The 105,378-nt window shown below is 42.5% G+C and overlaps 8 protein-coding genes across 13 annotated transcripts; all 8 read right to left on the minus strand.

The window, feature by feature from the left end:
• Positions 1-585: 585 nt before the first annotated feature.
• LOC147210828 (C-type lectin mannose-binding isoform-like) lies at positions 586-1,978 on the minus strand. The gene is made up of 7 exons (XM_086117008.1): positions 1,904-1,978; positions 1,682-1,744; positions 1,544-1,565; positions 1,372-1,457; positions 1,153-1,287; positions 954-1,065; positions 586-879 (listed from the first exon to the last, which is right to left on the minus strand). Exons 2-7 carry the CDS (start codon positions 1,742-1,744, stop codon positions 812-814), a joined length of 486 nt encoding a protein of 161 aa, XP_085973134.1. The 5' UTR covers positions 1,904-1,978; the 3' UTR covers positions 586-811.
• Positions 1,979-6,221: 4,243 nt separating this feature from the next.
• LOC147210829 (galactose-specific lectin nattectin-like) lies at positions 6,222-8,048 on the minus strand. The gene is made up of 7 exons (XM_086116969.1): positions 7,938-8,048; positions 7,718-7,771; positions 7,580-7,595; positions 7,395-7,480; positions 7,129-7,263; positions 6,774-6,885; positions 6,222-6,480 (listed from the first exon to the last, which is right to left on the minus strand). The coding sequence occupies exons 1-7, from the start codon at positions 8,046-8,048 to the stop codon at positions 6,407-6,409; spliced, it is 588 nt and encodes a 195-aa protein (XP_085973095.1). The 3' UTR covers positions 6,222-6,406.
• A 6,094-nt stretch (positions 8,049-14,142) lies between these two features.
• Positions 14,143-15,945, minus strand: LOC147210830 (galactose-specific lectin nattectin-like). Its single transcript, XM_086116995.1, has 7 exons — positions 15,874-15,945; positions 15,652-15,714; positions 15,459-15,480; positions 15,278-15,363; positions 14,893-15,030; positions 14,571-14,685; positions 14,143-14,400 (listed from the first exon to the last, which is right to left on the minus strand). The coding sequence occupies exons 2-7, from the start codon at positions 15,712-15,714 to the stop codon at positions 14,336-14,338; spliced, it is 489 nt and encodes a 162-aa protein (XP_085973121.1). The 5' UTR covers positions 15,874-15,945; the 3' UTR covers positions 14,143-14,335.
• A 6,398-nt stretch (positions 15,946-22,343) lies between these two features.
• Positions 22,344-30,188, minus strand: atp6ap1a (ATPase H+ transporting accessory protein 1a). Its single transcript, XM_086117021.1, has 11 exons — positions 30,021-30,188; positions 28,866-28,992; positions 27,695-27,769; positions 27,142-27,335; positions 26,615-26,655; positions 26,444-26,529; positions 25,852-26,001; positions 25,132-25,289; positions 24,500-24,550; positions 23,335-23,572; positions 22,344-23,093 (listed from the first exon to the last, which is right to left on the minus strand). Exons 1-11 carry the CDS (start codon positions 30,137-30,139, stop codon positions 22,884-22,886), a joined length of 1,449 nt encoding a protein of 482 aa, XP_085973147.1. The 5' UTR covers positions 30,140-30,188; the 3' UTR covers positions 22,344-22,883.
• A 530-nt stretch (positions 30,189-30,718) lies between these two features.
• tafazzin (tafazzin, phospholipid-lysophospholipid transacylase) lies at positions 30,719-39,899 on the minus strand. Its single transcript, XM_086117059.1, has 11 exons — positions 39,212-39,899; positions 37,644-37,790; positions 37,235-37,363; positions 37,078-37,123; positions 33,461-33,546; positions 33,303-33,383; positions 32,681-32,722; positions 32,546-32,608; positions 31,668-31,720; positions 31,506-31,583; positions 30,719-31,180 (listed from the first exon to the last, which is right to left on the minus strand). Exons 2-11 carry the CDS (start codon positions 37,750-37,752, stop codon positions 31,094-31,096), a joined length of 774 nt encoding a protein of 257 aa, XP_085973185.1. The 5' UTR covers positions 37,753-37,790; positions 39,212-39,899; the 3' UTR covers positions 30,719-31,093.
• Positions 39,900-40,037: 138 nt separating this feature from the next.
• LOC147210833 (mitochondrial carnitine/acylcarnitine carrier protein-like) lies at positions 40,038-52,089 on the minus strand. Of its 2 annotated transcripts, none has more exons than XM_086117043.1 (9): positions 51,589-52,089; positions 49,985-50,080; positions 49,696-49,823; positions 48,731-48,821; positions 48,355-48,472; positions 46,973-47,045; positions 46,752-46,861; positions 45,896-46,017; positions 40,038-45,806 (listed from the first exon to the last, which is right to left on the minus strand). In XM_086117043.1, the coding sequence occupies exons 1-9, from the start codon at positions 51,688-51,690 to the stop codon at positions 45,744-45,746; spliced, it is 903 nt and encodes a 300-aa protein (XP_085973169.1). In that variant the 5' UTR covers positions 51,691-52,089; the 3' UTR covers positions 40,038-45,743. The 2 variants fall into 2 exon arrangements, with proteins under 2 accessions (XP_085973169.1, XP_085973160.1); XM_086117034.1 differs by having other exon boundaries at positions 45,896-46,032.
• A 1,488-nt stretch (positions 52,090-53,577) lies between these two features.
• Positions 53,578-65,890, minus strand: LOC147210834 (6-phosphofructo-2-kinase/fructose-2,6-bisphosphatase 1-like). Of its 4 annotated transcripts, none has more exons than XM_086117104.1 (14): positions 65,442-65,890; positions 63,423-63,548; positions 63,166-63,262; positions 63,029-63,095; positions 62,863-62,937; positions 61,965-62,021; positions 61,748-61,869; positions 59,754-59,961; positions 59,524-59,670; positions 58,980-59,084; positions 58,331-58,460; positions 58,178-58,240; positions 56,539-56,603; positions 53,578-55,327 (listed from the first exon to the last, which is right to left on the minus strand). In XM_086117104.1, the coding sequence occupies exons 1-14, from the start codon at positions 65,677-65,679 to the stop codon at positions 55,268-55,270; spliced, it is 1,560 nt and encodes a 519-aa protein (XP_085973230.1). In that variant the 5' UTR covers positions 65,680-65,890; the 3' UTR covers positions 53,578-55,267. The 4 variants fall into 4 exon arrangements, with proteins under 4 accessions (XP_085973230.1, XP_085973238.1, XP_085973246.1 ...); XM_086117112.1 differs by lacking the exon at positions 65,442-65,890 and adding an exon at positions 65,070-65,201; XM_086117120.1 differs by lacking the exon at positions 65,442-65,890 and adding an exon at positions 64,035-65,027 and having other exon boundaries at positions 58,331-58,462; positions 58,987-59,113; positions 59,518-59,670.
• Positions 65,891-66,390: 500 nt separating this feature from the next.
• Positions 66,391-101,789, minus strand: LOC147210835 (neural cell adhesion molecule L1.1-like). 2 transcript variants are annotated; one of them, XM_086117074.1, is made up of 28 exons: positions 101,698-101,789; positions 89,745-90,022; positions 88,478-88,589; positions 87,878-88,047; positions 87,040-87,162; positions 86,065-86,235; positions 81,773-81,887; positions 81,508-81,692; positions 80,627-80,758; positions 80,284-80,427; positions 80,065-80,176; positions 79,218-79,378; positions 77,457-77,616; positions 76,659-76,786; positions 76,253-76,354; positions 75,970-76,185; positions 75,753-75,823; positions 74,930-75,155; positions 74,738-74,844; positions 74,315-74,582; positions 74,120-74,242; positions 73,214-73,390; positions 72,747-72,860; positions 72,518-72,667; positions 72,296-72,427; positions 72,147-72,219; positions 72,054-72,065; positions 66,391-71,429 (listed from the first exon to the last, which is right to left on the minus strand). In XM_086117074.1, exons 2-28 carry the CDS (start codon positions 89,860-89,862, stop codon positions 71,171-71,173), a joined length of 3,861 nt encoding a protein of 1,286 aa, XP_085973200.1. In that variant the 5' UTR covers positions 89,863-90,022; positions 101,698-101,789; the 3' UTR covers positions 66,391-71,170. The 2 variants fall into 2 exon arrangements, with proteins under 2 accessions (XP_085973200.1, XP_085973208.1); XM_086117082.1 differs by lacking the exon at positions 72,054-72,065.
• Positions 101,790-105,378: the final 3,589 nt, after the last annotated feature.

Raw genomic sequence — 105,378 nt, forward strand, 5'->3', positions numbered from 1 at the left:
CACTAGAGCGGCGCTGAACAGCCGTGGGTTGCCGACCCCGCGGTTTATCCTCACGAGGGTCGCGGGCACACTGGAGCCTATCCCGGCTGTCATTGGTCGGTAGGCAGGGCACACCTTGAACTGGTCCCCGGCCCATCGCGCGGCATACATAGACGAACAACCATTCACACTCACAGTCACACCCTGTGGACAATTTCGAGAGTCCAGTTAAGCCACCATGCATGTTTATGGTAACATGGGAGGAAACCGGAGTTCAAATGATCAGGATCGTTATCAGGCTTCTCAGAGCTTTCTGATGAGCTGACCATTAGAATCAGCTGTGTTGGAAGAGGGAGACATTACATCAAGCTGGATAGGAGCTCTTGAGGACCGGCCATGGGCACCCCTGACCCACAGTATATGAAGATGTAGGGTAGCGCTTGCCCTGCCATTCTTAACAGTCTCAGTGATGTTGACTCCGTCAATGCCAGCTTTTCTATCGATGCAGTATCAGGGCGCTCAAGTTAGGACTCGCTCTGACACTGTGAGCCAGAAACGGCAAACAGCATGCATGCACATGCGCAAGACAACAAAAAGACACGTGCATCAATGCAGAGACAGATTCCTTCATTTATTAGAGAGAGAAGCATTGACACTCCAAGATTTGGCTTGGCTGATGGCAATCAACCATACATGAAACGTGGAAAAGGAGAAGAAACTTTGCAATATATCCAGAAAGAGAAAGCCACCGCTGGCATCATGTGATGTCGCAGAAAAGGCATCTAGACCACAGACCAGATGTTGGAGAATACATGATGTTGGCAGTTACGTCTCAGTGCACATTGGTGACACAAACAAATGGAACTGTTGTAGCGCAGGGCACATCGTCCCAGAACAGGCCTGGAAAAAGACATGGTCAACACATTTAGATATCCATATCCACGTTCTTCTTCCTGATAGAAATCAAAACATACTGTTTGTCCCGGCATTTGTCTGGACGCAATCCTCATTGACATTGTTTGGGGCTGGACCGTTAAAGGCATCAAAACCGGTAGGTGAACTATCGGTCCACACAAAGGTTCCCTCCTACAAGAAAGAATCACATTTGAATTAACTCACACATGACGATAACCACTGCTGGGATTTCTGTGCTTGTATGAGTTCAAACTTTACAGTAGTTCTGTCATTGTATCCAATCCAGGCTACTTCATGAACTCCAATTCTCAGGTCGATCAGTGCACGAACTACGACGTGTTCCCTTGCGTTTAGGATGGAGGCCAGATTCCCTCCAAGAGCTTGACAAGCTTGCTAAAATAGATATCCACAGTTGGTCAGGACTTTAATGTCATATAAATGTGTTGAGACCATTTATGTATTTCTATTTATTCTTACTTCTGCATCTTCAAAGTCTCTGTGCTGGTCCACAACATAGAAACAGCGGTTCTCCAACTGAACCCATCCCTTTGGACAGGAAGGAACTGAAAAAGTGATTTTACAGGAATTATGTAACTGCAAACAGGTGTCAAATGTACCAAATCCAGTTGAAAAAGTTGCCGGTACCAACCTTTAACTACCTTAAAAGACCACTGCAAAGACAAATACATGCCGTTCACTATTAGAATGTAGCCCCTCATGATGGAGGTCACTCACCAAAGTGACAATAATCCGACACGCATATAAATATACAAATATTGTCACTTACAACTCCAGTCAACAGTGCACTGATCCCGCACAGGAGAAGCAATGATCGAAGAGCAAATGCCATCTGTGCAATGAGAGATGAAAAAAAGAGAAACTTCACGTTTTACACTAAATCTACTTCGAGTCATTGGCTTGGCTTTGTATGTTGAATACTAATGTCGCAAGGCTGCCATGGCAGACATGGGAGAGTGAAAAGGGAGGCTGTAAAGTTGTGTCATGTTACCTTTGCAGTCGTGATGCTTGATGCTGAGAGGATGTGTGGAGGGCGACCAAGAGTGTTGCTTTTTATATGTCAGAGTGACGCAGTCCAGGAATGCCGAACGTGTCAATCAAACCACGTGACACATTAGACGAGTTCTTGTCCGCCCCAAGCAAACAATGGGACTCAAAAGGGAAGCCATCCGGGTCCAATTTAGGATTTACTTTATTTTCACTGATTCCCGTCATGTGCATGTGTGAGATGGTGTCGACCACTTTATTTGTTCAATTATTATTATGTTTGTTTCATAAAATGTTCATTGATCCTGTGGAATACATGCAACATCATCTTATCGATGTAACACATCCAACTCTTTCCAAAACCTCCCAAAATCAAATTCACTCCATTTTGGCTTCTCCCTTGTTTTTTGTGAACTAAAAGCATTAGGAGAGGAAGAGTGGCTTGAGAGTTGTTGCTTTGAACCATAAAGTCAGGAATGCAACATGAGATGAGGCGTTGGAGAGTCAGGGCGGCGCTTTTGTGAACACGGAAATGTTCTTTTGACTTCTTCGTTAATTAGTTGAGTTTGACTGCTACACTCCCTGAAGTCACACCCCGATGTCCTCTGAGACATGCACTGTGATTCTTCTCAATTCAAAAACATAACAAAACACCGAGGACTCTGAAGCAGAGGATGAGTCGGCAACATTGACTGACATGGCTCCGAGAACCTCGGCTGATGGGCACTTTGGAGAAGAGGCTGCAGCTCCGCAGTGCGCACAGTATGTCATTACAACATACTATCTCACGCCCACAAGCGTTTCAACATTGACGGGATTCCTGCAACCCGTTGCCTGCCATCAGAGGTGAATGAGTGTGCACAGCAGTCAGGTGATAGGCAGGGCACAGAGCCGCAGCAGTTTCAGACAAAGTTTGACCATGTCATCTGATGTCGGTTTGCCTCCGTTCCCAAGATTTCCTTGAACGAGGCTTCGTGTGTGACGTCTGCCGTCATCTCTCTCCAATGTTCACAGCAAGAGGGAGTGACAACCGCAGGTGGACCCCATTAAGACCCAACATCACACCTTGAAATGTAACTACCTTCATTTTAAAGACACACCCAACATGAATCCATCTCTCATGACATCAATGCTGTTTGGTTGCTTGGTATGCCACTCGTCCTGTCTAATTGGCTTAACCACTGCTCAGAATGTGATACTCCCATGGCATGTGTGTCTGTTGGGGCGTAGTCTCGCCCTGTTGTGACAACAGCTCGTTGCGGGCCTAATTGGCCTCCACAATTAAAATTTTTTTGTTACATTATTTTAGGTGTTCCAGGCCAGCCTACTCTAATGACTTTGTGTTTAATTTGTGACTCGTATAATCAGGTATGCCAAATAAGGTTGATGTGAGGAAGTTAAAAAACCAACTTAATAAAAGACTTCAAAAAAAATAAATAAAAGCAAAACCTTTTGAGAGTAAAACTCTGAATCTATTAATCATAGATTGTTTGGGAGAATGTGGGTGTCAATGGTTGAGTAGATTGAGGCAAGATCATTATTATTTTTGTATTTGTACCTTGTTTGGGTCCAAACAGCGTTTGAATGACAATTCTGGCAACCAACCGAAATGTTCACTGTTTGCTTACCCTCATACAGAAATGACATCCTAACTACATCCCAATTACAATGTGCCATGTGATGTTGCACCAGATTCACTAAAGTCTACGACGCACATCAGAGGAGAATCGATGAAATCGGTATTGAAATGCTTCCAAGGCCAAATTTTTATTGTTGCTCCACCGCGAGCCTGAATCTGAAGATGCATCAATGACCGACTTTAAATCAATGGGAAAATCTGTTCAGCAGTGGGCCTTTTCCCTCTTGGAAGAATGTGGCCCAGAGTGCGGGTGTGCTGAACTGAACTGAACATTTGACGGATTCTCCCATTAGATGAGTCATGTTACAGTCGGACTGTACTGCTCCAGGATCCATGAATTGGGGCGACAGGGATCAAACCCTCAACATTTTATCCATCCATCCATTTTCTCCACAATTTCTGTGGCCAAAAAGTCTGTGGCTTGAGTTTGAATCATTTGAGGCCTACAGGTAGACTAGTTCTCATGAGCACTTTGAAACAGTAGTTCATGCCTTCGTCACATCCTGGCTGGATTACTGTAATGCACTTTACTTTGGAGTCAGTCAATCCTCCATGAAGCGTCTCCAGTTGGTCCAGAATGCTGCTGCTCACCTCTTGACTGGTACTCGTAAGAGGGAGCACGTAATTCGTACTCTGGCATCCCTTCACTTGCTCCCTATACATTTTAGAGTTCTTTTTAAGATCCTATTATTTGTTTTCAAAACTTTAAATGGCCTCGCTCCACCTTACCGCACTGAGCTCCTCCTACACACCAGGTTGCAGACCAGACATTATTAGAGGTACCAAGAACCAAGCAGAGGCTCAGAGGGGATCGAGCCTTTTCCGTTGCTGCTCCCTCTCTTTGGAATGAGCTCCCACTGAACATTCGGCAAGCCCCCTCGCTGCCCATCTTTAAAATTCGTCTCAAAACTCATTTGTATTCTTTGGCTTTTGACTCAGCATGACTCAGACTTGATCTTAGTATTACTGTTTTGTGCTTTCTTCTGTCTTTGTTATTAATTAATTGGTTTATTGTTTATTGTTGTAGCTATGAAATTTGCATGTACAGCACTTTGTCCATACGGTGATTGTTTTAAAGTGCTCTATAAATACAGTTGAGTTGAGAGCTGAGTTGAGTAGTTCTGGACCAGTTAAGGTTTGTGCAGCGAATTGTCAAAGGAGACCAAAGAGAATTCAACTGCAATAAAGTAGCTGGCAGGCGACAAGATCGTTAACAAAGATAGCACGTGAAGTGAGGCAGGGGAGAAGGCGATTGATATTGAGAAGATGGAAATTTGCAGGCCGTGACTTCTAAATCCTGAAATTTATAAGGTGCTGTTGAGGATGACACACAGACTCTTAACCTGTGCAGAGGAGAAATTGGAGGATTTGTTCACAGTAACGGGGAAACCTTTTTAGCGAGTCTACATTTGGACCCACCTTGAAGGAATTTGGTTAGGGCCCTTGGGGTGTACTCAGATTGCAAATAGCAGGTGCTAAATGGCGTGTTCACTTTAAAAGATTGGCATTTACTGTTTCATCCCAACTGTTGGGGAATGCATGAGTATGTGCCCATTCTGGGTAACATTGAATTTAAAACTTGGGACCGCACACCTGGCGAAATGCTCCAGCACCAATTGTCACGGTGGACTGAAATGTCCCAGTGTACCGGAAATGAAGAATTGAAAGGAATTTCGTCATCGAGGCACATCTCCTTCTTGTGATGTGCCTCAGATGCTCCAAAAAGGTGTTGCTGAATGCACAACATGGCGCAATCATTTTTGGAATGTTTCAAAAATGTTCACTGTACTCCAGCAGAAAAGTCCTACCTGGCCCAAACATCTAGGCCAGTGATCAATATCTCAGTTTTATTGGGGTTGAGAAGCAAAAAAATTGAAAGACAACCATTGTTTAATCTCGGCAAGGCACGTGTCTACATTACAGAAGATGCATGGATATGTTATTTCAAATATATAATTTGGTATCATCAGCATATCATTGAAAACCGATGTTATATTTACGTACAATATCACCAAGCAGAAACAATAGTGGGCCAAGTACCAATCCCTTTCTCAAGTCGCATTGCCATGAATTACGTGGGCCGACAATCTGAAATATTAAAAGATTCAATATTTCCAACCAAAAATCTTCATGTGTGTGTAGAAAGTTGATTACTGCCTAAGTCATGAATGTGTCGACAATTCAAGAAACGCCCCAACGAATAAGGAAGCGGCAGTAACTAAAACAGCACATGTCCTACCTAATGTCTTTTTTTTGTACCAGATAAATTCCCCAAATGCAGAAGAAATATTTTCCAAAACAAGCCTTTTCTAGAAGATAACATTTCTCAACTCTCCCATCTTCAGTTTTTTTTCCAGGACACTTGGGAAACATAGGCACATATTTGGGAGTGTCTATTCTTCGTTTATGAGAGATCATGTGAGATGATGCAATATACCTGCATTGGGGAAATTTTGAGGTCCATGATGGAAGAGAATCTTCATGAGTGTGTGTGTTTTGTGTCTTTTTTATTTTTATTTATTTATTTTTTTTAACGGTATTAGTGTTAGTGGTTTCATTTTGTGTCAATTCATGTGAACAAATGAGATGTTAGATGCTCCTCATTCCTCAAAAAGGTATAGTGACAACGGCTGGCCATAGAGAAGAGTAAATACACTCTCACACATGCAAACAAACAAACAGGTGCATTGACAGATTCCTTCATTTATTACAGATACCCTTCCACCTTCCAAATTTGATTGCCATCAAGAGAAATTGAACCAGAAGATCAAAGTTGGATAAAAAGACGTCTGCTATTGTCTCAGAAGATGCTTAAGAAGTTAGAAAAGACATTTTTCGAGACTGCTGCGATGGGGATGGTTGAGTTGATTAGTGTTCATGTGCATCTTTGACGCAAACAAAGTAATTCAGATCTGTGCACTGGTCATCGTTCCATGCCTCCGCTGTAGAGAAAGAGAGCGAGAGAAAGAGAGAGGATTAGAGAGGACACCATGACAGTGCCTGCAGGTGCGATTCACTGTGAGTAGTTTGCTGTACTGTCTCGAAGAGACATGAACCCTTTAGGGGACAGCGGTTATTACAGTGGACAGCTTATCATGTTATCAGGTTACCGGGTGCATGGAAGGGTTAAGCAGTTGTAGATCGCACCACACCAAAATATCTTTCACTACTTTAACAGGTCAGAGCCGAGGGTAAAAAAACAAAACAAAAAACCCCAAAAAGAACATATCCTTACTTGCGTCATCAATCTCAGTGCAGTCTTCAAGGCCCCCAAAGTTGTCAGGCTGAGGAGTTGTATATGCCGTGAAGTCTACCACTGAGCCGTCAGTCCATAGGGTGGTACCCTCCTGCAATGAAGTCAGACATAAAGATCCCAAGTCCACCAATCCACCTTGAATGCGTGCAGTTCTGTGGTGATGTCTAATGTCGTTGTAGAATTGTAAGCTGGCAGCGTGGTGAAAAAAGACCATCGGCTAGTGCTAGTTGAGGACTAAATATGAGACAATATATCCTCAATTCCTTTCCAAGTCAGAATAAAGCAGCTAATATTGTTGCATGACAACTTTTTTTTGTCCTAGTCAATGAATCACCTGGATGCCATCATGGAGTCCAATCCATGTGTCCCTGAGGCCATTGAACTCCTGTCGGATCAGCTCAATAACCAGTGCATTTTCCGTTGCGTCAAGGATAGATGCCAGATTTCCACCTTTAAGTTGGCAGATTCGCTAATGGGAGAAAGTAACAAAGGCACAAGCTCACTGATTATGATTGAAAGTTACACTTTCAAATGTCATTGCATGTGACAGTATTTTTATGACATGTTGGATCGCAACTCCTTGGTGAGAGTCTTCCATACCTCTGCATCAACAAAGTTTCTTTCCTGAGCGACAAAAATGAAACAGGAATCATCTAACTGAGTCCAGCCCTTGGGACAATAAGTCACTGCAACACAAATGTTGTTTTAGATCGAAAAGAGCGACATGGCAATACCACCTGGCGTCAAACCCAAAATCATTTCCATCATAGAACATCACAACAAACCTTTGGGGAGTGCCCACTGCAAAGAGGAAAACACATTGTTAAAAAATGAACACCGGCTCAGATCTAGCCAAGATGTAAATAAATCAACCACTGTAGTAAATGTGTTTATTCAAAGCAGCAGGTGAGATTTTGACTTACGACTCCAGCCAAGAGTCCACAAAGGAGAAACACCGAGCGAAGAGCAAGTGCCATCTGTCCAAAGACAGAAAAAAAAAAATACACGAGTGGCTCTTAAATGTTGTCACCCTACATATGTGCACTTGACCATGTCAAAACACAAAATAACAACTTGTAGCATGAATCTGCACTTCCTGATATCAAAGGAATGGCAGTTGGTATAAAAGCTATGTCATGTTACCTCTGCAGTTCTGATCCTTGATGCTGAGTGGATGTGTTGAAAACGAAGCTGAGCAATCCTTTTATAGGGTGGCGTGACGCAACTCTGGAATGTTGCACACGTCTCCAGCATCACTGTCAGGTGACACGTCAGACGAGTTCCTGCCCCGGCTATATTTATGAAGTGAACTTTTTAAAAAGTGCACGACTATTTTCCAAAAGCATTTGATGTGGCGATATCGGCTCAAAACAAGAGGTCACCGCATGGGTTTTGTGTCAAACGGAATGCCGGTCAACCTGCAACTTTCCTTTTGGCCCTTGATCGTGTCACGCGAGACCCCGTTTAAATGCCTCAAACACATAATACACAAACAATGGGTGTTCTTATTCAAAGGTATCAGAGGAGGTCAACGTATATTCTTCATGAAATTTCATTCACAATTAACTGCAAACTTTTTTCACATAGTCGTGAATGTGCAATGTGTTGCTCTCACGGGGGTGGGGTAGTGCCACAGCATACCAGGAAATGTACTTTGAAGTAGTTGCTTAATTAGTTAAATGACGCCCTTGGAATCAGGAGAATGATAAGTGACTGCAGAGAGAATTTTAGCCAAAGGGAAAAAAAGATATTCTTCAGAACAGGAATTATTAGTTTATTGTATATTGTATTGAAAATGTGTTCCGTAGTTACAATGGATAGATAATTCAATACTCCTGAAGGAAAGTATTTGCTTCCCACGAGAAGGCAGTGAGCTAAGAGTCAAACCTCCTCCCAACTACAAGCCGACGCTGCTGTGCCAGCATTTTGAACATCTCAGGTTTGGGAACCTGCTGAAGTAGTGCTGACAAAGAACAAGAAGTCATCCTGTCCCAAACTACCGCATCCCACGGGCCTGAGGTTCGGGGGTTGGAATCTCAGCTTGTTTTCCTGAGTGGATTTTACATGTTCTCCCCCATGCTTGTTTTGGTTTCCTTCAGGTACTCTGTGTTCCAGTCACATTCCTATAACATGCAAACGGGGATCATTCGGGACTCAAACCTGCCCATGAATGTGAATGATTGTTTGTCATTATGCGCACTGCGATTCAATGTCAGTCAGGCACCATCTTGTCCACGACTCTGATTCGGACAAACTGGATAGAAAACAGATGGCTGTTTATCTTTTTCTGTATGCACACTGAATCAGAGCCAATTGCATCCCTAGGGACAATAAATTACATATATAAAATAAGATTGTTGTTTTTTTTTTGTTGTTTTTTTTTTACTGAACAGCATATTTATCCATCCCTCTGTCCATTTTCTAAAGTGTTTATCTTCAAAAGGGTCGCTGGAGCCCATCCCTGCCGTCTTCGAGCAGTAGGCGGATTATATCCTGAACTGGTTGCCAGCCAATCGCATGGCACACATAGATGAACAACCATCCACCCTCACAATCACACAAAGGGACAATTTAGACCGTTCCATTAACCTGCCACGCATGTTTTTGGAATGTGGGAGGAAACCGGAGTACCCAGAGAAAAGCCACACAGGCATGAGTAGAACATGCACACAGGAAAGCTGTTAAGAGAATTCAAAAGATTAATTAAATGAACTTGATCACTCCAAAAATAGCATTCCTCCCAACTGTACTACAAGTTCGTTTTCTTGAATCCCCCCACCCCCAAACAATAAAACAAAAGAAAAGCAAACCAACAAACACTTGTTTAAACGACCACTATTCGTGCCCTTAATGTTTTCTCTAAGTCCTCTTATAAGACACGTCCCAAAAGTCACATGGTCCGCGAGAACTTGCATCATTCAGATCCTCTGCAGGCCATGAGAATGGCCAAATGTAAGTTCACTCATTTCTTTTTCGCTACATTTGGTGATAATTCAACTATGACTGGGTGGATTAAAATCCTGGCACAGTCCAGTTCCCGACATTTTTGGGGGATGGATGTTCATTTATTTTTAAAAATAATTGTTTCACTGTAAGGTGCATCGTGACAATATTGTCTTAGCAAAAAAATAATAATAATAATAATACCATGTGGCTATGTTTCATGTATTTGCTATGTCTAAAAAGAAAAACTCACTCTTGCTAATTTCACTCCTGTTACTCAAATGAAAACTTCAAGTGCACTAAAACAATGGCAATATATATGTATATATCTATATATATATATATATATATATATATATATATATATATATATATATATATATATACACACACACACACACACACACACAGTATATATATGCACCTGAGATGGGCCAGTACACATGAGAGTATGACGAGTAAAGGGCAGTGATTTACTGCAATGGGCGACACGAAAAGGCGATGAAGTGTTCAAGTCATTTCCCGAGAACATTGTCAACAATGACAAGACCTTTGAGGACCTGTAGCCTTCGTTCAACACACGTATTTCACCACCTGGACAGGATCGGGTGGTGCAAGTGAGGTGAAGTCCAATTAAATTCTGCCTCGATGAATCATGTGGACACCTACCAGAGCCTGACAATAACTCAACAACACGCCCTAAAAGTTGTACGACGCAAACATGCGGGTGACGCTGAAACTTCATAATTGATGGCACACCCATGCGAAATGAATTTCAATGAACATCTGTGAAAAGTTACAACGTCAGTGCTGCTTGGTTGTTTGGTATGCCACTCGTCCTGTTGAACTGCGACAACCAATGTTGGCTCGACATGGAATCTCTTACGTCTCTCCTGAGGCATTCATTAGTTCTGTCAAATGTGGGTGCCGAGATATTAACGGAGGGGCGACTTGCATTTTTACCCTTTTTTTTGTTTGACAATTGACAATTGTCACAATTCTGGCGGCAAAACCTGTATCTGGGTTCAGGTTAGGGCTATTTCCATGTGCGTCTCAAGTCTCACGGACCCCACATGATTGTGCTAACATCCCTAGAATGAATGAAACAGCCCACACGAGAAGAAACAAGAAAGTCGCAGGTGTTCCTTTTGGCTCAAGATCCAAACCAGTCCTTGCGTCAGTGATGTTGGCTGTGTCCTGGTATAGGATCTTCACGGTTGGCCAAAGCCACTTACGAAGCCTGCGTCAATCCTCGTTAAAATGGGTGCGATCGTGCCTTGAGGGCACTTCCTGGTTCTATCACATGGTCACATGCATACACAGATGAAACTGTAACAATGGGGGGGAAAACTATGGAGGATGTGTTGTAACAGTTAAATGGGGCGTTGAGAATTGTAATTGCTCTTTGTTTTATACTTTCTCCTTTATTGGAACATTTTTAGAAACGTGGCGCTGACGACGTGGAGATTGGGGATGCACACCACTACTCACACCACATATCCTTTTGCCCTTTTAAAGTTCTGTTACACTTGTAAATAGTATACTATCGACATGGGCGTAGCACCAAATTCTGGGCGCCCATACATAAGCTTCCTGAGCCCTCCCCCAGCGCACCCAAAACGAATCCCTACCAACTCCCTACTATTGCTCAACAAGACCAAGTCTCCAAATGTGACAAAAGCAATTATGTTTCTATGACAACTTACATCTTACTTCTAGTGATTTTATCTTTTTTTTTTTTTTGGGACTGATTTAATTTCCGCTCATTCATTTTTCTTTTTGACCAGGAAAAAGAAAAATGTTTTTGCACTTAAATACATCTCAATTCATTTACGATTTCAGTTGATGTATTCGTGTGTTATCGATGTTGTTTTGACATTACTTCAACATCAAGCTTCTTTGAAATTTCATCCCAATATATTGATATTATTTTGACATTGTTTCAAGTCTAACTTTTACAAAAAAAAAACAAACAAACAAACAAAAAGCCCCCCAGACAAACAAAAAAAAATGCACAGATGGAAAGATCTTGTGTTTCAAACAAAATTGGCTTCATTTATTTCGATGAACATTCGGTCTCACGGATTTTTCATCAGGATTAAAAGCTGATTGAGGTCCTGCGGGACGTAAATCTAAATGAAGCCAATTCTGTTTGAAATACACGACAAAGCACAATATCTTTGCATTTCTGCAGTGTTCCATTCACACGACCTTCAAAATAGCAATTCTATAAAGTGTATTGTCTGTAGTACTGTAATTGTAATGTTTGGCATCATCTACGCCGAGTTGTTGTGCTCGACAATTGCTTTTGCTGCAGTCATTTCTCCCATGACATTCACTCAATTATCATAAATTGGAAGGAGAACAAAACATTTTTCTTCTGAAACAAACCATCCCAGATTGACTCGATCTCCACAGCTACGCAGCTGTGCGTACAGTTAACTGACTAACTACCGGTGTAAACTACATGTCGAACACAAAGAGAACAAGTGAACAAAAATGTGATATTTTACAGGGCACATCATCATCGTATTGAATATTTAACCCTTTAGTAAATGATACTTTAACACCAGGTAGTGTGGATGCATCTAGACACTTTGTTAAAATGAACGGCCTGTGGTGCTGAATTAACACCAGCAGATCTGCAGCCTAAGTGCATCTGAACAGCGAATTAAATATTCAGTCCAATTCACCCGTTCTGAATTTCATCTAAACATGGGTTCAGATCCATGCCGGTTACGTTCACGTGACCTATTAATTTGGAATAAATTTTCATCGCTCAGTAGTTTTCTCAATTTACATTGCTGGATCACGATGGGTTTGCTCGCCGTTATTTTTTTCAACTGGTGAAACCAGCACGCAGCAGAACCAATCTGATCCGATTCACCGCTCCATCTCTTCATTGACGACATATTGAATATAATTGTCGTATTTTCAAATTTTCCATTTCGAACAGAATGTTTGAGAGTGAGAAGTGACAGGAAGCAAACGGCAGCAGAAGTTAACGTTAGCTGCTCCTGATTTTTCATTTTTACTGCATTTAATCAGAACCTACTGTTTACGAAGTGAGGTCGGAGTGAGCTGATGTTTTTTTGTTTTCTCCATGGAAAATGTTGAAGGTGATCAGATACGCCACCACTCTCCTCTGAATTGAAATGAGAAAAGCTAGCAGTTGTGTCATGTGCTAATGTATTATTGAGGTGCAACTGACAAGCTAACTACTAGATTGCCATTAACATTTAGGGCATCGAGGGAGGGAGGAGCAAAGAGAATTTTAAATATTAGTATTCAAGGTATTACAAGTCGATTTCTCTTATCGTTTGACATTTTGTGCACGGTATATCATGTAGAAGTCTCGCAACAGTGAAATCGATCTTGCCTGTCTGAGATCTCAGCACCCCTCGACTTCAATTCCACCTGGTCCCCAGATACTCCAAACACTTTTACCCATTCAACCTGTTCTTCCGGAATAAACAGAGGTTTAAAAGCCTGACATGTAATTGGTGCTTTGTCTCTGCTCACACCGCACGACTCCTTTGTCTTTGATATACACTATTTCGTTCTGGTGATTTCTCACTCTAAGTTGAGACCAGTTTATCAACTTCCAATTGGTACTGGGTGAGAGCCTCCGTATTGCCCACATGTGCCACTGAGACCACATCACTAGCATATTTTTAAAGGTTGTTAAAAAAGCTGTTTCTCTCTCTCTCTTCACCTGTTTAATGCAGTGTTTTCACAAACCTTAAATGTGCACTCTCACTTTCCATAGCCAGACGAAATGGATGTCATTTTGGTCTGTTACATATTCGTTTTGCCGATTACATAAAACGGCAGCTACAAAAAGCATCAGGTGAAAAGGAAAATAATCTGCTGTCACAGTGGGGCAACCACTGAGGGGACACATTAGCAGTTGAAATGAGTGGTAAAAGAACTGCTTCAATTATCAGGTCAGAAAATAACCCCCTCCTTTGACATTGAGAAGTATACCCAGAAGGACATGCATCACTTAGTAACTTAATGAGTTAATGAGTAACTAAGAAATTCTGAAGGCCAATATGCTTTCTCAAAACTCAACTCAACTCAAATGTATTTATAGAGCACTTTCAAAACAGTGGAGACGGCAATAGTCCGGATAGACAGTTTTTTTTAGAGGGTGGCGGGGGGGGGGGGGGGGGGTGTTGGGCTTCCTTCGGACTTTGTTTGGCTCATAAATTTGGATGGATGAATGAATGGATGGAGATTTAATCAGCGGTTGATATCAGGAAATGGTCAGAGATTAAATGTTGATTAAACACATTCCTTAAGAAGTAACATTGTTGCTGAATGAAGCCCATTATCCTTTTTTGTGTGCGTGTGTAGTTTTGACAGCAGACTTTCTGGAACTAACAGCAACATACACCCTTGATGCACATACAGATTCCTTCATTTATTGGCGAGAAACCAAAATAGTTTGAGAACAAGAAGAAGAAGAGGAAGAAGAAAGTATGTTGTCGTTGATCCAGTTAAACAAAACACCATTTAAAATTGATCTTGACATAAGGAGGCATCAAGATGGAGGAAAAGATATTCCACGGGGTTCCACTTGGAGTGCTGATTCTTTACCACAGGTTTATGGAGCAAAGATAATCCTGTGTATCTGTGCAGGTTTCATCATTCCATTGGCCTGCAAGTATAAAAAATAATCAAATGTCAACTTCCTATCATCTCCTATTCCAAATGCATGAACACACATTTTACATGGTTTTTGTTTTTTAAAAAATGAAGACTTAAAGGTAAAAAAATATACATACATACTGTATATATATATATATATATATATATATATATTCATACCTTCATCGTCAATTTCAACACAGTCTTCATTGCTCAAGAAGTTATCTGGCTGTGTTGGCCCTCTGAAGTCCAAGAACTTGGACACTGAGCCATCATTCCGAACAAATGTACCCTCCTGCAAAACAAAGCCACATTGTGAAAAACAACCATGGCTAAAGACAAGAAATGCTCTCTCCAGTTCAAACATCCGCCTATGAATTCCCAACACTGCTCTAATCACGACACACAACTCCACACCGCATTCATTCACGATGAGGCAAAAATACTTCCAGTGACAAGTGACATGATTCCATCAGTAATGTTTGACGAGACAATGTTTCACCTGAACACCATCATTGAGTCCAATCCAGGTATCTACGATATTGTTACTGTTAGCATCCCGAACCAGTTGGAAGCACAGGGCATTTTCCACTGGATCTCGGATGGAGGCCAGATTCCCACCAGCAGTTTGACAAGCCGTCTATTGGGAGAGATTAAGAAACAAGAAATTGACAAAGAATTAAAGGTCCACCCTTTTCAAATGTCATTTCAGGTACATCGTTGCACAAACACTTAAGCGTAACAGTCCACTGTACAGGCTATGAATGTACAGAGTTGATCCAGATCCAAGAATGATATGTGAACTTTTTGACAGAGTTGAATGATGGATTGTAATGGATGGATGATTTCGAAGCACACCACAGCTATTGTTTGAAAGTCTTCCATACCTCTGCAGCTGAAAAAGAAAGTGCGTGGTCGATGTAGATGAAGCAGCGGTCCTGCAACCGAACCCAGCCAGTTGGACAGCAAGGAACTACAACACAGTCATTATTTTAGCTAGAAGATGAAAAAAAGTAAACAAAAAAAAAAAAATCAGGTTCCATGCATGATTCATTCACAGTTACTAACCTGTCACGGTCTGAACACTCCACTGTAAAGACAAAGAGGAGAGAAGCACATTGTTCATATCAAAATGCAAAGCATTGACATCAAATGAAGTGGAATGGATTTGGGGATTGACAGAGTTACTGTCTTTTAATGAAGCCAATCTTGTAAAGAATGTTTCAAAGAGTAGGTTTTTATCTTTCTAATTATCACTTACAACTCCAGTCAACAGTGCACTGATCCCGCACAGGAGCAGCAAAGAGCGAAGAGCAAATGCCATCTGTGCAATGAGAGACGAAAAAAAGAGAAATTTCCCATTTTACACTAAATTTACTTAAGGTCATTGGCTTGGCTTTGTATGTTGAATACTAATGTCGCAAGGCTGCCATGGCAGACATGGGAGAGTAAAAAGGGAGGCTGTAAAGTTGTGTCATGTTACCTTTGCAGTCGTGATGCTTGATGCTGAGAGGATGTGTGGAGGGCGACCAAGAGTGTTGCTTTTTATATGTCAGAGTGACGCAGTCCCGGAATGCCGAACGTGTCAATCATACCACGTGACACATCAGACGAGTTCTTGTCCGCCCCAAGCAAACAATGGGACTCAAAAGGGAAGCCATCCGGGTCCAATTTAGGATTTACTTTATTTTCACTGATTCCCGTCATGTGCATGTGTGCGATGGTGTCTTTATTTGTTCAATTATTTTTATGTTTGACACATAAAATGCTCTTTGATGCATAACCATCACTCTCCTGTGGAATACAGGCAACATGCCTTCATATCAAATCCAAATCTTTCCAAAATCTCCCACTAAGTCAAATTCACCGCATTCTGGCTTCTCCCTTTTTTTCTTGTCAATTAAAAGTGTTACGAGAGGAAGGGTGGCTTGAGAGTTGATGCTTTGAACCATAAAATCAGGAATGCAACATGAGGTGAGGCGTTGGAGAGTCAGGGCGGTGCTCTTGTGAACACGGAAATGTTCTTTTGACTTCTTTGTTAATTACTTGAGTTTGACTGTTACACTCCCTGTAGTCACACCCTGATGTTGTCTGAGACGTGCATTGCGATTTTGTGCTCTCTGAAGTAGAGAGATTCGTAGCAAAGTGTTTTCTGATGCGCATACGGACATCTTTATGCTTGAACAGTGTGCGTTATTGACAATGTGTGACGAGCACAGACGTTTAATAACATAACCCCTTCGGGTTCTGATCAGGGGGGGCGTTTCTCTCAATCACGCCCTTCCAGGTCTCATTGTCATCTCCCACATGAACATTGAAGTCTTCCAGCAGAACAATGAAGTCCCCAGCAGGAATGCTGTCCAGCACGAACTCCATGGACCCCAAAAATTGGGTGTACCCTGAACTATTTTTTGGTGCATAGGTTCACACAATTGTCAGGAACCGTCCCCTCACCCCAAGGAGGAGGGAGGTTACCTTCTCGACCACCAGGGTGACCCCCAACATACAGGTACTGAGTAGGTGTGGGAATACTTATTGCTCTGCGGCTCTCACCGTGGCCAACACCAGAATGGAAGAGAGTCCACCCCCTTTTGAGAGGACCGGTACCAGAGCCCAAGCTTTGTGGAGGCAAGCCTGACTATAATCCTGACGGAACTTCTCAACCTCCCACCCCAACTCAAGCTTTTTCACTGACAGAGACCTGACGTTCCACATCCCTCGAGTCAGATTTTAGCAAGCATCATGGAATTTGTCCGTTTTGATTTGCTTTCGCGCAACACTTAAAATGATGTGGCGGGCCACATCTGGCCCCTGGGCCTTGAGTTTGACACGTGTGGTATAATCAGTCTGATTTCAAAGAGAACTATATAAATCAGAGAATATTTACTCTTGAGAGGCTGAAATTCCAAGGATTTGGATCATTTTAAATTAAATATGGTCTCTAAACGAGTAAATGATTCTCCAAAATAATCAAAAAAATCATAATAAGCGGTGTTGAAAATGGATCGATGGATGGAATTATTATTTGGAGTGCTATTGTGCTGCTGCCGTTCCCCTGTTTTTGCATTTTAAAAGAAAAGATGAACGTGTTCACAGTTATGTGAATGCTTGAAATTCATTGTTCTTACCTGTTAGACTAGATGATGATTAGATGTTGGGCTTTTATGTCTTTGTTTTATGTCTTATGTTGTTGTTTTTTTTAAATGTTGAGGACCACAATGGAATCATGCCCTTGGGCTTTATCAGGGGAAGTTTAAATATGCTCTCTTTTGTGCCGGTGCTAAATAAACCCACTCAATCAATCTAGTAGCTTGACCGATGAGCATTTTGAAGAAGAGAATGCAGCTCTGCAGTGCACAAGGTATGTTTGCTACATACTATCTCATGGCCACAAGAGTTACAAAAGTGAACAGATGCCTGCCATCTTTCTTTAACCTTTTGTTTTCCCTCCACTGAATTCATGGAAGGTGGCTGAGTGTGTGACATCGACGGTGATCTTCCGCAAACATTCCCAATAAGAGGGAGTGTCACCCGCAAGGAAAATAACCCCCAACCAAAACATCACACCTTGAAAATGCGATGGCCTTTATTTTGGACTAATTGTTCACAACACACCCAACATGACTCTACCTCTCGCAACATCAGTGCTGTTCAGTGGCTTGGTATGCCACTCCTCCAGTATAATTGTCCCACGCACTGCATGAAATGTAACAATTTTGATAATGACTTGACTGAAGACACTCCCATGAAGTCTGATTGTTGAGGTGGAGTCTCAAATGGTGTCGTGACAGCAGCTCGTTAAGAGCCTAATTTGGCCTCGCAATTTACATTTCTCAGAGCAACCAACGAAAGAAATTCACTTCCACACCAATTTATCTATTAAGCCTATTCCATATTTTCCAAAATGTGTATTCATTAGTTGATGAATTAATTAAACAATTAATTCAGCAATTAATTGTTGGTTTCATAATTATTACATGAAAAAAAATGTGTACATCATTTAGAAAAAGGTGAATGTGTGGTGCTTTTGGAGGAGCCAAAGATGTTGAATGAGGTGAGGAAGGAAGTGCTGGCCGTTGAGTTCTGGACAGACACTAAAAATAAAACAACTTGTATTTTGGGGGTCTATATCATTAGTTTAAGTTGGAACAACTTAAAAATTTAAATTATTGGCTTTTATGGCAACAATGTTTCTTAGCACAACAAAGCAAACTAGTTGTTTGCTCCAAAACAATTGTCTGATTTAAAAAAAATATTTTTTAAACTAACTTTAAGTTGGGGGTCCAAGATAAGGGACAACAGTTCTTTGAAATCTGATTCATTTGTCGTGAAATGCAGTAAAATGAATTTTCACGACAGCAAAATTCAAAAGTTTATAGTTTTTGGCCTCAAGAAACTTTTTTTTTTTTTTTTGCACTTCAGACAGTGGGGTCCCCAATCATTTTGCACCACCATTCAGGTAAAGCAGTATTTTTGATGGTGTTGATAAAAAGAAAAACTAATGATTGGACATATAATTCGGCATTCTGCTCAATGTAGTAATAAGTGAGAGCCTTGTGCTTGCATTTATTTTATTAGCTGGTCTTATTTTTGTTTTGGTCGTTGTCATGCTAACTTCTTAAGGACAGGATTACGGAAAAGTCTTTTGTGACATTTTGACACTTCATTGCATCATTTGTGAGCCTCTTTGCCGTAGCGATGCATTTCTATAAGATGGAACTACATAGTATGCATGTTTTGGTGTCATTAAGTATAGTATAGCATAATGTAGTGTAATGCAGTGTAATTTTGTCAAGTACAGTGTAGTGCAGTGTCGTGAAGAAAAGTGTAGGCTTAACTTCTTTTTACACTTCAATGACATTGAAAGAGGTTGACTAAATTGTGATATGCAGAAGGGACTCAATCTTCACATTGCGACTTCCTCAGCAAAGAATGTGTTTGATTGTTTCCATCTTTCAGACTGGAATCGATTATTTCTATTTCCATGTTTTCTTCTAGGGAAAAGCAATCGTGTTCAATCTTGTACTTCGAGTACAAGGTTTCGTCTCGGTTTAGCATGAACTAACTGTGCCCCCTGTTGTTGGGTAGTAAAGTAGTCAAAGCCATTAGCGAAACATAATTGCGGATAACCTCAATGACTCATCGCCTCCATTAGAAAGCACAATGACATGAGAAAAGTTCCAGGGCTGGTGTCACAAAAGATATACCCTGTATTACGTACGCAAACTCAAATTTTGACCTTGGGAAGTAATCTAACCAGTCCAACGCACTTTCCCAGCATTCGGTGCCACACCTTCATACACTCCTGAAAGGATTGTTCCAGGATCCGCCACATCTCCATCATCACGGTCATCCTAACGCTGCCCGAGTCTTCAAAATAAGCCACTTGACAACTCGCTCGAGCTTGTTAAAATATATATATATACCGGTATATATTTTCTAAAAAAAATAAAAACGTAGTCGGGAGGTTGTTCCAGCATGGCAGGGTTCTTCTATGCCAGGAACTGTCGAATTCTCAGTGCATCAAAAGCAGGTTCGTTGTAATCAAGCAGCCACGAGTTGTCCTGCCAAGCACCACATTTACCTCACCTCGCACAGTGTACGAAGTAATCGCCCCAAGATCTCTTTGGAGACCAGCCAGCTAACAGTCTGTCTTACACTAAAGGGGAAAACTTGTAGTTTTTAGTTTGGGTTTGAAACATATCTATCACGAAACCTGTCCTGGATTTTTTTCTGACATTCCTCTGTGTGCAGATTTTGGCTGCCAACACGATTTAAACTGTCATTGCCTGAACATGTGCACTGCTACTCACAAGTCTTTTATTTGCGTGCAGAATGTGTATTGTCGGTGCTAGAATGAGCGGAGAGTGTAACAGAAGTACAACACTTGCATTCATGCCATCAAACCATGAAAATTACGTCCTGTATCAGCAGCTTTGGCCAAAGCCTCATCATAATGCGACACTCACCCCCATTGGTCTCGTCAGTCCTGAGTACAGTCACGCAGTATATTGGACAATTGCGCCATCTACCGTTTTCTCAATTCAACTCGATTTACCGAGCTTTGAAAAACAATCATCGCTGCAAGTACAGTACACGAATATACGGAAGAGGATTAGGGCCAATGAAGAAAGAAAAAATAAGGTTGGCAAGATTCTCACTTTAATCTCTGACTGACTTTTATCTCAGAATTCTCACTTAAAAGTGAGGATTCTGACTTAAAGTCAGAATTCTGAGATTAAAGTCAGAATTCTGAGATAAAAGTCAGAATTCTTACTTTAAAGTCAGAATTCTGACTTTAAAGTAAGAATTCTCACTTTAAAGTCAGAATCTTGCCAAACTTATTTTTTCTTTCTTCATTGGCCCTAATCCTCTTCCGTACGAATAGAAAGTGCTGTACACCGAGTACAAAAATAGACACACAAAAACAAAGATAGTTGAAACAATGAATGAATAACATGAACACAATAAACACCATGAAACATTCAAACTAAACTGAATCGAATGCTGATTCTTAAGCCAAAGAACAAAAATGTCTTTTAAAACGAGTTTTAAAGATGGACAGATCAGGCGACTTGCCTCATCATTACTGTTAAACATTAAGCAAAGGAAGGGAAGGGAAGGAAAAAGCTCCGCTTTGTCCCCCTCGGTACCTCCAGTCGCGTCGAGTCCATTGACCCGAAGCACCACGTAGGTGCGCATGGGTTGGAGAAGCAGTCAGATAAGGTGGGGTGACGCCATTTAAAGATTTAAACACAAATAAAAGAATCTTAAAATGAACTGCAAAACGAACAGGGAGCTTGTAAAGGGAAGCCAGAATTTGAGTTACGTGCTCCCTACTACGAGCACCAGTTAAGAGGCGAGAAGCAGCATTTTGGATAACCTGGAGACGCTTGAGGGAGGACTAGTGTACACCATTTAAAACAAAACACATTTTGAAAAAGAAAAACTAAGCAAAAATGGATGAAAGAGATTAAAAGATGTTAAAAGCATGGCTGAACGGGTGAGTTTTAAGAAAGGATTTGAAGGATGTACTGTTGCGGATGTGTTGTGGGAGAGAGTTCCAAAGGGTGGGGCCGGCGACAGTGAAGACTCGGTCCCCCCAGGTTTTGATCTTGGTCACGGGGATGGTGAGGAGGTTTGCATTAGAGGAGCGGTGGTTGCGGGAAGGAGTGTATGGGTGAACAAGGTCGGAGAGGTAGGAGGGGGCCTGATTGTGAAGGGCATTATAGGTGAGTAGGAGCAGTTTAAACTGAATACACTGGGGGACGGGGAGCCAGTGGAGGTTTTTAAGGACGGGGGTGATGTGATCACGAGTGCGGATGTGTGGTGAGAAGGCAGGCGGCGGCATTCTGGATGTACTGTAGTTTATTGAGGAGTTTGGAGGTTGTACTGTAGAGGATGCTATTGCAGTCATCACGGCGGGAGGTGATGAAGACGTGGATGAGGGTTTGGGCAGCGTTGAAAGAGAGGGGCGCAGGCAAGAAATTCTCTTTGAGGTGCAAGAAAGCAGTTTGGGTGATGTGTTGGTCGAAAGAGAGATTATTGTCAAAAAGGACACCAAGGTTGAGACGGTGAGAGGAGGGGGACAGGGTGGAGTTAAATGATGTTGACATTATAGGGCCTATTTACTCTCCCTGATTGGCCCATTTCTTTGTAGTTTTTGGGGTTATACCATTCTACATTTGTCGCACTGTTGAATAAAACTGAAAGGAATTTTTTATATATAAATAATTTAGAAAATGTTTAATGACTGTATAACTATCGTTATTGTCAGGACCAGTGCTTTAAAACTGGCAATTTAAAAACAATTGTTGCCAGTCCGCGAACAGCATTTAATGGTCTGAACTGGTCCGTGACACAAAAAAGGTTGGGGACCACTGTTTTCTGACACAATGACGCTTCATTGCTTGTGAATGTTAGCTTTTCACCCTCACCCTGAATGAAAATAGACAAGGGAAAGCGCATTTATTATAGTTTAGTTTTTACACATACCAGTATTGACAATGAGTGCACATTGGGTCTTATTAGACTAAGAAATTATATCATACATGTCTAATTTCATTTCACAGATACTTTTACTGACATTACAGCACCTTCACTTCAGTCATCCAACAACATTAAAGCAGTTGACATCATAAACATTCTTCCCTTCTAACGGCAGTATGAATGAAACACACAAACACCTTCACCAATAAATAACATTTCACATTCGAGATTTCTTTCCCCGTATGGGACTAAATTACTCCAATAAGCATCAATTTGTGCACATCTTTTTTTCCCCTCAAGAATGACGATTACTTGAGCACAAAAAGATTTAGGATGGGGGGCGGGGGGACGGACCTTAGTTTACACCACAAACCAAAGACAGATGCAGGCAGGGGGAAGGTGGAAGAAGTCCTGTGAAATACAGGAGCAGGGACATGCTATTGTGTGGGTAGATGGAAAAACAAGAGCATGGTAACAAGGTAGGTGTGTAGATGGATGGAAAGCCTAATCCGTCTGCGGCACAGAGATAGCTGGGCCTTTGGGGTCGTCAAAGCGGTCCATGGTATGGAGCTGCATGATCATGTGAAGGCCGTAGGTGAGCACTAGGACCATGAGGAGGCTGGTCATCAAGCCCATCCAGATCCCAGGCGAGAAGAAACCGGCGCAGTCTGAGGCGTACGAGAATTTGCTGCCACTCACATTGAAGCCTTGAATCTGTCAGCACATGAGCACATGATTTATGGATTAATGTTTGGATTGGTACACGGACAGGAACAAAAAAAATAAATGTGGGACATAAAATGCTGTTTTCGAACACTTGAAGCGTAAACATTAAATATGATGTGAATGTGCTACGTGAGAAGTATACAGACATAAATATGTAAAGAAGCAGTGTATACAACATGAATATGTTGGAAAAATGCTACATGACAAATAAATCGACATTAGATCTTACTTGGAAGTCTTCAAACGCAACCCTCCACTGATTGGCCGGATCTTTGGATGAATGCGGGACGAGCTGTGGCCACTGGAAGCTGCTGACGGACTTGCAGCGGTATGAGTACTCAGCGGGGGCATAAATGTTCCTGCTGCCGTTAAACGTCGCTTTGGTGCCGTCGTACTCCAACTCGACGGCGTCCAGCGTGAACCAGCGACGGGCCGATACTGTGTAGTGGCGCTGGCTCATCGCAAAGCTGCACGGACACACACAGCCTTTTGCTTTTGACCTTGACTTTACTTGACCTTTTTTTCTCGTATAGTGTAAAATTGTTTAGTGTGCTGTAACGTAGTGTAATACAGCATAATGTAGAAAAGCTAAGTGGAGAACAGTATAGTTGAGTACTTCTCTATCACAGATTTTCACATGTCACAGGTGGGTCTCGAACGCTTACCCTGCGATAAATGGGTTTACACTGTAGTTATTCTGGACACTCAAGTATGTTGTCGTGTAGTACAGTACAGAGTAGTTTAGTACAATGCAGAACAGTAGCATAGTACTTTATACCATCTAAATCTAATGTATTACAGTGGTTCCTCGCAATATTGCGGTTTACCTTTGGTGGATTCGCCATTTTGCATTTTTTTTCAAATGCAAGTTTGCGTATTGTTTTTTGATAGCCTTTTTGAGCCTTAAAACACACAATATAATCATGGTAAAATAAAAGTGTCCTACTTCGCGGATTTCACATATCACGGGTTATTTTTACAATGTAATAAACCACGATAAACAAGGGAATAATTCATTCGTAATCTTATAGTATAGAATGGTACGGTATAGCACAGCATAGTATCATAAAGCTTTCATTCTGATGGCAGTTTCACCCTGAAAAAGATTATTTCAATTTATGGGGAAAGAATGTTAACGTCGCAGAACAGATTGTATTCCATCTTAGAGGTCTGAATGTACAGTTCAGAGTAGTAAAGTATTGGGAAAGTGAAGCTTCATGAAGCACTTGAGATATTTTTTACACCTCTAGATGGTGCTTTTGGTTGAAAAATAAAGGCTAGTGCAATGGAAATCTACTACATTTCCAAGAGTACCATCCTTAGCGGTCAAATATGCTTCATGAAGCTTAATTTATCCATCACTAGTTTAAAGTGGGTGTTTCAAGCAGACTCACATCAGTTTGAAGTTGCGGTGTCCAAGAATGTTCTCGTAATTAAGGGCCAGTCTAAAAAAAACAAAAAACAAAAAAAACAACAATTACAATTATGAAAATCACAATCACGAGGTCAAAATGAAAAGCCGCCTCATTGATCTATTTGCTTCCCTCAACCAGCAGAGGGCGGAATCAACTCAGTCCCTTGTTGCCTGAAGGCTGCACAGAACCCTTTTGAACATACTTAAACTCATTCGGTACCAGCCAATTCTGGACCAAGTCTGAAAAGACGTTTAAAAACGTCTTTGGGAGTGAATGAGTTAAGTGTTTTGCTGTATGTCCAAGAAGACTCTAATCGCCCCACGGGGATAAATAAAGTTTTCTGCATCTGAAGATCGATAGGAGGGAATGGCTGTATTCAATCAGACCTGAAAGAGAAAGTACTACAGGAGATGAAAGGGGCGCCCTTACAGGAACATTTGGCAAAGGCACCCAGAGACAGGAATTGCAGAATTTTCTAGAAAATAGCTAAGAATACGTTCAACAGGAAAAAAAAAACCCCCAACAAATTGGCGAATTCATGAATAACAAACCCCAAAAAGGAATTTGACACTTTTCAAAAAAGTCAAGGCGCGCCGATAGCTTTGCCTTACCTTGCTTTGGTTTTGTCGCAACTGGAACCGTGCAGCTTTGGACTGACGCCCTCACCGAAGGTGGACGGGGTGAGGTCGTGTGACTCCCAGCGGCCGCTGCGAAGGATGCTGACTGACAGACCTTGAGCCCACAAGAGGATGCAGCCGCTCTCACCCTCCTGCGCGCGCACACGCACGCACACGCGCACACACACAATTGGAAATACTTTCCATGGTATTTAATCATATTTTTTTGTGTTCTTGACAGGTCTGACATTGCTATTACTGAGTAAGAGTGATAGAAGAATTACCGGTAGTCGAATAATAGCAACACAGTAATCCCAATTGATGGGGTGCCATCTGGTGGCATTTTGGTATGAAGGAAGTCTCTTGAAGTGGGTTGAAATGAACGCTCACAGGAATGTCGAAATAAACAGTGCGTTGGTGCATTGCTGTGGCATCAAAAGACAATTGCAAAAGCTTTGGGAGGGGTGCCAATTGTTGGCAGATTTTTTCTATTCGGGGCTATGATTTCATGTCACAATTATCTGTGGCTCGGCCGTTGTCGGTGTCGACAGCACACAGGATTTTTTATGTTAAATTCTGAACATGGTGAACATTGTTCGGAAGAGACTGAATAAACTTAAATGAAAAAAGGTTATGTGTGGAAAAGAGGAAGAAAAGAAAATTAGGTTTTGTACAAGTTTAAAAAAAAACAAACAAAAAAAAAATACGAGAGACCTTAAACTCCACTGGAGCGTAGACACCAGCCTTCTCCTTCATTTTGCGCTGCCTCTCGCGCTCTCGCTCCCGATCTCTGTAGCCGCCTCTGGCCTGCAGCAGTGAGCGGCCGCCCACTAGTGCGGCCTCCATGGAGAGCGATGGTGACCCCTGCAAACAAAAACCACAAAAACCTGTCTCTCCTTCCGACATTACACATTAGCAAGTACTGTTATTCCTGTTGCTGTTTTTCGTCATTGTTTCTTCCCCCAAGTGTCAGCAATGCTGAAAGCATTCAATGGAATGCCTAATGGAATTCAATGCTGACATGCTGTTAGGATGAAGAAAAAAACAAAAACAAAAACTGAGATGGGCAGACGATGTTGCTTCATTGTGATATGTGCCAAACAATACACTGTCCTTTCCATTTGAAAAGAAGCATCTTTTTGTCCCTCCCTGACTCAATGTCTTACACCACAAATTTTAAGGAAGGGTTCTATAAAGGTTAAGAGCTGCAAAGGAACTGAGAAAAACTGAGGTGCTGAAGAGGCGATCTGTGTATCTGCGTAATTTAAATCTGAATTCACTGCCGTGTTTGGCCACGCGGGCTCACCCTAGAGGGGCGCAAGGCGGTGTAGATGGCCGTGTAGGGAACAGACTGGCTCTTCATCACACTCACCACCTGGCCAATCACCTCGTCTAAAGGAGGCAACAGGAACATGCTTGTTAAAAAGTCGGCCATTTTTAAAGCAACGACAACAAGCCCAAGTGAAAAGTGACTCACCGTTGCCGCTGAGAACTTCTTTGGCAGACATTAGATCTGAACTAAAAGCAAAACAAAGATACATTTTCACACTGGGCAGTCAAAACAAATCTCAGGGTGTGTGGGCGACCATCAGGTGTGCTGTAGGGAATGATTTCAATTGCACACACATCTGGACTAAAAAGTTACTGACTACAAAAAGCTTATCTTTGTTCATCTAGCTACGCCAGCGACACATAGCGACGGGTAAAAAAAAAAACACACACACACAAAAAAACCAAAACAATGAAAAGCTCTTCCACCAGAAGGTACAAAAGAATAAATAGCTTCGTGTTCAACTAAACAGGCCCAGATTTCACATTGAGTAAGAAGATTAGTAAGTAAAGTTTTAGATTAGATCACCTTTTTATTCCAGCATCTACAGTTTCCTCTGGGAGTAATTTTTGTTTGGTGGTGTCCTGTGAGATTTTTGTGCCCCGGCTCAATGAAGGTTGTGAAAACTGCATTAGAGGAGCAACCACTCATTGAGTTGTAGCCGGTGAACTGACCCGATATAGTAGGGCAGTCGGAAGACGAGCAGCGCCGGCGAGGAGGCGTTGAGTGTGAGCTGACTCAGCGTGTCGGGGTCCATGTATAGAGGGGAGGTTTCCAATTGCTCTTGCAGGAGACCAATCACTGCATTGGAGCCCGGCCAGGACACGGTCGGAAGCACCAGGGAGGAGGACGATGACCTCAGTGCACTCTTCAACAGACAGCTGATGTTAGCATCTGCCACTCAAAACCCTGCACAGTGTCCCTGTCCTCTTTTAGGAGACATACTATATGATGCACTGGTATTTATTTTTTTCAAGAGTTGTCAGGAATCTTAATAAAAGCTATCAAATTAACCAATACAATACGATGGATTGCCCAGTACTAATTTCCTTATTATTTCAAATGAGGAAAATTGCATCGAAATATCAAAATCAAGTTGTTATTGTCATCATTGTCCTCATTGTTTTTACATACAAAATGCTAAGTGCAATTGCAGGGTTCATGGAAAGTTACAGCAACATGAGGAGGAGGCAATGAAACACCTAAGTAGTAGTAACCTGAACCAACCTCCAGGTTGGGGAAAACGCTGTCCTGCTTATTTCCGAAAGCTCCTCCATACAGTGTGAAATCCTCCACGCTCATCTGGAGAAAAGACAACAGTGACCATCTTGTACATGTCGGCACATCTTATTCCTGCAACCACGAGCGTACGTACGGCGCAAAAATTAATCTGGCCGTGCTGAACGGGCGCTCTCTTTTAAACAAAACTTTTATGACCAATGACCTGATTTTAGACGACAATCTTCAACGTATTCTTTTATCAGAGACATGGCTTGGCACAGATGGTCCAGTTGTTCTCACCGAGGCTTGCCCATTAAATTTTAACTCTTTGTTTTCTACCTCTCCATCACTCCACTTCTTTTATTAGTGAGTCTTCCAGGTTTTAAATCGATTTTACATACGACTTGGAACAGATTTTTAATAACTGGTGATTTTAATGTGCATGTTGACGACATCTCGGACCCACTGTCCAGACAATCTTTCAACCTTTTAAACGGCATGTCTCACAGCCGACTCACAACTGGGGACACACCCTGGATGTGGGCATAATTTACGGCCTGTCCGTTGGCATGTCTTCTGTTATTGACCTGACCACTACTGTGTATATTTTAACATCGCCGGTTTTAATCAGCAGGAAGACCGAGGAGAACTGTGAGATTTTAAGATTTTAAAGAGCACTCCTGCTGAAATTTTACCTGCACCCTGTGATATTATTCATGATTATTTTAACAGGAATGAAATCAACACTAGATTTAGTGGCTCCAATTTTAACTAAAACTTCAAAAATAAAGACTGAGCAGCCATGGAGAAATTATTTTATGAAGAAGTCCAAAAGACAGTGCATACATTCTAAAAAAATCTAGAAGTCTCCACTAACACCAACAGATTCTCTCTGTTGGTGTCAGACCACTTCAGAAATAAAATCGATGTCATAAGATCCTGTTTTTTAGCTCATCAAAATGTACCGGTAAGTTGGGGGGGTGGGGGGGTGATATGAATCTGTGTATTTTGGGTGAGGGGCAGGGGTCCTCTTTTTATGCTGTAATTTACAAGTTTTAATTGCACAGCACTTTGAGTTGCATTTTCTGTATGAAAAGTACTACATCAATAAAGTTTGATTGCTTGGCAAGGACTGTTGTTTAAACATAATCAACAAAAGAATGTACAATGCACATACCTTGTCCTGAAGAAATAGCAGCACATTTCGGGGGCCGGCGTGGAGAGTTTTGTCCAGGTAACTGGTGAGTTGCTGCTGCTCCACGATGTGACCCGCTGCAGGGAGGGGCTGGTTTGCTTGGGGGGTCCTGTAGAAGATCCACGATCAGAATGAGAGCAGCAAAAGCACGATTGTCACAACCAACCCTTGTGTGATGCTTGATTCTTTCCTACACCAAAATTATGTCCTGCTGCATGTTAGACCATCAAAAAAAATAATAATTGTTTGCATTGATAAACATAAGACAACTCAAAACGCCATTGATTTCGGATGACTGTGCAGATTGGAACACAACAAGGTACTTTTGGTTTGGGGGGGTGGATTTTTTCTTGAGAATCAATTTCAAATGTTTACCATTTAGCCTATTGTGCAAAACCGAATAACTGTCAACCGTATTATCCGCAAATATAATGGAATCATTTTGTATAGCATGGTATGCTTTTATTGTCCATCTGCAATATGTGTGAAACCTACAGAAGGTTTAATTTCATTCACAAGGGCTGAAAAAAAGGGAATTCGGGAATAATATCTTGATTATTATTGTAAATGTACAGCTTTATTCTTATTCCACAAACGCAATATTAAACAGAAGACAATGTTTTTACAAGTGGGGCCACAGGAAGCCTAATATGTTAAAATGCATTTATAAATTGTTTTCTCAGCCCCTCTATATATCCAACAAGCAGCCTTTAGCCCCAGGAGTTCCCTTGGAGTCTCGCCTGGATGGAACATATTGCAACTGCATTTTTTTGCCTTTAATTGGCTTTTAAGAGTCTGCACTTTTTTAGTTTTACTTATGGTCGTTTAATCAATTAATAATTATAACTGTCATTTGTGCGGATTATATATATATATATGTATACACACACACACACACACATATATATATATGGCCTCATGGTCCGATTCATTCCCAAACAATTACACGCAATCCATCCATTCTCAATTGCGCGAAATGGCACGCCCGTATGATTTATGTGTCTCACGGCGGACATCTGAGCGTTTTTCACATAAGGATGCTAGGTGTCAGGTGGCTTACACACGGTCGTTGCGCCACAACCCCCAGTCCCTTGCAGCAAAAACAGACATGCCAAAAATGAACAAACATGGATTCACCATTGGTGCGTCCACAAGACGAGCGGCACCTGCTCCTCGCAGCTGCCCAGCAGGCCGAGCAGCAGGACGAGAAGGGCGGCGGAGATGCGACGAAAGATAAGCGTCCGGGTAGTCGCCATCTTCAGTTATCCCAGCGTGTGACGTCACGGGCAGTGGATGAAGAGACCGCGTCACTGCGCAATCTGGTTCGCGCAGCCGTCAAGTATTATTCCTCCCCCCGCCCCTCCCTAAAAATAAATAAATAAACAAATACATAAAACGAATAATGATCACCATAAGACTTTTGTAGCTGGAAGCTGTCTTAGGATCAAAATTTGTGGTTAAATCACTATTGCAAGGTGTAAATAGGGACCATCATTGCAATGTTTATTGTAACTGACTGTGATTGCCTCCCACTAAGCTGCTTTCTTGGAATACAGAAAACAGTATAAAAATGATCCATTTATGTTGTCTGTTTTCTTGCAGAAACTAAAGTTGCCAATCAGTGTTTTCTAAAATAGTCGCCAAAGGGTTTGAAAAGTCGCTAACTTGGCAAAGACTTGCTTTTGTAAACTGGGTCCTCGCTGTTCGCAGCCATGTTGTTCGTGCAAGCATTAAAAAAAATGCACTTTGAGTTTGGGAAGTAGGTTTCAATAAAGTGTGTCCAGTCTTTACATTAAATTTTTGAGGAAAACATACATATTACCATCACTCATGGGTCCACATATAAAAACTTTATAGGCATTGACACTGAGTGAGAGGGAAGGAGCAGCCAAATATAATTTTTTTTCCAACATTGATCTGGACAATAAATGTGTAATAAAAATAATTATACATGGAACGGTGAGATAAGAAATAATAAAAAGCAACCCTAAAATGGTAAACAAACCATTCAAGGAAAAATACATCACACATTCAAACATGAATTATGTTAATTAATATTCAGTCCCATCTAGCATGTTTTAAAACATTTGAGTTCTGGTCACATATTGAGGTCCTTTGATTAAAATATTTTCCACTCTGGCACACTCCTGCATAAAATGGCCTTCCGCATGTTGTGGCCTGACCCGTCTTCGGGTGAAGGTGTGCCAGGTTCAAGATTTGTGGAGTGCCTCAGCTTGAACTTTAAGTCTCCGGAAGTCCACCTGGATAACATCTGTCAGTGTCTTCCTCATCTCCATCTGCAACAGTAAATTGATGGAGAGGACATATGAATGTCTCTGACGCCACAATGCACACATTGCACTGGAACATTTAAAGCGGAACATACCACCTCTGTGTGGCAATACCTGAATACAGTAATCCCTTTTTATCGCAGTTAATGGGGACCAAAACCACCCGTGATAAACGAAAATCTGCGAAATAGCGATACAGGTATACAGGTAAAAAAAAATAAAAAATTTAAGGAATATGTTTGAAAAAATCCGTGATGGACTGAAGCCGCGATAAACGAACCGTGAAATAGCGAGGGATCACTGTATTTGAGATGACCTAATAATGCCTCACCTGGCTCTTGTTGTCTGCTCTGAGCTTTTCCACAAGGTCTTTGACGCGGAAAGGTTTTCCCACAAGGATGGTGATTCTCTTGAAACACAAAAGTGATTAATCGGAGGCTGCTGTCACATGGGGATGGGAGAATGCGGGAGAATGTCATGAGGATGTTCCTACCTTGCCAATCCGGGGGATGTAGGGGCTCACATTGGGAAGGACATCACTCAAGCCTGACACAAAAGATAAAAACTGTTACAAAGAGGGTTACATGTCCCATCAAACGCAGTTTTTTGAGCAAATTGGTTCCCACAGAGCAGAGAGAATACATGAGTGTTGTCTCTTTGTTTACGCTGTGTTTATGCGATATAACAGTTGTTTGATTGTTTACAAATGACAGTAAATGGGAAGCTAATTTCTGTAAACCCCCTCTATGGCGTTTCCCATTGTACCTTAGCATTAAACTAACAGATATGTAATGCATGCTGTCTTCATGCCAAAGTAGCATTTAGAGACGGCAGAATATGTACAAATAAGAGAGAGAACAAAAAATGCTCATCTGACCGTCGAAAATAAACGAAAGCAAAGTAACAGAAAAACAAAAATACAACAACAAAAAGACAATGAAAATAATCTAACAGCAATGAATAGAAATTGGAAGGTATCAATTGTGCTGATTCGATTAAAAAATAAGAACCGATAACATATTATTAACAAGGATGTCATTAAAAAAAAATCACAAACATTAAACATAATTTCGGTGAGTGAAAGAAAAACAAAGACTAGAAAAGAACGTGATGGAAGAGGGATTGGAAACATATGGAAATAAACCACATCTTCGTTCCAGGCACAGGGCCTGAGGGGAAAAGTTGCAGTGTGTTCATTTTTTCGGTTTGGTATAATGAATTCAATTCATTTATTTTCAATGACTAAACATGCAGCAGAACACCTTGACCTTTAAACATTTATGGTGGACCAAAGAAATAAACATCCAAAAGGAAGGTTAGGGAAAATGAAACATGAAATTTGATCGGAAAGAAGAGCCGTGTCTCACTGACCCACATGCCACAGTGGCAGGATGACAGGATTGAGGGTGCACTCTGCTATTAGGCGTCCCACACCTAAAAGACGACAGGTGGTTTGTAAGCAACACGTCACAAGATATGCACATGGGCGTTATGCGATGCACTTACCCCATTTTAACCTGATGAATTCTTCACTGGTGTTGATTTTACCTGTTCAATAAACAGTAACATTACCGGGAAATTTGGTCTACTGAGCCCACTGGTGTATAAGATGCAACTACGTAAAAAAATTAAATAAAATCACTCATAAACTGTACAGAAGTGACCCATTTTATGCAATCTGTGCTGCCTCCTCTGGTATGTACACCTTAGCCAGATAGGTGAATTGATTTGTAAATACCCGCAGTTCTGATTTTTCCCCAGGACAGAGGATTTGCATGTAAATACTGTTGGATGTTCCATTTGTATGTGTGACTGACATGTAGCACTGCAGCACTTATTTGATGGTTTAAAATGATCCCATCCCAATAGTAATGCTAGTTTCCGTGAGCGCTTCTATGGAGTTTCCCATCATACGTCAGCATTAAGATAGCGGACTCAGGCTTTGTTAGTCTCATGACAATGGCAATGATACTGTGCTACAAGTTCTTTACAAGAACAATTATGACAAATAAACAACTACTATTTGAATGTAGGTTTTCCACCATATTGTGATTGCTTGAAATGTACCTAAAGCGACTGCAACAATCCATTCTAAATGGCACATTCGAAATGCTATGTCAAGTCCTACCTTCAGGAAAAATGTGCACCCACTCCCCTTTGTTCAGTTTCTCCAGAATAAAATCCATGCCTTTCTGGTAAACACCATCACCTAAATAAGGGGCCATAATATACCAACAGTAAACTGATTTTTAAAAAAAAGTCAGACGACATGCTTGCGTCACTCACCTCTACAGACGGGCACGCATTTCCCTCGGCTGAAGAATCGAGAGTGCAACTCTCTTGTGAAGCAAATGTCTGATGCCGCTGGTGTCCTGTTCAAATAAAAGTTCAATTAAACATTTCATGTTCGATACAAAACCTTAAACCAGGGGTGGCCAACCCGCGGCTCCCGGGCTCTCCCACGACAAGCGTCAAAAACGCCTCGGCAGTGGCGATGCCATTCAAACAAGGCGCTAATTTCACAGAACATACTCCGTCAGCCTATCATCAATCCCGTTACTTGATTGACATAGAGGGTAACCAGTCAGATTTAAATGTGTCCTATTTGCTGATGATACAACTTTCTACTGTTCTGGAATAAATCTGAAACAGCTCCTGACAACCGTAGAAAACGAATTAAACAAATTAAAAAACTGGTTCGACAGAAATAAATTGTCACTTAACCTGAAAAAATCGAAGTTAATTGTTTTTGGCACAAGACCAATCAAACACCAAGCTAAAATTATGGTAAACTCAATTGAGATAGAAAGAGCGTATGAAACCAAGTTTCTCGGATTAGTAATAGACTCAAAACTATGTTGGAAGCCACATATCGATAACGTAAAAAGAAAAATAGCCAAAACCGTAGGGATCCTCTACAAAACCAAGGAAGTGCTAAATAAGAGATCTTTGTACACATTATACACTTCATTATTATTACCATATATGACCTACTGTGTGGAAATATGGGGAAATGCCTGCAAAACAAACACACTCCCTATTCTCAACCTACAAAAAAAAGCAATTCGAATTATTAATAGATCAAAATATACGGAACCCACAAATCCACTATTTATCAAATTAAATACGATGAAATTTTATGACCTGGTTGACTTTAAAATCGCCCAATTAATGTACAAAGCACACAATAACCTGCTCTGCCAAAACATTCAGAAGTTTTTCGAAATTCGAGAAAGCAGCTATGATTTAAGAGGTACCAACTTATTCAAAAAACTCAAAACAAGAACAAACATCAAGCAAAGAAGTGTATCTATCAAAGGTGTTAATCTGTGGAATAATCTGGAAACGGACCTGAAAATGAGTAAATCGCTTGCTGAGTTCAAAAACAAATTCAAAAAAATAGTACAAACAACCTACATCAATCAGAGTTAAAATGATAAATTCAAAACATTAAATATAATGATAAATCAGAACTAAGTTGATAAATAGAGAAAGGTATATAAAGATCCATTATGAATACAAGAGAAAATTGACACAAGAGTGTCAGGGTGTGGAAGTATATAATCCCGATACAAACCAAAAATTGTAAAAATATCACGGTTAAGGGTAAAGTATGAGCCTTAATGGAGTCTTCTTTCTTCTTACTTTTTTCTTTTCTGAAAAATGATTTATTAGATATAAACACATAACGGGGTAGGACTAGATACGTTTTTTACTTCTTCCTACTCCCTTGAACATAATAACTGTGTTGAATGAAGATTGATTTCTTTCTTTTTACTTTTTTTATCTACCTTATTTTCTGTCAAATTATTACTGTATATATGTTTGATGTTCAATAAACAAACAAACAAACAAATGACTGCATCACCGCTCATGCGCAAAAACGGCGCTAAGCGCTAGTGATGTGTCGTTCGCGAACGAGCCGGCTCTTAGACCCGGCTCTTTGAAGTGAACGATGGGAGCCGGTCCGAATAGGAGCCGATTTTTTTTCTCCTGTTTTTTCCCCCCCTTCTGTTAAAGCCGCACGTGATTGGTCAAGATCCGTGGTAGAAGAGGAAGGGGAGGGTTATACACACACACACACACACACGCTGCAGTTTAGAGAAGGGGGAGGGGTTAGAGAAGAGACACAGCAGCACACAGCAGCACGCGAACAAGACAGACGAGGAGACGAGGGAGCTAGTTAGCGAAAAAAAACACCACGGTGGAAAGCGGAAAGGTGAGAAAATGGATAGGAAACGCAGTGAAATTTGGACTCATTTCAATTTAATTGATAGTTCAAAGGCAGCGTGTAGACTGTGCAAGGTTAACATATCCCATCGATCAGGCTCCACAAATAACCTGCACAGGCACATCAGAAAAGTCCACCCATCAGTACAATTTGAAGAGAAAAGACAAGCAAGGAAACCAGCTATTAATGAAGGTGCTAGTGTGTCTGCAACTGTTGCTGCGATGTCACAACTGCCTAGATGTACAACCCAGAGCTCTATGAGCCACTTATGCAAAAAGCTATAAAACCAGCAAAACAGAACACAATTGACGAGGAACTGGGTAAAATGATTGCAAGTGATTTTCAGCCATTTTGTGTTGGCTGTGTGTTGTCGCAACATCTGTCCACTCAGAGAGAATCTTCTCCAAAACAGGGCAAATATTAACAGAGAGGAGAAACAGGATCAACCCCTCAAAGCTGAGGCACTTGTTTTTTCTTAATGCCAATCTTCGCTAAAGACAAGCTAAAACCTTTACCTGGATGCTGCTTTTTTCTTTTTGTTTTACAAATTTTAATTTATAATTTGTTGTGTGGTATTCAACGCTTACTTATGTTGTTTTACTGTAAATAGTTAAAAGTTTATAAATATACACATGCAGAGATTGGAACTTTTTGACGACCTTGTTTTGAGATGGGTCTTTGTACTTTGTTTTTATTATTGTAGCACTCCATGTTGTACTCCATGTTGAGTATGTTCAGAAGAATATAAATAAAGCCATATAAATAATAAATATTTGATATGTCTATTTTTTGCATTAGTAATTCATTTTACACATAATATTACATTATTTTTGGTAGTAAATTAATTTAAGCAACAAAAAAACTGAGGAGCCATTTGGGAGCCGAAAGAGCCGGCTCTCTAAAAGGAGCCGGAATTCCCATCACTACTAAGCGCTAAGCTAGTCAGCGAATTAGCTCTGATTTTAAGGCAGGGGTGCCCAATACGTCGATCAGAATCGACCGGGAGACAGCGAACTAGTCCCAAGTCGATCACAAGGGATGGGAGGAGGAAATGGGTGGGAAAAAATAGATTTGTTTGTTTGTATCTTTCGCTTTCGTTCATTTTCAGCCCGTTCCGACTGTTGCTAATCATAGTGTGCGTGCTCATGTGGGCGAGTACACAAGTGGGCACCCGCGTGAGTGCGTGCGAGCGCGCGTAAGTGTGTGTGTGTGTGTGTGTGTATGGTTGTACGTGCGCGATCGGGTCGTTCGTGAGAAGTTGGTCGCTTCAAAAGTCGATCTTTGGCCAAAAAAGTGTGTGTGCGCGCGTGCGCGAGGAAGGGTATGATGTGGCTCTTTGCAGTAACACAGTAAAAAAAATTGGCTCTTCGTCTCTGACTGGTTGGCCACCCCTGCCTTAAACCATGACTCTGTGTTAGCGCAGATTAGTGTTAGCTAACAGCATTACCACAATTAGCCTCATTATAACGTTTTAATCACATAAATTGTAGCTAATCTATGTGAAAATAAGATTTGATTTTAAGGCCATATCACCCAGCCCTGGGTTCCACTGTATCATTTTTGGCTCATGTTAAAATATCAATACTGTTGTAAAAACAAACAAAATGTTGTGAACATCAGTGACATCAGTCAAACAAAAAAACAAAAAATAAATTGGATCAAGTGTGCTTACCATCGCATCTTGTTAAAGTTCCACAAATGCCTAAGCTTCAGGACACCTACCGCGTACATGCGCACACACACACACGCGCGCGCACACACACACACACACACACACACAATTTGTTTACTTTCCTGATGTACCGGCACTGCTTGAGGTAGACTCTCACCCCAGATGTGTGGGTCGTCCATACAGGACTGGTGATTGGAAAGTGTGATGAGGGGTGTGTCAGCCGGCCGCTGGTCGATCAGGTCCAACAGAACCTCGTGGTTGTGCACCGTCAGGCAGTTCAAGTGCTCTACGGGAATACCAACAAGGCTGACAAGTGATGAGAAGGTTCTCATGGCAATCATTGCTAGGGTTGACAAACTTGGGGACTTTTTAAACTTGAAAAATGTCCAAAGCAAATAACATGAATTGTTACAATATAGATACATTAGAACAAACAATATTTCCAAACTTCCCCAAATGTAACTTCCTATGGGAATTTACCAGAAATGTTTCAGCAATTTCCTGGAAAGATTCAAGAGTACACCTTTGGAACCTAACCACTGCTAGTGACGGTAGATGCAACTTACTAGTCCACAAGTAGGAGTAGGAGCCCACCAGACCCATGATAAGCGAGCCGGAGAGCCTCCATGCCAAAGTCGGGCATTGTGGAAATGGCCACTTGACCTCCAGTGGCATGGTGCTTTTCCACACGCACTACATCCACACACATTCACCTGGTGCGACATGCCAGACAACAAAACACAGTATAGATATTATGAGCAGTATTGCATATGGTGCAGGAAACACAAGCAAATGTCATATGGTATCATTTAATGTAATGTTTATTTGGTCATTTGTGGCCCACAAGTAACTGACAAATGTATTAAATTCCATTATATCCATTAAAATAATTACTAATGATTATTTTTGCTTCCATGTACATGATGTGAAAAGAAATGCTTCCTCTTGGAAATATGACCCATTTGTTAACACGTCTGTAAACACAACGCTTAAATATTTTTTTTTTTTTCATTTTGAATGAAATGGGGTGGCTGGTGTAAAGTTCTAGAAGACGCCCACACCTCAGGTCAAAGACTTCCAAAATGAGGATAAATCACTGGCTCTGTAATGTATGAAATGTGTATCATGTCTTTTGCCATGTTCACCCAACTGACCCAGTGATTGGCCTCCACCGGGCTCCTTTCTTGTCATATGCAAAACCATGTGAAAATGATTGCAATCACGTTGTCTGTTTCTTATTGGGTCTTGGAACGCCAGTGATTTAGAAAAATAATTGCTGGACGTGTCAGAAAAGATGCTAAATTATCACTACAGATTCGCTAACATGACAATGCGCACCTGTGTTTTGTAAAGTAACTTCTCATTGTTACAGCAATGTTGTTTGTGTCAGTAATGATGGGCTTTCAAGAAAGTTGCTAACAAAATTAATTTAATGAAATCTTATCTTAAATCAGATTTCATAGCCCTCACAGTACATCATGTGGGTGGCATGTTGCCTGTTAGAGTAGGAGAAAAGAACCAGGTGACTGCCGTTGCAATGGTTATTTGGACCATATAGAACAACTCTTACGAGGGATTCTTCGAGGGAAAAGTGGATTCTCTTGTTTCAGCACTCTCAAGTTAAAACTAAACACACAATCCGAGTAGTTTGTCTCAGTTTCGAATACTGATCGTTGCCTTAAAACCTCAACGTCATTCTGCACGTCTTACTTTCACGCACTGATCACAATCATCTGTGCTCTTTTACTTTCCCTCATTCACTTACAAGGAGAAGTCATTGTCATTTGAAAATACATACGAGTGACACTTTGTTGTGCAACGTAAAATTCACGCCTAAAACCTGTACTGGTGGGACTTTTCAGATTGCTCAATAAAGCGACATATTAAGTCGCCAAAATATTATCTGCTGAGTGTGAAAGTTGCAAGCACATGATTTTTAGTATGTTGCTCTCGAGGTTCAAGAGGTGCTCCTGAAGTCAAACTAAGGTTGCTAACGAGTTAATAGATTAACATTCACACGTACACAAACTTGAATAGGAATGAGGTGACATTTACTAATATGGGCGACAGATTAATTCTATAAATCCTTAAAACCACGAGACAAAAACAATGACAAACAGATTAAAACATTTACCTCGCTTGTGTTTTTTCCTTTTGACAGGCTATCGGCATAACCCGGAAGTGTAATGCCGTTTAGGATTCTGGGTCCTGTAGTTTTTACTCCACAATAATGACATTTGAAGCCTTTACAATGCCCGGTTCGTAAATAACCAAACGATAGATATCTATCTATCTATCTAATCTGCTTCTTCTCACGGTTAACGACGGTTCGCGGGTGTGCGGTAGCCTATCCCAGCTGTCTTCGGCCAGCAGGCTGCATACACCTTGAACTGGTTGCCATCCGATTGCAGGGCACACATACAGTGTACAAAAAAAAAACGCATTCACAATCATAGCTAGGGACAATTTTGAACATTCAATCAACTTATCATGCATGTTTTAGGAATGTGGGAGGAAACTTGAGTACCCAGAAAAAAACCCACGCAGGCACGGCAAGAGCATGCAAACTCCACACAGGAAAGCCAGAGTTATGGGGAGGACGTGTTAGCCACTGTGTCGCCCGCATTAATCACACGAACACTAAATATTGTAGAAAGTGGACCAAACTTCACATTCATACCCGAAAACCATTGATTTGTGGCTTTACCACGAGACAACCACATCAGCTACATTGTAATAGCAATTATCTATGTAGTCTTTCCAAAGACCCGGCGTCTTTGGAAAGACTGGACTGGACACAAAATAATTTTTAGGTGGGCTTTATTCCCGACTGAACAATGAAAAATTGTTCAGCATTAAAATGAAAGACTGAGATGTTAACTGAATTTTAAAAGAGTTGGAAAAGGGATCTAAGAGATCAAAGAAAATTATCTAACAAATTAAGGAAAATTTCACCATAATAAACAACAGCAGTGGCTTGCTTGATAAGGAAAGAGAAATAAAAATACATTATTTCCAAGCCCCAACAATCCATGAAACTTAAAAGTGCAATCATTACAATCCAATGTGATGAGAGGACACACTTACTCGACACTTTCCGGCATGTTGGGTGTATACAAAACACGTGGAAAAACACAAATGATCTCCCCTCTAAAGAACAGATACACAGTTCATATCATTTCACAGTCAAAAAAACATATTTACATCTTGTAACATTGAGAAAACACTTACGCTATACAGCTGTTCACACGACTCACTAGCGGCAGATTTCAAACTCCAAAACACGATATTTTGCTCTACAAATACCATTCAAAGAATTAATCACCCGTCCAAATATAACACCTAACAAGCTTCATGGTAAAATAGCGAACAATTACCTGAATATCGCCAGGGTTACAACGACGATCATGGGTGTATCAAGTTGGGACAAGCAGTAGGCACAGTTCACCGACTACCCTCCTTCACGTGCATGTCACCCTTACTTCGCTTCCTGGTCTGATTCCCACACGCTCTATATGTTCCCGCGTGTTTTCATCTAGCGTGGCTCTTAAAGTGACAGTGCTACATTTGTTAAACAAGGCAGCCTTCAGGGGCGGCCCGGTAGTCCAGTGGTTAGCACGTCGGCTTCACAGTGCAGAGGTACCGGGTTCGATTCCAGCTCCGGCCTCCCTGTGTGGAGTTCGCATGTTCTCCCCGGGCCTGCGTGGGTTTTCTCCAGGTACTCCGGTTTCCTCCCACATTCCAAAAAAAAACATGCATGGCAGGCTGATTGGACGCTCTAAATTGTCCCTAGGTGTGAGTGTGGGCGTGGATGGTTGTTCGTCTCTGTGTGCCCTGCGATTGGCTGGCAACTGATTCAGGGTGTCCCCCGCCTACTGCCCGAAGACGGCTGGGATAGGCTCCAGCACCCCCCGCGACCCTAGTGAGGATCAAGCGGTTCGGAAAACGGATGGATGGATGGATGGCAGCCTTCACTACAAAAGTCTAAGTATGGTTCACCTGGTTACATTCTCCCCTGCTACAAGTCAACGTCCTCTGTGACTTATCCTTTAACACCCATCTGGTGAAGGTCGAAGTACAGTGGACCACCCCTGCTAAAATCTGGGAGAATACATCCTGACTTAACGAGATGGCATTGCATGCTGATACAGGGAAATTGAATGGATTCCTGTGTTTCCCTGCAGTTTTCCTCTGACTTTTGCGTAGGGCAGGACTGGGTACAGCTACAGGAACAGTCACTTTTCTTTCTCCTCTTGGTGCAAGCACCGGTCTTGGGTTCTCCTCGGCCATGCTAACACCTGATGTGGCCTCAAGGCTTTGTCGCGAGTCCGTTTCCAAACTTTGCTCCTGCAGTCGACTTCCTTCTGTCCCCAGTGCAGACTCTGCTTCCTCTTCAGAACCAGTGTCAGAAGTACTGTCATCTGGCTCTTGGGGAACTTCTTTTCCAGCAATTGGTTCCTTGAATTCCTCAACCAATACAAACTCAATATCATCCCCCTCCCTTTCTGAGGGCGGAGCTGGGACAGGTTCCTTAACAGGTGTCTGACGAGGACTTCTCTGTTCCGGTACTGGTTCCGCACATGGACGCAGGTTGGACCAGGGCACCCTCTTTGTCAGTCCTCCAATGACCTCAAGTGGCCGAGTTGCCAAAAATGGAGTTTGAGGGGCCCGAATCTTTGGTTGTGGCATTTTGGTCAAAACACACCTTTGGCACTTCTTTATCCACTGCTCAACTTCTTCATGCATGCCTACCTAGAAACACCTTTGCCGCAGCAGACCTAATGTTCGCTCTATACCCTGATGTCCCACCTGGTCATGGACACTTCTGAGAACTTTGTCTTTGAGACAGGCGGGTAGTAACAACTGGTAGCATTCCCCCAGGTGAACATTGTTAATCACTCGGTACAAGAGTCCATCTCTCTCCCTGATACATGGCCACTGCTTTAGCAGAGCGCGCACTGGTTTTGGAAAGCTCATTCTTTCTTGATAAGATGGTTTTCGCTGATGGCTCCAAAAGCCTCGCACCACTTTGAGAGTCGGGTCAGCAGCCTGAAATCCTTGAAGTACTTCCTTAGAATATCCAGGCAGCGTCGGGCTATTATCTTTCACAGCCACATTATTGGACGACCTCTTTAGGCCCCTTGCGTAGACTGTTGCAACAGAAGAAGACGGTACTCTTACTTTGTTTTTTCTTATGACACAAGCAGCTGAAACCTTCTCTACCAACTCTGTTTCTTGCACCCCCTGGAAAGTCTCTTTCCAGGCAAAATCCAATTCTCCTCCCAAAGGGGTGTCAACCTGTGCCAATGCCAACTGTTGACAACGCTTGGTAATGTTCATTCCAATAATTCCCTGAAGAGATTGGCTAGCCTCATCTGTGCTATCCTGGATTATTAGGAATCCACACTCAGGGATCAGGATTCCCATTGCCTGCACATCCAACTCAACATAACCTAAATATGGTAGAGGCAAGTTATTTGCCGTGGTTAATTTAAGCCATTTAGCAGTACAGTGCATATCCTCCTCTGTTCCATTAAGACAGTTTCTGAAAAAACTTTCTGTGAGGGTGTTTACATTGCTTCCGGAGTCAAGTATGCATCGCAAGGGAACTCCACCTATCTGTATCTCTACTTCAGGGCACTTGCCTACAGCCCTCTCTATAAAACGTTCTCTCGTCAACATACTACCTGAGCTTTCACTCCAACCCCTCACTATCCGGCTCACAACAGTGGGGGGATTCCTGTTTCCCTGGACTGGCGGACTGGGCACAGTAGGACGTTGGTATGAGGGTTTGCGTGTCACCGGGCATTGCCTAGCAATATGTCCAACACCTTCACATCGCAGACAAATTGGTTGGCCGTCACTCGTGTACTTGGGTTGAACTTTAGGTCTGCCATTGGTCATGGTGAGTCCACGGACTGCATTTGTTAATTCACTAATAGCCTTTCCCTGTTGGGCCATTATTTTAACTACTTCCTGCAGGGTCACGGATAAGTCAGTTTGGACTCCAGTGGTCGTGTCTCTCTTCTCTAAAGTCATATCCTTGAGGTCACTAACCAGGTTTCTGTTCTTTGCAACACTAGTGTGGCGTGGTTGGTCCTCAAGGGCCCACATCCTTGCCTCATTTCTCACATCGAATAGACTCCTTTCTGGTCTCTCTCTGAGCAGCCTACGCAGTTCACGCCTCAAGGTGGAGTCTCGCACTCCCTCAACGAACTGATCTCTAAGAGCTAACTGAACATCAGGTACCACATTAGGCGACTGTTGGAGGGCTGAATTGAGCAGCTGTGAGAGAGCATGTGAAAATTCGCGCAATCCTTCTCCATCAAGTTGTCTGCGAGCATAAAAAGCGTGTAGAAGTTGCGGCACAGTACGGTTTTCTCGAAAGGCTTCACGCAAACATGAAAACACATCACTGGGCTTCTTAGGTTGCCCTCGCATGCAAAATTTGACCTCCTCTAGAGCTGAACCTTTTAACAGTGAAAGAATGAAGTCTACTTGGTCTTCCTCCTGTAGACCTCTCATTCTTATTGCTCGTTCCACTTCCTCGATAAACTCGTCGACAGTGTCCACATCTTCCCCATTCTTCCCACAAAAAGGTACAATGTGTTTTTCCTTTGAGATGTAAACAATTGATCTTGGCTGAACATTACCCAAATTTGCAAGGCTTGACATGAGAGCCTCCTGTTTCCGATTGAGTTCTCTAATCTGTGACTGTAATGCGGTCACACAGTTACCTTCATCACCCAATTGTAAGGAACTTGGGTCATCCTCGCTGTGGGTTCCTGCTAGGATGGCAGCTGCTTGCACGTCATCCTCTGAGATTTTCAGGTCTCCGTTCCAATGTATTTAATGCAGCAAAGCGCAAGTCACAAAAAGTCAATCCGTTTCTCTTCTGGTAGCTTTGAAGACTTGCTCGCGTCCAGTGATGCGTGTCGATGCGAAACTGCTCCCCATTCAGCCACACGAACCACAGCTTGTACACTAAGGCCTCACTCCGTCGACACTCCGAACTCTGGCATCAGGACTGCCTCGCTTCTCGCCACTACTGTTGTCTATTATACTCAAACTAACACTATCCACTCCAATCTCAGAATTTAATAGGGAATCCCACTTCTGACACCAAAATTGTGTAGCCGGGTCTTTGGAAAGACTGGACTGGACACAAAATAATTTTTCGGTGGGCTTTATTCCCGACTGAACAATGAAAAATTGTTCAGCATTAAGATGAAAGACTGAGATGTTAACTGAATTTTAAAAGAGTTGGAAAAGGGATCTAAGAGATCAAAGAAAATTATCTAACAAATTAAGGAAAATTTCACCATAATAAACAACAGCAGTGGCTTGCTTGATAAGGAAAGAGAAATAAAAATACATTATTTCCAAGCCCCAACAATCCATGAAACTTAAAAGTGCAATCATTACAATCCAATGTGATGAGAGGACACACTTACTCGACACTTTCCGGCATGTTGGGTGTATACAAAACACGTGGAAAAACACAAATGATCTCCCCTCTAAAGAACAGATACACAGTTCATATCATTTCACAGTCAAAAAAACATATTTACATCTTGTAACATTGAGAAAACACTTACGCTATACAGCTGTTCACACGACTCACTAGCGGCAGATTTCAAACTCCAAAACACGATATTTTGCTCTACAAATACCATTCAAAGAATTAATCACCCGTCCAAATATAACACCTAACAAGCTTCATGGTAAAATAGCGAACAATTACCTGAATATCGCCAGGGTTACAACGACGATCATGGGTGTATCAAGTTGGGACAAGCAGTAGGCACAGTTCACCGACTACCCTCCTTCACGTGCATGTCACCCTTTCTTCGCTTCCTGGTCTGATTCCCACACGCTCTATATGTTCCCGCGTGTTTTCATCTAGCGTGGCTCTTAAAGTGACAGTGCTACATTTGTTAAACAAGGCAGCCTTCACTACAAAAGTCCAAGTATGGTTCGCCTGGTTACATCTAAAACAATTTCAACAAAAGAGGCCAGGTGAAATCATCAAAAGAATTCTGTCTATTTATGATTGTACTATTACTCTTGTGTTTTGTGGACATCACATTGTACAGTTTGCGTCGACTTATACAGGTATGTCATTATTTTTAGTTGCTTTTACTTTGCCAAACTGCATCGGCTAAGATTACTTTTGGCAACAAAAAGTTTTAAAATAAAAAAAAAGCTTTGCTGAAAACAGTTAAAAAACGTACAAGCACTTGAAAAAGTTTCAGAAGAAACAATACAAGTCCGCATGTAGATCTATCATGGTCGATAAATCAGCACCGATTGTTTGTTTAGTTTTAAACATGCTACAAAGTCAAACAAAAAAGGAACAAATGTAGACAGCCCCACACTTCACATGGGCAAAGGAAAAAATAATTTGCAGCAACAATACAGCTAACACGTGTACAAAATGCATATTCATGGCCATGAAATAATCATTTGTGGCTTTAATATCATTCCTGTGAACAACTTGGACACCTCTGTGACCACAAATTAGTATCTTGTGTAGACATTGTATCTCTATTTTGGAAACAATTTTAAATAGTTTCTCCCCATGTCATGTATGGGGCTCCATATGAACGTGATTACAAATAGGAAAATTCCACAGAAGCACGGCCCCACCACAGAAGCTCGCAGGTTCACCAGCTGGGTGCCAGCCAGTTCAAACCCTTTAAGGCCACTTCAAAGCCCAAGAAACATGCCTGGTAATGGGAAAGAAGGAGTTTTAGAAAGCTTTTTTATCAGCAAAAGATTTTATCAGCAAAAGAGAGCAAGAGGAAATGAGTCGTACGGCATTGGCGGGGAAGGCTCGGAGGAACACGGCCATGAAGCCTTTGTAGAGCGCTTTTGCTCCTTCTTCTCGGAGCAGCGTTCTCAAGACGTCCACCAGACCTCTGTACTTGCCGTCTACGGCTGCACACACACACACTCACACACACACACACACACACACACACACACACACAAAACCTTTGACTTGTCTTTTGAACGTAACCTCAAAAACAGTTTTTGGGGGTTTTTTTTCAAATCACTGAAAGTGCACATCACTGATGGTGTACTGGTACACTCGCTGGGCGTGGGTGCGGGCAGCGTGGGATCAGATCCCACTCAGTGACGGTGTGCATGTGGGTGTGACTGGTTCTTTGTCTCTATATGTGCCCTGCGACTGACTGGCGACCAGTTCAGGGTGTACTCCGCCTTTCGCCTTAAGTCAGCTCGGATAGGCTCCTGCAACTCCCTGCGACCCTCTTCAGGTAAAGCAATGTTGAAAATGGATGGATGAAAGGATGAATGTGCGCATGTGGTGAAGACATTTTGTATCTTCCACTAACAACCAAGGCTAAATGTAGCTCCTCGCCATCATACAAAGCCTGTCTCATCTGTCGTGATGGATCGCACTTCAATATATGTCCTTGATACCAAGCATTACTTTCCTATTTAGCCAGAGATTTGGCAGCCTCTTATGACATAAAATAAAGAGGACAAACACTTCATATAGGTGAGTTCTTCTGCAAAAACCTGAGGATACATGCTCCCCCCCCAAATTACCGGTAAGTAAATAGGTGAATTTGTTTACATTACTATCACCCAGGAGGTGCTCAGATCCATCCATGGAGAAATGTTTGAAGCAAATGTTGCAGTGTCACCTGTCTGAAAATTGGACTTGAGGACATCCGGGGGTAGCGCAATGGTCCAATTCAAGAGTCCAGCCATGCCGCCAGCGAGCAGGATGGAGGCGGCGCCAAGCTGAGAAACACTAACAGAAATGTACACACACACATGCAAACGTACACATTGCCAAACACAGAGCCATAAAAAAATGAGCTCGCATCAAGATTTCTTCATCTATAACCTCTACTACATTTACCTTTGACCTTCTGGAGTCAACAGGTTTTTCAGATATTCATACGTCAGAAAGTAGAGACCATTGGAAGGCACATCTGGAGGACAGAAAACAGAAGCAGAAAAATCAATTAATATGATGAAAACATGTTACGGTCAAGGTGCATGACCATTAAAAACGACTTTACGTATAGAAAGTGAAATATTTGTCAATGTGCTACTATCGAGGTGTATAGACCATTAAATATGATGTCTATGTTCCTCATAGAACATTCTATATGAGGTAAATGGTTGTGTGTGGCCCTGATATGTCAATAAAATGCTGGTATTGGTGTCAATGCCATTTACCGAAATTAGTACAGTACTTTGAACGCAGCGCCTTGTATCTTGCACGAAACTCAATAATGTGTGATCACACGTGTTCAGTGCATGCCGAACCAAGCGATCGCTGTAGACCGTTTCCTCTCATGTCATTTCAGGCACAATGCTTAGTTTCCACCGGCATATTTGAAGGCCCGCACACGGAAGGAAATTAGAAAGAGAGAAGTTTAATCCATTGCTGGCATTATCGATCTACTTATGTTTAGATGGGTGGAAAAAAGTTCCTATAAGGACACCTATCCATTCCATCGACACATTGAAAGCAGTCACATCAAAGTCGATATGTTCAAAAACTGAAGTTGGTCGGAGGGAAAAGTGACAGGAAAACACTGACTCCTCGGATAAACTTTCAAAATCAGACTGTTCTAAGGACATCAGTTTGTTCTCTGAAGACAGCTATCACAACATCTCTTTTTTTTAAACACTTGGGAGGCTTACAATTACTTTGTGTGGGTGTGTGATGGATTAAGTTGTTTGCTGCTTTCAATGCAACAAACAACCTTTGTCTGGTGACACCAACGGTATGTTGTTTTTGGGTGACATAGTACGTCTATCAGTACTATAATGGTATAAAACTTTCATTACTGGTAAATCGTTTGTTTCCCGTTAAATTCGTCTTGCTGCACGTTGTCAAAGCCTTTCAAGCTAGCGCTTAGCTTGCTAGCTGCTAACAAAGAGATGTTTTTCTTACTATGCTACTGCGGATACTTCACAAGTGTGATTTAACTATGAACTATGAATAATTTTACATAAAATAGCAAGTAAAAATGCAACATGAGAGGTCAATAGAATTATGTAAGTATGCTCCATTATAGGAGTATCGTCATTTTAATGATGTAAATATGCTTCCTAAGAACATTTACATCCTATTTAATAATGTTCTATACACCTTGAATGTAGCATGTATTATGTGTATCAAATGTCATTCACGATAAATAATGAACAATAGAGGTGTATGGAAGATTAAATATGATCGAAATAAGCTGCAACAGCGATGGATACTCTTCATATTGAGAGCCAGTGTACCTCTGATGAGTGTCAACAGCGTCCCTTTGTAGAGGCTCCGGATGCCCTGTTCCTTGTAGAGACGTGTGGCACAGTCAAGAGGACCCGAATATTTGGACGTGCCACCACCAGCCGGCACCTACACAGCTCGAACCAACACACATCAGTCGATTTCAGCTGTCAGCCATGTGCATATTTGGGCTTTTTTAGTAATTACCAACAACTTTTTGTGTGGACAAAGACTTCATTTCAAGGCTGGAGGACCCCTATGAAACCATTTCAAAGACAAATCTGTAACACAGCTCCACTGACTGATTAACCAAGACCACCCCCTCCCACGAGCTGTATCCACAGTCCTATTTAACAGGTTGCAATGGGGTCAGACTTTCGACTTTACCTGCAGTAGGCATTTAATCCTCTCTGCCGGAGCCACAATCACTGTTGTGAAGACCCCGGCTAGACATCCTGACAGGAATATCTGAGGGTGCCTGAACACAGTAACACAAGAGCAATCATCTCACAGCAGAAATAACTTTTATAATATACAGGGCACCTAGTCAAGGGCGGAACTACAGGGTGGCCAGGAGTGGCTGAGGCCACTTGAAGAACATGGTCACTTCAGAACAAAACGGTCATGGTTTCGCAACCTATCACCATGAAACGTGGGTTTCAACACAACCCGGTTCAACTGATGTATGGATCAGATCTAGTGTGGTAGCTTTTAAGGAGATAATCCATACACATTGTCAACGAGGTTGCAGATGTCTTAATGTGGACACATAATGGAAAACTGACTGTCAAATTGCCTTCCCAATTGTTAAGTGTGGAAAAAAAAACCCAAGTAAATCTTTGGCTAGCTGCACTGGGTTTGTCAACTGCTGTGAAAAAACACAACACAGTACTGTACTTAGAATCCATTGATTTTTTTTGAAACACATTTAAACATCAACATACTTTTAAAAAAACAAGCAACTTTGATGGTGTATGCAAGTATAAAATGGAAAGAAAACACTGTATTGTATTATCTGAGTGGCAGAAATGTGCCTGTTGACGCCGGGCCTGGTGGGGTGCAGAGTGATGTGGCAAACTGAAGGTTGGTCGGTTAGCTCAACCTCCGGAGTGTGTGCGTGTGAGTGTTTGGGCATGAGCTGTGGCTTATAGCAGCTTCTGCTCATTGTGGTTAACTGTTCTAGAAGAGCTGAAAAGTGTGGCAAGTGCTTCAAGTTTCAGATCTGACTTCAAGATTCAGACATGACTTTGAGGTTTGGACCCGACTTTAGTATGGACCCAGCTTTAATGTTTGACCTGGCTTCAAGGTTCAGTCCTCGCATTAAGGTCCCACATGTGTGCACTTATACTAACGTTAGCTCTTGACTGGGGTCCGTCTGCTGGAGCTGTTTCCCCAACCCAAAGGCAAAGAAACTGATGGCCATCATGGGAGCCACACTCACCAGTGGAGCACCCATCCCTTTGTAGAGGCCCAGGATCCCCTACACACACACACACAGTTGCAATCAAAAACAGCAACTTTTTCGACACGACACCACAGTAGTGATGTTACACTATGCTCTTTGGCCAGGTCAACAAACAGCATACCAACATGCGGTTTTGTGACTGCATGTGCATGTGTTGTGTGTGTCTTTGCAGGGACCTCTTTGGAGACGGTCTTACGAAAGCAGTCAAAGGTTCCCGTGTAAATGACGTAGCTAGAGAGCGAGGAGGCTTTGGGCTGAGTCTGTAGTCTCACCTAAAACACAGCATAACACCACACACATCATAATATGTGACATATTTGAATAATGGACTTGAACCAAGCTGATTATGTCCCTGTCGACATGCAGTCAGCAAATGAAAAGTGCCTTCTCCAGTTCAGAATGTGCCGCGGCCGAAGCCGTTGACGATCATCATTCAATCTGTTGGCCTCAAACTCTGCCATGATTTTGTTGCCATTATGGATGACTGTTGAAATCGTTGACGTTGCCAATTTCAAGTCTCAGCTGAGCTTTGTCTGGGAGACTCCCTTTCATAAGTAAGAGACAATTTCCGCCTTCACAGGCAGCGAGACTTGCTTCCATTTCCCAGACATGTTTTCAGGAACAGACGTGTGCTCAGAACCGCACCGTAACTCCAGAAGTACAACGTACCGAGTCGATCAGTAACGTTGCTAAGCAACGGCTGGGAATCCCGCGCTGTACATTTTGTTCATAAGCAAGGTCGCGGCGGCAGTTAACTTCCAACAGTTCGTTGTAACGAAGGCCTTTTCACTATTTTGTGGGGAAAATCTGGTCATTATCATGAAGTTTACATAAAAATCCGCAAATAGAAAATGATTTAAGTGAAATCGGGACTTTGAAATGTGAATGTTATCGGGGTGGAAACGTAGTAAACGGAGTACGTTGAAAAGAGGTTCGACTGTATGATTGCATGATTTGTCGAAGTGAAACAAGAAATTTTGTGTAGATTTGAGATTGGTTTCATTGCACTCTATTCAAAACAACACAGCAGAATTTGTATTTGTTGCAGACGTAATGAAAAAACAGATGATGCTCATTTTGTTCTGTTTTTGTGTGATTTTTCTTGGTCTTGTCTCGATCTCAACCTTCACAAGTTTTGGTCTTGCCTCGATACCCTCTCGTGTCGAAAGTCTTGGTCTCAATCGGTGTGTCCATTTTGGATAGAACACTTTGCTTCAAGATATCAGTGATTTACTTTACGTGTAGAGATGTGCTTGTAAAGTTAATTCTATTGTGTGCACTAATAATTACTTTTACATTTTATGAGATACACGTTTTGTGCCTGGGATGCTGCCTGGTAAAATTCCAACCGAATAATTCTTCATTCTTAACATTTCTTGCGTAATAAATGAAAAGAATATTCAAACAAGTCATGTGCCCTCTCTTGCAGCCATCATCTTACCTACTTTACCTCATACTGTGACCATGATGTCACCGCTCACTCTCCAATCATGTTTTGTAAGGCTAGAGATAAACTGAAGGGTAGAGAATTGAACCCCGAACCGCAAGTGTGCGAGAGACGTGCAAACCACTCCTGTATCACGCTGCCCCGTTTTCCCGTTTGAATTAACAGCAAAAAGCATCATCACCTGTAGCTAGTCACGGTTCTCAAGTGAAATTAGCAACTTGAAGTGCGCCTCGTGAGTTTTTAAGGTGATTTGTACAATAATCTCCTCAAAGCCTGAGCAGAAAACCTGTCACGGACCACAAAAGTCGGATCGCAAACAACCTTGGGAGTCACCTTGATGGTGTCCAGGGGGTGTCCGGCCAGCAGCAGACACGCTCCGCCGACCCCGCCGGCCACAAAGTTCTTGAACGGAGAAACTCTTGGCGTCTCCCCCATGCTCGCCGCCGTATGGTCCGCGCCGAGGAGCACAGAGGAGGCTTGATCTCCGCCGGCGTCACGGTGGACGTCCAGTTTATCGGGTGTCCCGGGTCTCCGTTCCCCCTGGGATTTCTGCGCGACTTTTTGACTTTTTTAACTTGCACACTCGCCTCTCGTCCACGCCCCTTTCCCGCCTCTTACGTCACCATCGCGTGCAAGAACGGTAATGGAAAGAAACAAGTCTGCATGATGTAGAATACCTGTAATCAGTGGCGGTTCTGGGGGCGGGGGCAGCGGGGGCCAGTGCCCCTGTAGCACCGATTCTGGCCCCCCCTGTGGCCCCCCCTCCGAGCGCAGATTACGCAGTCGTGCCGAGTCGCCGACGCGAAAGGTGGAACCAAAGTGCGTGATTTAACATTCTAGTCAGACCCTTTAGTGCGCTGCGCCACTTAAAAATGAGCGGGAAAATGAGAAGCAGTCCGCAGAGAAGGAAATTACCACGACACGAGTGCTATTTGCGTGTGTGTGTGCGTGTGTGTGCGTGTGTGTGTGCGGGTGTGTGCGCGTGTGTGTGTGTGTGTGTAACTTTTTTAGTCTCCCTTTTTATTTGAATTTTTATTTAACAGGATCAATATATAAGACATTGCCTTTTAAAATTTGGATAATTATATGCATGTAAAACATCTAGCTTCAGTGTATTTGCAATTTTTGTCCCCGGCAGGCTGGTACCATATCATCCCCTGGCTTGAATATTCTCAACAGATGGACACGGCGTATTGTTACGCTTGCAGACATTTTAGCCCTCCTAATACTGTTTTTTTCTCATCACTGTAATGTTATGACTACAATTTCAAAGTCTGAAGAAATAAAAAGTCAAATAAGATTTCGAATCTGTCTTTTTAGCCCTGGGTTGAATGTGCCCCCCCATCAAAACCCCTGGCCCCAGCCCGGCCCCCTCAGTGAAATTGATCCAGAACCGCCCCTGCCTGTAATAACAATAACCCTAGAAACAAATTCATATATAAATATAGAGGGTGAAAAATGCCCCTACTCTAAATAAACACCTTGTAAATGTAACACGATAAATGAATCAATGTTTTATAGCCTCCTGACTACCAGGGGAAAAAGTTGTCCAATCACATTTATTTTGAAATTCCCCAATCTATGTGAAGTAATTGGACTACTCCAAAAGAATTTTTTGAAATCCCACTACATTTTTTAAACAGGCTCAAATACACTTAAAACAACTCAAACAACACTTTACCGTGTTCATAAGAGTCTTATAATTAAAATGCCAACAGCATTTCAAGACAAAATGTGTTTGGTAAAAAGTATTACTTTTCCTCTTCCCATAAAAAGTGCTTGCACTGAGGGAAGCCATTTTCTTACTTTTTCTAACCCCTACAAATTTGGTATCATTGGAAAGCACTAAATGTCCCCTTTAGAGTAACAAACTGAGTTAATGCGATTGGATGCACTGGGTGGGAGATATTTAGGTTCACAAATGTCCTCTACAGAGGACAAATTTGAACTACTAGTAGTCAGGAGGATAGTACGACTAATGGTAGTAGTAATAATGACCCCCCAAAATATATATGAAATATACAATGTTAAAATCACCTATGGACACAGTCACGTACCATACACAATATTTGAAGAAACAATAACACATTAATACATAAAAGAAAGCAAACACCAATGGACATGTCAAACACAGATGTATCGCAACAAAAGGAGTCAACCTGTGGCATAATTGACAGTGAATTAAAAAGGTGTGCGGTCGAACCTCTTTTTAACATACCCCGTTTACAATGTTTCCACCCCTATAACGTTCACATTTCAAAGTATTGAAAAAAATAATCTCAAAATATTCTGTTTTGTTCATAAAGCACAAGAAGCCAAGGATGATTTTTTCTTGATTTTATTTTTCCATGACTTAGTTACATTTTGTAACACTAAACAGTACAACCCATGTCAACATTTTTGTTTGACAAATTCTTCCTCATAAGGACAAACATTTGAACAAACGACATACATCTTTATGACCAGAGAAGGGGACCGCCCCCCCCACCTGCAAAGGGGCATCATCCCAGTTGTCATTATTGCACCACACCCCCATTGTGTGTCTCCAAAGTTTAGTGTCTATGTCTAATGTCTATACTACAAAGCTATACAGTGCATAGACAATTCTATAAGAATTTGGCATTCATGTCAGGCATTGGGTGCTTTTTCCAAGGAAGTGATGCCAGCTGCAAGCATTGCGAACTGTCCACACTGTTTGGGTGTGGACTCTAATTTGAGATTCAAATAACTGTGCTAACAGTGAAAAATATTTGAACAGTTTGACGCAGACGACTCCACTTCAAGATTCCTCTCTCATTTTTTTCACACCGCGCGTCAATCACTCTGCTCGACCAGTTGGCTTAGTATTGCGTCAACTGTCCACGTTGGTTGAAAGTGCACATAACGATAAAGTAATGAAACTGCTACGTAGATGAAACAAAAATCCGAACACTGAATGACGATAACTATTATTGCAGTAATCTACCCATTGATTAGTCACATATTCCCTGAGCATCCATAAAGTAGATCATTGAATATGATTCAATGACTCGAATTTTAAATTCTGTGCATTTTGTGACATGTCCTCATGTTTCATAAATCCTATCCCGGAAACTATGTCTTCTCAATTTTAGCTACTTTACATAATCCAGCCCTCAAATTTTGTTTCAGCCAGTTGTGCCAGGAGAGGAAGAAAAAATGTCCCTTTTTTTAAACCACACCAACTCCAAAGCAATATCATGTCTGCACCAAAATGTAAGCGGACCTGCAGTGGCGGATTCCAAAACCAGCATATAAAATAAGATATCCTCTATTTGGTGAATCCACAGCACTAATTACAATGAATTACAACCCTTTACGGGCAAAATACAATAAAATCCTAATGGCCATTTAATTAATGGAGTGTCTACGGTTAAATTGGCCAATAATGGCTTTTGAAACTGTCACAGAGAGGAGAACATGTACTCCTCTGTCTCCAAATGTAGATTATTTCCACTCACTTTATTTTTTTAATAGGCACACAAGGGGTCAGAAAAGTCACGAAATACGCAGAAATAAATGATGAATGATGAAGCCCTGGCTTCATCGCAAGGACCCAGCTCTACCTTCACCAAGTTTCACCAACCACAACTCGGCTGTTAAAATAGATTGCCCTACTTTTTAGCGGTAAGTAGAGCTGCAGTGTTAGCACAGATTAGCGTGATCTGACATTATAAATGTTTGCTTCTGTTATCATGTTAACAGAAGTGCAGAATGACACAATTTCAGATAGAGGCAGATGACAAAAGTTTACTTAGTTGTGTATGCTGTCCATCCATCTCATTTGATGGGTGGGCAGCAAATGCAGAAAAAAATGATTTGTTTGCAAAAGTACATTCTCAAATGTATGTCTCTTAATGTTCAGTTGGGCCATGACTCTCCATCAAAACACCTGATAAGATTTTGATTAAAATGTAATCGCTTCCACACACAGTCTGAGGAATCAAACCTGCTACTTGGTGGGGGTTTTTGTTTTTGTTTTTTGTCTGGTGGTCTAGATGTGCGCCGGGACAGTCTCCAGCGCCTCTTCTGGTTCTCTATCCACGTCCACGTTCTGACAAAGAGAACACAGTGTGACGTCCGGCTCAAGTATGCAAGCGGAACTGAAACACGCTCACCAAATGGGCCCTACTTTTGAAGCTAACCAAGGAAATGATTCAAGACAAAATCGACATTGACCTTGTGGAAAAATTCTGATCGCTCATGATTTACTATTTCACTCATTTAAAGGCCAAAAGTAATGGACATACAAATGATGCTTCCAGGAAAACCTTGCTAGCTTAGCTGGCTATGTCTGCTAGCACCAAAGATAGTAACTCGGCCATCAAAGTGAAAGTACACATGATAGACAACACCTTTTAAGACATCGAAAATATATTTCATGCAAAAATATGTTTGACCAAAAAAAAATAAAAAATCCTGTAATACAGATGGGGCTGACAAAGTTGTGTGTGTGTGTAGAAGTCTGCATTTTCTGGGTGAATTCTAGCGAGACAGTCTAAAACGCTTAATGTGGTTGTAAAAAAGCTTCAAGTTGCTGATTGTCAGAAAACGGCAATCAATTGTCAACAAAATTCACATTCTCATCTCTACTCATGCCCTCTTCAACCTCTAAAAATATCAAAACAATCACCACAGTATTTAGGATTTAGGAAGTGAGCATCTGTGGAGAGGATTTAAAATCGGTAACAGGTCGAGATGTCCACATAGATTTTTGGTCATGACTGATTGCAGTTTTCTGACATCAAGTAACGTTAAGCTTTTCCATGGAGAGGAAAACACTTAATGTCCATAAAATCCAAAATATTGGGGCAATTGTTTTGATATTCTCAGAGATTGATGTGGTCATAGGTAGAGAGATGTGCACATGAATTTTGGTGACGATTGGTCGTTAGTTTTCTAAAATTAAGTAACTACGCTTTTTTTCGATAGTGAACATGTGTCTATGGGGAGAAAAGGGATCATTGCCTAAAAAATCCAAAATATTGTGACAATTGTTTTGATATTTTCGGAGGTTGCAGTGGGATAAGTATAGATGTGCATGTAAATTTTGATAATGATTGATAATAATGTTCTGATGATAATTGAACATTAAGCTTTTTAAGCATTTTAGACTGTCCCTTTATACAATAGCTCAACAATTACACATTGTGGAACCATAATTACAATTACGATTGCCACAAAGTAACCCTACTAACCTACTTGTCTCGTCACCTACAATGAAAAGCTGAGACTGTTTTGCATTTCACAAGTGTTTGCACTCACCTCAGGCTTATCACGGTGTGTGTTTACAGCCTCAATGTTCAAGAAGACCGACTCCACTTTACATCCTGTGCCGCAGCCACATCAGAAGCAAAACAAACAGAAATTAAAGCAGCAATTACCAATCAATGGGCCATTGGAACCCCTCTTTAATGGACAGTCCTCCAAATGATCCTCTGACACATGTAAGCAAAAAGTTTGCTCATTTACCCCTTTTTTCACAAATTGGGGCTCATTTTGATGAATTCCTCACGGAATCTGAAAAAAAACGGCTTCAAAACAAAATGGCCAACTTCCTGTTAAATTTAAGGCATACGTGTTTCAGACTTTTTTTTTTAAACATCCTGTTGTAATAGATACTGTATGTTCACTCAATTTTATGACAATCACTCAAAACTTGTGATAAGGGGAAAAAAATAAGAAAATAATTGCACTTTGGAGCATGTCGAGGCCCCCAAAATGGTGATTAATTCACACTGGTCAACAATCTTTGACTACATTTTTTAATCAGCATTGCAAGTAAACTTTTGATTATTTTTTTTTCTCAGATTCAGAATGTGCCCTGGTTTTTTCTCTTGCACATCAGATTTTCATGATAATAATGCAGTCGCAATAATATAATATGTCTTATATAGTAATATATTTGTAATATTTATGAATTACGTGTTAGGTTCAGTAGTGAGTGGAATTGTTTTCATAAACGTCATAGTTATAAATTACAATGAATGGTAAAATCCATAAATTTAAAATTTTAAAAAATAAAACTATCTTAAAAACCCAATGGGCTACAAAAAAAAGTAAAGACCACAAAAATATGTTTAAGGACACATAAAGCCATATCTGATCAACATTTTCTGCTGCCCAGTGTAATAATTAAAGCTGACAGCAACAACGAACGGGTCCTCGGAACTACTTTTTCATGGGAATCATCATAATGATCGTCAAGGTTTGATGGCATCCATGTTAAATGGCATAGCCAGTAAAGCTTTGTAATTTAGAATCCCAAATCTGTCTAAGACACCTGCTTAGCAGTGCCGCTCAAAGTAAGGCTCATTTGATTCTCTTCCCACATTCAAATCACATCTCAAAACCCACCTAGTTAAAATCGCATACTCAGTTTAAATTCATCTCTCCTTTTATTATTTATAATTTTATTTGTGGTTTTATTGTTCTTGTTTTGATTGTAAAGTGTCCTTTAGTGTTTTGAAAGGCGCCTATAAATGAAATATATTATTATTATTATTATTATTATTTGGGTGAATTTCCAAGAAGGAGTTCGTCAAATTATGAGCCCTGAATTCACCGAAAATGTCTGCATCAAACCCAAATGGCTGAATTCCTGTTCAATGACATGCATGCGCCTTTGAGACTTTTCCATATATCCAATTATGAAGGACATGAGCAGCCAGTTTCATGCCAATTGGTGAAACTGGCGTTGTGGCCTTATTTTCTCAAAATTTCCAGGGGGAGCTCAGCCTTCAAAAGGCGAGTCATTCAATGGAACGATAGTAGACAGTGATGCAAAGGGGACAAAATAGATCAAGTACTGTAAGAAATAAACAAATCAATCAGCATGACAATGGTAATCATATGAATAACATTATCAAAAATAATAACAAGAAGAGGAATATCTGTGACTGACCGTAGGCAACTGGAGTGAGTTTGAGGACCGTGTGAAGGGGACACTTGAGGTAGGGCAGTTCCACTGACAGACACAATACATATACGGTAATATTAATTATTAATAGCACAAGCGAAAGGATGATGAGTAGCATGATACATGATACGATCTCACCTGCACTTTTGTCCAGGAAGTACGCCAGCAAACATCTCATGACAGCCTGGTGGCAGATGACTAACACGTTCTCCTGCCTCTCCAGCTCCATGATGACGGGCTCCAGACGCTGGACCAGGTCCTCGTAAGACTAGTGAACACGAGGCATTACAGGTTTGTATCACAGGGCATACTTTGAGTAGGTGTGGCTTAAGGTTCACGCTCGGGGTTAGGGTAGGGGTGTCAAACTTATTTTTGTTGAAGGCCACTATATAGTTACGGCTTCCATCATTGGGCCGTTATGACGGCAAAACCAAATCAATGTTAAGTTGTCCCGTCATATTATTCCATACAATCAAAAATGTAATGGCTTTCAAGTTCTGAAAGCATAAATCAAAGTTAAAAGTTGGTTGAATTATTCAAGTTCAAGTTATTGTAAAAAGCGAACAAAAAAACCTTTGCAGAATCTCATCGTTGTTATTTATTACAAACAACAATTAAAATGCTGGGACAAATTTTAGCAAGGGTGATGGAAGTTGACATGCATGATTTGTTTTCGCGGGCCACATAAAATGATGCGGTGGGCCAGAACTGGCCCCCAGGCCTTGAGTTTGAAACAGGTGGGTTAGGACAACAGTTCATTTGTCTTTGATCAAATATCAAGATTCACCTCTCCCTTTGGATAGCGGTAGCGATACTTGTCTTGGTCTCGCAGTGCAAACTCTTCAGGATAATTCTCCTGAATTTCTTCATAGGACATCTCCTCACACACGCCCTGAAACACAACGTAACAGTGCTATAAATCTAACAAGTAGCCATTTTAGTTTCAAGTGGCTATTTTAAGGGCATTTGGGTTGAGGTGGATTCTTCCAAGAAATATTAGTCAATTGTTACCAGACTTGAGCCACACCTATTTGACAGATAGAGGGCGCTAACACTTTCATGTGGGTGGAACTCGAGGCCAAAGTTTGAAGGCTAGCCTTGACACAAAAACAACGTGTACTTCTCCTTCAGAGCTTGACTGAACGTCTTTCGTGTGATGAGGGGTTCACAGGCACCCCCTGCTGGCATAAACGGATCAATGTAATAACTCCCGTCCTAACACTGCTCTGTTGACTCAGCAACCCGTTTATAGCAGTTAAAACAATTCAAAAGTTTGCCTGTAGAGTTCATATTGATTTCAGAAAATTCCCAAACCGGCAATGCACACTCACAGCGTCAATCTCATTGAGAGCCTTCCACTGTTCGTAGGCGACGCCCAGAGCTTCAGCTGTCTGGATGGTCCTCTTCATGTGGCTGGTCCACACTTTTAGCTCACTGATGCTCTGCTTGTGCACGTAGGTTTGCAAAGCGCTGGCAAACTGGAGACGACACACGACGCAGTGTTAACGAGAGGAGCCGAAGCTACCATGCCACGGCACTGCCCCGCCACGCAGCTCCTCACCTTGGCGCCGCGAGCCGACAAGCCTGAGTCCCCTCCGATTCGGCCCACCAGGTTAAGCTCACTCTCGCCGTGGCGACACAGGTAGATGGAGCGTGGTGTGACATGGATATTCATGAGGTAGTAAACGATTCTGCTCTGGATGTGGTCCTGCACGTGGTTCACCAGGTATCTGCTGCCCACGTTGAAGATCTTGATGTAGGACAAGTTTCTGTATTTGGGGGAAGCAGGGGAAACAAATCGGGCCACATTTATATCATCAGCAAGAACGAAATCACACAGTTGGGAAGTTCCAAGAAAAATGTCTCGAAAGGCACAATAAAACTTAAGGGTCAAACATCTTGTAGATAGAAAGCATCTATGCATTGTCCATGTAGTGTATGTATAGTCTGCGGGATTCATGTCCTGTACAGATGCTCTGCAGTCTTTGGGCCTAATTTACTGTGATCCCAGACTGCAGACGTCGAATCGAGTGCTGTTCACTCACTATAACAGATTGCGCGCAGCAGGTGTAAAAGTGATGGAGATTTAAAAAGGGGTTTGCGCCTTGGGTAGCTTTGATGGGTTTTGCCATGGAAAGTTAAAGCACGGTTAAAGTTGAAGTGATGGAATTGGGAGTGAAAGTGGAAGCAAACACACTTATTGAGCACACTGAAAAAACTGCACTGAAAGTGGCCAGCATCAATTGCCAGTTTACTGAAATGACCCCATTGCTCAGAAAAGCAGCGATATAGCATGACACCCTCTTGTGATTGGCTCCAAGTCAGCTTTAAGATCATTCAGAAGCCCAAATGTGCAATGAAGAATATTCGCTATGTGACGATAAGTTGTTTCTGGTATTTCAAAAAACACAAATGTCTCTCTATCTTTGCTCATTTTACCTCCACCTTGCCACATCTGCAGTCATCATTACGCACAGTTCTGCACCGGTCGTTTGGAGGCGGTATTTAAAGATAGAAAATTAGCCTGCATAATAAGATCTGTTTCAATCGTAAATGCTTGAAGTATCCATCCATCCATCCATCCATTTTCCATCGCTTATCCGGGGTCGGGTCGCGGGGGCAGCAGCTTTAGGAGGGAAGCCCAGACTTCCCTCTCCCCAGCCTCTTCTTCGAGCTCTTCCTGGCGGATCCCGAGGCGTTCCCAGGCCAGCTGGGTGACATAGTCTCTCCAGCGTGTCCAGGAGGCATCCGAATCAGATGCCCGAGCCACCTCATCTGGCTCCTCTCGATGTGGAGGAAAAGCGGCTCTACTCTGAGCCCCTCCCGGATGACCGAGCTTCTCACCTTATCGCTAAGGGAGAGCCCGGACATCCTGCGGAGAAAACTCATTTCGGCCGCTTGTATCCGGGATCTCGTTCTTTCGCTCACGACCCATAGCTCGTGACCATAGATGAGGGTTGGAACGTAGATCGACCGGTAAATTGAGAGCTTCGCCCTTTGGCTCAGCTCCTTCTTCACCACGACAGACAGATACAACGTCCGCATCACAGCAGACGCTGCACCGATCCACCTGTCGATCTCTCGCTCCCTTCTGCCCTCTCTCGTGAACAAGACCCCAAGATACTTAAACTCCTCCACTTGGGGCAAGATCTCCTCCCCGACCCGGAGGGGGCACTCCACCCTTTTCCGACTGAGGACCATGGTTTCAGATTTGGAGGTGCTGATTTTCATCCCAACCGCTTCACACTCGGCTGCGAAATGCTCCAGTGAGAGTTGGAGAGCCCTGCTTGAAGGAGCCAACAGTACCACATCATCTGCAAAAAGCAGAGATGCAATACTGAGGCCACCAAAACGGACCCCCTCAACGCTTCGGCTGCGCCTAGAAATTCTGTCCATAAAGGTTGACTTGAAGTAGTCCGTCACTTTTGTTTACGTGTTCAATGTAGACCATGTAGTCGATGTGACTCATGGTCTATAACGCTACTGTATGTCTATATACCGCAGTTATCCGCTGCGTGGCTTATGTATGTGAGTGGAGTGAAGGAGTGACACTACCTGTCCTTGTTATCGTCCAGCGCCACATACGTTAACTTGTAACATTCAATCCTCTTCAGAAAATCAGCTACAGCCTCGTCCTTGTCACAATCAATGTAATCGGGACTGCTCAGCTTCACTTGCTAATTCAACAGGATGAAAAAAAAACAGTGGTCAGTAGGTGTGGTTTTGAATTAACCTAGTTTTGATACAGATCGCGCATGCGCACACACCCTACCTTAATATTTTCAGCAATGATCTCTGGATCATCACAGATGGATTCCACAAAGAAAACCTGAACCGACATGAGGTGATAAAAGACAAATATTATTATGAATAAAATACACAATCGATTTCTATGTTATTCTTTGTAACTAATAGGCACCAGAATACTTCTGGGTGGCAGAAAAGCGATTGCCTACCTGAAACAATGATTGCGATGTGCAAACACATATACGGTAGTCCAAGAGGATCAGATTATTATTATTATTATTATTGTTATTATTATTTTGTCTTATTTCCTTTAAAAATTTTCATTAATCCAGCGGAAATTGTGGGTAAGGACAATAAATCAGGTGGATTTTGTAAATATTGGATCACTTTTTTTTAGCTACATAAAGTTAGTGTAATTCAAGGAACACACAGATTGCTACTGCATTAGTGGCCAATAATGATCAAGTGTGAACATATTGAAAAGCGAGACACCCTCTCATTTAACTGAATGGACCGACGAGGCACGGACCGCTGGAACATTTTTACCACAATCTTTGCTATTTTATCCACAGGATATGAACTTGTAAATATGGTTACGTTTTGTTGTAAAACAATATTTGTGAACCATATGTACTGAATGGCGCACGGCTGTGTCTGGTTGTGGCTGTGTGTGTGTGTGTGTGTGTGTCACTAGCTTACTCCCGCCCTCCGTCTGATTATTGCCATGTGGAAGAATTGGATGTAGTTAGTTGGCTTGAGCTGCACATGCAGTGCGAGCGTGGAAAGCCCACCACTGATATCGTCTTCATTTTCAATCGAGATTTCATAAGCGGAGATATCAATACGATCACGATCTATTGCCCGTGCCTTGTGAAATGTCCTTCATGATGTCTCTAAGGTTTTCAGCAGCAACGAAAACAAACCTTGTAGCCGTTTTCCTTCGCAAAGCTGAGAATGAGCTCTCGGCGTTGTGGTGTTGTGTTGGTGGCATCGAAAACCTGAAATGAACAGATCATGATTTGCTGAAAAAAGTCATTTTGACTGTCATCCATGTTGTCCAGGTGGTTGGTTCATTTCAAGGGTTCTCACCACCACTTGGCCCTGCTCGCTGGTGAAGTACTCGCACACATCCTTGAGCGCAGCGATGGCGCACGCCCTGTTGGACATTGCAGTGACAGTGTGATTAAGTTGTGGCAGGAGAGGAAAAGGTTTTATGTTAATCGTACTTCCGGATTTTCATGGCCTCGGCATTGTCAGGTTTGAAGAACTCGAAGCTGTTGTAGGAGCGTGTCGCGTCACGACGGTACTGTCCCACGTTGAACACTGTTGGAGAAAGACGGCAATGCACTCATGTAACTACAAACCAATTAAAATAAATAAACAAATAACAATGTACAATGAATTCCAGTATATTACTTGTGGATCAATTTGAGTAGAGTTAAGAATTTGAGAATCTTCGCACGTTGGAGTCGTGATGCGATACCTTTGGTTGTGACGCCAATCCAGTTGAGGTACCGGGTAAGTTTCTTGGAGATGTACGTTTTGCCTCGGGCGGGCAGTCCCACCATAACTATCATGGTGGGTGAGTTGGTAAATTGCGGTACCGAGGCTGAAAAACAACAAAAATGATTTTGCCATCATCACTGCAGCAAACTGGTGAAGGCTAAATGGCAGATAAGACCGGCAAAAGTCCATTTCTTCATGGAAGAGCCGGTTCATCACAGAAAGTCGGCAAAGCGCTGTGCTGACAGTTCGTTTTGTTGTTATGAATGAATTTCAAAAGGAATATATTGAAAATATATGAGTGTTAACTTGTCAAATGTTTTAAATGTTATTTATTTATTTTTTTTTTTAAAGTATTTAGGTCAAGGGCCTCTTTATCCAAGTTTTGAATATTGTCGTTTGCTTTTTCTTTTGATTGAAAGGGAAAAACTAGATTAAAATCAGTTTTAGGGGAAAAGTTTAGTTGCTCAGTGATCACCTCTGGTGTGAATGACCGGCAGGGTGCCCTGCTCGCGCCGAGGAACGCCACATACGGCGATCTCAAATGAACATGCAAAACCATGCACACAAGCCGACAAGTTCCAGTACTCACATCCTCGACGCTTGCTTAGTCGGTTGGTAACCCACGGCACCCACGTCTTTTCCAGTCGTGTTTGAGTGAGGGGGCTCTGACTGTGGGACATGGCTGTGGCTGTTTGCGTGTGTGTTTGCAGACATTGCAGACTTTTAAAGTCTCTCATAAGAAGGGGCGGAGTCAACCAAGCACCTGTTTGGCTGATGGCAAATGACGGAGCGGTGCTGATTGGACGATGACACGATGACACAAGCCGGAAGAGCTCAGCCACAAGAGGCACACAGAGACGAACCACCATCCGCGCTCACACTCACACCAAGGGACAATTTAGAGTGTTCAAACAGCCTGCCATGCACGTTTTTGGAATGTGGGAGGAAACCCACGCAGGGATGGGGAGAACATGCAAACTCTACACAGGGAGGCCGGAGCTGGAATCGAACCTCTGCACTGTGAGGTCGACGCGATAACCACTGCAACACCGGGCCGCCCCTCATGAGGATGTTTCAAATTTATTTCGTTAATGCATTTTGTTTTTCATTTTCAATGTTTTTGTTAGTTTTCATTAACTACAATAACTTTGGTTGCTCGTAAAATTCGTTTTCGGCATGGACTCATGAGAATCTTCTGAATACCAAAAGTGATGAAGCATTATACAATTAAAAGTCCATTTACCAGTTTAGAATCATGATTGACGTGCTGAAGAAAAATGACATTGCCAAGTTGGGTGCTGGAATTTCACACTTTTGGGGTTGCTACCGTTTTTTTTTTGTTGTTTTTTTTTATGAAGGGAAAACCCTCAAAATGAGGATTTCGCATATGTCGTAAGAGTTCCTTTGAACATGGATGTTGATCTAACCTAATGCATCAGATTACACGGATTCAAACCTCAGTCATGTTCAACCATTTGACCCTTGCGGTTGCCCACATTCAATACGACAAATCCCTGACACATGACGTCATGCACAACGAGTGGACTTCCTGAGACGTCACCTCAGGTTCAGGTGTGTGTCTATGTGCGCGTGCGTGTGTGTGTGTGTTTAGATGGACGCTCACCTGTGCTCGTGCAGCGCACGCGGCGCAGAGGAGTAAGGTTTTTCTTATTTCTCACGGGTTCCATGAGTGACTACAACCGGGGTCCAAGTGGGCGCGTGCTTGCCTCGCCACGGCCACGCAGCCCCTCACAATCCACGCCCCTGAAACCCAGCCCCCACCACTCACCCCCGGGCGGTCCCCACGGAGATGCCGTGCACGCGCGGCATTCCACGCGTAACCTTTCCGTGAGCAATGATGTCAGCCAGTGACGCCACTACACTGCGCACGCGCACTCCAGACAGAGGAAAGGCCAATTGGCGATGGGCCACGTGTTTCCTGTTGCGCAACCGAGCGGCGAAGGATGACGTGTCCGCGTGTGCGTGAGTGCCTCACCATATGGACGTTGAAAGCGGAGCCTTTTCCCCACTGGCGCGCCCCCACCGTCTTGCGTCATCTCGGTGGGCTTCATCCTCTCCCAAATGTGACTCCCCGACGGAGCTTGTGAGCGTACGCAGTGCGCTGGGGTTAATTCGGACCACCTTTTGTCCTGGCAGGCTGCGTCGTCGACGAAGGAGCCGGGGATGGTTTCGCTTTTTCTCCTCGACTTTTGAGTCTTCGCGTGCGCGAGCATTCAAGCAAACAAACAAATAAATAAGCAATTTGCATTCTCAGCTAGACGTCACATTTTTAAAGCGACATGACCCAATTTGCCCCTTGTAATCTTCACACCAATTAAACGTAACAACTATGGGTACGCCTGTAATGCCATAGGAATTGAATTATTTAAGTCCTCATTACGCTGTAAAAGTCAAAGTTCAACGAATAACGGCTTCAAATTCAGCATTACACTTGAAAAAGATATCTTTCGTTTCTCAAGACTCAACTCAAGAGGACTACATATTTTCTTTAAAAATATGCCTTTTATCAAAAAAAAAAATTGGACTTTATTCCGATGTTGATATGCCTTTTTCCTGTATTCTTGCAGGGATGTGTTTATGTTTGTGTTAACACCTTGACGGTCACCAAGTTATTCACTTGTGATTTATCTCGCAGCAAATTACACAACATTATTATAGTAATACTTAGAACTAACCAATAACACTCATCTCTGATTAAAATGTTTAGTCAGCATTTGTTAACCAATGTTTTCTTGGCTGCTGTTCTTGTTACACCGCAGACACTACCAGTCAAGCAGTCAAACGTTTGGACACAGTTTTTCATTCCATATCACAAGAACGTTTTTTCAAAACTTTGCTTTGACTGGTAGTCTACATAGCAGAAAAATGAATCAAAGGCACATTTCTAGTCACACGAATGGACACACAGAGATGGCAAGTCGTGATGATTATGCTAGTTGATGTTTATTAGTTGACGGACAGGGGTTAGTTAGCTAGTTTGAGCACAGCGCACAATTCAACAAGCAGCTACAACATCAGCACACTTCATTCGTGCAGGACAGCCCTGCCCTTTCATCTTCATCATCATCACCATTTTCATCGTCATTATCATTATCAAGTATTGAGAGCGACGCCATGCGACCGTTCCGCCATTTTCTCATCTGCTGTATTGTTAGTAGTTGTTATTTACCTCAATCTGGGGATTTTTCTCCATATTTTCTATTGTTTCTCATGTTCATATATTGTATATGTATTCCTATTAGGCATATAAAAGAAGACAGACATACTGTGTCAGAGCAGATGACCAACAGAGAGATGTTCGAGTGATTTGAGAAATGCACGAATGGTTGTTGCTCACTCTTTAGTGACATAGCTGACAAGTGGACTGCCAAATGATGATTAAAGCAGAGCCACTTCCACAAGAGCACATATCTACATTCATTTTTTTCCAGTCAAGCAGGCCTGTCAACTCACTTGTTTAGATGAATGTAAAAATTATCATTTGTATGTAACCGTCAGCACATTCTCTGATAATCTTTTGTAATCTTGCATGTCAAGCAAAAAGAATGGCACCCAGATATTCAGGCAAGCTGTTTTGTTTGAAATATCCTGCTTCACCAATTAAAGCCGGTGGTTTCCAGAGTTTGACACGTGACATATTCTGTAACCATTTTTACATGATCAAAAATTGACCTACTGCTTAAAATTACGTAGTTTAAAAAAAAATTGGCTTATTGTCATTATAAATGCTTGTATATAATGATACTCTTTCTGAAGTCACCATGGATCTAAAAATCACTCCAGTTTTTTTCCACTTCCATCGATCTTTGTGATATCAAGAAATGATTCCCCCAAATTATTTCAAAACTTCACCCATCATTGACCTATATGCTGCACAAGTCAATTGAAATTATTTTTTTAAATCGTTTCGAGACGGGGAGTAAACATCAATGACCATCTAATGTGGTTCACTCCAGCTATTCTTTTGTCCTGCCTTTTTTTTTCTTTTTTCATGACTTTGTAGCAGAAACCTGAAGGTTTTGCGCGAACAGACTATTTCGAATTGTTCATAATGCCTTGGCATTATGCCGCCAGGTTTGCACCAAACAAACTTTTTGGACAAAAACTTTAACCATGGTTTTGCAAAATATGTTCTTGCGTGTGTTTGGGATATTTTGTTTGGGCGTAATAACATCAAGGTTGAACTTATCCCCCCTTTTTTTTCAATGCAGTTGTCCAGGTTATAGGTCAGATTAATGGTGGAAAATGTTTTGAGATTGTTTTTTTGGTGTCATTTTTTTCCTCATAAAAACCTGACATTTAGAACTGGTTCACTGCCACTGATCACTACAGAAGTCAAAAGGTCCATGATTTTAACCTGGGTTGTCCGTGAATAAGTTAAGCAGGGGTGTGTTGTCTACCGATTATCAGATAAATGCAGTTGTAAGTGAGATCAAATCATGAGCACTATTTAGTGCGCAACTTCTGCCACAGTTGGTGGATTTCCAAAAGCTTGATTGTTGTTGTCGTTCAGAAACTTGTCAATATTGTCCAGGGTTTTTCTTGCGTACAAAATTGTGAGGCGGCCGCCTCCAGCCAGATCGATTGATATCGCTCAACAGTATAAAATTCCATCTGAGCTGATTGAGCGATTGACGTCCCTCTGCGGCAGCGACGTATTTTAACTGAAGTGGCAGCGTTGCGCCACTGCAGGCGCTACATCAAAAGCTGTGCACAGGAAAGACGACAGGCAACTACAGAAGAAGGAACAAATCGAATCGTGTGTTTTCCCCCCGCTTGTCAGTCCTATCGGCGTCCTGATTTCCCCAGCGGATTTCACAAACAGGTAAATATTTCCTGTTTTTTACATCAAGGCATGTCGTGTTTATTAAAATAAAAGTTACCATCTTGTCAAAGTAACATTTAAGATTTTTAGCGTTGTTATATGGCAGGAAAAATCAGCCACTCGTGAAGTTGTTAGCCGAGTCCAGTACAGAGAAATTAACGCAACGGGCAGTTAAAATGTAATAATTTATGGTGGTGACAACATGTGGAAATTTGATCTGAAACACTGGTGATGATAGAGAGGGGCGGAATGCAGGACGGACGGGACGAGTCGGCGAGACGTGGCAACATAAATCCGTTTCCACTTAGGAGCATAACAACGCAAAGTCAATGTGTATGTGATTGAAACACCAATTTTTCTCATTCCATATCGTCAAAGAAACCCCACACACAAGCTAGTGGCTTTGACAAGCAGTGGCTAAATGAATTTACCTGGCCCAGGTACTGAGTAAGACATGCACTGTTATTTATGCCAAAAGCACTGCGCCCTAACACAACAAGCAATTGCTGCCTCCCGTCAGACAACCATACAGGCTGGACACATTAAAATGACACGAGGTGACGACCATTCACACAACAGCAGAAGAGAAGTATTTTAAAGATGGTCGTATCTAAGAACACACAACTAATAAAGTCATAAAAACTAAAATAATGAGGTTTTGACATTTAGTTTAAGACTTTTTGGGGGGAGGACACTGCAGCGAGCTAATGCAGCACAGGTGGGCATGGACAACAGAAATTTTGAAGGCTGCTTCAAAATAATCGATGGTTCTCAAGCAAAAGTGGCCCCATCACACAAGCTACGAGTCCATCATTCTGCAATGCAAGTTTTAAAGAATGTATGCTTTAACATGATAGTAGTTATATTCTTATTGGAACTCTAACCTTAAAGTATGTTTCCTATAAAAGAAAGCAAGTCTGTTGAATTTACAGAACACGTGCATGTCATGGTGCATGGTCAGGATGGTAACACCTCTGCCTTAATGAGAGCCAGGAAAAACCCTCTCGTCACTTGTCTTGGAAATATTACTGTCATTGTCTCATTTTTGGTCTTTTCTTGTGACTCATATAAATGTGCGTTGGTCCACTACGAGGCAACAAAACAAGCATCATAAATGTCCCCATATTCAAGAGAGCCTCTTCCTTATCATCATCACCATTCGCTTTGTGGCTAAAAGTGCTAAAAACAAACAAACAAACAAACAAAATAATTGAAAGTGGGAAAGAAGTGCTACAACTATGATCTGCAGTAAATGTGTCTCATCTACAAAAGTGGCACAAGGAAAGCTCTGTGCTGCGGTCACACACTGAATGAACATCGGTATGAGCGGTTTCAGCAATCCAAAATATCAGCCAGGCAAATCCAACCGTAAACCTTGAACACTAACCCTAATCCTAACCTCAAACCATAACCTTGATCTTCACTCCTAAACTCATCACAAATGACCAAATGGCTCCATGTCAAATGTTAACTTAGCATCCAGTGTTAAATCGACAGCAAAGTTATATGATACAAGATCATTATATCAAAGAGCAAATAAAAAGAAGGAAAAAAGCGATGACAAAAAGGACAATCTTAAAGCGGTATTTACATTCAGAGAGCAATAATCAATGGACGAGCCTCCATGTGAGGTTTGCTACACAGGACCCATGCTGTTTCCTGGGCCACCAATCATGTGTGTGTGGGGGGGGGGCAGTCAGGGTAGAGTGATAAGAGGAGGCTCGGTGGGACTCTCCTAAGGCAGAGTTTCTCCTCTCAATGCAAAACAACATTCAGACGTTTCTGCCTGGTTGGATGGATAATGATGATAGAGTGCACAACTGGAAAAGCAACGTGCAGCGCAGAGACACGTAATGGACACACAAAGACACATGCACACCAAGTGTTTCAAAATGGCTGCTTTCAAGCACACACAAATGTCACGTTTTGGTCACGTGACTCCAACGTCGCCCACCATTGCCCACCTTGTTTGAAGGAAAAGAAAACGTAAACATCTCGTTGGAATTAGTGTCAAGCTGGAACTGTATCTTCAATGGGACAGGTTAATGTGACTTTTTAATGTTTTGTATACAAAAAGTTGTGACTCGGGAGTACCGGTCCACCCAACAAATTTGAAATTAAACAATCACCTATTTCTATTAATCTCAACAGATGAGCTAGCATAGCTAATATTTTATACAAGTGCAAAAATTAAAAAAAATTGAGCACTGCTAATGTAAAAGGTAAAAAAACTGCAGCCAGTGGGATGATTTAAAAAATATATAATAATGATAACACTTATTGTAATCAATGCTATGAACTGATTTCTGCAATGATTCAGAGGGTTCAACGAATCTGCGGTTGTCATATTTCTGAATGGAATAGGATGACTTCCACCACACACATCCATGGAGCTGCCTGCACGTTGATTAAATTCAGCCAAATTGCATTACATCCTCTGCGCCAATACTTTGACGCGGTTCCAGCAGACGGATAGTTCAGGTGACTTTGTACCACCAAATTGTCAGGTGTGCCGGGGGCCTATCCAATGACACCCAAAGTACGCTGTAACACCCAGCATGGCGCAGAGAAATGTAGCAAATTCCGAAACAAGCGCATCGAGGCTTGACATGAAAATCAGAATACACTAGTTTTGCGCTTGAGCACAGCTGTGCTGTCTACGAATGCACAGCGCAAAGAGCCACTTTTTTTTGGGGGGGGTGGGGGGGGGATAAATGTTGACCAGAGAAAAAAGTACCACAGAAAGCATTAAGTGTGTGTGTGTGTGTGTTTGTGTGTGAGTGTAAACGTGGCATTGAAAAGGCGAAAACTGGTGTAAACATCCTCTCTGCATAAATGTGTGGAATGTATTCAGACAGTGGGTGTGTGTGAGTGTGTGTTTAGCTGGGTTGGTTGAGGATGCTCGACATGGACGGTGCAATGGGAGGAGGCGGAGCCGTGTTGTCCGGGGAGGCGGGGCCGGAGCTGTCATGACCGGCAGGGGCTGGAGCGCGTCCGCTGTATTGGCCGATGAAGGAGCCGTCCTCATTGAATTGGATGTCCACGCTGTCGCCATACTCAGCCAGAGAGTCATCGCTGCCTAGCTTACTGTCGCCACAAAGCGACGGCTGGCTTTCTGAACGCTTCTCGTCTGTGTCGCTGGGAGAAGATGGGAGGGAAACTCCATGAAATGTGGAACTTGCATGCATCATCAAGATGTCATTTATCATCTCTCCGTCTATACCTAACCACAAGGCAGTTAAACATAAAGCCAGGCCGATTTGTTGCAGAACAGCAGGCTGTGGTTTGGTTTCAGGGAGCTGCATTCAAGAGACAATACTACCAGAAGAAATCTGGGTTTATTGCTATCCATAATTGTCACGCTTTAAGCTCGCTCTGTATTATATGTAATGACAGGCTCAAGAATGAAGCAATGAAGCCTTCAAAACATGCCAAAAAAGACACTGACAGTGTGGCTTTTGCACCATTCTCTTTGTGAAATGGGATTTGCCGTAATGATGGGGACCAAAACAAATTTATGTCTTGCACATCGACGAAAACAGCATGTGAACAGCCACACTGTCGTGAGTGATTCACAAGTTTAACGAATGCACGTACTGTAGGTGATAAACATCACCATGCAAGGAGTTAACGGTGCTACATAGTGTCTTGAGGAGTCCCCCAAGGCGCTAGAGTCAAACTCCGACAATTTATCTTCCCAGCCATACATTGGACCACATCATTTCCTCCATGGGCTGCACAGTCATGCATCAAGTTCCTCACCTCTCCAAAGATCTGGTTGCGAAGCGTTTACAGGGGTGAAAAGTGAGAGTGAATTAGAGAGGAAAATCATCACTTTGCACTCAGACGACCCACCTGTACTCTCCGAAGGTTTCGTCCTTCATAGGCCGCGCCTCTGAGTCGACCACTTTGTCTTCCTTATCCTTCACTGAATTGGGCGACAACAGTCATGATAACACCTCATTGGGCAACATGGAAGCGAGCAATTCAATGTGCGCTCTCACCTGCGTATTTGCCACCTTTCCTGCGCTTGACCAGACACAGGATGATCAGGATCAAGATAAGCAGCACGATGGCACTGATGAGCCCTATCAGCCAGCCCTGAGTGGCAAAGCCACCGCTAACCTCCGATGGCCCTGACCGGCAAACAGTGCCGTGAGCATGTTAGCATTTTAACATGCTAGCATTTTCATGCAGACATTGTTGATAAAGGACAACTTGGATACCTGGTCCTAAGGTCCAACTTGCAGATTCCCACTGAGTATAGTTCCCATGCATAACAACAAGGTGGTATTCAGTTCCCGGCTGAAGACCTGTCAGCGAGTAGAAGCCTTGCGACGTGTTCACTATTTCCGACTCTTCCCACAGCCCCCCAGCTGCCACACAGAATTTTGTAGGCATGATCCAAAAAGGAATTCTTACTTATGATGATTATTTTGCCATTTTCTCACTGACCACTCTTTTTAAGGAAATCAATATGGAAGCCATGGTTCCTCTCTCGTTCTCCAGGCACCCAGCTCAGGTTGAATGACGTATTGTCAGGCATGACGGTGATGTTTGTTGGAGGAACTGCATGGAGAAAAGAGGAAATCGAGTGGAAATGAGCTACTCCAGGCTGCAATCCCAACAAGAAAACAGCACTTGCATGAAGTCAAGTTCGAGGAAGTAACGAGAGAGGACAGAGAACCGCAAAACTCATCCCAAAGAGTAGATTCTGCATGCCAAGTCCCGTTCGTTATAGTTGGACATAACTTTGAACTGAATGAGATGAATTCCAGTCAGACCATCCACGTCCTTCTATGATGTCTGAAAGTGCCTGAGCCGGCTCATTATTGTTGGAAATAACTTTTGTGCACAGGGACTCAAGCCTTACCACCACTAGTTTTCTTACAGAAAATTTGAATCAATGTTGTGCATTGTACCTCCGTCAAAAAGGGTCGCATTCCTCCTGGTGATGGGCTGCCCATCCCCGGCGGCGGTGCGAGCGATCACCTGGAAGGTGTAGTAGCTGCGGGGATCCAGAGAATCCAGCATAAGGTGGGTCACGTTGGGATCGCTGATGATTTCCATCTGCACTGGACTGTCTCGGCTCTTCACCTCTATGTGCACACCCAACACAGCATGATCAGTCCCATGCCAAACCATGGTTGATAGTTACATGCAGTGGATCCCAGTCCATTCATAGTTCACCACTGACATATTCACCTTTTCGTTATGCTTCCTGTCCAAAATCGGTAATAGCTCTCCGGTGAACAAGTCACTGATTCATTACTACCGGGGTATTTTTGTGCAGTTTCTGTCACACCAAATGATGATAGATGACACCAAAATGCGCTGATTCTTTGATGCCATAGCAGGGGAGTAGCTAGTGTTAGCCAACAGCTGATAGGAGGGGGATTTGAGCGCATACAGCAGTATGATGGACGATATCAGTAAAAGTCTGATAGGAAGTCGGGAATCCCTCTGGAGTCGGACGCCAGATAGTAAACTTCTCAAGATGTTGAAAAGAAAGGTCCTGATCACTCCTGTCTGTGGTATCAGCTGGTAACTGCTCAACGTCAACTCAGACAAGTAGATAAAAACTTGTTTGTCAAACATGTGATCAAAAAATAAGGGTCATCTATCAATAAGTATCATTTTGGGGGTGGGAGCTAGTTTACCTGCAGATTTTTGCTGTGGTGCCTAACCCATGCAAATAGGGAATCAACATCGTATGTTTCTAAAATTTTATAACCACAAATTTGGTAGAATTCCAAAGGTTGCTGGTTGGGTTGCACAGACAAACATGAAACACAAAGATGACCCAGTCAACTTCCCGGAATTAATACCTTGTTGGTATTGCACCATGTATCCCAGGAGAATTCCATTCGTTTGGAGTGGTGGGGTCCAGTAGAGAAGCATTGAGTTCTCAGTGGGGCTCTCAAAGAGCAGCGATGCTGGAGGGCCAGGCACTGAATGAAGACCACAACATTTCAATGTCTGATCTCTGAACAAATAAAGTTGGGCTCCTCCACAAATCCCACCTCCTTCTGGGGTGCTGAAGTGGACTGCCGGGGAAGCGGGGCTCTCTCCTTTACTGTTACAAGCAGTAACGGAAACGGTGTAGCGGGAGAAGAGATGCAGACCCGTCACTTCCGCAGTGGTTTTCCTGCCTTCGACCTCCACCACCTTGTCATCTTCCTTCGCTCGCTCCAATATTCCGGCATCCTCTTTTCCTTCCAACAGGTGGCGCACTTCCCCAGGGGACCGCCGGGTTCGTCCCATCTTTGGACCCAGTCTCTTGATGTAGATCTGCATCAGATGGGAGCCAGATGTCTTGTTCTTGTCAGTGATGAGCCACTGAAGGCCAAGGTACTAAATGAACAGCCGACTATGGCTTCTTTTTGATTCATGTGGAAGTCCACATGTCTTTGACTCAACCTTGAACATGAAGTGACATGTCGTACCTTGTAGCCCAGAAGAAGACCACGGACATTCTGGGCTTCGTTCCACCTCACGAGGACTGTGCGGTTCATCACCCGAACTGCCACGTCACTGGGAAACTCCTTGGGAACTGACATAAGGAATTCAGGCTCATCAGGCTAAATGTGTTAAACAGTTAAAAGAAGAATAAAAGTCCGTTTTGTTTTTTTAAATACCATCTTCGCCTGAGTGTCCGATCTGGGCCTCTGGAGCAGGACCTTCTCCCAGTGCATTGACGGCTTGGACTTTGATCTCAAAAGGCACATACGTCCCTGTGTTGTTAACTGAGAAGGGCGGAGACTTGGCATAACCGTGGTTCCAGCGCTCAGTCTTGCCTCCTGCCTTCCTCCATAACACCTTGTACTGGAAGTCCTGACCGTTATGTGATCGCCTGGGCATCTCCTGAAAGCAAGTGCAAGATTCAGAAGAGATATTTTGGTCTCGGTTATTTGTTGTGTTAAAAGTCATTGACCAAACATCTGTTGCAAAGGTTCTGGAAGAACACACTCTTGTGAAATTACAGGTGGCTGCTAAATCAGATCAACGGTTCAAAAAAAGTCAGCAAAAGCCCCATTATTTCATACAAAGATGATTGGAATCTTTTTTTCCTCTTTGATCTGCTTGGAAAACACGAGTTGCTTGTTAGCATCCGTTATCTGAATCGCTTTATCCTCACGAGGTTGGCAGGATCAATATTCACATTCGCAAAATCCCAACATGTAGGGTCAACACAGAGGACGGATTTTCACCTGAAAACGGGTATCAGACAATTACGTAGGCAACTGAAGCATAATAAATTGAGGGAAAACTGGGTGAGCGATTGGATTAGGAAGACAAGAGTTGGGGCAGCTAAGTGATTTACTGGTTAACATGTCTGCCTCACAGTCGAGCGGTTCAGGGAGCAATCTTTGCTGTTGTGGCGTTTGAATGTTCCTGTCAACAAAAGCGTTTGCAATGATTTAGGTGCATAGAGATAATTGTAGACTTTGTTGTACTTACGTCCCATGTAATAGCCAGTGTTCCAGAATCGGAGGATTCACTGCGAACACCAGTGGGGTTGTTGTGCGGTACTGAATACATGAAAACACATGTAGCACATGAATGACTGGTGCTATATATTTAGATATGTTTAAAGCTCACGAAGACTTTTGCACTGTACTGCATGTTTTCGATCAAGCCGTCTAGGTCTCAATGCATCAACATTGGCGGCTCCTACCTGCTGGGGGTGTGTTGTGGAGAGGGGTGGGCTGGCTGGGCTCACTGGGGCCAAGCTGGTTGACGGCAACGACGCGGAAAGCGTAAGTGCAGAAAGGGTGGAGGCTGAGCTGCAGGTGGTTGAAGTCGGCGGGCACCCGTTTGAGTGCCTCCCACCTCCAGGTGTCGCCGTCGTGTCTTCGCGAATGCTGCTCCTCCTTTGCTTCCACAATGAACTCTGCTCACATGATGAGCAGGGCGGGTCACAGGACTTGAATGGACATTTGAAGGTGTGTGCATTTTACCTGTGATGGGACTGTTGTGCGAGCGACCTGGGATCCAGCTAATAGTCAAAGTGTCGTCTTTCACGTCAGACAGGGTCACATCCAAAGGAGGGTCTGGAGGAGCTGAAGGTCCAACATGAAATACCGTGAGCCTCTTTTTTGTTTGATGATCAAACACACAAAAAGAAACTACATTTTCCCAATTTTAGGGCTGCATACAGCAGGGTAAGATGCCCAGTTGGGCGAGCCGCCCACTTGTCCTTAATCCCCAACCTGACCACTAGATAGAGCCAATTTAATCTCAGGTGTTTCCCTGGACCAGAGCTGCCTGGTTAAACTTTGTTCAGCATTGAAATAATTGTAATGTTTTTAAAACATTGAAACGGGTAATTTGAGCAGGAATAAATAGATTCGGAAGTATACTCACCCACGACTGTGATGGAGCCAATGGCCGTCACCTGGTCAAGTTCCGTGATCACCTCGCAGGAATACGCCGCGTTGTCTTTTGATTGGACATTGGTTACCTTCAATGTGCCATTTGCAAATATAGTGTACCTTCAAACACCAACACACACACACACGCACGGTGTTATTGCAATTATCATACAGAGTAAAACGTTTAATTAAACAAGTATTTTGTGCATATAATGTATCTGTAATGCCTTACATACATATGCCATTAAGAAATCCGGGAACAAAAAAAGTTCCAAAGGCGATTGATATTTGAGTTGACAACTTGGTGATAATTATCCTTTTTTTCTGTTTGTTTAAAAAAAATCATCAACATCAACATCAGCAGGCCCAAACAGAGCAACATAACAAAAAACTCTCTAAGTCAAAGGCGTGTCGCTCCAATAAAGTGAACAAACGTCGTGCAAATTGGCTCAGCCACAATGTCCGCCCAGGCAGTTGTGGAAGAAACGCGGGCGACAAAAGCTCCATATACTCAGTCACTGCTTGGTATCATGCCACACTCTGACATCACTCTACTCTGGGATGGGGAGGGGGAGGGAAGGTGCTTAAGGTGTGGAATTAAATGTCTGTGTGTGTGTGGATATGACATCCCCCTCAGTTTTTGTTTAAAAAAAACCAACAATTTCAACTATGTCAACTCAAAGTGGGGTGCTTCAAATGTTCAGTGACACTAAGACATGGTTGGTGTTAGCACGCTAGCGCAAGAAGTGTACAGTTGGTCCATCAGGATTAAAGGCAGATTTGTCATTACTTGTCATCCGGTGATGATTCCTGCAGTTTTTGTCCGTCTTTCCTCCAGATGATTTGGTAACGCGGCAGTCGGGGATCTTTGCGAAAATAGCAGTCCAGCAAGGCCTTCTCGCCTCGGAGCGTACGCACGTCCTGCGGGCCGGTCACAATCCTTGTCTTATCTGACAAGAAACGAGGACACCACAAAAAACTGTGATAATGTGTCAAACAAAAGGTCATTTCGTTTTTAATAACGTTATTGAGCCTAAAGTGCTATGAGAATAAGAAAGGAAGAGGAGAAACTGGGAACTTGTCTCCAAAGTGTAGGAATCCTTGATTTCAGCCCTCAGGGATCAGAGATTCCCTGCTGCCAAAGCGGCAATGCAGCCTCAAGTAGCAACAGCTAACCCCTGACTAAAGAGCTTGAGTTGGCAAACTGTCCTTGACAAGGGAAGTTGAGTCAAAAACGCTCGTTACGATTGTATGTTCTGGATAGCCCGAATAGCCCAAACACAGTATTGTGATTAATATTGCGTTTGTGTCATATGAATTATGCATCAAAGTCCACCCGTTTTAAATCCGTCTCAGGAAGCGGCTATTTTGGCACTGGCTGTTGACTGAAAATGACATCTCAGTGCCTGAAGGCCCATTCCAGGAAGGTGAGCGCTCGGATTATACCAGTTGCAACCTCAAAGCGTTCCAGGTGGATGTAAACAAAAACATAGCTGATTCCATTGCAGTGTTTTTGTTCTCGTTCATTTCAACACATTTTGAACTCCAACAAACCTTCCTTCATAATTTCCTGTATTTACATGAATAAAAGACTCTTATCTTCTAAGCATGTCATACAATTCACTGAATAACAATGCAGGAAGGAAGCAGTCGTATATCTTCATGCAGCCAGCACAAATCACGTTGTCTTGCGTGAAGTTGTGTCGAGTAACTCAATTAATGTAACATTAAATCAAGATTGATAAAAATATGTTAATAATCTTGTAAATTATGTTTTGCCATTTTTACAACAAACAGATGGGCCATATCATCAAGTTAAAATGCCCCATATGGTTTATTTTCATCATAAAGTAATAAAAATGGGGTGATTTAGACAACAGCATATTAAATTCTAATTATTGAACCAATAGAATTTCGATGCAAAAGTTGATATCATGATTGAAAGTCAATTACCTAATTATATAAATAGATAAATAAATACATTTTATACTACCCAATTCTGGAAGAAAAAAACCCAGCAAAGTTTATTCGGCACACATGACAGTACTCTTGACAAAGTGAGTGCGGGGTGAGCTGGCTTTGCCCACCCCTGATTGAGGGATTTGCGAATAGTGTCAGCTCACAATTCAACATGAATTCATATTCACGAATTTGCACTCTATTAAACTCGGCACTTATTTGACTGATGGAGAATTGACATTTTTTTAATTGGTATTCTGTTTGTACTGTACGTACATACAGTATAGCTGTTTGTCTACCAAAAACTAATCTTTTTTTTTTTTTGCAAATGTGAGATTTATCAATGACAAAGACTTTAGTCAATTAGATTAATATTTTAATAGAGTCGCACCACTATTAATAATACTCTCCACTTTTTAGTAATTTTAAATCCATTACGAAGTGTCTCGCATGTATGAAGATTAGCTTGGATTGTTGCTGTTTACAATGTGAAAAAGTGTATGTATCTGTGCTTTTATTTTATTGACATTTCATTTACATCTGAAATTCCGGATTGCTTTTTTGTTATCATGGGGTGTGTGTCACAACTCACTGAACACTTCGAGGTGAGCATTGATGGAGATGTTGGTGTTTTTGATCAAGCACGTGTACATGCCGCTGTCACCGGGACCCACGTCAGACAACTCCAGCGTCCCGTTGGTCAACAGGGAAACACGGGGGTCTGACAGCAAGGGGGCCCAGTCCTCCCCTTTCCTAGAAAACAACAACCACCATGAGTGTCACTTGGGGCACAGATTGGAGGTCCACACTGTGGAAAAGCCAGAAGCTTCAATCAACAACAACAAAGTTGGAGCAAGAGTAGAACACAAGGAAGGGAAACAGATACAAACATTAATAGATACAGTAGATCAATAGATATTCATGAATATTTTGGCAATTTAAAAGTATTTGAGTTTATCTAGTCTTTAGATCACTTTTAGGGAGGATTTCAGTATTTTAAGAAGCAGTGAGTATTTCCAAGAGTGTTTAGGTCAGTACAGTGTGCGCCCTATGATTGTCTGGTGACCAGTCCAGGGTGAACCAGCAATCAACTGAGATAGGCTCCAGAGATATACAAGATAAATATTGGATGGATGGATAGTTTTATCTCCTTTGTTTGTTTAGTAATCTGACCTGAATGTTGGCCATTCATCATCGTTTTGTCTTTTACGGAAAATATTCTTCAGGCCTCAGAAAGCTTATACTGAGTTTCCAGTGAGATGTTGGTGGATCCATGTGGTGGTGGTTTGGGCACTTGAAAGCCTCCTAATGTCTTTTCATGTGGAGCTTTTGCAATATTCATTTAGGTGTGGCATCCACCCATCAGCGGCTGGCTTCCTTGTGGCTTCCGCTCACTTTTTCTTTGCCTCTTGATTTGCAGATAACGTGAAGGCACTCACCATTTGACATGAGGGCGCGGCGAGCCAAAAGTCTCGCAGGACATTTTGATGGTCCCGCCCTCCGTGATCCGGTACACGACACCGTCTGAGGATAGGATCTGAGGGGGAAGCTCTGAGGGGCACATAGGAGACCATGTTCAGCTCGGCCATTAAACAAGACAACTAAATGGTCATCTATTAAATGCATCTCGTCCAATTCAATGTTCTCGAAAGACGCACCAACAACATGGAGGTAGGCGTTGCGCAGGATGGAGCCGTGCTTATTGGCGGCCTCGCACTGATACACCGCCGTGTCACTCAGCAGGACGTCCGTGAGCCTCAACACCCCGCCCGACACCCTGCGGCGAATGTCCTCGTCCACAACTGAGGAGACGAGACCAATGGCAGATGTTTTGAAAAATGTTGTTGAGGATTGTACCCACCCAGCACATTGTGTCAAAATTTTGATCCAACGATGATGTTTGTGCCATGAGACTTTTCTAAGGTAAAAGTGCATTAGCTCAATAAAATTTGAATCAACAAGAAGAACAATTTGTGACTAAAGAGCGCTGCTAGAGGTTACCTGACAGTGGTTGACCATTTATACTCCAGGTTATATTGGGCGTCGGGATGCCTTCAGCGAGACAGTCCAGTCGCACGGTTTCACCTGGAGCGTAACGGAGGTTCTGGAGTTCCTTCACCCAGTAGGGAGCCGCTTTACAGGGAAAAAAAAACAGGGCGTCGTTTTAGTGCACACACACACACGTATATATTTTTTTATATTTTCCACTATTTCTGTTTAAATAACTGTTGCTCAAAGTCACACAACAGCGACTATCATTGTTAACCGTCAGCATGTAAAAGGAAATTTTCCATTTTATGTTAGCATTAAACTCGTGGGGGCAACCTCGACTGGTTGTTTTAAATACACAGTTTTCACTTTTCTTTGCTTTTCTGTTTAGATTGACAGGTATCCTCAACTGGGAAAGGTATTAAAAAGATGAGTCTCTTATATAATAAGATATAATATCAACTACTCCTGATTATTGTGAAGTGAGTGCAATTCAGTTTGCCGCCACTATATAGCGCCGGTATATCATATTTGCTCTTGTCAAATCAAATAGTCCGAATGATGGCTCATATATTGCAGAACTCATAAGTCATATCTGAGGTCTTATTTGAAAGCACCGCTGTAATTAATGCCAAGGATGTAAACTGAAATGATACATTTCTATACTGTTTAACATCTGCGTATGTCAGTGAGGAGCTCGGTTTAGCCTGGGTTGTTAATGGAAGCTATGGAGCGGTTCCGCCACATATATGTTTTGCTATGCTTTGTTGAATTGATTTTTTAGTCTAATATAAGATGAGTCAAATTGAGTTGTTCTGTATTTTGGTTTTTATGTCAATTTATGTTTTCGCAATTTTAACCCTTTATTCAGAGGTGCATATCAGCCCACTGACCTTCAACAGTGACGGTGAAGGAGTGCACACTAGACCCATGCACATTGGAAGCTCTGCACTCGTACTCGCCATCGTCGCGCTGGTCGACACTGTCAAAGTAAAGCCAGCGGTTGTGGTTTTCCGGATGCCCGCCGGTTTCATCCAGTTTGCCGTCCTTCTTCTTCCACTCCACCTTTGGAGTTGGACTGAGAAAAAGGAAAACAAGAAAGTGCTAGGCTGGTTACATGCGATTAAAACAGGAAGTTGAGTGAAAACAGATCCTTACAGGCCTTTGGGAATGCATTCTAAGGTCAGACTTTGGCCGCGGAGCGCTAGCACCGACGAGTGGGAACCGCTTGGGTGGAAGAAGTGAGGCGGCTTGCCATGAGCCACGTCGTTACCTGGACAAAAGATGGTGCGAAACAATCACATCAATGATGGCCAATCAATGCACACATCCAACATCAACGAACCAGTTGGTCATGTTTTATTACTCGTAAAGATAAAGTGATCATGGTGTATGTTTTAAGTACAGTTGTATATGGTTACTAAACATTAAGTACATGATACCGGGTGTGTGATGACTAAAATATTACAATACACAGCATGCCAATATCAATATTTGTTCCTGTCCTTAATTAATGTTGTATGGAAAGAGATACCTCTCCGTGAGCCGTCACCTTACCGTGGTGGAGGGGTTTGTGTGTCCCAATGATCCTAGGAGCTAAGTTGTCTGGGGCTTTATGCCCCTGGCAGGGTCACCCATGGCAAACAGGTTCTAGGTGAGGGACCAGACAAAGCACGGCTCCAAGACCCCTTATGATAAAAAAAATTAAAGGATCTCAGTTTCCCTTGCCCGGACGCGGGTCACCGGGGCCCCCCTCTGGAGCCAGGCCTGGAGGTGGGGCTCGTTGGCGAGCGCCTGGTGGCCGGGCCTACACCCATGGGGCCCGGCCGGGCTCAGCCCGAAGAGGCAACGTGGGTCCCCCTTCTCATGGTCTCACCACCCGTGGGAGGGGTCAAAGGGGTCGGGTGCAATGCGAGCTGGGCGGCAGCCAAAGGCGGGGACCCTGGCGGTCCGATCCTCGGCTGCAGAAGCTAGCTCTTGGGACATGGAATGTCACCTCTCTGGCAGGGAAGGAGCCCGAGCTGGTGTGTGAGGTAGAGAAGCTCCGACTGGATATAGTCGGACTTGCCTCCACACACAGCCTGGGTTCTGGTACTAGTTCTCTCGAGAGGGGTTGGACTCTCTTCCACTCTGGAGTTGCTCATGGTGAGAGGCGCAGAGCAGGTGTGGGCATACTCATTGCCCCCCGGCTCAGTGCCTGTACATTGGGGTTCACACCGGTAGACGAGAGGGTTGCTTCCCTCCGCCTTCGGGTGGGGGGACGGGTCCTGACTGTTGTTTGTGCATATGCACCAAACGGCAGCTCAGCATACCCACCCTTTTTGGAGTCCTTGGAGGGTGTGCTGGAGAGTACTCCTGCTGGGGACTCCCTTGTTCTGCTGGGGGACTTCAATGCTCACGTGGGCAATGACAGTGAGACCTGGAGGGGCGTGATTGGGAGGAACGGCCCCCCCGATCAGAACTCGAGTGGTGTTTTGTTATTGGACTTCTGTGCTCGCCACGGATTGTCCATAACGAACACCTTGTTCAAACATAAGGGTGTCCATATGTGCACTTGGCACCAGGACACCCTAGGCCGTAGTTCGATGATCGACCTTGTGGTTGTATCATCGGATTTGCGGCCGCATGTTTTGGACACTCGGGTGAAGAGAGGGGCGGAGCTGTCAACTGATCACCACCTGGTGGTGAGTAGGCTCCGATGGTGGGGGAAGATGCCGGTCCGTCCTGGCAGACCCAAACGTATTGTGAGGGTTTGTTGGGAGCGTCTGGCAGAATCCCCTGTCAGAAGGAGTTTCAACTCCCACCTCCGACAGAGCTTTTCCCATGTTCCGGGGGAGACGGGGGACATTGAGTCCGAGTGGACCATGTTCCGTGCCTCTATTGTTGAGGCGGCCAATCTGAGTTGTGGCCGTAAGGTGGTTGGTGCCTGTCGTGGCGGCAACCCTCGTACTCGCTGGTGGACACCAGCAGTAAGGGATGCCGTCAAGCTGAAGAAGGAGTCCTATCGAGCCTTTATGGCCTGTGGGACCCCAGAGGCAGCTGACGGGTATCGACTGGCCAAGCGGAACGCAGCTTCGGTGGTCGCCGAGGCAAAAACCCGAGCGTGGGAAGAGTTCGGTGAGGCCATGGAAGCCGACTTCCGGACGGCTTCGAGGAAATTCTGGTCCACCATCCGACGTCTCAGGAGGGGGAAGCAGTGCACCACTAACACTGTGTACAGTGGGGATGGGGCACTGCTGACTTCGACTCGGGACGTTGTGAACCGGTGGGCAGAGTACTTCGAAGACCTCCTCAACTCCACCAACACGTCTTCCTTGGAGGAAGCAGAGTCTGAGGACCCTGAGGTGGGCTCTCCTATCTCTGTGGTTGAAGTCACCGATGTGGTTAAAAAGCTCCTCGGTGGCAGGGCCCCAGGGGTGGATGAGATCCGCCCGGAGTTCCTCAAGGCTCTGGATGTTGTGGGGCTGTCCTGGTTGACACGCCTCTGCAACATCGCGTGGTCAACGGGGAGAGTGCCTCTGGATTGGCAGACCGGGGTGGTAGTCCCTCTTTTTAAAAAGGGGGACCGGAGGGTGTGTTCCAACTACAGAGGGATCACACTCCTCAGCCTCCCTGGTAAGGTCTATTCAGGGGTGCTGGAGAGGAGGGTCCGTCAGGAAGTCGAGCCTCAGATTGAGGAGGAGCAGTGTGGTTTTCGTCCCGGCCGTGGAACAGTGGACCAGCTCTACACCCTTAGCAGGGTCCTCGAGGGTATGTGGGAATTCGCCCAACCAGTCTACATGTGTTTTGTGGACTTGGAGAAGGCGTTTGACCGTGTCCCTCGGGGAGTTCTGTGGGGGGTGCTTCGTGGGTATGGGGTACCGAACCCCCTGATACGGGCTATTCGGTCACTATACCACCGATGTCAGAGTTTGGTTCGCATTGCCGGCAGTAAGTCGGAATCGTTTCCAGTGAGGGTAGGACTCCGCCAAGGCTGCCCTTTGTCGCCGATTCTGTTCATAATCTTTATGGACAGAATTTCTAGGCGCAGCCGAAGCGTTGAGGGCGTCCGTTTTGGTGGCCTCAGTATTGCATCCCTGCTTTTTGCAGATGATGTGGTGCTGTTGGCTCCTTCAAACGGGGCTCTCCAACTCTCACTGGAGCGTTTCGCAGCTGAGTGTGAAGCGGTTGGGATGAAAATCAGCACCTCCAAATCTGAAACCATGGTCCTCAGTCGGAAAAGGGTGGAGTGCCCCCTCCGGGTCGGGGGAGAGATCTTGCCCCAAGTGGAGGAGTTTAAGTATCTTGGGGTCTTGTTCACGAGTGAGGGCAGGAGGGAGCGAGAGATCGACAGGCGGATCGGTGCAGCGTCTGCTGTGATGCGGACGTTGTATCGGTCTGTCGTGGTGAAGAAGGAGCTGAGCCAAAGGGCGAAGCTCTCAATTTACCGGTCGATCTACGTTCCAACCCTCATCTATGGTCACGAGCTATGGGTCGTGACCGAAAGAACGAGATCCCGGATACAAGCGGCCGAAATGAGTTTTCTCCGCAGGGTGTCCGGGCTCTCCCTTAGAGATAAGGTGAGAAGCTCGGTCATCCGGGAGGGGCTCAGAGTCGAGCCGCTTCTCCTCCACATCGAGAGGAGCCAGATGAGGTGGCTTGGGCATCTGATTCGGATGCCTCCTGAACGCCTCCCTGGTGAGGTGTTCCGGGCATGTCCCACCGGGAGGAGACCCCGCGGAAGACCCAGGACACGCTGGAGTGACTATGTCACCCAGCTGGCCTGGGAACGCCTCGGGATCCCCCGGGGAGAGCTGGAAGAAGTAGCTAGGGAGAGGGAAGTCTGGGCTTCCCTGCTAAAGCTGTTGCCCCCGCGACCCGGCCCCGGATAAGCGGTAGAAGATGGATGGATGGATGGATGGATGGAAAGAGATAATGATACAATCCTAGACAGTATTGATAAGTTGTCCCATAATTAACTGATGCTGCATGGTAAAAGATGATACGGTGTTAGCTGAGGTCAATATTTTGTTCCACCACTAATCTATGAAATATGCAGGTACAGTCCATGATAGTATTGATATTTTGTCTCACCCCTAACTGATGCTGTATGTTGCATGCCAATATCAATATGGTAAAATATAACAATATGGTGCATACCAATATCAATATTTTGTCCCACCCCAAAATGACTCTGTACGGCAATGATACATTGTCCTACTGATATTTTATCTCAACCGTAACTGATATCGAAAGATAAATAGAAAAATGTTCACGCAGTGGTATCAATATTTTATTTATTTATTTATTTATCCCTAAGTGACACAGTAAGGTTAGAGACGATGATACTGTGTATGCGTAAAGTACATTGTTTCTAATTGACACTATTATCAGATAGCGATACAGTGCATGCCGGGTACTGTATTGTATCTAGTATGTGTGTGTGTGTGTGTGTGTGTGCGCATACTCACTAGGCAGCACAGTGAGGGCAAAGGCGGTATCAGACAATATGGTTCTGGCTTCAAAGTAGTGGGAGTTGCACATGTAATCCTCTCGGCTGTCGCTCTTGAGCAGATTAGCAAAGTACAAGTTGCCGTTGAGGCCGACCATCACTCTATCACTCTGCCTGATGTGCACCAGCCCTGTGACAAGTAAACACATACAGGGCACTCACAAGGAGTCCACACCAAAATGACATTCAACTTCTGCGCTCTTTCTAAACCTTGCTTCTAAAACTCAATTCACTTCTTACCCTTGACTAACCATTAACCCGTAACAGCTTTTACCATATTCCGAACGACAAACTCTGGGTATCATAAAACTGATCATTTTCTGCCAGGTTGCAACAAATTGAGAGTTCATAGAAATTAGCGGCAGAGTGATTTCAAAGTGACAACCACAAGCGATTTTGTTGGATTTGCACAGGGAAAACAGAACAAAATTATTAACGTGGTGTCCGAGTTTCTCGGGCTTTGGAACTCAAGACGGTTGTTGTACATTTAGCGTACAGTACATGTTAAAGAAGGCACAGTGTCAGATGGAAATCTCTGCTGCTTTGAATAAGGCAGGTTGGTTGAAAGGGGTAGAAATGTCTGATGCATTTAAGAACATTTTTCATAGAAAATTTAGCACAGTCAGTGCTTCACTTGTAGCATGTCTTCTCCTTATTACAGTGATCCTTCGCCAATTTGCGTTTCAAGTTTTGCGGCTTCAGTGTTTCACTTTTTTTTTTGTGTTAAAAAAAAATTACAACCATAATGGCAGCCATATTGTAGAAAGACGCTTTGTCTCATGTTGATGCTTGAGAGAAAAGGTTTCCCTGCATGCCGAACAAAAAGCTGACGTGACCTCGAGGCTTTGTGCATACCTATGCTATACTGGCTTCCTTTTGGTCTTGTCTTCATTTTATGATCATTAAAACACAAAATCAAAATTTCAAAACTTACTCTTATCCATCCAGTGGATCTGCGGCGGGCTGGAGCTCGGCGGGGGGTTGCAGGACAACACCATGCTCTCGCCCACGTAAGCTTCGCGGCGTAACTTCTGCTGCTTCAGCAGAACTGGCTGGCCTGCAACACACACACACGCACGCACACACACACACACACACACACACACACGTCACTGCTCTGGTTCCTGGAAATGGTTACCATAGCACCAAGAGATGAGCGTACAGAAAAGGTGGCCCCAGTCAACCTCACTGAGTCATTCAAGTGTGTGTGTGTGTGTGTGTGTGTGTGTGTGCACGTGTGCGTGCGTGCATGTTACGGTATATCCGATCAATCATCAGTCATGTGACTTCTTTGAAGCTTGAATAATATATCTACAGTATAATGAACCCATAGATATTGTATACTGAAGGGAGGCAGGCTGGTTGGTAAGTAGCTAGCTTGGTTATGTAAATAGGTAGTTGTACATACTTTGTAGGTAGGTACTGTTGATAGATAGCCAGGTAGGTGGGTAGGTCGGTTAGGTGGGGAGATCAGACAAGGAGGTAGGTAGTTCGGTGGACGGTTTGGTGGTTAGGCGGTTAGATTTGATAGGTAGGTAGGATAGCATTTGTAGGTCATATAAAGAAGGACTGAGGTAGGTAGGTAGGTCATTAGCTAAGTAGGTGGTAGGTAGGCTAGTCAATGAGCTAGTTGGCAGGTTGGTATACCAATTAGGCCGTCGGTAGGTAGGTAGGTGTTTGGGTTGATGGGTAGGCTGTTAGGTTGGATAGGTAGGTAGGTTTGGTTTGTAGGATAGGAGGGTAGATAGGTAGGAAGATTGGTCGTGTCTCACCCTCTACATTGATGTGCACTGTGTGCGTCATGGCAGTCCCTAGTGTGTTGGAGGCATAACATCGGAATGTTCCCTGGTACAACTCCAGAGCTTCATCTTCGCTGACCTCAAGCGTTCCACTTCCCGTCCTCTCCGACCCGAACGTTTGGCCATCTTTGACCCAACGGAAACTAGCAAAGGATAAAGAAGAGAAATGATCTCATTAGTGATGTCATTTAATTAAGTGAGCTATTGTTGCTGTGATAACAGAAAGGAACGGGAACAAATAGCCCAATGTAAGATTCATATCCTGGTGTCGTATTATCACTGTGTTTAATATTATATGAAACTTCAAAAAAAGAACCCTGACACTAATTTGACCAAGCAATGAATTTGAATGAAATCGGGTAGAAATGTTTATCATAACAGGGTACATGCCAAATTGAATGATGGGATAAATAAACATGAAAATGCATTAATAGTCATAATTCATTTGAAAAAATAAGGATCACAAGGTGAAGATGGATTCTTCCCGTATTCAAACATTTGAACCTAATGAGGACAATCAGTACAGATGGATGAATATTTAACATGCAGCATTTCAGTCAACAAGAGACATACGTGGGCGGCGGATTGCCGGAAGCCTCGCACGGCAGAATGATGTCATCATGAGAAAAGGCCGTGTATGATGTCATCACCTCGAAAGGCTCCGTTAGCACAGGTGGCTGCGAAACTGACAACAGATGCGCACGCACACACATGTGTTAATCCCACAAAGATATGACACAATTTCACACCTTGTACATTTTAAAGTCTGCCCACAGGTGTAATAAAAATGGGAAATAAAAATCAAACATTCCACATCACCATGGCAACGGGAGAGTCACTTACGATTGTTTGCTTTGTCTGTTTGTCCACACGGAAGCCAGAAAAGGTAAGAAGGCAAACATTTAGAAAATCCAAAGTAGAAAAAAAAGATAACGTGATACTGGTATTTTGTAACTGTTGCTGTATGGTTCGAGAAAAGGCAGGAAATAAATCACAATTTATTTTGAAACATTTATGGCGATGAGACACAGTCATGCCGCCCTTAATTGACAGTCACAGTAATGAAGAAGTGTTTGCTACAGCCATTGCAAAATCAATATTTTATAGGAGGCCTAATTGACACTAGAAAAGGTGAGGTGATGTGATGTGATTTTCTAATTGCGATAATTATATTTTGTCCCACTTCTAATTGATACTATCTTTTTGTAGGTACTGTGTATATGATGGTACAATACATCCATCCGGTCACTCATTTTCTCATTACAAGGGTCATGGCCATGCTGGAGCCTCTCCCAGCTGTCTTCGGGCAGTAGGTGGGGTACACCCTGAACCGGTTGTCAGCCAATGGCAGGGCACACAGAGACAAAAAAAAATAAAACATTCACACTCACAATCACACCTCAGAACAATTTGGAGTGTTCCATTAACCTGACATGCATGTTTTTGGAATGCGGGAGGAAACTGGACTACCCGGAGAAAAGCCACACAGGCATGGGGAAAACATACAAACTCCCCACAGGAAGGCCAGAGCTAACCGGTTGACCAACGTGCCGCCACAACAATACGTACAATGTGTGTTCAATATTTTGGCGTGAGTTTTTTTGATTCTATAATACAAGAGACAATGTGATCCGTTCATTGCGAGAACAATATTTATCCACTATCATCAAATATCACGATACACTTCATTTGTTTGCAGTTGCCAAATATTCAGCCTTGATACTGCTTTACAATATACTACAAACTATTTGTGCATTGAGAAATATATATTTTTTAAGACTATGCTTTATCTGGTACTGTATCACTATATTTTATATCATCATGATGGTGCGATACTCACAGTCCTGTGGGATGATGAGGGCTCCCCGAGCCAGCGGAAGTGTGGATGGCGAGAGGAAGGTCAAAGGGAAGAGGACGAACGGGAAAATGGGCAGGGGGAGGGCCATTGACACACACATGTCTCAATGTCCCATTGACGCGCACACATTCATTAAGGCACACACACACACACACACACCCACGCACACACCCACACTCTTTCGCCTGGGACCCTCCTGTCGAGGCAATGGTGTCACGGCGACACTTAAGGTGGTGCTTTGGCGGTCTCGCCTTCGGGTACTGTGATGCAGAGGAAAGAAGAAAAAGTGGGGAGACAACAAGGGAAAGATGGTTTAGGGGGGACGGGAAGTGGAGAGGAGAGTGAGAAAGGCCATTGAAGTGAATCAGATGATCATCACACACTGTCATGATTTTTTAAGTCTATCTCATATCCAATGTCCATTATCTACCAAAAACCACCAACGTTTTCTAAAAATATTATATTAAATTGACTTCAACTTCAGGACACAAAATGTCCAAAATGGCGACCAGCTTCCAATCTTCAACCGTTTTTGCTGGGACAAAATAAATGATCCCAAAACTCACCAAAAAGGTAAAAGACGCCTCATTTTTTGGAATAATATGATAGATATGTAATTTGTCAAATAAATAAAATATCAAAAATCACGTCAATTTCCCCCGCAAATTAATACTTTGATAAAACATCTAGACATCTAAGCATCTAAATATTGACTTGATCCCTTTTGGAGGTGTAAAAATAGCTAGTCAATGTGAACATGAAAATCCCAATTTGAATGAGACATCCCTCTCGCCTTTAAATGGAAATGTGCTTCTTTTATGCATGTTGTCTTGAAGTGCTGGATGAGCTGAACGCTCAACGTGCAAATCCATTTTGGAAAAATCCTCTCTGCACTTTGCTAAAAATAGAATGCAGGAGATTGAAAGTGGCCTCTGGGTCCATTCATGGATATCCAGTCAAACAGAGATGATCCTGCTGGTAAACATTCTTTTTCCAATGGAGGTTTCCTGCGAGGTTTATTGCCTGGTTTGGAAGTCAACGCTCCATTCCAGACTGCTGAGAGGTTTCAAATATTCCACTAGGAATGTCTAACCTTGCAGGGCAGAAATTTTGTAAAAGTCATGTCTTATTCTCCTGCAAAGCCTCCCCCCCCCCCCCCCCCCCCTTCAAGTGTGAATCTTTTAAAAAATTAAGTACCGGTAGATGTTTTGTTGTGCCTATTTCATAAAATCTGTGATGTCACAGTTTGACTAACTCCCGTTTTGCTGATGACGATTTGGGAAGCTAGACTGGATGGAGAGCCACCGACAACATTCAACTGATATTGTTTCAAAGCAAAAGGTATGCAGAGCTGCAGTGTCAGAACAGATCAGTGTTAGCTAGCATGGCTGTAATATTAGCAACTTACTTTTTGTGATGCCCTCGCACATGGCAAAGGAAAGCTACAGTCACTGTTGCAATTTTAATGAACACATATCGAGCACCCTCGTTCAGGAGCTGCTCTTGATAAACACAAGGCCCGGGGGCCAGATCTGGCCCGCCACATCATTTTATGTGGCCCGCGAAAGCAAATCAAGCAGGTCACCTTCCATGATGCTTGCTAAAATCTGTACCAAAATTTCAAATTGTCAGATGTAATAAATAATCATGTGATATTGCAAGCATTTTCTTTTCATGTTATTGCAGTAACTTGAACAGCAGTTGAACAAACCACTATCTTTCACTTTTGATTTAAAAATGTATTATCTATTAGTTGTGTGCTGTATATGTATTAATATGTGGGTGGTGATTAAACATTTATACGGTTTCACAGCCATTATGGCCCTCCCAGTGTGACTACCGTGTGGCCCGCGACAAAAATGAGCTTGACACCCCTGGCATAGAGTATTTTCTTCGTGTTCAAATACATTTCAAAGTGTTCTCAAGGTATGTTTCATGAAGTATGAATGTTTTTATATTTTGTTGAAAAATTGAAACCGTGTTTTATTCATATACAGTATATATACACATTTCAAAATTATGTGCTCTCGCTATCCCTGCAGTGGGTCATTCTGGAACAGAGGCTCACTGTATAAATACGGTCCTGAATCATAATTTTTTTGTGAGCCAGTGCTTTTTTTCTGGAGTTCTCAATTGTCCCTGTCGTGGAGAACAATGAAAGACCGATGGGGTGGGAGCATTTTTGTCCTTGAAAATGAGTGCGTCGTCGCTGCTTCTAGTCAAGGTAATGAAGCAGACGCTTTTCTCTCAAAATGCTCGAAGCCCCCGCGGCGGAGGCCATCTCGGCTAATGTTAAATATACTGAGCCGCGGGCCCTCGACCCAGTCGGTGTTCTGGGACGTCCCGCAGAAGCGGAGGGGCGGGTCGCTGGGAGGCCGGAGGAGAGAAGGCAGGGTGAGTGCAGGTGGGACAATCTAATCGGGGAAGGGGGGCTGTGCTTGAGAACATGTGTGTGTGTGTGTGTGTGTGTGTGTGTGTGTGTGTAAAATGGGGCTCAGGGGGACCTTATGGTCCAAGAGTTAAATTGGGGGTGCAGGTGGACAAATAGTGCTTGACGGAGCGAGAAATTAACTCATTGATAGATTCCGATCTGCAGAGGGAGATTAGGGGACTAGAGATACATGCGCGCACACAAAAGCAAAAAAAAATGTCAGCGGCAAACAACAGTCGCTGCACAAAAGAATAAAATGTCATATTTTATATCTATTTATCTATAGATATTTTTTTTACAACCACTGCTTAGGTGGAATGTCACTTTTTTTACATAACCTAGTCGAACGAAAAGAAAAAAAAGGATAGAATAAAAACTGCATCACAAAGCAAACACAAATGTGTTAAATATGGAACACATTCAACTCTTGGTCAGACAACACACATACGACATGGATTGATATGCTTTTAACTTGCACCTTCTGAGAACTGAAAAGGAAAGTTATTTTTTTGAACATTATATTTCCAGTTGACCCCCACTTTTCACAGGGGATAGGGACCAGGCCGGCCCGCAAATAGAAAAAAAATCTGTCTGCAATTGTCGCTCGCTGAATTGTGCGAAATGATGGTGTAGTATGCATGATATATTCCTTAAATTAATCAGCCATCTGTATTTTTTGTTTTCTGAATGGGCAACGGCCTCAAAAAATCCACATTGGTCGGGCCCCAGAAGTATGCCAAACCATTTGATTTGTTGTTTTAGCAATACCAAAATGAGTTTGTAGAACTAGAAGCTCACATAGAGCTAAACTATTCATAAAAATTAAAAGAAATTAGGTTGGCATTAGTTTTGGGGTTTTTTTGTCCCAACATTCACTGATTATGAACAGATGCACTGACGTCGGAGTGACTGCAACTATAAAAAATGTTCCTGCATTTGTGTTTTTATCCAGATTAACCATTTTTTCCTTCTTTCATGCACCCACTCCCAAAGGTTTGCTTTAGTTCTTTATCATGCTAACCATATTCGTACACTTTATTGATTTTATTTTTATAAAGATAATGGCTCAAGACTTTTGCAATGTACAGTGTGCTGTACAATAACGTAAACTGTTCTCAAATAAACACCAACAACGCTAAAATGAGCATGTTGATCAAAGAGTGCATGTGCGTGTGTGTGTGTGTGTGTGTGTGTGTGTGTGCGCGCGTGTGTGTGATAAACTGCTGATGTTGTCATCACTAGATCTCATGAATATGAAACACAAGTGTCATTTTAATGACGCACTTCTGAGATTAACATGTCTGCCCGAAGGTTTGTGTGTGTGTGTGTGTGTGTGTGTGTGTGTGTGTGCATTTATGGTGCTAATTATTAAAAGCAGGCACATTTCAAACAAAAGTTTGTTGAAGAAATTTAGAAACCTATTTTTTATTTTTTTTCATAAACATCTATTTTTATCTTCTATGTATACATGCACAATATTTAATTAAATATGGTATAAATCAAAAAATTTCAAATTGAGGTTTCAACCAAGGTATGGGTTTCACATTTGGACTTCCAATTAGTCTTTAAAATCTGGATTATGGCCGACTGACCTGATCTGAACATGGGCCAATCAATCCAATCTATTGAAACCAGTTAGTCATGAATGAGGGCATTTACCAATCTGCAGTTTATGACATTACAACCAATCACTGATTTTGCACAAAATACAAAAAATTGCCGATCTGAACAAGCCTACTTTACACACGACGCTTAAGCTAATCAACAGTTGACCCGGCCCATTTTTTTCAAGGTACACACATTCTCGGTTGCAGATACTACAGTGTCGAATGAGAGCATGATGACCGCAAGAGGACAAAAATAGTATTTGCACCTCACATGCACATGTTATTTAAATGCACAACTTGAAACAATATGAAAATATATATTTTCTGGATATAGATGCAGGCATTTCTTTCTGAGCTTGGCAACATCTCTGAGCATTCACACTCATTTTGTGAGAGTAGTTAATGTAAAATGCTCTTCCACTTCTAGCAAGCCACCCCCAAGCCCTTGCACTTCTCAGCACGACAATGAAGCAGTGCACAAGTCAGTCATTAGTGACACAACGTGGCTGCATAAACAATTGCAGAGTGGACCGGGGTCTATTAGCCTCAGCCCCGGCAGGGGGGATGTGGGTGGGCGGGCGGGCCGCGATGGCAGCAGCTGGAGCCCTGTGGGCAGGGTCAAACAAGACATATTTTCATCTTTTCGAGATGTTTTCATTTTGATCCGTGACATCACGCAACCGTCACAAGGTGACGTTGTCGTGACAACCATCAATGTACACTGAACCAATGGCAATAACGCACCGCTGACCAGCACATTGCCCACACCGATTGATATTGAGATTTAGCCAGCGAGGATTCCGAGTCGTCTTGTTAACAGCAATCTACCATTCGCATCAAAACATCGATCATTCCCTTTTTGTTTTTGTTTTTTTATAACTGAGTATTACTGTGGTTTTAGTTTTAGTAAGGTGAGGGTTTTCTAATGCTGGTTTCGAGCAGGGGCTAGGAGTTCAAATTAGGGTTTGAAACTATTGTTTTCGGGGTTTCAAATTAGGGTTTCATATCAGGTTTCGGTTTCAAATTAGTTTCAAGCAAAATTAGTGAGTGTTCTGGATTGGGATTTTAATTTAGTTCTAAAAGACAAAGTTATGGTTTTAAATTGGGTTTTCAAACCTGGATTGGGATTTAAAAGAATTTTTGTTCAAGGCAAAAATAGGGTTTCAGATTAAGGTTTCAAAAGTTTGATGTCAGCGTTAGGTTTCTAAATTAGGATTTTAATCCAAATTAGGGATCCAAATCTGGGTTAGGTTTTTAATTTGGGGTTTAATGGCAATGTTTTTTTTTCAAATTGGTGTTTTCAAGGCAGGTTTTGGTTTTTATTTTAGTATTGGAGTCTAAGTAAGGGTTTCAAATCAAGATTTGAAACAAAATTGCCTTTTAATCTGAGGTCACCATTTTAAAATAGCGTTCAACGCCGGCATTGCATTTTTAAATTGTAGTTTGAAGGCAAAGTTCGGGTTTCAAATTAGGGTGAGCCTTTCAAATTCGTGTTCAAAGACAGAGTTGGGGTTTCAATTTGGGGTTCAACCAGTGTTAGGGTTTCTAGGTTTGAATAGGTTATCAAAAGGATTTCAAGTTAAGGTTTTAAAACAGGGTTAGTGTTGGATTAGGCTAGGTAGGATTTCCAGTCAAAGTTAGGGTTTCAAATAAAGGTTTCAAATTTGGGTTAAGTTTTTTTCATCAGGATTTCAAATCAAAGTTTGTGTTTTAAATTCGGGAGTTGCGTTCAGACAAAGCCCGGGTTGGTTTGAAGCCAAAGTTAGGGTTCCAAATCTTGGTTAAATTTCTGTTTCAAGCCAAAGTTGAGGTTCCAAATTGTTTCAAATTAAAGGTCCAGCACACTCTTCAAATCTCTAAATCCTGATATTTCACAGCAGGATTATTTTTCGTCTTCATTGACCTCATAACATTTGTCAGACGGACTCAGCAAGACACTGTCCAGAGAAAAAACCAAAACAAACCCACCCAGATGATTATCTCATCCTATCAGCGCATCAAGTGAACGCGCGCAACTGCCAGGATCCGGGATGACTTCCCGTCGTTCCCCCTGTCGCTATGGTAACCACCGACTCCAGCAGCAGCAGCAGCAGCGAGTGCTAGCCCATCCCCCAAGTGGCCCCTCCCTTTTCATCTCCCATCCCCCTACTCCGTCCCGCCGCATGGCCACACCCTGTGACTACACACACGCGCACACACACTTTACACACACACACTTTCGGGCAGTAGAAATAGATGAGAATTGAAGCAGGTCACAGTTTGATTGTAAAATATTTTGATAATTTAGATATTCAAATGAAGGGCCGATGCCTGGGGTAGGATTTCGAATGAGAGTTTAAAGACAGTATTAGACATTCAGGTTTATGTAAGAGTTTATTTTGGGGTCCAAACCAAGATTCGGGTTTCAAATTTTGATTTCAAGTCAAGGTGAGGGTCTCAATTTACAGGATTAGGGTTTAAAATGAGATTTTAATGCAAAGGTTAGGGTTCAAAACAAGAATTATGGTTTCAAAAGAGAATAGAAACTAAGGTTAGTATTTTAAGTTAGAGTGAGCATTTCAAAAACGCTGGTTTTTGGATTTCACATTAGGGTTCCAAGCAATTATTAGGCTTTTAAAAAAGAGTTTGGGTTGAGAATGAAGCTAAAGTTATTGTTTCAAGTTAAAAGGAGCGTTTCAAATTCGGGGTTTGAAAGAAGGTTAGGATTTCAAATTTAGGTTTCAAATCAGAGCGATGTATCATTTAGGATTTCATGCCAAGTTTAAATTTTCAGAGAATGGTTTGAAGCCTAATTTTCAATTTCAAACGAGGATTAGGGCTTTCGAATTAGAATTTGATGGTCATGTTTTAAAGTAGAGATTTAGGCCAGGTATCAAGTTAGGTTTGAAAGTCAGTGCTACAGTTTCACGCCAAGGTAAATTTTTAATATTTAGGCTTAAAAACAAGGATTCTTTTTCAAATGAGGGTTGAAAATTGGGTTTCTAAATCAAAGTGAGGGTTTCAAATGACAGTTAGGGTTTAAACAAAGGTTATCATTTCATGTTAGGGTCTGAAGCCAGGGATATATCTATCATTTCCCCTTGGTGCCACAACAGATGGTGCCAAAGTACGATTTCGAGCCAAGCTGTCTTCATTTTTATTCCGGGGCAAGTCTAGTTTACCGTGTTTATGAATTTGGCAGAATTTGTGCCCCAGAGTAGACTAGACTTTAGACCAGGTAAAAATAGTTCTAAGTTGTGGGGCAGGTGCTGTAACACGATTTTGGTAGATTTGGTCAGGGCACATGCAAACGGATTCTTCTCTCCGCTGATGTGTGGTGAGGTTGTCAGAATACATGGGGGATTTCACACAGACATATGATTGGGATTTGAAGGCGGTCTCCAAGTGCCCATTTCACAGCAACCAACTTTACATCTTCTGCTCGTGGAAATCTTCTTGCAGTTCCTTATAAATGTACAGGTACTTTGCCCGCACTAATCTTCTTCATGGACTTCAGTGAGGGGACTTCAAGACGGCTCTGTTCACTCCCACAACGATGTAAACACCCATTTCTATCTGCGACCATCTATGAAAATCCCAAAAGATAGAAAACTCCACCCATGCACACAGTTAGACTGCACTTGGAACTAGACTTGTGCTGCGCACAAAAATAGGGCCCATTGTCTTGAATGTCAGATGAGCATAACAAACTTTGAGACATTTCACAATCACCACGAAGACAGAAAGACATTTGTCAGCATAACATGGTTCTGTTTCACCCATTATGAGTGAATGGATTCTTGTCATAGCTCCAGGAGTCTCATCACAAAAGTAGTCGTACTACAGTATTATGGTACAAGTGTGTGTGTGTGTGCGTGTGTGTGTTAAAAGCATTCTATTAGATGCATATGAGGGCCAAATGTTGCGGAAGGGCTGTAATAGCACTGAAGCCAATTAATGGGGGCTAACAGCTGGATCAGACCGGAAGAAGCAAACATTCCGCAAGGGCTTGCAACAAAGACGCCTCTCAACAGAGCATAAATGTTCCACACAAAAAGACTGAAAGAAGCAGAAGATGAATCAGAGTGGAAACGGAGCAGCATGGATGGAGAGAGCGTTTGGAGATAATTTCATTTTCTCTTGCAAGGCCTCCATGTGAAAGCACACACACACACTCTAAAAGGTGCATCTGGAAATGTTATCCCAATAGAGCAGCAGATGCTTTTAACAAGCTCTACAAAAACGATTCTTAAAATCCTCCACAAGCTCTTCTCAGGCTCCTCACAATTTTTTTCCAAGCGCTACGCTCTTTGCAAGCTCAATACAAACTCTTCATAAAGCACTTCCCAAACATTCCCAAGACACTGCATCTTGTAAGCTCTTCACACACTCTTCTGAAAGCTCTTCACAAGCTTTTCTCAAACTCATCACAAGCACTTGCCTTCACAAGCTCCAAACACACTCTTTCCCCAAAGCTCTTCCTTCATGAGCTCATCTCAAGCACCTCTCAAAACTCCTCCCAGCTCTTCACAAGCTCTTCTCAAAGCTCTTCACAAGCTCTACTCAAGTTGTACACGTCGTCTTTCCCCTAGAGTCTAGGGCATAGACTCTTCTAGACATGCTTCTCTCACAAATGTCTCAAAACTCTTCAAAATCACTTTACAAAATACTTTCCGACCTCTTCCCAAAGTTGATGTCAAACTCAACACAATCTCCTCCTGAAACACTTCACAAGAGTTCACAACACACTCCCGAGACCTTCCCAAAGCTCTTCACTAGCGCTTCACAAGCTCTTTCCAAACCTCTTTCTACACATAGCTTTTCCCTAAATCTCCCTCAAAGTTTGTCTCAAGAAACTCTCAAAACTCTCCCTGGCTCTTTACAAAGTACTTTCCAATCTCTTCCCAAAGTTCTTGACAAACTCAACACAAGCTCCTCAAAAAAAAAATTCACAAGGATTTCCCAAACTCACAACGCAAACAAAACATTTCCTAAAACACAAAGCTCTTCTCAAGTTCTACAGTGTCATCACAAAGCCTTCCCAAGAGTTTTCCAAAGCTCTTTTTCGCTCTTCACTAGCTATTCACAAGCTCCTCACAAAGCACTGTCCAAACTCTTCTCAAAGCTCTTCATAAGTTCTTCTCAAAGCTTTACCCAAGCTCTCCGCAAATGTTTATCCAAAGCCCTTCAGATGTTTTTTCCATGCATTTTCGAAAGCAGTCTCTAAGCTCCATACAAGCTCTTCACAAACAACTCCTCAAGCGCTTCCCAAGACTCTTCATAAGGTCTTCACAAACTATTTTGAAAATTTCTGGGAGATAATTTAGATTGTTAATGGATGCTATGGAGCGTCTTAGCCACAAGTCCTGGCTTTTTTTTTTTAAATCAAGTCATCCATGCGCCACTTTGGGGGAATCATTTTGTAAGATGAGTTTGACATAATATAAGAGTGTTCTAGAATCATAGTTCTGTTGCCTCAGCATGACGAAACATTGGCCACAACTTGCTGCCAGTCATTCGGCAGTACTGCCAAACACGTCAAGTAATCCACAGAGTTGATCCTCGATGCCAACCTCCCACCACAAAACCTGCCCCCACACACATCCCTTTGGCTCAACCTCATCCATCGACTGACCTGCTTTCAGAACCATCTTGAAGTCATCAAGCAAATCATCCTGATGGCTCACGGACCTCCCCTTTGACCTTCCCGAAAAGGTGTTTGGGCCTCAAATAAAGTTACCCGGGAGGCATGGCAGAAATTCAGGAGTCAAGAGACCAATGGACAAATACGGTAGCTGGTCAGTTCAACAAAGACTAAGATGTTGACACAGTAAACAAAATACAATGAAGGACATCTTGGCTATTCGGTGTCCACCAATCATCACACTGTACTGTGTCTGTCGCCAGCCTTTTGTACCACAATGTGACAAGGTACTGACTAGCAAAGGTGAATTGGTAAAAATTGTCAATATAAGTGAATCGACTATTAACATAACACGGTTTGAACATAAAACAGATATATTGTACTCAATTGAGTACTAAAAGTATTGTGCATAAATTATTTTTTTAAAATCATTTCAATGTTGAGAAAGAACAGTTAAAAGATTGAATGCAAATTTAATATACTTAAAACTTGAATACAATTGAATTTCACTGGACTGAATGGAAATTTGAAGCCACTTTAACATTCTGCAGTTTGAACATTCAATTCAGTGATACTTTTGTGTGCCACTAGAGGGAACCTGCATACCATGAGTGGTTACCAGATTACCCTCACAAAGAAGTCAGCTGAAGTGCGAGGACACTGGCGTGTATGTGGCCTTCACAGATCGTAACAATCAGAATCTTCAAGCACCAACAAGACCTCCATTTTTTCTTAGCTAGGGGCATTTACTTGCCCCTCAGCAGAGCAAAAACATGCTCATGTGGCAAGGATTCTCCTTAACTATTATTGTGACTGCTGTTGCCATTCTTATTGACCAAGGCTAGTATCTTTGAACAAGATAAATGGGTTGGTTCGTTATTGTTTTTGGCACTGCATAGCCACCCCCACGCACGCCATTAGCATTGCCTGGTTCACGACTCTGTCCTGTCCTATCCGTACTCATTGCTTCCTCACAGGGTGTATGACTGCCTTCACAGTTTTGATCAAATCCAGCCCCGATTGTAAATTGGTTGTCATCTACTGTTGAAGTTCTCTGCTGGTTTTGCACTGTTCCCTCTTGTCTCTGTCTGGGCTCTCCCAAACCTCATTCTGTCAGTACATCAAACTGTCCTGTTGAATGCGAAAATGTTCCAGAACAGGTTTCTAATTAATACAATCACATAGATGGAAAAGGATAATGTGTTGGAGTCATGCTTTGAAAGTGCACTTGGCTATTTCCTAATGTGTTGTAAGCCATCTTGATTTTCCAGACAACACTGGTCAACAATTTTAAACACTTTTTTTTTTAATCAGAAATGCAAATAAACATTTCTGGATGATTTTTTTGTGTTGATTCCAAATTTGCCCTCATCCCATCAGGTTTTCATTATAATAAAAAAAAATCATGCTATATGTATCATCTATCTCAACACGACGACAACTTAATTTCCATAAGAGCACTATAAGCATTATTGATGCAAAATTATGAGAAATGCATAGTCTTTGGATCAAAGTTGTTTTGCCATACTTCTTCCTTTTTTTCATTACATCGTTTTTGATTTTGTTTTTTTTTAATTTGCTAACTTTTCCCTACACATGCTAGGGACTAAATGAGTAGAAATGGCTAATGCAGTTTCCTCATTTGCAAATATACACTTATTCCAACAACCGGTACATTTCATGTCACACACACACAAACACACACACACGCCTTATTTCACAGCAAATTTAACACAAAAACAAAGTGAAGACAAGTTATAAGTGTTTCACGTCTAATTTAGGTAACATGAGGGTTTATCATCCATTAATAAATCAAATTAAACCAAAGATGAACACCACTACCCTTTTATCAATACTCACTGCACTATTTGTTTTGAGACCATTGGACATTGCTCCATTTTTTTCTTTTCTTGTGTCAATAAATTTAATTGATTTTGTTACATTTAAAACAAAAACAAACATTTTTTTGAAGCGTGTTAAGCTTGAAAATGGGTCCATTTGAGCCTCGGAGGCTTAAAATACGCTCCTGCTTTCGCCCAAGAAAAGTGGAGCAGGACAGAGAGGAAGTGAGAGTGCACCCCTGATGTTCATACCTGCTTTTGTATCATTGATGGGAGTAGTCATTACAGCTTGCACCCCCCCCCCTCCCACACACACACACAGACACGCACGCACACGTATATGGCGCATACTGAATATACAATCACGCACATAATATGCAAGACCTATCTGTATAATGTACATACAGCAATACACAAAAAGATGCTTGCTCACCTCTCCAGTCCTTTGCTGCAGTCTTTCTTCTGCTTCCTCCGTGCTAGATGCTGCAGCGACACATAAAACACGCCCGTCTGAGTGCTGCGTCTACTCCTTCCTCCTCCCTCCTCCTCCTCGCTCTCTCATTGGCCACCCCGTCCAGATGACATCAGCCTCGCTTTCTTTCTCCATCTCAATCGCTCCATGTATTCCCCCGGCACCTCCAGCTCCTCCCCTCCTGTTCACCTCCATTCCTCCTCGACTTTCATCTCCATCCATCCCGTCTGCTCCTTCTCTCTCTCGCTCTTTTTTTTCTGTTTACAAGCCAGTGGAGGTCATAGTAATATCTTGTGATTTATGATGCCATTGTGTCGCCTACAAATCCACCATATAGGTTGGAAGACTGGACAATAAGTTCAGCTATGTTAAGTTTTTGGACAAGAGTAATTAAAAAAACAAAAAAAAAAACAAATCATCATCACACCAAAAAAAAGAAGCCCCCCACCAAAAAAACAGGCCACACAGTAAAGACTGATTTATATTTTTACTGGCTTTTTGAATTTTAACCATTCACCCTTGTTACCAACTGATTTGGTACTATTCACTAATTAATTTGACCCTTTTTCATATTATTATTATTTTGACTGATTCCCGCATGTGTGGCAAATGATAAAATATTGCCCTTGCCCTATTTTGGCAGTAGTGGACCAAATCTCACAGTTAATATCTATCTTATCGATAGATAGATTATCTATCTATCTATCAGGATAGGAGACAGTATAGAGTGGGGTTGAGGGTTTTGGTTTGTGTGCAGTCCATTTTGGACGTGGGCCTTCAGTGGACTCTCAGCGACCTAATCCTCCTCTTAACCCCAATATTCTCTCATTGCCAAATATACAAAACCGTATTGTAACTCTGCGTAGCATTACAGAGCAATGGAGGCATTTTACAAATTTAAGGGTAAATGCCATTGACAATAAAGCAAGAAACAAAGTTAAACCTTTGTGTTCCATGGCATCAACTCCAAACTTGCAGTTCACAATCAATGTTTATCTAATAACGTGACAAAAACATTAAAGAAAAGACATTGTACTCACCAGAGATGTATATTATACGGACAGTACGGATATTACTTTTGCTAGCTACGTTGAATAGACAGCTAGGAGGCAGCTGGCTACAGAGTTGGCGGACCTTTCCCCACAATCCCCAATTTTCCTTGAAAAGTTTGCCTTGAAAATCAAACATCTGACATTCATCCTCAACTCCATCGTCACCTTTTGCATAATTATGAATCACATTGTTTAGAGCAGCTGCAATCAACCAATCACAGGTTGGAAAATGCTGGCGTCTACAACGAGCTTCGCAAAGGCGCTGAGTGTTGAATGAAAAATCTGATTGGTTACAAAAAGAAACCGTCATGAATGCAATGCACGTGTGGGATAAGCCAGCATTTGGATTCAAAAGACCTTGGGCAAAGTACAGTTATACGGTAACACAAAAGCTGAAAGCTGATTGAACAACAGCAAAGAAAAAGAATAATAGACTGCTGGAAATGAATTAATACAATTAATCTACTGGTATGTTGTAACTGTAGCCCAGTTCTACTGATAGTGTTTGGGCCAGCACCAAAGGCCTTAAAGGCCCTGACGGCACGAAACTGGTGTTGGGATTTTTTTCGTCCAAACTGTCTCACCCCAAGGGACTCTGTCTTGCAGCCCGAAGAATGAAGCACATGACTAAAAAAAAAACCTTTGCAGGGGGTGTCCCTGCACCTTGGAGATCAAGCACATGCTCTGATAGAAGATACTGTGATCAAAACTGTGAAATCTGCACATGCAAATTCTATGGGTCTTGCAGGAAAATTAAAAATGCATGCACTGTTGTACAGGATGCAAGGAGCTTTTGTGGACCTGTAGGAACCCAGCAGCCCGGTCCGCATGGTCATTTTATGGTATAACCACAAATAAAACAAACACATGACTTGAACTGGAAATAATACCAACCAATGCATGCATCCAGAATTTGTTTACGTTGTGTTTTTTTAAAAAAATATTGTACGTTGTACATATATACTGGTATTTCTATAGCGGATTTTAAGATAAGATAAGATAAGATAAGAAAACCTTTATTCGTCTCGCAATGGAGAAATTACCAATTCACAGCAGCAAAGTTATGAAAGGAATTAACCCCCGATATTGTGCAATCCCACCACAGAAACCTTTGCATTTTGAGAAAATGGCTTTTAAACTGCTGCCCACTGTAGTTGTCGGTCCTCCAGCGGTTTATGGGTTACTTTTCTAAATTGATGGTCATGGTTGAGGTTGTTTATGATGGGGAGACATTTTGTGTTGAAAGAATGAAAGAGTAAGGTTAGGGTAATTGGATTGATGTGTTTGTAAAAGTAAGTACAACGAGGAGGAAATCTTGGGTTTGGGCATGTAGTGGTAAAATTTAGGTTTAGTTTAGAGGTAATGTTGTTGTGTCCTTTCCCAAGTTCCGGAACGTGAAATGATCAAGGGTTAGAGTGTTGGATTTTATCATAGGAACTGCAGATGAATTGATGTCCTTGTCTCTTCATGAAAAGTAACTTGCTCGTCACCAGTCATTTATCTTCCTCCTCCTTGTTCCCGTCATTTTGCCTTTCCCGCTCTTCCTCCCCCTCGAGCTCTAAAATGCATTTCTGTCCCTCACTTCATTGCGTGGGCACAACACTCCACTGTAATGGCCATTCAGAGCCATGTGCTACTCCAGTGCTGTGTGCCAAGCCAGTCAAAACACCCCCGCACTTCCTGTTTGCGTGTGTTCCAGGAAGTCAAGGACAAAGGAGAAAGGAAACCCTGTATTGATCGATCTCTCTCTCTCTCTCTCTCTCTCTCTCTCACACATACACACACACACACACACACACGCACGCAATCACACACACACACAAAGCGAGCGATAGAGAGAAAGTGATTATCGTAAGTGAGGAACAGCCTCTCTGACTAGAATGCTCAATAATAAGAAACACAATCCAAGAATAAGAACAAGAACCAGGAAATACACCATGTGGACAAAAGTATTAGGCCACAATGAATTTTAATCTATGAAGCAATCATGAAGGTTTGGGTGATGCCTTTGAAGTCTGAGGGACCTATTTTTGTTTCTTGTACAATTCTACTGTAGTGCAAAGCTCATGGGTGGTGGCATGCCAATCGCAGGGCACAGATAGACGAACAACCATTTATGCTCACAGTCACACCTAGGGACAATTTAGAGTGTTTCGTAAACCTGCCATGCATGTTTTGGGAATGTAGGAGGAAACCGGAGTACCTGGAGAAAACCCATGCAGGCACGGGGAGAACTTGCAAACTCCACATAGGAAGACCTGTGCTGTAATCAAACCCTGCACCTCTGCACTGTGAGGTGAATGGCATGTTTAACCCTGGAGAACCCACGGGGTCAAATTTGGCCCCTATAAATTCTGCTACTCAAACGCTACCCTTAAATCCCAAAGGGTCAAATTTGCCCCTAATCCTAAATTAGGAATAAAGCATTGAATATTTGAATAAACATATATTTTGGTGTTCAGTGAACATATAGCAGTCATTTAATGTATAATTCATCATTTTCCAAAGAAGAAAAGGGTTCTTGGGTTCTCCAGGGTTAAAAATGTTAATAAAATCAAATCATTGTTTTCATGTAAAAAATACAGGTGAT

Source organism: Hippocampus guttulatus, chromosome 1 (genome assembly GCF_054856545.1).
Source record: "Hippocampus guttulatus isolate MCC_2025c chromosome 1, RoL_Hgut_1.0, whole genome shotgun sequence".
NCBI lineage: Eukaryota > Metazoa > Chordata > Actinopteri > Syngnathiformes > Syngnathidae > Hippocampus > Hippocampus guttulatus.

What these genes read in the sequence shown, in the direction of transcription:
- LOC147210828 (XM_086117008.1), bottom strand. Translation starts at nt 1,744, where the DNA reads ATGGCATTTGCTCTTCGATCATTGCTTCTCCTGTGCGGGATCAGTGCA. An exon ending in GATACAATGACAGAACTACT is followed by an intron (nt 1,066 to 1,152) that starts GTAAAGTTTGAA and finishes TCTTTCTTGTAG; the next exon opens with GAGGGAACCTTTGTGTGGAC. An exon ending in GACAAATGCCGGGACAAACA is followed by an intron (nt 880 to 953) that starts GTATGTTTTGAT and finishes GTCTTTTTCCAG; the next exon opens with GCCTGTTCTGGGACGATGTG.
- LOC147210829 (XM_086116969.1), bottom strand. Translation starts at nt 8,048, where the DNA reads ATGCTGGAGACGTGTGCAACATTCCAGAGTTGCGTCACGCCACCCTAT. An exon ending in CAAGGATCAGAACTGCAGAG is followed by an intron (nt 7,772 to 7,937) that starts GTAACATGACAT and finishes GTCTTTGGACAG; the next exon opens with ATGGCACTTGCTCTTCGCTC. An exon ending in CACTGAGATTGATGACGCAA is followed by an intron (nt 6,481 to 6,773) that starts GTAAGGATATGT and finishes CTTTCTCTACAG; the next exon opens with CGGAGGCATGGAACGATGAC.
- LOC147210835 (XM_086117074.1), bottom strand. Translation starts at nt 89,862, where the DNA reads ATGTGTGTGTCAATGGCCCTCCCCCTGCCCATTTTCCCGTTCGTCCTC. An exon ending in TCCGGCAATCCGCCGCCCAC is followed by an intron (nt 88,048 to 88,477) that starts GTATGTCTCTTG and finishes ATCCTTTGCTAG; the next exon opens with TTTCCGTTGGGTCAAAGATG. An exon ending in GAAAGGTGGCAAATACGCAG is followed by an intron (nt 72,220 to 72,295) that starts GTGAGAGCGCAC and finishes CGCCCAATTCAG; the next exon opens with TGAAGGATAAGGAAGACAAA.
- LOC147210834 (XM_086117120.1), bottom strand. Translation starts at nt 64,314, where the DNA reads ATGGTGGTTCGTCTCTGTGTGCCTCTTGTGGCTGAGCTCTTCCGGCTT. An exon ending in CGAAGGAAAACGGCTACAAG is followed by an intron (nt 62,022 to 62,862) that starts GTTTGTTTTCGT and finishes ATGTCGGTTCAG; the next exon opens with GTTTTCTTTGTGGAATCCAT. An exon ending in CACACCGTGATAAGCCTGAG is followed by an intron (nt 55,328 to 56,538) that starts GTGAGTGCAAAC and finishes TCTCTTTGTCAG; the next exon opens with AACGTGGACGTGGATAGAGA.
- atp6ap1a (XM_086117021.1), bottom strand. Translation starts at nt 30,139, where the DNA reads ATGGCGACTACCCGGACGCTTATCTTTCGTCGCATCTCCGCCGCCCTT. An exon ending in AGAAGTTCTCAGCGGCAACG is followed by an intron (nt 26,530 to 26,614) that starts GTGAGTCACTTT and finishes TGCCTCCTTTAG; the next exon opens with ACGAGGTGATTGGCCAGGTG. An exon ending in TGCGACAAAACCAAAGCAAG is followed by an intron (nt 24,551 to 25,131) that starts GTAAGGCAAAGC and finishes TGTTTTTTTTAG; the next exon opens with ACTGGCCCTTAATTACGAGA.
- LOC147210833 (XM_086117034.1), bottom strand. Translation starts at nt 51,690, where the DNA reads ATGGGGGAGACGCCAAGAGTTTCTCCGTTCAAGAACTTTGTGGCCGGC. An exon ending in ACCCCCTGGACACCATCAAG is followed by an intron (nt 50,081 to 51,588) that starts GTGACTCCCAAG and finishes GCTGTGTTTTAG; the next exon opens with GTGAGACTACAGACTCAGCC. An exon ending in GGATTAAATGCCTACTGCAG is followed by an intron (nt 48,473 to 48,730) that starts GTAAAGTCGAAA and finishes CGAGCTGTGTAG; the next exon opens with GTGCCGGCTGGTGGTGGCAC.
- tafazzin (XM_086117059.1), bottom strand. Translation starts at nt 37,752, where the DNA reads ATGCCACTGGAGGTCAAGTGGCCATTTCCACAATGCCCGACTTTGGCA. An exon ending in ATGCGTGCCCGTCTGTAGAG is followed by an intron (nt 33,384 to 33,460) that starts GTGAGTGACGCA and finishes CCCCTTATTTAG; the next exon opens with GTGATGGTGTTTACCAGAAA. An exon ending in ATTCATCAGGTTAAAATGGG is followed by an intron (nt 32,609 to 32,680) that starts GTAAGTGCATCG and finishes GTCGTCTTTTAG; the next exon opens with GTGTGGGACGCCTAATAGCA.
- LOC147210830 (XM_086116995.1), bottom strand. Translation starts at nt 15,714, where the DNA reads ATGGCATTTGCTCTTCGCTCTTTGCTGCTCCTGTGCGGGATCAGTGCA. An exon ending in GTGCACTGTTGACTGGAGTT is followed by an intron (nt 15,481 to 15,651) that starts GTAAGTGATAAT and finishes TTGTCTTTACAG; the next exon opens with TGGAGTGTTCAGACCGTGAC. An exon ending in GAGTGTTCAGACCGTGACAG is followed by an intron (nt 15,364 to 15,458) that starts GTTAGTAACTGT and finishes ACTGTGTTGTAG; the next exon opens with TTCCTTGCTGTCCAACTGGC.